Consider the following 144,179-nt stretch of genomic DNA (forward strand, 5'->3'; position numbering starts at 1 on the left):
CAGAGACAGGGGTGTAAAAAGGGCCCGAAGGATCACTGGTGACCCGAGTCACCCCAACCACAAACTGTTCCAGCTGCTACCATCTGGGAAATGGTACTGCAAAATAAGAGCCAGGACCGACAGGCTCCGGGACAGCTTCTTCCACCAGGCCATCAGACTGATTAATTCACCCTGATACAATTGTATTTCTAAGCTATATTGACTGTCCTGTTATACATACTATTTATTACAAATTACTATAAATTGCACATTGCACATTCTGACAGAGACGTAAATTAAAGATTTTTACTCCTCATGTATGTGAAGGATGTAAGAAATAAAGTCAATTTGATTCAATACACTGCATATGTACTTTGACAATAAATGTACCTTGAATTTTTGAATCATGGCCATTAGCGGACATCTCTTGGGGTCTGGATGGTTGGAGCACACACACAGCCTGTGAACATGAGCATTGGAGAGCACCACGAGTCCCCAACACTTATCAATTCACCCAACACCCCTCTCATCTTGGGTTACCCCTGGCTCTCCACTCACGGCCCTCACTTCACCTGGTCATCTGGTTCTCTGCTAAGTTGGGGACCCATCAGCTAGATCACCTGCCTGCAACCTCAGTTGATTTCACCCCATAAATCTGTGGTGACGGAGGAAACTCTTGACCTCTCCAAAACCCCATCGGAATACTATGACTTCAGTAAAAGGGAAGCCACCTCATAGACAACACAACACTATTGACCTCCTCCCAGGCATCACCCCTCCCCAAGGTCATCTGTTCACCCACTCCTTTCCTGAGATTGAAGCCATGAGTAACTATATCACTGAAGCACAGCTTCATTCGATCATCTCTGTCCCCAGCCAGTGCAGGATTCTTCTACGGCAAAAAGGAGGATGAGGGTTATTGTCCCTGTGTTCACTACCATGGACTCAACAAAATCACCATGAAGAACTGCTACCCTCTCTGCTTGATAGATGGTGCATCTGAAACACTTCGTTGGGCCCAGACAATCACCAAACTGGATCTGCAGACTGCATACAATCCGATCCACATCCTTCAGAGGGATGAATGGATGATGGCATTCAGAACACCCACTGGCCACTACAAATACTTGGTAACACACACAAAATGCTGGAGGAGCTCAGCAGGTCAGGTAGCCTCTATAGAAATGAATAAACAGTTGACACTTCGGGACGAGACCTTTCTTCAGTAGGGAGGGGGAAGATGCCAGAATAAAAAGGTGCTGGGAGGGGAAGGAAGCTATCTGGAATGTGATAGGTGAAGCCAGGTGGGGTGGGAAAGGTTAGGGGCTGGAGAAGAAATCTGATAGGATAGGAGAGTGGAACATAAGAGAAAGGGAAACATAGAAATATGGAAACATAGAAATTTACAGCACATCACAGGCCCTTCGGCCCACAACGTTGTGCCGACCATGTAACCTACTCTAGAAACTGCCTAGAATTTCCCTAGTACATAGCCCTCTATTTTGCCAAGCTCCATGTACCTATCTAAGAGGCTCTTTAAAGACCCTATTGTATCCGCTTCCACCACTGCCAATGGCAGTGCATTCCACACACCCACCACTCTTTGTGTGGAAAAACTTACCCCTGACATCCCCTCCAAGCACCTTAAAACTATTCCCCCTCGTGCTAGCCATTTCAGCCCTGGGAAAAAGCCTCTGACTATGCACACGATTAATGTCTCTCATCATCTTATACACCCGTCAGGTCACCTCTCATCCTCCTTTGCTCCAAGGAGAAAAGGCCGAGTTTACTCAGCCTATTCCAAACCAGTCAACATCCTTGTAAATCTCCCCTGCGTTCATGAGGATTTTTATTCCTCATGCATGTGAAGGATGTAAGTAATAAAGTCAACTCAATTCAATTCTATAGTATCCACATCCTTCCTGTAGTGAGGTGACTTGACCCAAACTGAAGTCTAAGGTCTTATATAGCTGTAACATTATCTCACGGCTCTTGAACTCAATCCCACGGTTGATGAATGCCAAAACACCATATGTCTTCTTAACAACAGTCAACCTGTGCAGCAGCTTTGAGTGTCCTATGGTCACGGACCCCACGATCTTGCTGATCCTCCACACTGCCAAGAGTATTACAATGAATATTATATTCTGTCTTCAAATTTGACCTACTGAAATGAAGCACTTCACATTTATCTGGGTTGAACACCATCTGCCACTTCTCAACCTAGTTCTGCATCCTATCGATGTCCCGCTGTAACCTCTGACAACCCTCCAGACTATACATAACACCCCCAACCTTTGTGTCACCAGCAAACTTACAAACCCAACCTTCTACTTCTTCATCCAAGTCATTTATAAAAATCACAAAGAGGAGGGGTCCCAGAACAGATCTCTGCGGAACACCACTGGTCACCGACCTCCATGCAAAAGGATTAGGGCTCTCAGGGGGAAGTGATAGGTAGGTGAGAAGCAGTGGAAGGTCAGATGGGAATAGAGGAAAGGAGGGGTGGGGATATTTTACCATTTTCCAACCTTTCATTAACAAGATCCTCTGAAACATGCTACACAGGTATGTGTTAGTTTACCTCAATAACATCCTCACCTTCTTCAAGGACCCCCAAGATCATGTCCATTCAGTCCTTCAGTGTCTCCTCAAAAACCAATTCTACTGCAAGTTAGAAAATTGCCAGTTACACCCCAGTTATTTCCTTCCTTCGTTATGTCCTTTCACCCCAAGGCTCAAGAGGTGCTTCACTACCACTCCAATTCTCCGCCATCTGAACCCCTTTGGACCTTTTATGGTAGAGGTGGATGCATCTGACATGGGTGCTGGGGCCATCCTCTCCAGCAAGGACCAGACAAGAAGACAGACCCATGTACCTTCTTCTCACATAAGTTTAACTCAATACAGTGCTGTTATGGAGTTGGAGACAGGGAGCTACTTGCTGTCAAATAGGCCTTGGAGGAACTGAGCCTTTCCTGATCTGGTCTGGTCATCAGAATTTCATATCCATCCAACAGACCCGCCAACTCAAGCCACATCAGGCTTATTTGACTGTCTACTATGAGCAATTCAACTTTATCTCCTACTGACCCAGTTCCAAGATCACTAAAGTGGACTCCGGCTGAAAAGGAGATCTACCCTCAGCCTATCATTCCATCCTCGCAGATCCTCACTACAATCACCGAGGATCTTGAAAACCAGATCTGCCTGGCCATACAGCAAGTGCCTGTCCCAGCCAACACACCTGCCAACCGTGCCTGCGGCTGTGCACTCTGAGGCACTCTAGTAGGCCCACGTGTCACCTCTCTCTGGCCATCCAGTTGGACAACGGACCCTGGATTTTTTGTGACACCAGTTCTGGTGGCCCACTGTGATCACAAATGTATGTTAGTTCATTGCTACCTGCCCAGTTTGCCCAGTTGAATTCCTCCGACCAGTGGCTCTCCGGGCTCCTGTGGCTCCTACTGATCCATCGACGCCCATGGTGCCACATTGCCATGGATTTCATCACGGGTTTGCCACCTTCCAATGGGGCCACGGTGATTATGACAGTGGTGGACCAGTTCTCCAAAGCGGCCTACTTCATTGCCCTCCTCAAATGTCTGTCATCCACTGAGATGGTGGACCTGGTTCTCCAACATTTACTTCGCCTCTGCGACTTCCCTCAGGATATTTTCTCTGTCTGGACTCCACAATTCATCTCCCGTTTCTGGTGAGCCTTCTGTTCCCACCTCAGCACCTCAGGGAGTTTGTCTTCTGGCTTTCATACGTAGACCAACGATCAGTCAGAAAGAGCCAATCACCAAGTGGAGATGTTTCTGCGATGCTTCATGGACTCTAACCTTTCCACTTGGAAGAAATATTTACTCTGGGCTGAGCTGTCCCACAATCTACACATCTCCTCTACCATGACTATGGGTATGTCACCCTTTGAAGTGCTTCATGGCTACAAACTCCCATTGTTCCTAATTGAGGAGCCAATGGTGGAGGTCCTGTCTGCCAGGGTCCTGGTTTGCCAATGCTGGAATGCTTGGAAGAGGGCACGAAAGCCAACATCCTAGCTGCCAACCACGCCTACTGCCACTAGGCTAACATCTGTTGGTGCTCAGCCAGATTACTACAGCCTGGGGACCATGTCTGGCTGTCCACCTGAGATCTCCTCCTGCACAATGACTCCCAGAAAGCACTTGTCCCAGTTCATTGATTCGTTCAAGATTACCAGTTGCATCAATCCAGTCACTTACCATCTCCAGCTGCCACCATCTCTCAGGATCATACCTACTTTCCATGTTCCTGCCTCAAGCCTGTTGTCCATGGACCACTCAACCCACCTGAGTCTGCACCTCCAGATCCTAGGATGGTGGAAGGTGGTCCAGTGTACATCGTTCACCGGTTGATGGATTCATGTCGTTATGGACATGGACAGGGTGTGCAGTACCTGGTCAACTAGAAAGGATATGGCCCTGAGGAGAGATACTGTGTGCCATTCAATTACATCTCAGCTCCATCACTCATCCGAGGAGTTTCACCGAACCCATCTGGGTCGTCCTGGATCATTAGGGTCTAGCAGTGAGGGAGGGTGGGGTGGGGGAGGGAGTCCTGTGAGGCCTGCGCATGCAGGCTCATCCCAGTCTCGACCCAGTTAACAGGACTCAACTGCCACTTGTTTCCAACTCATCACCTGTAGCCCATTTAAACCCAGCTCTCATTCACAGTCACTGTTCACTCATATGAACCAGTTGCTCCGAGCCTTCAGTTACCTTGTTGCCTGTGAGTTTACTATCTGCTCGCTCTCACTTTGTGGCCCCTTGTGGCTTGTTATCTTGCAGTTGATTATTTCAGTTATCTCACTACTAAATCATCTCCGGTGCTCTCTTTTAGGTGATGCCTCCTCTGCATTTCCTGACAGTTCAAACATGACTGTTACTCAACGTGGACCCAAAGGAACATGTGAGGACATTAAATAACTGGTCAGAGGACAATATCCATTAGGGTGGCCATTAATGTCTAAGTTATTTTTCCTTACCATAAGGAGGAAACAGTACACATCCAGAAAAAGTCAATTTTCACTACTGTCATTATATTTTCAATTTATATTAATGATTTAGGTGATTGAATTAAAAACAATACTGTATATCTAACACTGCAGATGGCACAGAAAGTGTGTTATGTGTGGAAGATGCAAAAAGGCTCCAGTGGGATTTGGACAGGCTGAGAGAGTATGACAGATGCAATATCATGTGGATATATGTGAGATTGTCCACATTTTTCAATAAAATGGGAAAGCAGATTATCATTCAGGCAGTAGATTGGGGAAGAGAGAGGTAAAGAACGTAAGCGTCCTCGTACATTAGTGGTTTAAAGTCAGCGTTCAGGTGCAGCGGGCAGTTAAGATAGCAAATTGTATGTTGGCTTCCATGGTGAGAGGATACAAGGGACAATCAATTATACTGGGTCTCAGTGAGATCACACCCTGGGTATTGTGCATAGTTTCAGTCTCTGTATCTGAAGAAGGATGTTGTTTCTATGCAGCTTGCCAGCAAAAGTTTACCACAATGATTTCTGGGATTGATCTATGAAGAGGGATTTTGTCAATTAAGACTATGTTGCTGGTGTTTTGAAGAATGAAAGGGTATTTCAGAAAAACCTAGTAGGACTAGACAGACTAGCTGCAGGAAGGATGTTCCTGATGGTGTGACAATCTCACCTCAAGGATTCGTGCTTAGCCCACTGCTCTACTCTCTCTACACCCATGACTGTGTGGCTAGGCACAGCTCAAACACCATCTATAAATTTGTCGATGACACAACTATTGTTGGCAGAATTTCAAATGGTGATGAGGAGGTGTACAGGAGTGAGATAGATCAGCTGGTTGAGTGGTGTCACAGCAACAACCTTGTACTCAACATCAGTAAGACCAAGGAATTGATTGCGGATTTCAGGAAGAGGAAGTCAAGAGATCACACACCAGTCATCATTGAGGGATCAGTAGTGGAAAGGATGAGCAGTTTCAAGTTCCTGGGTGTTAACATCTCTGAAGATCTATCCTGGGTCCAACATACTGATGTAATTACAAAGACAGAAGCTACTGTATATCTCATCAGGCATCTGAGGAGATTTGGTATGTCACTTAAGACACTCACAAATTTCTACAGATGTACGTGGAAAACATTCTGGTTGCATCACCACTGCACAGGAGTGGAAAAAGCTGCAGAAAGTTGTAAACTCAGTCAGCTCCATCATGGGCACTAACCTCCCCAGCATCGAGGACATCTTCAGAAAGTGATGCCTCAAAAAGATAGCATCCATCATTAAGGACCTCCATCACCCAGGACATGCCCTCTTCTCACAGCTACCATCAAGGAGGAAGTACAGGAGCCTGAAGACACACACTCAATGTTTCAGGAACAGCTTCTCCTCTCCACCATCAGTTTTCTGAATGGACAATGAACCCATTAATATTTTTTCCTCTCTACCTCACTATTTTTCCTCTCTTTTGCACTACTTAATTAACTTAATTATACACATATATATACTTTCAATTTATAGTTTTAAAAAAATTATTAAGTATTGTAATGTACTGCTGCCGCAAAACAACAAATTTCACGACAGATGCCAGTGATAATAAACTTAATTTTGCTTCTGATTCTGATTTTGACTGGGGGTCAGAGTCCAAGGATCAGGGTAAGCCATGTAGATGAGGAGAAATTTCTTCACCTAGAATGTAGTGAGCAGAAAACCTCTCTACGCCAAGAGGAAGTTCAAGCAAAATCATTAAATATCTCAAAGAAGGAGTTCTTTGGGCTCCTTAAAATAGGAATAGGGTTTTAAATTTGGATTATCATCTATGATTATATTGAATAGTTGAACAGGCTTGAAAGGCCAGCTTTCTACATTATCTAATTTCTATGTTCCTATGTAACCTTAGAATTGGATAATGAAGGTCACAGTAATTACGTGAAGGATATACAGTAATAGTCACTGTGAGAGCTGCAATTTTAAGTCATCCTGGAACTCTGCGTCTGCGTGATTTCCTTACCTGTGGTGGAAATAAACAGTGAACAAGGGAACTTCAGTTTCAATTGATTGATGCAAGAAATGCATCACAACTGGACACTCACAACCCTGGGAGTGATAAATTCACTGGTAAAATGCAAGGGAAGAGAAATGTTTGTCACTCTTCATCTCCTTGTAATGATTTTTATCCTGTGTGCAAGAAGGGTCTGGTTGCCAATTATCTCAAAATAAGTTTGAATTTCGAGTATAAGTTTATGGTAGACCATAAGGCCATAAAACCATAAGACATAGGAAAAGAATTAGGCCATTCAGCCCATTGAATCGGCTCTGTCATTCCATCATGACTGATTTAATATCCCTCTCAACCCCATTCTCCTGCAATCTCTCCATAACCTTTGATGCCTTAACTAATCTAGAACCTATTAACCTCCACTTTAAATATACTCAATGACTTGGCCTCCACAACCATTTGTGGCAATGAATTCCAAAGATTCACCACTCTTAAAAGACTCAAAACTGCTCACAGTTTGCTAAGTGTGGTCTGACCAATGCCTTATAAAGCCTCAGCATTACGTCCTTGCTTTTATATTCTAGTCCTCTTGAAATGAATGCTAACATTGCGTTTGCCTTCCTTACCACCGACTCAACCTGCAAGTTAACTTTCAGGGAATCCTGCACAAAGATTTCCAGGTCCCTTTGCATCTCTTTTTTTTTAAAATTTGCTCCCTGTTCAGAAAATAGTCTGCGCCTTTATTCCTTCTACCAAAGTGCATGACCATATACTTCCCTGTACTACTTTCTTTCGAAAGAAGTGATCCCAACACCAACTCCCACAGAACACCACTAGTCACTGGTAGCCAACCAGTAAAGGCCCCCTTTATTCCCATTGCTTGCCTCCTGCTTCTATCCATGCCAGCATCTTTTCTGTAATACCATGGGCTCTTATCCTGTTAAGCAGCCTCATGTGTGAAATCTTGTCAAAGGCCTTCCAACAAACCAAGTAAACAACATCCACTGACTCTCCTTTGTCTATCCTGCCTGTTATTTCCTCAAGAATTCCAATAGATTTGTCAGGTAAGATTTCCCTTTAAGTAAACTATGCTGACTTTGGCCTATTTTGTCTTGTGCCTCCAAGTACCCTGAAATCTCATCCTCAGTAATGGACTCCAACAGCTTCCCAACCACTGAAGTCAGGCTAATTAGCCTATAATTCTTTTCTTCTGCCTCCCTCCCTTCTTAAAGAGTGGAGTGACATTTTCAATTTTCTAGTTCTCCGGAACTATTCCAGAATCTTGTGATTCTTGAAAGATCATTACTAATAGATAGATAGATAGATACTTTATTGATCCCAAAGGAAATTACAGTGTCATAGTAGCATCACAAGTGCACAGATATACAAATATTAGTAGAGAAGTAAGAAAGAATAAAAAATAAGTTACCTCAAGCAGCCTAATAGGAGGGGGCGGGGTCATCACTTCCCTGGCTATAAGTTGACTCAATTTAGAGCCTAATGGCCGAGGGTAAGAATGCCCTCATATAACGCTCTTTGGAGCAGTGCAGTTGTCTTAGTCTATTACTGAACATGCTCCTCTGTTCAGCCAGGGTGGCATGCAGAGGGTGAGAAACATTGTCCAGAATTGCCAGGATTTTCCGTAGGGTCCTTTGTTTGACTACAGCCTCCTGCGTGTCCAGTTTGACTCCTGTAACAGAGCCAGCCTTTCTAATCAGTTTGTTGAGTCTGTTGGCATCGCTTGTATTGATACCATTGCTCCAGCACACCACCGCATAGAGGTTTTGTACTGGCGACAACAGACTGGTAGAACATGTGAAGGAAAGGTCTGCATAGTCCAAAGGACCTCTGTCTCCTCAGGAAGTAGAGGCAACTCAGGCCCATCTTGTACACAGCCTCTGTGTTGGTGCTCCTCTCAAGTCTGTCATCTAGGTGCACCTGGAGGTACTTGTAGGTCCTCACCACATCCAAATCCTCACCATCAATAGTAGCAGGGAGCAGTGTAGGGTTAGTCTTCCTAAAGTCCATCACCATCTCCTTTGTCTTACTGATGTTGAGCTGCGGATTATTCAGCTTGCACCAATAGACAAAATCCTCCACCAGGCTCTTTATTCATCCTTCTGTCCTCCCTTTATACACCCAACTATTGCTGAGTCTTCAGAGAACTTCTGCAGATGACATGACTCAGTGTTGTCTCTAAAGTCTGAAGTATACAGGGTAAACTGGAAGGGAGCCAATACATTCCCCTGTGGGGCCCCAGTGCTGCTTATAGCCATGTCTGACACACAGCTCTGAAGCTGCACAAACTGTCCCTATAATCTCTTCAGCTACCTCTTTCAGAACCCTGGGGGGTAATCCATCTGGTCCAGATGACTTACCTACCCTCAGACCTTTCAGCTTCCCAAGCACATTCTCCTTAGTATTAGCAACTTTATTCACTCCAAACAAATCAATTTTCCTTTGTTTTTCATATCTGCCCTAACCAATTTTGAATGAGGCAGCAAATTAAAACCAGTGTTCTGGGACCAATCTTTAGAGCTGTTCCTCAGATCTGTCGGTTTTGCAAGGACACACGCAATGTTGGAAGTGTGTTTAAATTGTGTGTGGAATTCAACAAGTTCAACATCAAAAATCCAACACAAAGCATCAAAAATTCCTGAACCAATCTAAAGGTGATGAAAATGACCAAAAGTTGATATTGAGAAGCCATATATCATGTCTCAAGTATGTCTATGCTGCCAGTTAGAAACCATAGCCAATATGCTGTAGCAGCAAATAGTCATAACATGGCATTTTCCATTGATAAAATGGAATATTTGCAATGTAGAGATTGAGAGCAACAGATAAATGCAAAACAATAATCCAGGGTTGCCTATATTTTATAGGAAACTTCTGATAAGGAGTGACACAGAACAGAAAATCATTTTCAATGGGGAAAACGTGTGTGGGCATCTGAGGCAGGGGGACGAAATGGATTAGCAGTGATTATCATTTGTTGAATTTCTTACTGATTTAAGAGTTTGAAATTCTTTAGAGATTACCCCCTCAAGTGTCTACCAAAGCTTTGGTGCCAAGGTCTTGCAGAAACATCAGGAATGGCACCTTCCATTGCTTCTTGCATCAATGTTACAGTGAACATTCAGAACAATCCCTGATGCTTAAAGAATAGCTAGTAGTGTTGGGCATCAGTGGGGAAACCGGAAAGTCTGAATGGCTCTCCAGCAACTCATCACTTCCTTCTTGGAGCAGAAGATAGACAGAAAAGAAAATTCTAGTCCTAGAATCATGAGTGCAGAAATGGGCCTCCACAATGACTATCAAACACCTATCAATGCGAATTCCCCCTTTTCCAGTTGCATTTCCATCATTGGCTTTCCGTCCTGATTCTCTGGCTACTGACTTTCACTGCCGATTGACCTCGGGATAAGGATGTCATTTGCTGTGGGAAAATTAAACACAGGAGCGGGGAAAGCCTATGAAGTATCAAGGAGAAGATGCAAATGACACCGACAGCACCTGAGGTCAGGATCAAAGCCAGATCTCTGTAGAGTTGAAGACAATTTCTTACGAAATATAGTCATTTAATATTTTTACCCTTATATCATTTATTGCAGACACAGAGAATGACAGCATAATAAATAAATCATAAATTAATAAATATGTAAAAGACAACTCAGTGGAACTACCTATACTGAACAAAATCAGCCGAAGGGGATTTAAAATGGGTATGTTGTTCCAGCCTTCATCTTGTGTAGAAATCCAGTTCAGGCAGTTGGCCTTGTGCCTTTGCACGCAAAAATGGAATGATGTAAGTATAACCCTGAAATGTTAAAGGACAAATGCACTGTGCGTATTTGGATTGCAAATCCTGGCATTGAGCAATATGATCAGCAGTCCTCAAATATCTGTGATAAAATCAGTCCAGAGTTGTCTCTGGCTGTATACCAATGGAGATAGGAGGAGCAGGAATCCTCTTTTAGTCTGACATAAGGCTTCAGGTTTTATTCAGCCTATTTTATATGCTTTTGTAGCAACCCTCAAAGGGTCTAACTACAGGTTGGCTGGGATTAGAACTCAAACCAGTTTAAGTGACTGTTGTTGACTATAAATGCAAGAGATTTGGTAGATTTTGGAAGTCTTGAGCAACATCCCCAAAATATTGGAGGTCAGTCAGCATCTATGGAGGGAAATAAACAGTTGACATTTCAGGCTGAGACGCTTCATCAGAATTGAAAAGAGAGCAGAAGCCAAAATAAGAAGGTGGGGGTAGGGGAAGGAGTACAAGCTGGCAAATGATAGGTGAGACCAGGTGAGACCAGGTGAGGTGGGTGGTAGGGGGAAGGTGGGTGAGTGAGGGAGGGGGGAGTGAAGTAAGAAGCTGGGAGGTTAAAGGTGGAAAAAGTAAAGGGCTGAGATAGTCGTCGTGTTCCTTTTGATGACAGTACAGAAATGTCGCTGTCTTGACACTTCAGTGACCCTGGTTCAATTCTGATATCCGGTACTCTCTGCATGGAGTTTGCCCAATCTCTCTCATCACTGCATTGGTTTCCTCTGGGTGTTTTACTTCCTCCCTCATCCAAAAAAAATGCATGGGTTAGTAGGTTAATTGGACACTGCAAAATGAGTAGTTGGATCTGAAGGCTATTTTTGGGATTGTGGATAGAATAACATAGGTTCATAGGTTAGTATAGGATTAGAGTAGATGGGTGCTTGATGGTTGGTGCAGCTGCTTCCATGCTGTATGACTGTTTGACGATATAATTGTAAAAATAAAACTGGTTGTTTCAAACTATGAAACATCTGTGTTTATCAAACATACAAATTATTGATTGCAAGCCTGAAGTCATCTTCCTCCAACAAAGAGCTATTGTTCAGATTATTTCATGTGCATACCATGCGTCTGAATGCCTGAAGTGTTGTTATGCATCAAGATAACAGGAGTGTAACAGTTTTTAGATATTTTTCTTGGAGTGAATTTAGCAACGTGGGAGAGTAAAATTAAATTGCATTCACTCAGATCCAGTCTGAGACACAAACTGGACAGTTGCTAACAGACAAGGGTGAATCAATGTGACTGTCGCCTCTGAGTCCATGAGGGTGGATTCAGGTCCCAAGCCCACAAATCCAGGCTGATACTGCAGTGCTGTATTGAGGGAGGCATTCTCTTAGACGTGCAGACTTCAGGTGAAATGTCAAACCAAGGCTTGATCTGCCTTCTTACGTGGATGTCAAAGACCAACATCCTACACTCTGGCCCAGTCTACCAGTCATAACCTATGATCCTTAATGGCCCCTGACTGAATTCTCAATTTCTAAACCTCTTTGCTTTGTCATTTTCTCATCTCTATCTAGTATCCTCCAATGTGGCGTGCTACATAATATCTATGAGTAATCATTGGCGTCAAAATGGTTGTTGTGATGCATCTAGTGTGGTAGTGTAGTGGGTAGTGCTTGTCGCTCTCACTTTCAGCTTCCACTGCTGGCTAGCAGTCTCGTGAAAAGGAGAGCTGAATGTGTAAGTCTCTCCCTGCCTGTACACAGCCTTTCCGACAGCAAACCTCATGTAGTGCCTCCTCACTGACAACAGATGAAAACTATATTCCTTTCGGACTCAGGCTGAACTACAGAGGACGGGGAGGAGGTCTGGCCCCTGCACACGTAGCACACAGGCCCACTAATGTGTGGACACGCCCTGGTGCTCGTGAACCAGATCCCCAGCTATGGGTAAATAGCCCCACTACCTTGTGGGCAGCCTTGGGAGAGACAAAGGCTATGGGAGTAAACCAAGACAGCAAATCTGGAGTGGAGTCCCTAAGGCGGCTGGACATCATTGAACAACCTTCCAGCAGCTCCTGCAGGCAAGCTGGTGCCAAATGTATTGCTTCATGAGCTTTCCTTTGGACTACACCGGTGAGGCCGAGAGAAGGATCTTGATGACTGGGCATCTCAGGATCTCCATACCTTCCGCCCAGGCTTGTGATGATAATGATCATCACCCGTTGTTGTTCTAGACACATGGGTGCCAACCACCAATCATTGGACAGGTTTGTCTATCTCCATTCCCTGCTCCAGACTTCCAACCACTCCGTGACCCAAGGTTCCAATCCCTCTTCCCCCATCTCTAATCAAGAACCGATTTTAATCCCTGAACCCTCCATCCCAGTGACCACATCACAGGCCTGACTGGACTAACAACTTCCAGTCATCCCTATCTACCACAAATGCAGCCATGAATCCAATCACTGAACAGCAGGTTTTCGTACCAATAATGTTTGACACCTATTCAGTTATGGAAAGATTCTTGATACAACTGGAGTTTGTTGTGGGAGGTAGACCTCCTGTTGCATATTTAATATTCAGTTGCAATCAGGAATGAAAGCGAGCATGAACAAAATTGCAACGTCTAAACAGAAACCTGCCTGATCGAACAAATTGTATTACTGCTGTGACAGGGGCTCACAAACACCAGACCAGCGCAGGTTTAGAGGCAAAACTTGCAGAAAATGCAACAAAGTAGGACACATTCAAAAAGCAGTGTGAGGTGGCTTTTCAAAAGGTAAAGGAAATGGTGATGACAGACATTGTACTCACACATTCTGATCCACATCGTCCAGTGAAGGTTCCCTGTGATGCCTCACGTTATGGTGTAGGTGCAGTCATGTCACGTGTTATGAATGATGGAAGTGAATGCCCCATAACCTTTACATCATGTTCCCTTACCACTGCAGAGAAAAATTACACACAGATTGACAGAGCAGCCTTGAGACTGGTTTGGTGTGTAAAATATTTCAACCAGTACCTGTAAGGGAGAGAGTTTACTCTTATTACTGATCATCAACCACTAGTGTCCATTTTCAATCCACTGAAGGGTGTTCCACTAACAGCAGCAGCAGAGTGGGCTCTGTTTCTTGGAGGACACAATTACAAGATCAAATTCAAGAGGACAACTAATCATGGAAATGCTGATGGAGTGTTCTGGTTACCCCTGGAAAAGGAAACACTCCTCTTGACATACTCTCCCAAATGCAAATCGAAACTCTCACTATTACAACAGAGATGATCCAAAGGGAAACTAGAAAAGAACCCACACAGTTGCAGGTCTACATGGCAACCCGAAATAGCTGGAATATGCAGCAGAAATTCCAGCTCCTCCATTTTTGCCATTGGCAGGATGAACTTGCCCTTAACGGGGGTTGCCGTATGTGGGGATAGAAAGTTGTTGTACCATCCAATCTGAGCGCTAAAGTGTTGGAGGAGCGACATGCCAGTCAACTAGGCAAGGTTAAAATGAAAGGATTGGCTTAAAGCTTTATTTGATGGTCTGAGATAGATCACCAGATTGAGCAGCTCGCCATGCACTGTTAGAGAGGAAAGGTGTCCAGAGCTGTCAGAACCACATCCTGCAGTCCCAGAGCCAACTCCTACAACCACTCTGGAGGTGGCTCCGAGGCCTGAAATTGTTTCGCAGACACAAGTGTCACCTGCCAAGGAGAGTCAACCCCCTTGTCAGGAAAGACATTATCCTACAAGAGTAAGAAATCCTCCACAGTGATGCCTAGAGAGCAATACATTACACATTTGAGATGCATTCTATATTGAGTTGGAGTTTCTAGCTAAGCAGGGAAGAGTGTTGTGTATTGAATATTTCAGTAATACTTGAGTAATATTGTAAATATAGTGTTTGTTAAGAATTCTTTGTTGTTTACATATTTCATTATGGGTTATATGTAAAAGTACATGAATGGCACGTCATAACACCACCATGTCATAAGTGCGCACTTCCCTGAAACATACACGAGTTATCCTTGGCTCCGTGTTTTTCTTTCAATTAGTTTTATGTTTTGGAGTTATAAGACATAACACCTCCCACTAAAACAGTTGTGTGCATTTCACTGCAATACACATTTGCACACCTTCTGGTGTGATGCCATTTATTAGATGGTAAATATGTTCTAAATTTCTCTGGACAAGGATCGACATCTGCATCCATTACTTTCTTAACATTTTTGATACATTTTTTGCAATTATCCATAAATGTCAATTAGATACACGCATGGAGATTCATCGCATTGAAACCTGTTGGAGTAATTAGCTCTTCTCTGCATATGAAGTATCTGTCTAAATGCAAAGTTATAGTTATTTTTAAAGTGATTAACATTACTGTTAAGTGGTGTCAGATGATAAGTACCAATGAAACATATCTATCAAATACCAGTCCTGATGAAAGGTCTCACCCTGAAACATTGACTGTTCACTTACACAAGAGATTCCGCAGATGCTGGAAATCCACAGTAACACACTCAAAATGCTGGAGAAGCAGGTCAAGCAGCATCTATGGAGTGGAATAAACAGTCAAACATTTTGGGCTGAGACCCTTCGTCAGGAATGGAAAGGAAGGGGGAAGAAGCCAGAACAACAAGGTGGGGGGAGTGGAAGGAATACGAGATAGAAGGTGATAGGTGCAGCCAGATGAGGGGGAAGGTCGGCAGGTTGGGAAGGAGGGGATGAAGTGTGAAGCTGGGAGTTGACAGGTGGTACAGGTAAAGGGCTGAAGAAGAAGGAAACTGGTAGGAGAGGAGAGTAGACCATGGAATTAAGGGAGGGAGGAGGGGCATCAGAGGGAGGTGGTGGGCAGGTGAAAAGAAGAGAAGGGGTAAGAGGGGAGCCAGAATGGGGAATGGAAAAAGAGATGGGGGGGTGGAGATGGAGGAATTGCCAGAAGTTAGAGAAATCGATGTTCATTCCGTCAGGTTGGAGGCTATCTCCATAGATACTGCCTGGCCCATTGAGTTCCTCCAGCTTCTTTGTGTGTTGCTCTATCAAATGCCGAGGAATATGAAGGAAAATGTAGAACTAGGAAGGAAATGGTGATAGAAAGCAATCGTCAGAATTACCCACTGCCTTTGTAAAAGGTAAGTGGAACACAATATGCATTCCACTTAATGCAAAGAGGTTTATCAAAGCATACTTTATTTACCAAGTGTTAAGTGGGAAATAATCAGGTGACTTTCCTTCTCCTATTTCTCTGCATATCCTTATCCCTCACTTCACACGTTCTAGTCTCGCTGTTATTATGGAGGCAAGGCAACTCCCAGCTTTTAAGTGCTAAATTGCAGCAGGCAGTGAGAGTTCACTGAAAAATTTCCTCTCCTAAGTGCCGAAAAAAACTGTCATAAAATTCAGTTTCAAAAAGGAATAAGACTATAAATGCCCCATCTATTGTTAAGAATTATAGAATTAAAAAGACAGCTACCATTATTTAAAAATGCAAACACGAGGAAATCTGCAGATGCTGGAATTTCAAGCAACACACACAAAAACTGCTGGTGAACACAGCAGGCCAGGCAGTATCTATAGGAAGAAGTACAGTCGACGTTTCGGGCCGAGACCTTTCGTCAGGACTAACTAAAAGAAGAGATAGTAAGAGATTTGAAAGTGGGAAGGGGAGGGGGTGATCCAAAATGATAGGAGAAGACAGGAGGAGGAGGGATGGAGCCAAGAGCTGGACAGTTGATAGCAAAAGGGATATGAGAGGATCATGGGATGGGAGGCCTAGGCAGAAAGAAAGGGGGAGGGGGGAAGCCCAGAGGATGGGCAAGGAGTATAGTGAGAGGGACAGAGGGAGAAAAAGGAGAGAGAGAAAGAAAAAAATAATAATAATAAATAAATAACGTGCGGTGCTCCCCATGTGGCCTTCTATATATTGGCGAGACCCGACACAGGCTGGGAGACCGTTTCGCTGAACACCTACACTCTGTCCGCCAGAGAAAGCAGGATCTCCCAGTGGCCACACATTTTAATTCCACGTCCCATTCCCATTCTGACATGTCTATCCACGGCCTCCTCTACTGTAAAGATGAAGCCACACTCAGGTTGGAGGAACAACACCTTATATTCCGTCTGGGTAGCCTCCAACCTGATGGCATGAACATTGACTTCTCTAACTTCTGTTAATGCCCCACCTCCCCTTCGTACCCCATCTGTTATTTATTTATTATTATTATTTTTTCTTTCTCTCTCCCCTTTTTCTCCCTCTGTCCCTCTCACTATACTCCTTGCCCATCCTCTGGGTTTTCCCCCCCTCCCCCTTTCTTTCTCCCTAGGCCTCCCGTCCCATGATCCTCTCATATCCCTTTTGCCTATCAACTTTCCAGCTCTTAGCTCCATCCCTCCCCCCTCCTGTCTTCCCTTATCATTTTGGATCTCCCCCCTCCCCCTCCCACTTTCAAATCTCTTACTATCTCTTCTTTTAGTTAGTCCTGACGAAGGGTCTCGGCCTGAAACGTCGACTGTACCTCTTCCTATAGACGCTGCCCAGCCTGCTGCGTTCACCAGCAGTTTTTGTGTGTGTAGCTACCATTATTATAGTGTCTGTGAAGTGGCTCTTTCATTATAAACACTATCTGGTGTTTTAGTACCTTTTAGGGAAGGAAATCAGTCAAGCCATTATGTGACTCCAGAAACTCTCAATAATGTTGATTTTTCATTGCCTCCTCAGTTCAGAGGCAATTAGAGATGGATGATAAAGATGCTGACATTGCCCATGATGGCAACATTCTGTGAATGGGCAAATACAACAAAATGCACATTGTGCACACCTTCTAATTCAATGCCATTTATTGGATGGTAAATATATTCTAAATTTCTCTAGACAAGATTGACATCTGCATCCACTACTTTGATAAAGGAATAATTTCTAAGAACTTCTCAATTTATGCCACATCTACCGCCTACCCATGGGAATTCTAAAATACAAATGGTAGGCACCTTTGTTTTGATGGACACCTGTGTCAATGTTGATTTCTCAAATTTAAAGTAGGTGAAGAATTTCAGGACTTTCACCTTGTGAAGAAGAAAGAATAGTGGTATATACTCAATTGTGTGAGCCAGTTACAGGGGGATTTGAGGGGATAAAGAGGCCTTGCATTGTCTAAGGATGATGGCTGCCATGGGCATTTTCATTTACAGTACAAATGGAATATGATGTGGCTTTAAGGAAATTCTCCAGTTCTGGTCTGTGAATGGGGGGAAGGTGAATGAAAGTGTTTAACTGGAGGCACAGTTCTGAGAAAATTCTCCAGTGCATTTTGCAGTTCAAGCAAGAAGGTGGGCCGCCATCACCTTCTGAAGAGCAATTATGACTGGACTGTGCAAGAGTGCCCAATTTGTCAATAAGAAATTAAGAAGAAAAGATTACATTTGAACAGTCATAGTTACCTTTCTGTGTGTAGGTTTGAATGCACTCAGTCTCAGTTTTGCTCACTTCTGGTTTTGCTTGGATTTCTCGATGCCATCCTCAATTGTACACCTCCACCAGATCTCCTCCTGCAGTCATATAAGAGAAACTAATCAAAAATGTTAAAATAATACATTATTTAGCACATTGAACTTACTCTAAATTACCCTTAGATAACAGACAGCCCAACAACACAACTGGAAGAACCTGTGCCAGAGACACTGGTTCATTCCTTATCTTGGGTGCTGTGTGTGTGGAGTTTGCATGTCATCCCAAAAACCATGTGATTCAGTTTACTCCCAAATCCGAAAGATTTTCACGTTGGTGTCTTCATTGGATATTGTAAATTATATGCAGTAGAATCCGGGAAAGTTGAGGAGAACGTGCGAGAAATTAAAAATGAGACTAATGTAGGACTTGTTTAAATGGGTGGTTGATGGATGGTGCAGACACAATGGACAAGCAGCTGTTTTCCCATGTTGTATCTCTCTATGATTCTCTTTCAAACTATATCAGTTCTTTGCAAATATTTACCTATTTCTGACTTGATATTTTCATTAGGTTTCAATTAAGTCTGCTACATCTGCACATTGCGTTTCATAGCAGCACATTTCATTTAGGGGAATAGAAACTACCTTTGTGCATGTAACATATGAAGGCCAACTCCAGAAATTCTGAAACAGATGCAGCTCTGATATTGTAGAAAATTTTACCGAAGCTTAGTAATTTCATACATTTACAAGACCAAAAACATAAGCTCATTTAAAATCTGTGCACTCATAAAGAACATATAAAATAATTACGTGTACACAGTGAATGTAGGAAAATACTTATTTCTACACAAATCAATGCATGGTGTGCCTGAACAGTGCAGAAAAGGGATGATTTAAATTTAAACATTGGAAAATAGTTTAAAAATAGGTTGCCAAAAGAACAAATTCCCATTTTGAGTTTCATTTCTGCTGAGCTCTTTAAGCCTTTTTGCTATTGTTTTGCCATCTTGCTTGTGTGGTTAAGTAAATGACTAAATTACACCAAATTGTTTGAGTTTCGGTAAGAGATATGCAGTTAACCTTTAGGAATGGACAGAGTGTTCCCTGTTTATCTACAGTAGGTTGGGTAGGAGAGTCATGTAATGTACTCGCTTTACAACTGATAGTCTATTGTATGAGCATAACGACACAATATTAAATAGTTTAAATACTTTGCCTTGCAAATAAAATGTTATCTCAATGCATTTGTGAAGACATTACAAATTAGAGATAGGAATAATTGTCTAACTCTGGGATTGCTAAAGATGGCTTTCAGTTTGGCAAGCTTTAGTGAGTTTGTAATACCAATGCTGAATTTTTCATATATTCCATCTAGGTAGTCTACAATGCCATGGTATGAGCATTGACTTCTTCAATTTCAGATATTCCAAACTCTCTGTTCTTCTTCTAGTTTCCCCTGCCACCCTGTTTCGTTACACTCCTCCACCTAGTTCTCTCTGCCTTTCAGCCACACATCTTCTGGTTCTCCTGTCCTCTCCCTAATGTGCTCCAAATATCCATCATTCCCCCCGCCCCCATCTGATTTTATTTATCATCTTCCTTACTTATCAGATTCCAGCATCTGCACCCTTATGTGTTTCCACATATCAGCCCCTGTCTCTACATCCACTCTCCCTTCCCCTTACCTGGTTCCATCTGTCCACCATCTCCTTCCTCACCTGGTTTGACCTGTTACATGCCTAACCCTGAAGAAGAGGCCAGAAGCAGGGTAAGAAAGTTAGTGTCCTCCATTATTTTTCAGGAAGTTTTCTGTGTCTTTTGTAAAGGCAGGCACAAAATATCTGTTTAATTTCTTTACCTCTTCCTTAGTTCCTAATATAATTTATCTGGTATAAATGATTTAAAAAGGAGACAGTGTAGGCGATTTGGCCCCTCAAGCCTATTCTGCCAGTCATTATGATCATCCAAATTCAGTACCCTACTTCTGCTCCTTCTCATATCCCATGATTTTTTTCTAGCCAAAAGAATTATATATTTAACTCTCCTTGAATATATTTAATGATTTAATTTTAACTGCATTCTCTGGTAGAGAATTCCACAGGTTTGCCACTAACGAAATTTCTTTCATTTCAGTCCTAATAAGCCACCAGTACAGTGTGACTCATGATTCCAGACTCCCCCACTATTTCTTCATCTGGTCTGTGCAGTCTCATGAGGGCTTCATAAATTTCAATGAAGTCCCTCTTAATCTTCTAAACTCCAGCACGTAAAGCCCACGCACACCTGACCTGTTACGACACACACCCATCCATGCCAGCTTCCAAGGTTTAGACTCTCTAACTCCGCAGAGTATGGATAGATGGTGCGGCTCCTTTAACAATTCAGGACAGTCCTGCTAATTGCCGATCATGTTTTGGGTGCCAAGGATTGAGCATTTAAGGAGCACCTGAACTGAGGCTGGATGTTCATTCGTAAGCCTACTCGTGATTTCATCTAGTGTTTGTTTTGTTTCGATCCAGTTTGAAACCTTGTCTCGATCCTAGCCTCTTGGATACTCCATCATTTGGGTCCAAGCCATTCCTGTCAAGGACTCTCATCATAGCCAGTCATGCCATCCCATGAATCAGTCTGGTGAATTTGAGACCCAAATCAGCAACACCTACTCATGTAGTATCAAGGGTGCGAGATCCTTCTATTTTTATATGACTGGTACATTTGATTCCAGGACGTCTGAGAAGAACACCATCTGGAAACTTTCCCAGAACGTTAACACTTTCAAGCATACAAGTAGGCCCCAACATTGGGTAACTCTGAGTTCATCAAGAAGCCCCCAGAGGCTCAGTTATTTTTATAAATCAATGGAGACTACAAATAAATAAAGAGGATTCTAAAATGTGACTACTTAATGCTTAACGCATTTAAGCAACTGAGGTGTTGTGGTATTCTGACAAAGGTTGAAAGCTGAGTGGTTACTGAGATATTTAGTTAATCAGAACAGATTGTTTCATTAGGGTTCACTAAGTTTCCACATGCCTTGAGAGGGGAACAGTATCATAAGCAATTCGATCATGTAGATACAAAGGTGTCAGAAAAAAATCAAATGATCTATCCAAAGTATATTCTCAAGTTTGTTCATACAGTCATAGAGTCTTACTGTGAGGAAGTACTGCTTACTTAGGGGAAGCTGGCCTGACAGCCTAACTGGTCCATGCTGACCAAGATGCCCATCTAACTTAATCCCATTTGCCTGAGTTCAGCCCATATCCATCTAAACCTTTCCTATCCAAGTATCTGTCCAACTCTGTTCTAAAAGTTGTTATTGTATCTACCTCAACCACTTCCTCTGGCAGCTTGACCATATATGTCACACCATCTTTCTCTCAAGTTCTAATTAAATCTCTCCCCTTCCACCATAAATCTATGTCCTCTAGTTTTTGATTCCTCAACCCTGAGTATTCACCGTATTTACACCCCTCATGATTTTATACACTCATTGGATTAGGTGGTATGTTGAGCAGGAAGGAGAACATTACGATACTTTGTGGAGACTTCAAGACCAGCTGACTGAGTGGGCAAGAATGAGGTGCAATGCAGATTATTTATCAAATGGTGAGAGATTTGTGGGTAATGTTGATGATCACAAGAACATGTGTGTATACAGGTCCTGAAAGCCAACATGAGGTATAGCAAGTGATAAGGAAGGCAAATGGAAAGTTGGCCTTTATTCTGAGAGGCTCTGAATAAAGGAGGAAAGGTACTTTAATATATCCATGTCAGGCCTTGATGGGACCACATTTGGAATATAGGTCACCTTAAACAAAAATGACATACTTGTGATAGAAAGAATGCAGAAGGTCATGAGACTGGATTCAGAAAGTGTTGATAGATGAGGAGATCGAGTGGGATCAGTCTGCATTCTCTAGTTTAGAATAAACAAGAGAATATTTCATTGAAACTTACAAAATCCGTATAAGGCTTAGCAAGCTGGATGTAGGGAAAACATTCTCCTGGTTGAAAAGCCTATGGCCAGGCATGACAGTCTCAGAATAAGTTATAAATCATTTATGACTGGGATGGAGAGAATCTACTTCACTTAGAGTCCTTGGAGTTGTTTATCCTGGAGGCGGTGAAGGCTCAGTCATTGTGTTTGTAGACAAACAGCACAATAAATATTAAGGGATTCAACAGATACGGGATAATGGAGGAAAATGGCGTTGAAGTAATAGATCATCCATATTCATAATCAAGACCCACTTTATATAAATATGATGGGATATATAATTGAGGGTGTCGACCTAAAGATGACTAAGTAAGTTGAATTCATTTAAATTACGTTCCTTTGTTTTCAGATTTATGCTTTGAATCCACACATCAGTTAATTTTTCTGTGAATTCAACCCTAATGGCCTGATAAATGACTTTAAAAAGGATCAGAATCAGAATCAGGTTTAATATCACCAGCATATGTCGTGAAATTTGTTAGCAGTACAATGCAATACATGATAAATATAGAAAAACAACTGAATTACAGTACGTATACAGTGCCTATAAAAAGTATTCAACCCCTTGGAAGTTTTCATGCTTTATTGTTTACAACATTGAATCACACTGGATTTGATTTGGCTTTTTCTGACACTGCTCAACAGAAAAAGATTTTGTGTCAAAGTGAAAACAGATCTCTACAGATAAATGAATTACAAATATAAAACACAAAATAATTGATTGCATAAATATTCACCCCCTTCAAGTCAGTATTTAGTAGGTGCAACTTTGGCAGCAATTACAGCCTTGAGTCTATGTAAGTAAAGGCATCCGTTAGTCTTGTGAGACCATGGATCTGCACCTGGAAAGTCTTCACTCTCCAGGGCGTAGGCCTGGGCAAGGTTGTATGGAAGACCAGCAGTTGCCCATGCTGCAAATCTCCCCTCTCCACGACACCAATGTTGTCCAAGGGAAGGGCGTTAGGACCCATACAGCTTGGCACCAGTGTTGTCGCAGAGCAATGTGTGATTAAGTACCTTGCTCAAGGACACAACACATGTTGCCTCGGCTGGGGCTCGAACTCACAACCTTCAGGTCGCTAGTCCAATGCTTTAACCACTTGGCCACGTGCCCACATGAGTCTGTGTGGATAGGTCTCTATCAGCTTTGCACAACTGGACACTGCAATTTTTCCCCATTCTCCTTTACAAAACTGCTTAAGGTCTGTTAGTTTGCATAGGGATTGGAATGAAATAGCCCTTTTCAAGTTCAACCACATCGTGAGTGAACAGCCCTTTTCAAGTCCAACCACAAATTCTCAATTGGATTGTGATCTGGACTCTGACTTGCCTACTCCAGGACATTAACTTTGTTGTTTCTAATCCATTCCTGTACAGCTTTGGCTTTATGCTTGGGGTCATTCTTGCTGGAAAACAAATCTTCTCCCAAGTCGCAGACTGAATCAGGTTTTCCTCCAGGATTTCTCTGCATTCATTTTACACTCTACCTTCACAAGCCTTCCAGTGCCTGCTGCAGTGAAGCATCCCCACAGCATGATGCAGCCACCACCATGCTTCACGGTAGGGATGATGTGTTTTTGATCATGTGCGGTGTTTGGCTTACACCAAACATAGCGTTTAGTCTGATGGCCAGAAAGCTCAATTTTGGTTTCATCAGATCATAGAACCTTCTTCCAGCTAATTTCAGAGTCTCTCACATGCCCTCTGGCAAACTTCAGCCGAGATTTCATGTGAGATTTTACAACAGTGGCTTTCTCTTTGCCGCTCTCCCATAAAGTTGTAACTGATGATACACCCGGGCAACAGTTGTTGTATGCGCAGTCTTGCCCACCTCAGCCACTGAAGCTTGTGACTCCTTCAGAGCTGTCATAAGTCTCTTGGTGGCTTCCCTCACTAGTCCCCTTCTTGCACAGTCACTCAGTTTTTGAGGATAGCCTGCTCTAGGCAGATTTACAGCTGTAACATATTTCTTGATGATTGACAACTGTACTCCAAGAGATATTGCGTGACCTGGAAATTTTCTTGTATCCATCTCCTGACTTGTGCCTACAATAACATTTTCACTGAGTAGATTGGAGTGTTCTTTTGTCTTCATGGTGTAGTTTTTGTCAGGATACCAACTCACCAGCAGTTGGACCTTCCAGATACAGGTGTATTTCTACCACAATTAACTGAACCACCTTGACTGCACATGGTGATCTCCATTTAACTAATTATGTGACTTCTAAAACCAATTGGCCGCACCAGTGATGATTTGGTGTGTCATATTCAAGGGGGTGAATACTTATACAATCAGTCATTTTGTGTTTTATATTTGTGATTAATTTAGAACACTTGGTAGAGATCTGTTTTCACTTTGACACGAAAGAGTCTTTTTCTGTTGATTAATGTCAAAAAAGCCAAATTAAATCCACTGTGATTCAATGTTGTAAAAGAATAAATCATGAAAACTTCCACGGGGGTGGTGAATACTTTATGTAGGCACTGTATTTATGTATATTAAATAGTTAAATTAAAATAAATAGTGCAAAAAAAAAAGAAATTAGAAAATAGTAGTGAGGTAGTGTTCATGGGTTCAATGTGCATTCAGAAATCAGATGGCAGAGGGGAAGAAGCTGCTCCTAAATCGCTGAGTGTATACCTAAAGCAGGGGTGGCCAACCTTTTACATTTCATGCATCAATTTTTTCACACACAATTTTAGATGCGCCATACAACTCTTGTACCCCCATTCAATTCTTGTAAAAATGTTAATACATGTATAGACATAATTAGCATTTTTACATGATATATTGATTTAATATAAGAACAAACTTTATTCACCTTAATGAGACTTTTGAGTCTATTTTGATTTCGCCAAGCTTTTAATATATTTTGTCTTCTTTTGATTTCTTCCTTTTTCTATTATGTGAGAAAGTGTTTTCACAAACAATGCACAATGGTATGTTTTTCAACATGTAGAAAGATGTGTTCTTTTAGACCTAATCCTTCCTGTTTTACAAATTTATAAAGATCTAACACCTCGTCTGCAAGTTTCCTTGATGAGGCTTTTGTTCCTATTCTGCAAATGTTCCAATTTAGTCTCGCATAATTTGCAAGCTAAAATAGCCAAAGATAAATCAATTCATGTTAGTGCAGGAAAGCAACAAAATCTAGAAACTAAACTTTCCTTTAGTAAGTTAATGATGAATGAAGTTAAATTGTTTCCTCATTGATAGGGTGTAACTCTTTGCTAATTTACAAGATATTCATGCAAGAGCTACTCAGCCTTATCTCTTTCCAACTACTGCAGCTTAAGAAGTGGTGATTTGCAGAACTGATCACGTGAACTCGATATGCAGCTACTGTAATTGGACAAAAAAACAAGTTCATGTTCAAATCAAGCAGAGAATTGAAGACTAGGCCACAGGGGAATTTCTGCTGAACCACTTCACTGTTTTTCACAGCAAAAGGTTTAAAACATCTTTTGTTTTCAAAATTGTGCTGAATATTTTATGTATCCAGAAATAGTTTCAGGGTTAGTCTGAACAGGGACCAAGGACTGAGATGGTTTTTGTACAGCAATTCGACTGTTATGAAACGGGTTTTTATTGGGGAGATGTTTCCTTGCACATTAGAAGCCATTGCAGATGCTGTGAATCCTGTAGAGCTGTTAATAAAAAAAAACTTTTGGTCAGCTCCACTTAATACGTTAGCGTGCTATTGCATTTCATTTCATTTGAAACAGTGCCCATAATTATCAATGTAAACATACACACAAGTTCAATGACACTGAGAGTAGGATGAATGTTGAAGCACAATATAATGTCTATAAGCACAAGCTCTCCCTAGGGCTGTATTATTTCACCTTTCCTGTTCTCGCTTTATACAAATGTCTGTACTTCTGCAGACAAATCCATTCAAATCCTAAGGTCCGCGGATGATACGACTGTAGTTGGTCTCATGTCTAATACTGATGTGACCTGCTATCAAACAAAGGTAGACTGTCCTGCAACATGGTGTGCTTGTAACAACTTGGAGCTTAATACTATCAAGACAGTGGGAATAAGGATTGACCTCTGCCCCCCCTTTGGAAATTAATGGTCAGTTGTGCCTGTAGTCGAGTTATTCAGATTCCTGGGGGCCACCATTACCACCACTGAACAAGCACGTTACTTTCATCACTAGGAAAGCCCAGCAGATATTGTTCTTCCTGTGCCAGTTTAGGACATATCCTGATGAATTTTTACTCACCCATCATTGAGAGTGTTGTGACCACCTCTATCAACGTTTGGTTTCCTGCCTCCTCCTCCTCCCTCTCCAATCCCAGGTTGCAGTGAGTGGTCCACTCACCAGCGAAGATCATTGGATGTAAGTAGCTGACGTTAAAAGACCTGTTCATCGCCAGAGCGAAGAAGAGAGCTGAAAAAAAATTACTGCTGACTCCATCCACCCTAGCAGTCACCTATTCACTGAAGCTTCTCAACAAAACTCACTCAGGTGTAATACCTTAAATATCCCATGCCCAACATCCATTAAATGGTCTTTCCTGCTCTCCTTGTTCTGTAAATGTAGCTATTATGTAGTCTGTTCATATGTTTACATTTATTTATGTTTGATTATTGATGTTTGTGCTCATGACTGTTTTCACTATTGTCTTGTAAATTGTTGGTTGCTATTGTGTTGTCTGTTCTGGTATTGTCCTGTATTTTATGCTTGGCACTGAACCACAATCAATAAAGTGATTCTGATCAACACACACACAATGCTGGAGGAACTCATCAGGCCAGGCAGCATCTATGGAGAAGAGTACAGTCGATGTTTGAGGCTGAGACCCTTCATCAGGACTGGAGAAAATAAGATGAGGAGTCAGATTAAGAAGGAGGTTGATAGGTGAAACCGGGAGGGGGAGGGGTGAAGTAAAGCGCTGGGAAGCTGATTGGTGAAAGAGATGAAGGGCTGGAGAGGGGGGAATCTGATAGGAGAGGACAGAAGACGATGGAAGAAAACAAAGGGGGAGGAGCACCAGAGGGAGGTGATGGGCTGGTAAGGAGATAAAGTGAGAGAGGGAAATGGGAATGGGGAATGGTGAAGGTTTGGGGGGGGGGGACATTACCAGAAGTTTGAGAAATCGATGTTCATGCCATTAGTTTGGAGGCTACCCATATGGTATATAAGGTGTTGCTCCTCTAACCTGAGAGTGGCTTCATCATGACAGTAGAGGAGGCCATGGACTGACATATCAAAATGAGAATGGGAAGTGGAATTAAAATGGATGGCCACTTGACTTCATCAATTTTTCTCCAACTTCCACCCTGCCCTCAAATTTACCTGATCCATTTCCAACACCTCCCTCCCCTTTCTCAATCTCTCTGTCTGTATCTCTGGAGGCAGCTTATCTACTGCTGTCTATTATAAACCCACTTACTCTCACAGCTACCTGGACTACACCTCTTCCCACCCTGTTACTTATAAAAATGCCATCCCCCTTCTCGCAATTCATCCATCTCCACTGCATCTGCTCTCAGGATGAAGCTTTTTATTCCAGAACAAAGGAGATGTCCTTCTTCAAAGAAAGGGGCTTCCCTTCCTCCACCATCAACACTGCTCTCAACCGCATCTCTTCCATTTCACGTACGTCTGCCCTCACTCCATCCTCCTGCTACCCTACCAGGGATAGGGTGCCTCTTGTCCTCACCGACTACTCCAACAGCTTCCACGTCTAGCAAATAATTTTTCGCAACTTCTGCCACCTCCAACAGGATCCCACCACCAAGCACATATTTCCCTTCCCCCACAACTTCCTGTTTTCTGCAGGGATCACTCCCTACGTGACTCCCTTTTCCATTCGTTCCTCCCCACTGATCTCCCTCCTGGCACTTATCCTTGCAAGCGGAACAAGTGCTACACCTGCCCCTACACCTCCTCCCTCACTACCACTCAGGGCCCTAAACAGTCCTTCCAGGTGAGGCAACATTTCACCTGTGCAGACATCCCACCTCTCCTGGAAGTTCTGGGGGTCTCCCGCATATTGATAGCAGCTCCCTGATGCCCACAAATTATATACAATATCCTGGAAATCAATTTTTTTGAGAGCGAGTGAGTGGGGGGGGGGGGAAGAGGGAGAGGGAGAGAGAGAAGGAGAGAGAGAGGGGGGGAGGGAGGGAGAGAGGGAGAGACTGAGACTTACTTTGTGCTACGTAGACCTATCAGTTTTCTCTGTGGGCGGGCTTTACAGTTGACCTCGCTCTCTCTTTCATTGTCCATCAGTTCAGATTAGTGTCCTGCAGCGCCGTGGCAGAGTGTTCCAAAAAAAGAAAATATAAAACATACTTCACCCCAGACTACACTAAAGTGTACCCCTGCCTAATAGGGGTCAAAAATAATGACAGTGTTGCTCACTGCACTGTTTGCAACAGTGACTTTTCTATTGCCCATGGTGGGTTAAATGACTGTAAAAGACATGTTGAGGTGAGTTTAACAGGTGCCATTCATTCATTAGCATAGCTAGCATTATTTAAACGAGCTGGCTAGCTGCTAAGGAGCTACTCTATTGACGTCCTATGTGATGAGGCCAAACTCCTCGTAGACTTGCTTAAAGTTGTAATAGAATAAAAAAACAACTCCATGACTCCATGATAAGTTGAGATTCAAAGAGCTCTGCCAGCTGACGAAGCTGCTTTTGGTGCTGCCAAATTCTAATTGTGATGTAGAAAGGGCATACAGCATGGTGCATTACATTAAGACAGAATTCAGAAGTCAGCTGTCTCACAAAACACTTGTGAATCCAATGTCTTGCAAAATTAACAAATTCATTGACACAGACTGTTGAGGTTGAGACTTCTGGCAAAATGCTCAAATCTGTCAAGCAAGCCACATCACAGTGCAAGGAAAGTTTGAAAAAGAAATAGAAAAGCTATTTGCATTAGCATTTAGCTATTAGCATTGAGACTGCCAACAAAATACTCAACAAGGAATACATATCTGTGTGTGTGTGTGTGTGTGTGTGTGTGTAAATAGTTTCAATATGTGATCAAATAAATTGTGTTCTTTCATAATCAAATGTCCTGTATACACACACCCTTGGAGGTCGACCCAGGGGGTAGGGGAATATGGGGTTGCGGAAGGCGGGGGTGATGGTGCTACCTCCCTGAAATGAGTTTTTGCAGGGTGGGATGTCTGCCTGTGAGCCTATTGGGATCATCTACAGAATCCGGTGCTCCAGGTGTGGACTCTTATATATAGGTGAGACCTGACGTATATTGGGAGATCACTTCACTGAGCACCTACGCTCCATCCATCAGAAAAAAGTGGGATCTCTTAATGGCCACCAATTTTAATTCCACTTCCCATTCTCCTTCTGTCCTCTCCTATTAGATTCCCCCTTCTCCAGCCCTGTATCACTTTCACCAATCAACTTCCCAGCTCTTTGCTTCATCCCTCCCCGCTTCCGGTTTCACCTTTCACCTTGTGCTTCTCCCTCCCCTCCCCCCACCTTCTTACTCTAACTCATCTTTTTTTCTCCAGTTTTGTTAAAGCGCCTCGGCTCAAAACGTTGACTGTTCACTCTTTATCCATAGATGCTGTCCTGGCCTGGTGAGTTCCTCCAGGCCTTTATATGCGTTGCTTGGATTTCCTGCATCTGCATATTTTTTCTTGTTTGTGAAGGTGAATCTGATTGAAGGTTCCGCAATTAATCGGCACCTTGTCCCAAGCCAATTTCTTAGAAGAGCAATTATAGCTACAAAGCCACAATCACACATTATTACTATTGGAAGCTTTGCTGGGTTAACATTGTAGTTTTTCTTTATGAATTTGACTTTTATTTAGGGAGTCGTAACTCATACGCCTGCGTTAACGACCTCGAGAAAAACCGTCGACACAAAGACTCACGCACCCAACCATTACCGTCAGTGGGGAGCGCAGCGACCGATGACATTTGTTTGACTGCGCACGCGTATAACCGAAAACCCGGAGGGGCGAGAAAGCCCCCTCCCTTGGTGTTATCACGTGATCGTACATGCGCACAGGGCGCTGCTGGGACAATTCAGTAAGGGAATCAGGTGATGTTGCGGCAGCAGAAACTGAGGGGAAGGTAAATCTTCTCCACTCGTCCAGCTAAGAGTTAGCTTCGAGTTGACGTCTACTAACGTTGGCGGGGCGATCCCAGAGGGTGTGTGGAAGCCAGAGACGTTTTGGGGTAAGATCGTGTTTAAGGCGAACCAAGGGCTCTGGGGAGGTGATAGGCTCGGGCCCGGCTGGGTCGTGGAGTGGGAGGCTTCACCTGTCCACCCCCTATTCTCAATCACCTCTGCTCCCCACCGTGACACCCTCCTTCACTCGTTTTATTCTTTTTTTCTGTGATCCATCTGTTAAATTAGACAGGAGAGAATGTGTAAAAAGAAAAGGCATTGTTCAATGAATTATAAATACGCAGTTGAGCTGGTTGGTGGTGTTAAAATGCGTTATATAGTCTGCGTATAATTGGTTATGTAATCTTATATAGTCTAGGTTGTTTTGCATTTGAAGATCCAATGAGGAGTTCACACAAAAAAAGACCCAGTTACTTAAATATTGCATCTGAACGCATGAAATTCTACACGCAGTGAAAATGAAATAAAATCAGAGATAATCATCGAGCTGAGAATAAAATAGTTAAGGTTGTATGTCCGTGACTTTTCATCAGAATTAGAAGCATTTTTGGTTGTCAGAAGGAAGGGTGGAAAAAAACCAAAAGGAATGTCAGTGAAAGGGTGGGGACGCAAATGGGTTGGTATCTGCCGAGAGAGGGTGTTGGAATTAATGCTAATTGCAGCCAATTGTCGGAGGTGTAAATGGAGGTATGAAAAGAGAGTTAATGCGGCGTCTGTGGGATACAGAAATAAAGGAGAGTAGTAAAAAATCGTATCAGGTTGGGCAGTATTTATGAACAGGAAAACTGAGTTAACATTTCAAGATGACAACATTGTTTTTATATGAAAATTGTGAAGTCTAGTTGTCTAAAATTGTTCAATTTAGTGATAGCTGTAGAATACTCATAGAGGATGTGATGCTGTTCCTGGAGTTTTGCTGGAGCAGGGAAAGGTCAAAGAATTCAGAGTGAGATTGGTGAATTGGTGACTGGAAGTTCTATCACTTTCTATCTTTTGTTTATTGAATACATTTTTATCTGCAAAGGCAATATTGGTATTCTTTTCAGCATTGGGAATGTCACTAATCTAAGTGGTATAGATTAAGCTAGAAGCACTGATGCAATAACTTAAATTAGTTTTGTATTATTTTAAATGTTGGTTTTGGCTTTGAACTAGTTCCTAACTATACATTTGCTTTGTTGATTGGAACACCTCCTTCCACTTCTATCATTGTCCATTTATGTCTGTGCCTCCGCTTATCTGCTGAAATCCTCACTACATACAGGCTCTGATCACTTGCCTTTACTTGGCCTGATGTTAGGTCCAATATCATTGGCTTTCATTAGTTATCCTTGGAATTGTGTGCGAGATCTCAATGGTGGTTACGGTTTTGGGAAAATAATGTAGAAATTCCACCCTTGGAATTTCCTAATCAGCTTTAATAGAAAGCAAAGCTGGGGGTAGAGAGAATCTGCTGATGCTGGAAATCTTGAGCAAATCATGCAAAATGCAGGTCAGGCAGCATTTATGAAGGGAATGAACAGTTGAAGTTTTGGGCTGAAACGTCAAGTTTGGCTTGATGTTCCACCAGGTTTTTTAAATGTCTCAGATCTCCAGGGACATTTATGAAAACATCTTTGTCAAATGCAGTGATGCAAATCAAAGCATGCACATTTATAAATCATTTGAATCAAACTAAATGGTTGAAATATGGTTGAACATAACAAATACATAAAATATACATAACCTTCCCCTTGGCCTACCTAATCATTAGGTTTGCAGATCATTTGAACTTAATACACTGTCTAATCTGATGCTCTATCTGAGCTGTAGCGGAATCTGAACAGCTATTTTTCCCAGTGAAATGTAAGACAATATGTGCAAATAGTCGAGAATTTTTTAAGATTCAATAGTTGAAAGTTACCGGTTACATGTGGCATCCATACACACGCACGCACACGCACACACGCATACACACACACGCACACACATTCTCTTCATCTATTGGTCTTGAGTTGTTTTGCCTACTTTGGCTCTTGGACGTTAAATGCCTTAACTGTTTAGCCCTCAATTTTCCAGGCTTCTAGCTTTGGCTTTATGTGCATCCTTCAATTTTAGTCATTATATTTGACTAACCTTTCAGTTGCTTATTCCCCAAGCCCTGCAGTTTTCTCCTGAAATGTCACTGCCATTCTATATTTTTCTGGTACTTCAATTTCCTTCTACATCCCAAAGATGTGGAGATTGGGAGATGAATTGGCTGCTGTAATTTGTCCCCAATGTGTAGGTGAGTGGTTGAATCTGTGGAAAATTAATAAACTAGTATAAGGTTGATATAAAAGTGGGTGTTTGGTAGTCAGCATGGCTTAGTCGGCTGAAGGGCCTGTTTCTGTACTGTATTTCTCTGATTAGGATGCTCCTTAAAACCATCTTTTTGACAAAGCCATTGGCCACCTGTTTCAAATGTTATTTTGATGTGTAATTACTTTTTTAGTAGATTAAGACATTTGTACAGTGCATATTGTTGTATGACTTATTAATGACTTGCTGTGAAATAAACTTTATGTAGATCAATTTTATATTTCTATGATTTGCATCAATACAATGCAGAGGTCAGATTCTTTTGCAATTCTTTTGCAATTATTTTAACAGAGCTTTCTGTTTATTTAAACACCATGAACAATTAAGCATTCCATCAAACTGAATTAAGAATAGAAATTGTACATTCTACTCCGATGCTTTGTGGTTACAAATCTTTTCAAGATAAAACTTGATACTAAATTAAATAATTTACAAAAAGATAAAATAAATTTTATGCAATGTATGAAAAGTTTTAAGTAAGTACTGGGATGGGAAGATTTATAAGGTATAAAACTGTTGTTGCAATCAATAGTGAGGAACAGGAAGTTGTTTCAATTATGAGAATATAATCTATATGAATTATATAATCAAGTCATGTCTATAAAGCATCTGAATACAGCAGTAGCATTGACTGAAATCTAACAGCACTTAAGTGTTTTTGTAAGTTTGTAGGTAAATAGTAATTTTTACATATCATCTTTCTTTCTAAAGCAAATTATCACATTGAAAATACTTGGTAGCACTGCAGTGATCCACCATGGGAGAGCTTTTCCGGAGCGAGGAGATGACACTGGCACAGCTTTTCCTGCAGTCAGAAGCTGCTTACTGTTGTGTCAGTGAGCTCGGAGAGCTTGGAATGGTCCAGTTTCGAGATGTAAGTTGATGATTTCGTTTCCCTAAGTGATTATATAACATGACTCTGAGTACCACCTAATTGTCTTTGAGAGGCTGATGTAGCCTTCCTGCTAATGGAAATTACTGTTTACTCTTGGTTCTTATCTTGTGTGCTTTATATTTAATAGGTTTGGATGCTTGTTTGTTTTATATTTGTATGCTGTCCTGTGTTGCCTAGAGTTTTTGAACTGGCTATTTCAGTCTAACAACACTGAGAAAATAAATATTAAGTTGGACTGCCTTTGTTATATATACAGTAGATCAACTGGATTCCCGTTTGCTTTGAGTAAACTGAAATGGAGGTTTATTTCAAAATTCCTAGTATTTCTTTCATTTGGATATCCAGTGCTATAAAATATTTTATCACTGGAAGGACTTATTTAGTGCCCCTTCGGCAATTGACAACTATCAGTTCAGGTGCTTTGACACATTCGCACAAAGAAAAACCCTTTCTGTGCCTTTAGTTTGGTGCATCCACCCTGATGGTTATGTCGGTAATCTCTGGTGCAGGGAATTATGAATACATTAATAAATCCTGCTTTTTTTTAGTTTGTTCCGTTTATGTAGACTCTGCATCCATTGTATTCCATAGATATTTCCTGGTATTGACTAACAGAATTTTAACATGTAAATCTAGGCTTTGTAAATCAAACAACCTTTAAAATTGTAATTTGTAAACATCTTACAGAAATTCGCTCAGTTAATTTAGTTTATCTTCTTCCTTGTGCAGTTAAATCCAGATGTGAATGTATTTCAACGCAAATTTGTAAATGAAGTTCGTCGTTGTGAAGAAATGGATCGCAAACTCCGTTAGTATCTGTAATGAATTTGACAGGGACCTTTGTCACTTAGTTACAATACTTGAGGTATAATATTGGGGAAGTAGCTATGTTGTTCCATTTTTCATATTTGAAATCACTTCTGTAATAAGTATTGAAAGCAATGCACAAGTCTTAACATTCATTTCTATTTAAAATACCAAGGCACCAAAATGTTTTTATTGAGGGAACTTTTCTTGCAGCCAGAAATGAGTTTGAGAATGAAGAGTGACTAAAGTATTTGTTTAGTGGTGTATCATCTATCTTTTGATTTGAATAAAAGATGATGCAAATCAAGCAATTGGTTGTTTTTTAAAAAAGAATCCATTTAATTGGTTTCAGGTTTTGTTGAAAAGGAAATTCGAAAAGCCAACCTTACAATTTTGGACACTGGAGAGAATCCAGAGGTTCCTTTTCCTCGTGACATGATTGATTTAGAGGTAAGCAGATCCAGATTGTCTTGTATACAATCTGTTCAGAAGTTAGACTTTAATAGTACAGAAAATAAATTTTGTTTCCTGATAGACTTGAAAGAAGAGATTGGTTATGCTTGTCTTCACTATGAAGCAAAACGCCTTGCTTTATTTGCTCCATTCACCCTCATTTCTATTTGAGTTTGAGAGTTGAGGTTCTTGTTAAAATAATTGTGGTACTGGAGTAGTGATGTATGTTCTTAAAGCTAATAATTTTGTGTAATAACTTACTGACTACTTTGATGGGAACCTTGCAGTTGGTGGGGTTCCTAATGTGGGTTTCCAGGGTGCTGTAGATGAATCCTGGATGAGTAACTGAAGTTCATTTTGTAGATGATGCCCACTACCACCACTAGTGGTAAATTGGTTGATAGGATGCCTGTGAAGTGGGCTGCTATGTCCTGGATAATGTCAAACTTCTTGAGACGTTGGCACAACATTTGATCCAGGCAAGCCGAGAATATTCCATTATGTCCTTGATTTCTGCCTTGTAGGTAGTGGGAAGGCCATGGCATCTCCTAAAGTGAGTTACTGACGAATAAAAAGCACCTCTAGTTTTTGTGGCCATAGTATTTGTATGATTGGCCCACTACTAGTCATTGGTGATCCCAGGATATTGATGGTGGGAGACCTGGTGATAGAGTGATTGTATTAGGTGGTTGTTTGGAGATTGTCATTGGCAGTTTTATGGATCAGATGTTACTTCTTACTCTAGCTCTTGACATATGCAGGTGTGAGCTGCTTCATTTACGGGGGAGCTGTAAATAGAATTGAAATATGAAGTTAAATGATGAATAAGTAATATAAATCTATTGTATTTGGCTATCAATGTGATTGAAGCATGCATGATAGATCAGCTTTTGTAAAGATATGTTTAAATTCAACTCGTTACTAATTTTATTTTCAGTTGGGTGTTATAAATTATTTAGTAGTGTTCTTGAGTTGAATAATTTACTTCCAGTATCTACTTGATGGTTTTCTCCCTGCATGCACTAGATTGTGCTCAAATACACTTGAATAACAATTTGAAAGAACTGTGTTGATAATTTATGAGAAAATCTCTCTTTTAAAACATTATTTGCAAAGTCAGTGAAATGTTTAGGGGTTTCATAATTTCCATGAGGTTACAACAAATATAAACTGAGTCCTGGAATGAATTTTCACTTAGTTTTACATTATTGATTGATCTGTGCTGACAATAGCATTTACAATAACCTTTTTAGCTTTAGAGTATAAAACTCTTTGGACCTTGATCTTGAGTCTGGTTCCATTATCAGTTTTGATAAGGTGTTAATTAGAATTGGGCAAACAATATGGTGGGGGGTGGGAAGAGAGGAGGGAGAGTGAAGTTTTGCATTTAGGAACACTTTTTTCTATCTTGGCCACCTCCAACCAAGCATGGCTATAAATTTTGACTGACTTATGACATTTTTAACAAAGTTTTAAGTGCATTTTGTGCTAGTCTAACATTATTGATGGTGGAAAGTTTCAATCTTTCTCTATATTTGCTTTGTTATGTATGTGGAAGGTCATAATTAACCAACTTATTTCAGTATCTACTCCAAAGTGTGTAAAATAAAGTTAAAGGCTTTGTGGTGCTGTACTCCAGAGGGCTTTCAGTTGTATTGCTTTCATGGAATATCTTGTGTTGGTCACAGTGTTTGGAGCTAGGGTCAGATGAAATGGCTGTGAAATAGAAACCAAAATGTAAGTCTTTTTAGAATTAAAAGGAAAATGGTTATTAAATTTCAGGGATAAGTTTTGGGACAGTTGTGAGGCATAATACAGTAACACTACTGTCCCAGTTGGCACTTGGTTATGGTGCCGAGGTGTTAAACATCATTTCTAAAAGCTTTAGTGAAATGTTAAACTATGCAGTAGCAGCAAATTTAATGGTAGTTTAACATTTCACTAATAAACTCTCAGAAATGATGCTTAACACCTCGACACCATATCAAAGTGTCAAGGGAGACATTAGTATTATTGGGCAGATTATCTCCAATATATACTGGTTTTAATTTGTGCCCACACTTTGCTTAAACCACCCAGTTTTCTGCTATACAGTTCTGAAAAGATATTGAAGTCTGGAGAATGGGTGAAATGGTTCAGTGGGATACTAAAAGGTCTTGCTTAAATAAGGAATATTTGAACTATCTGGGACATTACCAGTTATCTTTTTGTTGAAGGGATAAAATATCATCGATGAACAACCTTAAATAATGGAGGAGCTTGCTTGGTTAATTACCTTAGAGCAAATAAGCATAATTAAAGTCAAATTTATTGTGATATGCACAAGTGCGATGAGAACTTACTTTCAGCAGTCTTAGGGGATGGATGGCGAAAAAGAAACTAAATAAATTAGAGCGGGGGTTCCCAACCTTTTTTTATGCCATGGACCCCTCCCATTAACTGAGGTTGGGAACCCCTGGTTTAGAGGAATTTCTTTTTATAGAGGATAGTGAAAATGTGAAATGTACTGCCGCATGGAATGGTTGAAGTAGATAGCATTAGCATTTGACCGGAGGTTGTTAAATGGGGGATGCAAAGAGTAGATGCATGTGTCATAAATGTAGTAAGATTAGGAACCCACTGATGTGAGCAAATTAACAGCAAACTCAGACAATGGTCAGATCATAACCATATAACAACTACAGCACGGAAACAGGCCATCTCGGCCCTTCTAGTCCATGCGGAACTCTTACTCTCACCTAGTCCTACCGACCTGCACTCAGCCCATAACCCTCCATTCCTTTCCTGTCCAAATATCTATCCAATTTAACTTTAAATACCAACATCGAACCTGCCTCAACCACTTCTGCTGGAAGCTCGTTCCACACAGCTACCACGCACTGAGTAAAGAAGTTCCCCCTCATGTTACCTACCCCTAAACTTTTGCCCTTTAACTCTCAACTCATGTCCTCTTGTTTAACTCTGATTATTTTTTCCCTAAATAGGTACATTTGTTGTATTGGATTCTAGGAGGCAATGGCAGGGCAGTCATAGTTGGCATTCCTTATTTTCTATAATGTCATATGATTAGATGCTTATCTGTAGATGTATCATGTGAACTGCAAACCTTACAGGGTATTTTACAATTCAACATCAATTGAACTCATCAAATAATTGCTTATATCTTACGTTCTGTGCAGGATGTAGTGAAATAAAACCTATTATTTCTTTTTTTTCCAATATTTTTATTGATATATAAATTGCATGAATACAAATACAAAATTCATAAGGATACAAATAAATAATACGAATTACATTACATTTAAATCACAGTAATATGATCACAGTATCCCATATTCCAAATCAATCATGTAGAAAAAAAGATTGAATTGTGAAATGAAATAAAGTAAAATTATTGTATTTTATTAAGAAAAAATTTACCCCCCCCCACCAAAATGAGCTGGTTGGTTTACAAAAAAAGAAAAATACCTTACCATATGATATAATAATGGCTCAGATCTATACTTTAATAACAGTTCAAAGATTATGAAAATAATTCAGAAAGGGTCCTCGTAACATTAGAAAATCATGTTTAGAATCAGAAATCGAACAATGAATCTTCTCTAGATCAAGGCACAACATTACGTCAGATAGCCATTGAACATGAGTGGATGGGGCGGCCTCCTTCCACTTGAGCAAGATCGCCCTCCTGGCTGTAAGAGACATAAAGGCCAATACCCGCAAATTAGATGGCTTCAGTTTTGTAGCACTATCCTCAACAATACCAAACATGACAGTCAAAGGATTGGGCTTAAAGCTGACATTGAAAAGTGCAGAAAAAGTTTGAAATACATCTTTCCAAAATTTTTCAAGGCTCGGACACTTCTTCTCATGCACAGTTTTGTATGCAACTAGATGATAAATCCCACTATAGATCTGGTGCAGTGGCTCTTAAAAATAAAAGCCTGGTTGTCAACTATCAAATTGGGTGCATTCTGGTGTTCAGGTGATGTTAACAGTAGTAATGGAACTTGAAGATTTTGTTATTTTCTTCCCCCTCTAGTGTATTATTTCAGCTGGTGGCATAGTGGCATCAGCGCTGGACTTCGGGGTGAGAGGTCCCGAGTTTGAATCCGGCCAGCTCCTTTGCATGCTTTCCATCCTTGCCTGGGATGAGTGTTGAGCTAACAACTCAACCTCATTTAAAAAAAAACCTGGCGAGGGATGGGCTCCACCAGCTTTCAAATGCCCAAGACATGCCGTACGAGGAGCATACCAAAAAGATCGGTGCGAAAAGCTTGTCATGACGGCGCCCTTACGACTCCACCAGGAGTTAGAGTGTATTACTGGAATATAGTTCAAATTTAAATGGTGCATTGCTACTGGGCAACCTTATCTCCAATGTAAAATGGTTTAATTTGAATTAACACTGACATTTTTTGTAATGTTTTTCAGGCAACCTTTGAAAAACTGGAAAATGAACTGAAGGAAATTAATACTAACCAGGAAGCATTAAAACGTAATTTTCTAGAGCTGACTGAACTGAAATACATCCTTCGTAGAACTCAGCAGTTCTTTGACGAGGTCGGATTATTGTACATCTATCCATTTATATCCCATTCCTCCTTGAGGATTAGTTTAAGCTTGCAATGCATGCTTACATCACGGTTGGCCTTCAGTCCATGTTTCTAGTTTGCAGGGTCACTTTAAGAATGCCCATTGCAAAAAGACGTAATATTCCATACCAAGTACATCAAAGAATTCCTAAAATTCATTTGTATGCTGATTTGCCTTCAGCACAAAAGTGCATGATTTTATATTTAGCTTATTTGCTTCTCAGCCCAATTACCTTTAATCAAAAATCTCTTTTAATACTATTTTGAATTGGTAATTATACTGTACTTAAGAGAAATTGATGGGGTAAGAATTAATGCTGTTTTAAGCTCTTCAACTGTTCAATGTCCAAGTCTAAACTTGGGTGTTACTTGTGCTGAATGGGCAAGTGTACTGAATATTGCTTAACTTGTTAGAAAATTTGGATCAAATGTATACTGTACCTATTGCTGCACTTCTTTAAAACAAAAGCGTCTATCTTCATTCTCTGTACATCCGCAAAAGCAGGATGATGGTTGATGCCTTTCTTCATACTGCCTGTAGAGCAAGCAACTCAGCAGGTTGCTGGCTATTTATGGGAGCAAAAGACTTGTCAACATTTTGGGTTGAAATCCTACATCAGTCCCGATGGAGGGTTTCATGCTGGAACATCAACAATTCCTTTCCTCCTACAGATGCTACTTGACCTGCTGAGTTCCTCCAGCAGATTGTTTATTGCTGCAGATCCTGGTATCTGCAGTCTCTTGTGTCTGCCTGTAGATCAACATGTTCCAGAGTGGGACTAGTTCTTTCCCCCCTCCCTCCATTCCTTTTGAACTTGTTATCTCTGAATGTGAAGGCTGATCTCACAAGCCCAGATGATCCTGAAAATGAACACTAAAGCCTTGAGTGAAGCAGTGGGGTAAAATTGTGAGAGGTCAGAGCCCATGAGAGCTTTCTGGGAATATTGAACTGGCCCTGTCCCCAACTTGCTGTCAGAACATTGAAGGCATATTAAAATTCAACCAGCCAATATGTTTTTTGCATGCAGCTAATTATAATCTCTTAACATAATGATTGTAAAGTAATTTGCATTCTTTTTATCCTTGTAGCTCTATAAACTGTCTCTTAAAGTGAATGGTCTCAAGGTCCTGCACTAGCTGTATGCTGCAATACACTTCTGCTTTTGGAGCCCATTGGGTGTCCAGTAGCAGTTAACAGTTGAAAATTTGCTGACAGAGCTTAGCCAGTAAGTTATGGACTTCAGTATCAGTACAAGAATCCTGATATTTGTGAGAACTCAACCTGAGAAATACTGAATGTTTGATGTAGGGCTACTGGCTTTTACCAGCAAAATCCTGGCCATTATTTCTCTGAATTGTATCTTGTCATATTGAGTGGCTAGATATTCCCACTTGAACATTATTGCCAACCCTTTGTCCAAGAACTTATGAACAGTTATAACCAAAATTATCATTGGATGTCACAAAAGGAGGTTATTTTTGGCTGAGGAATGTTTGAAGAACATGAACTACGAAAAAGTGTGAATGAAAATAAAAAAAATTACTGATGCTGCAATCTGAAATAAAAGAAAATGTTGGCAATTTTCAGCTGGTCAGGTAGCATCTATAAACAGAATATTTCTGATGAATGACCCTTCATCAGAAGTTGTTTTTGCACATCTCCAGTCATTGATTTGAAATGTTAAATGCTTCTCTCGCCACAAAATTCTGTCTGACCTGCTGCGTATTCCCACCATTTTCTTTGGCTAGAAGTAATGACCATTTGATCTGTTTGCAATTAAAGTAAATGAACTGGCATACTGTTTTGCCAGGATGTTTCTCAGTGCATTGGTGCATTAATCTTCTGGATCCTCTACAGTATAAAATACAGTCTACCCCTGGATTTTCATTGATCGTGGATTCCAGCTAATATTATTGATCAAATAACTCAAAAAAAACAAACAAAAAAAAGCAGCTAAATTAACATTGTAGAAGCAGGTCATTATCAAGCAACAGGCATCTTAAGTATTCTGTTGTGAAATTTTAAAAATAAGGAAGCTAAATGACATTTTACATGTTATGAATTAGTTAAAAACCAACCTACACTTCGGTCTCCCATTCAGCTTTGTATGTTGCTCACTGCTTTTTGTAGTTTTGAGATGTAGTGCATAAGACTGACATGCACATTTGAAGAGTTTAACACCCTAATGTCACAGGGAGTTCACCTGTGATTAAGATAAATACTGACATAGATCTGCACAGTAATATGCAGCTGCTAATTTGAAAATTATTATATATATCGTGGTTCAGTGTTTTGTTTTTAACTGAAAATCCTGAAAATAGATTGGAAATTGGAAATTACAAATTACAGATTTTCAAACTGTGAAATTGCCTTTAAGGAAGCAGGTATTTTTCCTCTGTGTATAAATGTGATAGATCTGGCGGTTGTTTTGGAAAATTTCCATTTTTCAGCTGTTCAGAGTGTTTTTAACTGCAGTTGTTTCTGGCTATAAATTTTGATAGATTCTGAAAACCATTTGTGAGTGAGTGCAAAATAGTTTACTTGTTATGCAGCATTCCATCTACTATGGGGTAAGGCTGAAGGAAGAAGCCAGGACAGATGAATATGGCCAGGCTTGATTGTGAAATCCAAGGCTATTTGGGTTGGGGTGGGAACAGCTAGTATAATAATTGTTGCCCAGGTAGAAATATAAAGGTCACAAACGAGAAAATCTGCAGATGCTGGAAATCCAAGCAACACGTGCAAAGTGCTGGAGGAACTCAACAGGTCAGGCAGCATCTAGTGAAAAGAGTAGTTGACGTTTCAGGCCGGGATCCTTCCTCAGGAAAATTTTTTTTTGGCAATTTTCCAAGTCACCTGAAGACTAGTTTCCAAAGCAGAATTTTTTCAACTCTCAGCTAACATCTTATCTACAAATTTGCTTTTTAGTATAGCCTCAATGATGTATGTATAATGAAATCATGGTTCTATTTTGCCTTCCTGTGGAGTAAACTGTAGTTAGTACAACCTTTATGTTGTTCGCATATCATGTTCACATATCAACCTGCTCATTACAATTTTTGGATGTGATAGCATCAGAATACATTTTATTTCCTAATGTTAGCTCATAAGATTTGATCTTGGCATCTTTGTTTCTAATATACATCCTCCTTCGAATATTTCAACTGCAGAATCCTATTGTACTTTGAAACAGTGTTTGAAGTAGAACTTCTGATTTTTTTCATTTCGAAAATGTTCTATCTTTGTAGAGCAATCAAGTAGAGTATTCCTCTCTAAAACTGGGTAGCAATATTGAACTTCCAAAAGACATCTGAGGAAAAATGCCTGTGAAGAATTTTATCATTGTGATCAGTGAATACCATAATTTATTGATTTAATTGAGCAGTACATGTTTTCAATTGACTTTTGGGATGATCCTTCAACAAAAAATTGTATTGTATGTACTCCTTGTAACAACTGTAAAGCCAGTTTAGCTGGCCAGTGAAGGATCAAGAATATGTTAATCATGTTTGTCCTTTTCCCAGTCTTCTGTTTCTTAAAAATAGGTAGAACAGTAACAACGGAAGAGCTAAGTTTTGAATCATTCAGCGTAAGCAGCATTCAGTGCAGGAATCTAAGGAAGACTGGAAAAGTAACAGTTAATGGCATGCAGATTCCCATCCCTCCCTCCCATCTCCAAGTTCCCTGTGAATTTTTTTTCTTTTGCTTTCCTATTCTGCTTATTGTTTTGAGTGAACTGTCGCAAACTTAATTTGTGTTTTTTTTTCTTGACCATTTTGGAAAAATTCAGGACTGTTTCATGGTTGGTCTCCAATAAAGAACCATGCATCAATAAGTTTTTTGTTAACAGGCATCTCCATTCCTGCACTTTGTAAGCTAGTTAATAATTTGCATTTAAAGATAAATCGATAATTGGCTAATTACAATGCTTTTTTTTGGTATAACTATATTGGAACGTGGGGCTTAATGGTGGAGATCAATCTCAGAAATGGGGGTTGTGATGTACTCTGCAAAGATATTTTAAAAACTTCATTGAATGATTTACTGTGCCTTTCAAATTGGCTGTTTGAGACTAAATCCCTTATGCATGTCCATTGCAAAGTCCTTGAATAGTTTTGAATATCTTTACCAAATGGTCTAAAGTAAATGAGTATTCTCTAAAGATTATACCTGCCTAAATCTGTTTTCCAACTTTGCATCAAATAGCTCTTTTCAGCCATTTTTTTTACATTTCTTCCTGTTAAAGGACAAAATTGTTCCTCTGGCCTAATGACTTTAAATACAATCATTTTGTAAAAATGCAGCAGGGATTTAATAATCATATTGACATATAGTTGGTTGTATAGCCTTTGCTACTTAGTTATAAAACTGCAGTTTAAACAAGTGCCTCTAGCATTTGTTGAGCTCTTGCCATAAGATGGATTCTTGCCTCCCCCCCCACCCCCCCTGAAAAAAGATGTATGGTAAACACAGTTTCAGTTTTGTTGAGTATTACAAAAACACATGATAGTGGATTTAGCAAATCTATACTAATGAAAAACTTAAGCAAGGCTTATAATCTGCAATATGAGTAGCATAATGTTATCTTTAGAATATTTCAGCTAAGGTTCTAATGTAACATGACATTGTTACTGCATTTGCTTTCTATTTTCTCAAGTGCTTTTCAAAATAAATTGTCTAGGTGAACTAATCTGTCTTTTTCTCTAAACACCTGGATCTTCAAAAAGGATTAATTTATCTATGCAACAGAGGTATTGAAATTAGTCATTCAAAATCTAGTGCACAGTGCTAACACTGCACTGTTTGCATTTCAGATACATGGGCACTGGTCAGATCCTAGGCACAATAGCTTGTATATACTTGTGTCAAAAGATCCAAGATCAACTGGGGCACTTCTTTAGTTGTCCTGAATTACATAGCGAAAGAATAATATTAGCTGTCTCAGCTCTTTGCTGGTATTTTGGAGAAGACCAATTCAGGAATTTCAGATCTATTGTATTTTGGGGACGGATTGAAGAACTGCCACTTCACCTTGGGCATTAACCTGCATTAGTTTGTAAACCTTGCTAATTGACACATGCTGGTGGATTTGGTATTCTCTAAATATCTGGAGTAGTTTTAATTGGCTTTATGATGCCAACTTCTAGACTAACAGGCTTATGTTATGGTTGTCTCAATTTAGAATTAATCCTTAGTTACTTCAGTTTTCATAGAATGTGTATGAGGGGCACCTGCTCTACTATATAATTTAGTTTGATCTTAAAAAAAACCACCCATTTTACAGTACAAGGCAACCCTTTTCTTGCCTGTAAGTTTGTTTTGAAGATTTTGTTGTCATGAATTTAGGAGTTGCATTCCACACCTTTTGTAAATTTGTTGCACATTTGTTGACAAGTCATGTGTCATTCAATATTAAACTTACAAAAAAGCCATTGAATTCCTAGCTCCAGTTTCTCATCAACGTTTTTTTGAAAGCTTGTCAGGTTTTCCTGAAAGCTCTTGTGACTAGTTGGTAGAGAGACGGGCAAACTCATCTTTATCTCCTGTATTTTCATTCAGCTATGATTGTTGGAATGAGAGTCCTATTGCTCAGAAATGCAAGATTCATATTGAAAATCAATGCCTTAGGAAGTGGTGGTCACATGGATGGTGACAGATAGCTTCTCTGAGGCTAGAGTTGAGGCTGATATTCAACTTCAAATTTGGATGTAAAAATTGGGATTGATGGTTGGGACCTGTATAAAGAAATAGCTTAATATTTGGTTGTATTTAGTTAACAGGATTCAGTGTTAACCTGTGCTTTGATAAACATAACATTTTACTAGTTACATGTATTGGATCTTCAAGTACCTTTTTCACAAGTTTTTAAATAGTCTCAATTTTAAAACGCCAAGTAAAACAATGAAATACACCAGAAATATGGAAAAAAATCAGACTAACCTCACTGATTTCCAAATCATTTCTTTGCATGCCAAGAACACCTTGTCATATTCTTCCTCTGACTCAGGGTGGACCTCAACATTTTTGTCAACAGCTTAAAAGGCTAAAATTAATTTCCCATTATATTTGTTAAGTCATCATTTCTGCTCATGGCATGATGACAGATTCAAACTGTATAGGCGATTATAGTTGTCCCATTCATTGCCGAAATCTAGCTATCATCAGTATTATAAACGCTGTTCCCTTTCTATTAGTCTTGCTCTTCCTGTATTTTAGACATGATGACCAGTAGTTCAACACTTTAGTTGAAAGCCTTCTTGAAATCAACTATGCCAAGATACAAGTGCAATTAACTAATGAGTTTGATGCTAATAGTTGCAAATCAGGAAGATATGTGTACTGATTAAAAAAAATAAGTTTTATTTTTCCTTTTTTTTAATCTTATGGGCATCACAAACAGAATTGGAAACCTTAAATTACTGTTCTGATTGTGCAGAGGCATAGGTAACCCATCTTAGTGATTTCCTTTGCTTAACCGGTCAGAAAAGGGGCAGCATTGTAGCTTCGCGGTTAGTGTAGCACTATTACAGTGCCAATGACCCAGGTTCAATTCTGCCACTGTAAGGAGTTTGTACGTTCTCCCCATAACTGTGTGGGTTTCTTTTGGGTGCTTCAGGTTCCTTCATATTCCAAAGATGTACAGGTCAGGGTTTGTAAGTTGTGGGCATGCTATGTTGGTATCAGAAGCATGGCGACACTTGCAGGCTGCACCCAGCACATCCTTAGACTGTGTTGGTCATTGATGTAGGTGACACATTTCACTATATGTTTCAATGTATATGTGACAAGTAAAACTAATCTTTATTCTTTAAAATCAATTGGGGTGATCATCAAAGTACCTGGACACTTTCAAATTAGGCTTTTTGCCAGTTTTTGAACAAAGATCTATTTTAGCTTGCAGTTTAATACTATTTCCAGTATTTATTTTCAAAAAGATAGCCACAAATCTATTACATTTAATGGTAATAAAAATGGAGTGGTTGCCAACTTCTAATTTTTTTTCTCAAATATAATTATCCAAAATTATTTTAATTGTGTTTTTGCAGTGGTGGAAATTTAGGATTAGAAAGCTTGTTATTGACAAAATGGAATTATTCAAAAGTAGAATCTAAGCTTTAAACTGAAGCTTCAGGTCAAAAGATTTTGGGAGGGATGCAAGATCTGCTTCATGCTTTTTTCAAGATGTAGTTCCTTTTTTCAAAAAAAAACACAACAACCAAGATTTGAGAACATTTAGATCATCAATGTTTAATGACCAAATGCAGTGATTCATAATTTACCTTGGTTCATAAGAAATTTCCTGTTGACAGCTTTAATTTTATTTTTAAACTCTTTTGGGGTTCAGTTCTGATGATTCAGTTGTGATTTGATTGTGTAGGTCACACTAGCAAAGTAAAAAGAATTTACTCTGCATACAAGATGCTCATCTTTCTCTGATCCAAGAAAGACTTCTTGATAACAGCATAGCTTTTATATATTTAAAAATAAACAGACTGAGTATAGACCATATGCCCCTACCCCTACCCGAGCCTTCTCCTTTTATCAAGGTCATGGCTTTTCTAATTTTGCCATTTTCCTTTACTGTTCCCATCTTCCTTGGTCCCTGGATATCCATTTAAAAAGTGGATATAATTTTAACAAATATCGTAATTATTGTGCATTCTACTTTATATCATTGCTTTCTGATTTTTTTTCAGTTATGGATAAATGATATGCACATGACTTTACTGGTAATCTTTTAAAAGTCTACATTTAGTATTCGTTATGTCTGAGTACGCTGCAAAGCCTCATAATTACAATTAAAGCGTAAATTAATAAAGTTGACCTTAGGGAAAATTAGAACACGTACAGTAAAGCAGCTGAGAGTTAAAGCATGTTGTGAGAACAGAGTTGAAGATGTTTCCTAATACATTTTGTGATGCTGTACTGAGCAGTAGCAGTGTACATGTGATCCAGAAGTGCTAGAGGGAGAACTTGAATCTCTAATTCATTGTTTTTCCAGTACTTTAATTATTAACAAACATATGTATCTGGACTTCATGCAAACAATTTCAGATTATTTTTCTTATAAAGTTTGGCCAGGTCAATTGCAGCTACATGTTTCAACCCATATTTATATCAGTTTTATCATCAATAGGTTTGCCCTATGTTTTAAATGTAATAGGAAAGAGAGAATCAGAACTCTAAAATGTACTTGTACTGACGCCAAAATATTAGAAAGAAGTGTTATCATAACTTAAATTGATGGTCTTTTTCTTTAGATTGCTATATTTGATATTTTGACTGATCTCTACACTTTTGTAGAAATGGGATTGTAGGGGATTCCTTCAATAGATGGCTTCAACTATATGAAATAAAGGCACAGATAAATGGACATTTTTTTGTAAAATGTCTTCCACAACGGCATTGTAGGCATTCTCCTATGCAGGATGCATGTTTTTTTAAATCTGAAGTATTTCTTTCACAAAATGCAGCAAAAACATTAAAATATTTTCAATAATTATCAAGCAGTTGATACTATGTCAGTATCTTTTTGAAATCAGTAAAACAAATTTCCACTTCTGTGGCTCTCTAGCATGCACATCTTGGCGATGGCATTTTGATCTTTCTGATAGTCTCATTTGAGATCTTCAGAAATATCCAACTTGCTTGAATGAACTTGCTCTTCATCTGTATTCATCAGCTTCCTTGTTCATCTTTGCTTTTTCTCTGTATTCTCTGTATTTTCAAAGTTTAACGTATATTGTTTAAATAATTTTTTTAAGTTATATTTTAATTTAATTTTCACCTTTTCCTTTTCTCCTGGTTCCTGGTTCCCCTGCATGCCACTAACTGATTTCATAGTATGTTAATTGATTTGTGAATTCAGGCTGAATTGCATCATCAGCAGATGTCTGATCCAGACCTACTTGAAGAATCATCTTCTCTGCTGGAGCCAAGTGAACTGGGACGTGGTACCCCCCTCAGACTTGGGTAACTTCGCTTGCTATCTAAATATTTTGTGTTTCTAACTGTAGTTCCAGTCCTGTGAAGAAAAATGTATGTTAGAATTATTTATTTAAGAAACATGAATAATAGCAAATGGTGGCAATATTTTGGTTGTAGAATAATTTAGACTGCAAGTAAGAATTTCAGGTGATTTGAATCGGACATAATGGTTAAGTAACTAAAATAGTTGACCATTTTGCTTTTAATTCTAGCTCTTTTTTCGCTCGAAATAAACCTCAGAAGTTAAAGCCATTAAGTCACTGGTCATTTTTTTTAATGACACAAGTATGTTCAAATATAATATCTGCAGCGTTGCCAAATGTGCCTTAAAACTGAAAGTTTTCCCAGCTGCTTCTTGGGTTAAAGTAAAATAAGCCAAAGCTAGTGATATTTAGGGATTGGCAGATAATTGTTTTAAGAATTTTAAGATATTTAGCAATGCAGATAGGTTAAGATAAACAACTAACTTATTTAAGTTGCATCATCACCTTTCCACTTTTGCTTCATCTCTGTAACTTTCCTAACCGTAGTTTTTGTGTATTGCTCTATATTTATTTGATCGTGAGCTGCCCATATGCAGTAGAATTTCCTCTTTTCAGACCAAACATTTGATCACTCTGCTGATATCGCCTATGGATTTTTAAAAATCATGATGCAGCATATTTTCTTACTTTGAAGCACTCTTTGTAATCGATTTTGTGAAGCACTTTAAGGTGATTAAATAAGGAAATAAGTTATATTTGATTGTTAATTTTCTTCTAGGTTCTGCAGTGGGTAGATGTGTGTTAGGTTCAGTGGTTAATGTAGTCTAACCAAACTTGGGGGTTGACGTGTAAACAAGTAGTGTGCAGGATGCAGATAAATGTATACTTCTTGTTCTTGAGGAAATAAAATGGAACTACCAGATTGAGACTAGGAAGGCTTTACTCAGGATCAAGCATCGGTATTGAAGTTAACAAAGAAGTTGAACAAGTTAGTGGTTTTCAGGCTATTTTGAATAGGGGCCAAATACTAGGCAGTTGAAATGTATTTTCCTGGGCAAATGTAGAAAAAATTGGTGTTGGGTGCACAAATGGAGGAAGCACAAATTCAGAGGAGCTTGTGAATCTGTACTTTATGCTGTGGTGCACGAATATGCATTCACAGTCTTAAATTCTATGTAGATTTTGTAGATAATTGAGTGGACCTATTGCTTTTTGTGGCTTGGTAGGTTATTCCACCCCTAATCCTCATGCATTTCCCTACTCAAAGTTGTGTGAAAATGGTGAACTGTTTGAATGGAAGGAGAAGCGCAGGATGAGGATCATTGCAGAGGAGTGAGGGAGCTGTACTGGAGATCAAAATTATTGTGGGATGGGTGGGGAATGTTGATTGAGAAGGAGTGTGAATAGAGAAATGAGGCTGGTGCCTCACTGGATTTCAAACCATATGTTAGAATTTGATGTTGTGATGTAGTCTTTTATATACCTTTCTAGGTGGCATAATGTGTATTTTTTCCTCATTTCTTTCTTCTTCCTCCCCTTCCCCCCACCATCCACCTCCCAAATAGTCTTTTACATTAAATTGCTTCGAGTTTGAATTGGGAAGCTATTATTATTTTTCTAAATTATCAGCTGGTGCATTCAATTGTTTACCAATTTCATTTTTACTACAACTTTATTATTTTGCTTTGGAAAATTCGAAGAGGCCTGCATAAGCACAAGTAAGATTTTGTAAATGTCCACATATATGCAAGAATTAAGTACCACGTTATAAAACATATTTCATGAGATTGGTTCAAAACAAGATGTATTCATCAATTGGCAAAGCTGAACTATTCGATACAGTTGGCCCTCCTCATCCGCGAGTTCCGCATGCGCGAATTCAACCAACTGTGAATCAAGAAAACCTGGAAGTGCTCTTCCAGCACTTGTTCAAACATGTACAGACTTGTTTTTTCTTGGCATTATTCCCTAAACAAAGCAGTATTACAACTATTTTACATAGCATTTGCATTGTATTAGGTATTATAAGTAATCTAGAAATGATTTAAAGTATACGGGAGGATGTGCATAGGTTATCGGGATCGGAAAAAAACCAGAAGTTCTCTTACTGAGTAAGTTGGAACAGGTTCATCCGATATTATTTAGCGTAAGTTAGTCAAACGTTTGCCTTGGTATATCGTATATATTTGACCTTTCTATGCATATAAAACACTTAAGAAACGTATGTTTCAGTGCCAGGCTTGGGAACGGAAATTCCCGAGTTCGATCCAGTGACAGACCGCTCCTGAGCGCGCTCTTCATCCGTGCCAGGTTGATCTGGAGGATTAAAAAACCCAAAACCCCATAATTAAACCACTGCGTTGCTGAGTAATAATTGTAGCTTTCATCGGGGCAGGGCCTTTCTCCCTTTATCCTTTAAAATTGTTCCAATCGTTGACCGACTGTAGCCTAACGCTTTTCCAATGACCGATGGCATTTCATTTCACCTCTTTCCGATCGCTTTATTATTTCCACTTTATTTTAAATTGTGATCGTGATTATTTTTGTGAACAGAAACACTGCGGATTCAGAGCTCCGCCGCCGGGTCCTAATGTCCACCGCACTGAGACAGGTTAAATAAGGTTCGGGGTTCCGCTGGGTCCTAAGTCCACCACATTGAGACAGGTTGAATAAGGGACCTGAGCATCTGCGTTTTTTAGTATCCGTGAGGCGTCCCGGAACCAGTCCCTCGTGGATAAGGAGGGGTGACTGTATAATGTTCTTAAAGAAGCCAAAGATAGAAAAAATAGAAGCTAAAGTTTGGAAAAAATAGATATGATTTGTTAGGTATAGATAGTTCACCATGAATTACTGTTTATATTTTGCAAATGTATGTTATGTAGCTTGTGACCATACATATTCCTATGTATAGCTTTGTTGCTGGTGTGATAAACCGAGAAAGAATCCCTACTTTTGAAAGGATGTTATGGCGAGTATGCAGAGGAAATGTTTTTCTTCGTCAAGCTGAAATTGAAAATCCCTTGGAAGATCCTTTAGCTGTAAGTAATTTTAAAAAATGACTTGTTCCATAACTGACTATAGAAATGATACTGAATTCAAATAATTGTCATTGCAGCATTTATTGAGAGATACAGCCCATGTGACCAGTTAACCTACTAATTCCTACGCTTTTGGAATGTGGGAGGAAACTGGTGCACCTGGAGGAACCCACACTGTCACGGGGAGAATGTACAGACCCCTTGCAAACAGTGGCAGATATTGAACCTGGGTTGCTGGTGCTGTAATAGTGTTGTGCTCACCAGCATGCTACCGTGCCACCCAGTTTTAGTTCCAATAGGATTGACATTTCACTCCTAGGAATAATTGAATTTAGATGCATGCTGTCTTGAGGGTATGCACAAGCATCATGTTGACAACCAGTAGCTTAATTGTGCCTAATAAAAGGAGGTAGATCTTTGCTGATTGATATCTACAAGTTTGTTTTGAGTTGCAAAAGCAGATAAATGATATGTTGTGTACGTTATCAGATAGTGGAAACGCCAATCTGTTATACACACTTCACATTTTATCAGCTTATGGTTTTGTTTTATAATTTTGAAAAAGATAGATCAGCTTTATTTGTCACCTGTACATTGAAACATCAAAACATATGATGAAATGTGTCTTTTGTGTCAATGACCAGCACAATCCAAAGCTGTTGCTGTTTTTCATGGTTATTTTGAATATTTGAAACAACAATATTTTAAATGTATGTCTGTAGACTCAAGGAATGAATGTAGTCCATAGAATTAATCTTGGTTTTGTGTTCGATAATCTATTTTGTGTTTAAGCACTATCTTTATATTAATTTTCTAATGATGGGTAATAAACATGGCTTGTATTGCCAGTTGTTTTATTATAAAAAGCTTATAGAATTAGTAACTACCCTAATGTATAAAGAGGACAGATAATACAAATATTCTGCTTGTCATTTACTGTAAAAGTGTTTAAATGTCCCTACATAATTTATCAACATATTATTGCAGTAAATGAAGTGTGCAATAATTTAAATGTTTTGTAATCCTAATACAAGAGATTTCAGCTGAATGTGTTCACCATTCTTTTTTTAGGGTGGTCAGGTGGACAAGTCTGTTTTCATCATTTTCTTTCAAGGTGACCAACTGAAAAACAGGGTGAAGAAAATTTGTGAAGGGTGAGAATAGTAATTTTGTTGATAATATTCTGCGTATGTTTAATTCCTGTTGCTTGTAAATATGGCACTATATCAGTTATGCTGTAATGACATCTAATTACTTTAATGCCTGACATTTGTCAGTAATTGTCCTGAAGCTTGCCAAATTCATGATTTGGAGGTCTTGGTTGATGACTTCCCAAACCATCAACCTCCTTAATTTACCAAGTGAGGTTATAAAACTGGTTCTTTGTAGCTTCACTGTAAGATAATTTATTAATTAAGCTAAAATGTACTTGACCCCTCTCAGTGGTTCTTGCTTACTGTCCAGTATGCTGCTGGCATTTAGGGCAGCAATGAAGGTCTTCCATCTCTGTCTGTCCTTGGCTCCTCAGATGTAGAAGGATTCTTCATTGCTGTTTCCTTAACAGTTTTGTTTTACCAATCAGGGTTGTTGGCCATGAGCTAAACTCCTGATCCTGGAGGACAGGTGGACCACTCTTAGTCAGGCCTCTACCCTTTGACCTGTTTGGCATGGGTGACACTACCAAGAGATAAAGCATAAAGCTCTGACTTCAGTCAACATAGCTCTCTGGGTCATTGAGGCATACAAGCCTCCAAACCATGGCAAGGTTGTGGTCCTCTTGGAGGTCTCAGTGGTTCAGAAGAGAAATATTTTTGATATCCTCCTTGCTGGTCTGCTTGTGCGTGACTTGTGTGCCTGTACAGGGCAGTGTGGTTGACAGAATGTGTTGTTCAGATGCTGGTGCAACTGATCTCCTGCTGTACTCCTGGACTTAGCACTGATTTTAGGGACTTCCAGATCGCACTGAGCTGAGAAACTGAGAACACTTTGTATCTGAAATCTCAGCTTGTCTGGTACAGACCCATTCATTTAAATTGGGTTGGAAGGAAAGAGTAAATTATGCAGCTGTGTTTTTAAGTAATTTGAATAATTTAACCTTTTAGATAAATACACTAATCAACATTCTAAAAACTTAAATTCTAAGGCATTTATTTTTAAATACTATTGGTCATTGGAGATGTTTGGAAATAATTGAAAATATATTCAGACTATTGAGATGGAATGGGGTAGGGCCATGGGTTCTATCTCATGAGGTCAAAGATGAAGCTGGTAGATCTGTGCTTCATGGCACAGCTCTGGTAGTGAGACCTCTAGTTTAATCAATACAGTTAGTATAGGTCAGTTTGGTTGGGTGGGAATTTAAGGCATGAGCCTAGTTAAGCAAAATTTGATCCATTATCAATGCTTGTGTTAACAAGAACCTTAATCTTGTAGGTTCAGAGCATCCCTTTATCCCTGCCCAGAAACTCCTCAAGAACGAAAGGAAATGTTAGCTGGTGTAAACACACGAATTGATGATCTTCAAATGGTATTGTATTCAATTATTGGGATAGTCAAGTCTCAGTTTTTGTACAATTTCTGCATGATTTAAAGGCATTTTACAACATAAGTTGACAAATACTACTTATTGCCTTTATCTGCTGAATGTCTTTGGCTTTCTAAATATGTATCAGCATAACTTTTCTATGATAGCCTTATGCTATCTTCTATATTGTTCTATTGAACAGAATTTAACTATTGCTTCATTTTTGCTTCTGCAGGTCAATTCATTGACCCAGAATTTCAAATGTCCTTAATTCCATTACAAATTTGAGTCTGTTTTACATGTTTGAAGACTGCAAGCACATTTATAATATGCCTAACTGTACATTCAATGATGTATTCAGTATTAAAAGAGCATTAAAACTACAGGCCATCCCCCAATTAAGAACACCCAACTTATGGACACCCCCTCAAATGATTGAGCTCAGAGTTTGTTCCTACAAGTGACAAAACAACTTCCCCTTTTTATTCCTCTTTTACTAATTGTTCTTTTGTGTTTTTAGTGCCATTCATTACAATACTATAAAGATCTAGTTACTATATCGACTGACTTTTGTGTATCTTTCAACTTTCTGACAAAATCTATTGATGAATGTCTGTAAGAGTAGAATCGTTTCATTATCGGGGGTGTCCTGTACTGTTTTGAGAATTAGATTACAATTCTTATGTTTTTATCTTTTTCCAAGTGTTTTTACCTTCTTTTGCTCCCTTAGCTGTGTCATTTCCTATCATTAGCTAGATGGATCCTTCAATGCAATGTAGAGTGAGTAGTTACAGATCTACTGTTCAGCGAAGATGATCAGTTCTGTATATTCAAAAATGTATTTTTCTCGTCTCCAGGTTTTAAATCAGACAGAGGATCATCGTCAGAGGGTACTGCAGGCAGCTTCAAAGAGTATTCGTGTATGGTTTATTAAAGTACGGAAAATGAAGGCAATTTACCATACCCTAAATCTCTGCAACATTGATGTCACACAAAAATGTTTAATCGCAGAGGTCTGGTGTCCAGTTTCTGATCTGGATTCAATTCAGTTTGCCCTTCGAAGGGGTACGGTAAGTCGCTGTTAATGCTAATTCAAGTTCAGAAATATACCTTGCTCATTAGGTCTATTAAACTTACCTGCTTCCTAGACACAACTATTTGTAGTGATTTGGAGATTCATGGCAAAAATGCTGAAATGGTTTCTGGAAATCAGCCTAATTTTGCTGATTTATGTTTTTCTTCCTGGAATATACTCACACTGTGTTTAATAATTACAATTAATATAGGTCTAAATTGTGATTGTGTAATTACAGTCTGTGGTCTGCTCATGTCCACACTTTCTTAGACAGGAAGTGAAATATGGATCCTGCTGACTCTGCATCATGGTGTGCTCTCGTTGCCAACTGAGCCTCTGATAGTGCAATATGGAGTCCTCTCCTTTGAAAACTTGGGACAAAGCTTTGCCAGCTTGCAACACTTGGAGACATTAAAACTGAAATAGATGTTTTAAGAAATATAAAACAATATTTAAAAATGTTAAACATTGACTAAATCAGGGGTCCCCAACCTTTTGCGCACCGCGGACCGGTTTAATATTGACAATATTCTTGTGGACCGACCGACGGGGTTGGGGGAGGGTGTTCAAGTTCAACAGTGTGTGACGGAATGAGGAAAGGTGCAGCTGACTCGTAATGTTTCATATCACTAAATTATATCGTTTCCTCTCCGCGGCCCGGTAGTTGGGGACCACTGGACTAAATAGTTTGGATTGACTTTTCTGTTGCCTAAATTGTATGCTTGAAACTAATAGAATTAGGGATTCTCCAAAATACTCTGGTTTGGGAAACAAAAAATTGTATTTGAGGGGAGCATGAAATCATAGAATGCTGGAAATGTTTTTCAGGTCAGACAGCATGCTGCCTGGCTGATGAGTAATTTCAGCATTTTTTTTTACATTTCAGTAACTTTTGGGTCTCTGCGCTTCACACTCTTAAAACTGGAGAAATTGCTGGATCTCCATCCATGTGCTGTGAAATGCAGAAACTCAACATTGGTCTGATTTTTTTTAAAATGTTTTTTCTATTTAGTCTTTTTGTTTCAACCAATTCAGCTCTTCTGGAGATGAATGGGTTGAACTTATTCTGAGCAATGATGAGTAAAAAGCACTTTGTAATTAATCCTTTGTGGTAAGTTATTTTCAAATCTTATTTCACTAATTCCAGTTATGGCTCTCTACTTATTCAAGGGAGGATCATATCTTCAGATGCTTTGTCTGTTAGTTATTATACATGGGCTATTTGCCACAATAACGGGAACAAACAAATGGGAACAAAACAAAAACCTTTTGAAAATGGATGTTTGTACGATTTTACTTTTCATTACACCTTCTGTTCTCTTCTTTCCCCTCCATTCTTTTGGCAGAAAAACTGTTAGCACCACAGAGGAGTTTAGAAACTTCACTGTGTCTTCTTAGCTTGAATGTATTCAGTTCTATATATTCAATTAATTACCTTAATAAACTAGAAGTCATTTTAGCTTTTTGTTTTAACCTTGTGTTCAAACTTAGCTTGTGTTTACAATGGCACTGAAGAAGCTATACAACCCATATCTTTTGCCCATTGATTCATAGAGAATTCCATAAGACCATAAGACAAAGGAGCAGAAGTAGGCCATTCGGCCTATCAAGTCTGCTCCGCAATTTTATCATGAGCTGATCCATTCTCCTATTTAGTCCCACTCCCCCGCCTTCTCACCATAACCTTTGATGCCCTGGCTACTCAGATACCTATCAATCTCAGCCTTAAATACACCCAATGACTTGGCCTCCACTGCTGCCCGTGGCAACAAATTCCATAGATTCACCACCCTCTGACTAAAAAAATTTCTTTGCATTTCTGTTCTGAAAGGGTGCCCTTCAATCCTTAAGTCATGCCCTCTCATACTAGACTCCCCCATCATGGGAAACAACTTTGCTACATCCACTCTGTCCATGCCTTTTAACATTCGAAATGTTTCTGAGGTCTCCCCTCATTCTTCTAAACTCCAAGGAATACAGTCCAAGAGCGGACAAACATTCCTCATATGTTAACCCTCTCATTTCTGGAATCATTCTAGTGAATCTTCTCTGTACCCTCTCCAATGTCAGCACATCCTTTCTTAAATAAGGAGACCAAAACTGCCCACAGTACTCCAAGTGAGGTCTCACCAGTGCCTTATAGAGCCTCAACATCACATCCTTGCTCCTATACTCTATTCCTCTAGAAATGAATGCCAACATTGCATTCGCCTTCTTCACTACTGACTCAATCTGCAGGTTAACTTTAATGGTATCCTGTACGAGGACTCCCAAGTCCCTTTGCACCTCAGAACTTTGAATTCTTTCCCCATTTAAATAATAGTCTGCCCGTTTATTTTTTCTGCCAAAGTGCATAACCATACACTTTCCAACATTGTACTTCATTTGCCACTTCTCTGCCCATTCTTCCAATCTATCCAAGTCTCTCTGCAGATTCTCCGTTTCCTCAGCACTACCGGCCCCTCCACCTATCTTCGTATCGTCAGCAAACTTAGCCACAAAGCCATCTATTCCATAATCCAAATCGTTGATGTACAATGTAAAAAGAAGCGGCCCCAACACTGACCCCTGTGGAACTCCACTGGTAACTGGCAGCCAACCAGAATAGGATCCCTTTATTCCCACTCTGTTTCCTGCCAATCAGCCAACGCTCTATCCACGTATGTAACTTTATGGTTTTAAACAATGTTTTCTTTCCATTCAGGAGCGCAGTGGATCTACAGTTCCATCCATCTTAAATAGGATGCAAGCCAGCCAGACACCACCAACTTATAACAAGACAAACAAATTTACTTATGGCTTTCAAAATATTGTGGATGCATATGGAATCGGAACCTACAGGGAAATTAATCCTGGTAAGAAACTACATTGAGCTGTCGATGTTTCAGATGAAATGTTTTTCAAATTTTTTATGAGTAAAGCCTATTTTTGATGTCTTTTTTTCCACAGCTCCATATACAATTATAACCTTTCCTTTCCTCTTTGCTGTTATGTTTGGGGATTTTGGCCATGGTGTTCTGCTGACTTTATTTGCTGTGTGGATGGTTTTGAGAGAGAGCCGAATATTGTCACAGAAGATTGAAAATGAGGTATTCTTTGTACCAATAGTTACTGAATCAAGAATTGTAAACTTCTGATGTTTTCTGTGGACTTGATGATAGTAATTACTTAAATGTTTTGTGTTTTTTGTTGAGTCGTAGGGTGCAGAACAGGCCCTTTGACTCACCACATTCATACTTTTGCTCATCTACACTAATCCCATTTGCTTGCATAAGGACCTTATCCTTTTTTTCTTGCCTATTTAAGTGCCTGTCTCAATGTTTCTTAAACATAATGATTAGATCTGACTCCACCATCACCTCCAGCAATGAGATCCAGATATCAACCACACTATATTTAAGGAAAACATAACTCTCAAAGTTGCATATATGTACTGAATAATTACCAGCATGTTTTTTTGTTCATCCGTGCATATGGAAAGAAGATAGAAATATTAATTCATTGGTACTTTATACCAATAGTAAGATGTTCAAGCTGTTTTCAGTTGTGTTGTGGGTAACAACAATTGATGTAGTTACTGTTGTTCCAGTTTTAATTTGAGCTTCATTCCTGACAGATCTTCAGCACCATTTTCAGTGGACGCTACATTATTTTACTCATGGGAATTTTCTCTGTGTATACGGGTCTCATATATAATGACTGCTTTGCAAAGACTCTCAATATGTTTGGTTCAGCATGGAGTGTTAGATCAATGTTTCAACCATATGGAAATTGGACGTAAGTATTGCAAAAAGACATTAAGGTTGTTTTTACATTGCTTTATTATGAATTCTTTGCGCTTACACCACAAAACAAATTTGTACTGGGAAAATATTACATAGCAATATAAACTTTTAACATTAAACAGTGAAGTGGGTATTATATGCATAGATTAATACTAGGGTCCAGAAACTTAAGAGAAATGTATAATTTAAGTTTGGTGAAACTAGATTAAAGATTTATTTAATGTTTTAATTGACAATTGTTTAGGCCATCAATAGACTATTCTAACATTTCTATAATTAGAAAGATATTAGCTGAAACCTGAAGGCCAATAACCAATTTGTTTACTTGTTTAAATAATACATGGCCCAAGTGACAAAAGAAAATATATTAAAATATCTTTACAATTCAGAGCTGACATATTTTGCATGATTCAAAAAAACCCCACAATGCTTTCTGCAAGTTATACTGTGTATAAAAATATTTAAAATTAACATTTTAATTGCTCTAACTGCCCAGTAGTATTACCACAATTATTCATTGATGTTCATAAGTATATCTTGAGATTGTGAAAGACTCCATATAAATGCAAGTATTTTTAATTTGATTTAATGCCATGAATTTTAACACTCTGGCTTTACCATTAGTGAAACAAAAAACTGCTGTTGTAGATGATGTTTCATAACTGTAATCTTTTGTAGAGAGGCAACCCTTCAAGGCAATCAAAATCTTCAACTAGACCCTGCCCATCCCAATGTCTTCAAAGGGCCGTATCCATTTGGAATAGATCCTGTGAGTTGTATTTTTATTAAAATTTAATCATAAATGGAAAATGAGTTTGGTCTGTCATTTGACTGTTTTGGAAGTGTTGAACTTGTGACTTTATGTAGTCAACTATCTGAATTGTTGTTCAGAAAATAAACTGGATAAGCTACCTTAATGTGGATGGTGCAAGAAGTGGTAAAATTTAAAGTCTCCTGTTGCAGGCACCTAGCTCTCTGACTCTTAAAATCTTTCTGCCATTTGCAAGGTTGAGAGAAAAATGCAGTGTCCTTAATTTGCCTCGATGAATGCATTTCCAACAATATTTAAGAGCCTCGATGCCATTCTTAGCAAAGTATTTAGCTTAATTCGTACCCCAATCAAGACTAAATATTTATTACCTTCAGCTCCTGTGGAAGTATGCATCATTTACAAAACACATTGCAATTACTTGTCTAGACAATCTGTAGTCTTGTTTGCTAAGAAAGTCAAGGGGAGTACGTGCAGTGGGACATCCTGATTTTAAATTTCCCCTTCAAATTCCACTTGATGCTGATTTGGATGTATATTGCAATGCCTCCTTCATTGCGGGGGCTGAAGCATTTCTCATTTTCATTTTTAAATCTTTTTTATTAATTATTATTGAGGATCAACAAAAAAATACATTAATCAAGTCAACATGTCAATATGTACAATGAGAAATTAAATTATCAAATAACTGTTTAACAAAGCTAAACAATATATCAATAATAATAAGAAAAAATAAAATGTTAAAACTATTTTGTTTTGGCAAAAAAGAACCCCTACTACTAACAAAAAAAAACCATTGGGAGTACAACCCCTGAGCTATACGCCATACAAGCTTCCATAAAAGAAAAACATCAATCCGCCAACTCAAATCCATTTAAACAAGAATCAGAAGGGAACCATCGTAATTAACTCAAATCAAATGATAGTAGCAGGCAGAAGAACCCCAGCTTTTCTCGAAGTCAAATCAAGGATCAAAAGTTCGACTTTTGGTTTTCTCCAAACTAAGACATAACATCACCTGAGAGGACCATTGTATCAAAGTGGGAGCAGAGGCATCTTTCCATTTCAATAAAATAGCCCTTCTGGCCAATAATGTAACAAATGCAATTGCATGTTGGTCTGATATAGAAATACCATGAATATATTGAGGGATTATACTGAACAAAACTGTCAATTTATTAGGTTGTAAATTAATTTTTAAAGCTTTAGAAATTGTAGAGAAAATAGATTTCCAAAACTGTTTCAATACAGAACACGATCAAAGCATATGTGTCAATATAGCTGTCTCAGTTTTACATCTATCACTCTGACTATCAACATTAGGAAATATTTTATTCAGTCTATCCTTTGTCAAATAGTAACAATGTACAATTTTAAATTGAATTAAAGAGTGACTGGCACAAATCAAAGAAGAGCTAACCAACTTCAAAATTCACAACCAATCCTCTGTTATCAAGGTCATGTTAAGCTCTCTTTCCCAATCTTGCTTAATCTTAAGTAATGGATAATTATACTGTTGTAATAGTAAATTATAAATTTTCCCATTAAAACCTTTTACTAAAGGATTCATTTTTAAAATAATGTCTAACAGGTCAGAATCTTGTATATATGGAAAATTACTTAAATATTCTTGTAAGAAATGTCTGACCTGAAGATATTGCAAGAAATGAGAGTATGAGAGAGAGTATTTAGTTACTAATTTCTCAAAAGACATCAATTGGCCTTCTTGGAACAGATCCATGAAGGAATAGACTCCTTTATTCCTCCAAAGAAAAAAAGGTAGGATCACTTAGTGAAGGTTTAAATAAATAATTTTGATAAATTAAACTAAGAAGGTTAAATTTTTTGAGTCTAAAAAAATTACGAAACTGGTACCAAATTCGTAATGACTACTTAATCATAGGATATAAATTTAGATTAGAAATTTTGGCCAGTTGTACAGGTTAAGAAGCTCTTAATAACAAAGTTAAGTAAAATTGTTTCACAGCTTTCAATTCCAAATCAACCCAAGGTGGTCGTTAATTTTTATCAGTCCAATATAACCAAGAACACACATAACGTATATTAACAGCCGAATAATACATTCTTAAATTAGGCAGAGCAAGACCTCCATCCTTTTTTACTTTTTGTAAATGATATTTTCCAATTCTCGGTCTTTTATTATTCCAAACAAAAGATGAAGTAATAGAATCAACCCGATCAAAAAAACTTATTTGTTAAAAAAATAGGAATATTTTGAAATACATATAAAAATTTTGGTAAAATCATCATTTTAACTGCATGAATTCGGCCAGCTAACGAAAGTGTAAGTGGATTCCATCTACAAAATAATTGCTTCGTAATATCCACTAAAGGAACCAAATTAGCTCTATAAAGGTCTCTGTAATTTTTAGTGATGATAATACCTAAATATTTAAGAGTCTGTAACTTTAAAACGAATGTCACCATATATGGAAGCAGAATCATTTAGAGGAAATAATTCACTTTTATAAAGGTTTAATTTATATCCCAAAAATTTTCCAAATTCATTTAATAATTTCAGTAAACTAGGAATGGATTCTTCAGGATTCGAAACATAAATTAAAAGATCATCAGCATAAAGGGAGAACTTATGAATAGTCCCATTTATGGAAACTCTATGGATATCTTTAGCTTCACAAAGTGCAATGGCCAAGGGTTCCAACACCAAATTGAATAACGGGGACTTGACGGACATCCTTGTCTCGTACCCCGCAAAAGTCAAAAAAGGAGATCTGCAATTATTAGTAATAACAGTAGCAATAGGGCTTTTATATATCATTCTAATCTACTTATTAAAATTAGTACCAAAGTTGAATTTCTCTAAAACGTTAAATAAGTATTTCCATTCAACGCTATCAAATGCCTTTTCAGCATCAAGAGAAACAACACATTGGGGAGTCTTAGAAAGGGATGAGTATATAACATTTAACAGTCTCCGAGTAAAAGAGAAGGAATAACGGCCTTTTATAAAACCTGTTTGGTTCTGAGAAATAATTTTAGCTAGAATATTTTCCAGTCGATTAGCCGTTATTTTTGAAAGAATTTTAACATCCACATTTAATAATGAAATAGGTCTATATGAAGTGCAGTCACTAGGGTCTTTATCTTTCTTAAGAATTAAAGAAATAGAAGCTTCATAAAATGTGGGAGGTAACTCTCCTAACAGAAAAGAATCTTTAAGAGTTTGCAACGTATATGGAGAAAGCAATTTTTCAAATTTTTTATAAAATCCTACAGAAAAACCATCCAATCCAGGAGCTTTACCAGATTGCATTGAAAGAATAGCTTTCTGAATTTCTTTTTTAGTGTTAGGAGTATCAAGAGTTTGTTGATCTTCAACAGATATTCTAGGAAAATCAATCTTTTGTAAAAAGGCATTCATTTTAGAAGGATCAGCTGGAAACTGAGATTTATAAAGTTCAATGTAAAAGTCTTGAAAAATTTTATTAATGTCTTCATAATTACAAGCTAAACTACCGTCTCCCTTACGAATGTTTAAAATTTGTCTTTTAGCTCTAGCTGCCTTTAATTGGGATGCTAATAGCTTATTATTTTTATCTCCAAACACATAAAATTGACTTTTCAATTTAAGCAAATTTCTTTCAATAGGATAAGTTCATAGTAAATTATATTGTGATTGAAGTTCAACCCTTTGTTTAAATAAATCTATGTTAGGAGAGATTGCATAAATATTATCCAAGTCTTTAATTTGTTTTGAAATTTTATCTAACTCTATTTTTGTCTGTTTCTTAAGCTTAGCTAAATAGGAGATTATCTGACCTCACAAATATGCTTTAAATGTATCCCATATAATCAATTTCGACACATCTCCGGCATTGTTAAAAAGAAAAAAATCTTTTATCTGAGTCTCAATAAATTTGACAAAGTCCGAACTTTGTAATAAATTTTCTGGAAAACGCCAAGGAAAGTTTGCAATACCAACATCATTCAATTCAAAAGCTAAGCTTAAAGGCGCATGATCCAAAACAACGAAAGCGTCATATTCACATTTCTGGACTTTGGACCAATATCGGAAATCAGCTGTAAAATAATCGATTCTTGAATATTTTTTGTGAACATGTGAATAAAAGGAATAATCTATCTCATTAGGTCTCATTAGGATGTAGATGTCTCCAGATTTTGATCAAACCTTAATCAATTAAAAAAGAGTGATGCTGAACAACTCGGAAGCCGCTGATTGGTTGAACTCTTGTCAATCAAACGATTTAAACAACAGTTAAAATCACCACCCATTAACAACATACATTCATTTAAATCTGGCAATAAACCAAATATGTTTTTTAAAAAAGATCATCTACATTAGGCCCATATAGATTAACCAGGACAATTTTTCTATTACAAATTGTTCCTTTAACAATTTAAAAACCTACCATTAGTATCTGACACAATGTCGTCTTGGATAAATAAAATATTAGATTTAATAAAAATAGATACTCCTTTTGTTTTATTTTGACAAGTGGCATGATATTGAAGGTCCTTCCACATTAAAAAAAATCTATTTTGATCGCCCATTCTGATATGCGTTTCTTGAGCAAAAATTATATTCGGTTAGAATCGATTAATAATTTTAAAAGTCTTTTTTCACTTATTAGGATGATTCCAGCCACGTACGTTCCAACTAATAAAGTTTATCTGTTTAACTACCATAAAATATTTTCTTAACACATAAATACATGCATACCAATGCGGGCTAATCAAAAATGGTGGTGATAAGTATAACCATATAGAAAATACGCATGCTCCGAAACTCCGTAATGGGAAAAAATACAAGAAGAAAAAAAACTGAAAAAAATGAAATTAATCCTACAATGAAACCTATAGTTCGAAACTACCCCCAATCCTCCCACCATCCCAAAAGCTAGAAATCCAACAAAGAAGAAGAAAAGGCCGGAATGCGTCCCCATAGAAAAAGAAAAAAGAAACAGAACTCCGCGAGCTGCTCAATTTAAATAGTGATTTTAAAAGTTTTTCTTAGTTCTCCCCCCGCCCCCCATTTACAAAAAAAAAACACACAGCCCTAAAATAAGAAAGCCCTGCAGAGGAAAAAAAAGATGTTTATGCTTAATCATTAAAAATAAACTGGGGAATGCAAAAACAATCTCCAAACAATCTTGATCAAAGGATATCTTCAACATATCAGAAATCTTCAAAGCTTGTTTTCTTTCAGAAAGTTATTAAGCAGACCTAATACCATTCAAACCTCGGCCACCTCCAAAATAGAATTAACGTAGTCCAATGCCGCTTTGGGATCCAAAAAAACACGTGGAGTTGAATCTTTAGGGAATAGTTTTAACCGGGCTGGATAGCGAAGTGATGGGAATAATCCCTTATCATGGGGTATCTTCATAGCTGGAATGAACTTGAACCGCTGTTCCATAACTTCCCGTGGATAGTCTTCATAAAAATGAATCTCCGAACTCTTGAATTCAAAAACTCTGTGTTTCCTTGCATATTTTATGATTTGGTCTTTAACTTTGAAACGAAGAAAACTGACCAAAACTAATCTTGGCTTATTCGGATCTTGAGATTTCGAAGTGAAAGTTCTATGCGCTCTTTCAATATCAGGAGGCTGAGGTAGAATATCAGGAAACAGAGATTGAGATAAATTAGCAAAATAGTCCAATAAATCCCCACTCTCAGATCCTTCCTTCAGTCCAACAATTCGAATGTTATTCCGACGAGATCTTGCTTCCAAATCAATAATCTTGCGTTGAGACTGTTCCAAGCGGGCTGAAATATCCGCTATCTGATGCTTCAACTCTTTAAGCTCAGAATTCAAGGAAATAATATTTTCCTCTACGAACTGAAAACTCTGTGGAAATGACTTCATCTCAGAAGTGATATTATCTATTTTCTTGTCGAGAGCCATCAACGCATGTTCTAAACGCTCAGCCCAGACAGGCATATCTTCTGATTTTTCTTTTGAAGTTTTTCCCTTTCCATTGCTAGATTCAGAAAGCTGCTTTCCACTTGTTAAAGATTGTGACATAATGACAACTATTCCCCTCTAAGATCCGACAAATAAGTTAAAAATTCAGAGTTTAAACTGGGGAAAAGGAAGAATTAAATGCAGCCACAGAAATTGTGTGTTACTCCATTAAGCAGCAGGCAGAAATCCTAAAGCATTTCTCAAGGGCATTTACGGATTGGCCTTTCCTTTCATGCCCACACCCCACAAATGAATAAAAATCACTTAAATCTTTCAAATTTACCTTTGACTTGAAATTCTAAATTAGTTTGTCTAGACAAATCTAGAGAATAGGTTGAGTGAACTTGGCCTTTTCTCTTTGCAGTGACGGAGGATGAGAGGTGACCTGGTAGAAGTGTACAAGATGATGAGAGGCATTGATCGTGTGGATAGTCAGAGGCTTTTCCCCAGGGCTGAAATGGCTAGCACAAGAGGGCATAGTTTTAAGGTGCTTGGAAGTAGGTACAGAGGAGATGTCAGGGGTAAGTTTTTTTTACACAGAGAGTGGTGAGTGCGTGGAATGGGCTGCTGGCAATGGAGGTGGAAACGATAGGGTCTTTTAAGAGACTCCTGGCTGGCTACATGGAGCTTAGAAAAACAGAGGGCTGTGGGTAAAGCCTAGTTATTTCTAAGGTAGGGACATGTTTGGCACAGCTTTGTGGGCTGAAGGGTCTGTATTATGCAGTATGTTTTCTATGTTTCTAAATCATGAAGGTTCTGGAAGGAAATTTAACAATATGAACTATGGTTTTATTTGAAACATAATTGGATGGATCTGCTTAAAGTCAAGGAGGTTTAACTGTGGAAATGCAATTCTTTGCTGTACAGCATGAAAACCAATGATTTGCAAACTCTGCTATGCACAAAAGAATGGATGTTTTTAATGCCATTGCTCACTTGAGCGAAAACTCACTGATTCAGCAATATTTTAATTAACATTGACTAATGAATAAATACAATTCTTTTTAGATCATAAACAGAAAATGCAGGTGGTGTATGGGTAGAGAATGATTCAGATTAAGGTCCCATCATCAGAACTAAGAGGGAAAGGAAATGGTGAACGCAACAGACTAGGCAGCATCTCTAGGAAGAGGTATAGTCGATGTTTCAGTGATGAAGGGTCTCGGCCTGAAAGGTCGACTATACCTCTTCCTAGAAATGCTGCCTGGCCTGCTGTGTTCACCAGCAACTTTGATGTGTGTTGCTTGAAATTCCAGCATCTGCAGATTTCCTCGTGTTTGCGAGGGAAAGGAAATGGATGTTTTCAGTCCTATGCAAAGACTAGTAGAGGAAAGGACTTAAAGGATAATACGTTGCTTGTTAGACTTTTTGGGCAGTTCATTTCATGTTAATTCTTCTAGCCAAGTCTATCAGAAAATTCATTGTTTTCTCATAAAATTATTTTTGTGCATGAAGCAGAATCATACAAGATAGATTCCGATGAGTATGTTTCTTCACTGCTTTTGATCTCACCCTTCCAGAAGAAATGATTTCCATGTCCTGGCTTTACCCACTTTTTTCCTTGATGACCAATTCCACCTCTTCTGAATTTGGGGTCTAAGGGAAAGAAAATAGCCAAATATTTGGTCTTAACCCCCAAAGATTAATAGATTTCATATTTTGTTTAGATATGGAATATTGCTACAAACAAACTTACATTTCTGAACTCCTTCAAGATGAAGATGTCTGTGATTTTGGGTGTCATCCATATGACCTTTGGAGTGTCTCTCAGCCTTCTGAATTATATGTGAGTCTGAAAACATTAGGAATAGAAAAGAAGTTTTGAGCTGTTGACGTGATTTTCAAGCAGATTTTGAAGTGTCACTTCATTAAATGTTTAATAATGAAGATTGACATTTCCAAATACTCAGACAATGACATTTAAAATGCATGGGCCAGAATTTCTTAAAACTGAAATTTGGCCCCTGTACGGCATTCAGGCAACCAAAAGATCAAATGAAACTAATCATCTGATTGATTATGATTATAAAACTAATGACAGTCCTGGGGGTTTACAACATTGATCTTTCTGTGGGGTGGGAAGGGAGGTAGAGGTTGTTAGTGGTAGTGATTCGTGGTGGACTTGAGTTCTTTTGTCAAGTTTTAGTAAACTTTTACATGTCAATTCAAATTTGAACCATCATTTAGGTTGACTTCCATAGTTTACTAATCTATTTGAATGGCTCAATGAGGTACAAATTTGACCAACCAAAGTTATGACTTGAAACTTATGACTTTATTCCATCTCTGTACCCTCTCAGGGTGGACTGCAGGTATTATCACTGGCATGTTAAGTATTGATTTATTTTTCAGTAACACCATAAGACATGGGAGCAGAATTGGGCCATTTGGTCCATTGAGTCTGCTACACCTTTGCATCATGTTATTATCCCTTTCAATCCCAGTGCATTCTATTTATGTTAATACACCAAAGTATGGGTACAGGTAATGATTTATAAGCTCCTTGATTTCAGTGTTTGCAATTAGCTGTTAAATAATGTAAAAGTACAAACTTATTGAATATTTCTAATTTTTCATGTTATTTGTTTTCTCTGCTTTATTCTTAGATATTTTAAAAAACCACTGAACATCTATTTCGGCTTTATCCCTGAAATGGTGTTTATGCTATCTTTGTTTGGCTATCTTGTTATTCTCATCTTCTACAAGTGGACTGCTTACGATGCCAGCACTTCAAGAGATGCTCCCAGTCTTCTCATTCACTTCATCAATATGTTCCTCTTCAGCTATAATGATAAAACAATGAAATATCTATACAAGGGTCAGGTATGGAATTATCAAAATGTGCTTATGCAATATTTCTGTATAGCAGTTTGAAATCAATAGCTTCCAGTTTTGAATATAAAATACATTCTGGTGTTGCTTACAAATCTAAATTGATACGTCTGTGCAAAACATTGAAACAAACTGATACTTTCTCTACTGCATACGCTATCTACTAATTGGAAAAAACTAAGGTTTAACGGACAGAAATTTAATCAGAATTTCTATTTTGTCCACAGCAAGGTTTGCAGTCCTTTTTGGTAATTGTAGCTCTGCTGTGTGTTCCATGTATGCTTGTGGTGAAACCATTGGTGCTGCGTCATCAGTATTTGAGAAGAAAGAACTTGGTAAGTTTTCATGTTTCCAAGTTCAAATTGTTTTTGTCCTTGGGATAGTAGTAACTGTACTTTAGTATTGTATTTAACTTCCTGTTCTAGGGGCAAATTGGCACTTAGAAAATAAATCTCTTTATCTACCTCTTAATATTCCAACATTAAATTACTGTGATTAAATGCAACTGAGTTAAACTAATATATAGTTAATGTGTAAATGTTGCAGTGGTGAAACAGATTAAGTTTATCTCAAATGTATTGGGTAAGACTGCTAAGGAAAAGATCGTTTATTGGGTTGTGCACCCATTGTCCACAATAGGGGAAATACTACTTTCCCACATCTTGACTTAGTGGGTGAGTAATGTTCCATTTTTCAAAATGACTTATTTCAATACTGAATGCAAAATCAAATTCCATTTGAAGTGTGGATTTGCATTCCTCTATTCAGTTTTGTTATTTAATACAATTTCTTGTTATTTTACTTTTTTGCATTGTTCAACTTATGGTTAATATTTGCATGTTAATGTAAAGGATGCAGATGCTTACATAGAGAATATTTTTCCCTTGTGAACAATGACATTTGGCATCATAGCTTTTTTACTTGGTAAAAATAATTTCCTTTGAATAGTATATACTATTGCAAAGTGTAGCGCTTTGCCTTATTTAGGCTTTAATCTCATTACTCGTCCAAAGGTTTGTTGGATTATATAGTGAACAAGGGAATGGAAAGTAAAAAGATGAGGTGTTCAGTATGATAAAGTTTGGGTAGGGCATTTTGAAAAGTGAGTGCGATTAGCAAATACTTGAAGTACTCAGGGCCGAGAACTTAAGCTGAGAAAGTTAACATATTAGCAGTTCTCTAGAACTTGGGGGAGGGTCTGAGATGGGGTGATGGAGATTTACTGGATGAAACTGAGCCCACTGCTGAAAAATTAATTTGGATCTCGATGTCGAAATACAATTGTGGAAAGATTATTTAATTATTAAATCTAATTTGTAGTAGACCTATTATTTGGCTATTGTTTTATCACTGTACAGGGAACACACAACTTCGGTGGAATCAGAGTTGGGAATGGACCAACTGAGGAGGATGCTGAGATAATTCAACATGACCAACTTGATACCCACTCAGAAGATGGTGAGGAGGTAAGTAAAGAATTTTCTTTGTTCATTAAGTTTTATAATGCTGAACAGCAACTGTGCTGTTCATTATCCAGAATATTCCTCCGTCTTATGGTCATTCTTTTCAAAAAAAAAATGCAAAAAGAGAATTGCCAGTACAAACTAATGAAGAGTAGAGGAAGCAAAGGATTGAGTATCAATGCAATCAATTACCAGTTGAGTTTATTTTCTTCACATTACTGGTTGTGTTTTATCTCCATAGAGGGCAGGCTGAGTCTTCTCTGGTAAAAGTTGAAAGTATCTGGCAAGCTCCAACAGTCTCCAGTACTAAGATATCATTTGGTTGGTTGTGTAATAGTTTTGGAAACTCAACCTAATCAAAGTCCAAAATATTGAAAATTAAAGCATATTGTAAGTGATTACTGTGTGTGTGCCTATCATTTTTGATTTCTTATCAGCTTTTTGTAAATTTCCTTGAAATTGGTTAAGTATAGTCAGAGTATTAAGAATTGCATTCAATTATGAATGCCACAATCCTTGCCTTTTTGGTTTTTCATGATGTGATGTCATGATCACTTGTTGCAGGTTTAAGCTAGCTTCTTCCTCTGCTGTTGAAAGATCTTGTGCCTTTATTGGCAGATTTAATGCATCTTGATATTTGCGTGATTTCTTTATTTTATTTTAATTGGGAACAGTTCATAATCTTACACTCAAAGGTCTGGTAAAAATCTAGGTACTACACAAATGATTGTGAATAAATCTTGAAGTATAACTTCAGCAAGTTAAATGTGTTCCCTTGTTTACCAAATAAAAGGATGAGATATTCTTGAAAATGGTACATGAGTTTAACAATTTAGCAATTACTAACAAGACATTCATATTTTCATTGCATTTAACTAAAATCTACATTTTTTTCCAAGCCAACTGAGGAACAATTGGTAAGGCTGTGTTCTTGGCATTTTTATTTCATTATTCTTCATGACCTTTTAATTGTGTGAATTTTGGAATACAGTGGATTTCAGTTAATTGGACCATCAGTTAATTGGGGCAACTGCTTATCTGGGACAAAAAGAACAAAAGCTAGTCGAGAAAACAGCCTGGATTCCCTTCATTTATTTGGAACACTATGCTGCTTAAATGGGGCAGGAGACTGTTGCATGCACTTGTGTGGCTGTTAGACACTATACTATTTTTACAACGAACAGTTTTTAAATGGCAGCATTTGTGTGTGTGTGTTCAAAAATCAGTGATTTTTGTCACTGATAGTTGGCGACAAATACACAAGACAATTCCAAACTGTTTTGCTCACTGCGGTGTCAAACATTCAGGCTTGGAAATGGCGGAAACAGCTGGGAGTGGAAATTAAACAATTTCAATACTTAAACAAATTAGGAACCATGAAGAATTTGAAGAAACGACAATTATCTTGAATGTTACGATGAAAATGAAGATTTGGAGGATGCAATTGTCAAAAGTATTGTATGGAAGCAGTTCATTATCTGCACTGATTTTGTTTATCTACAATCAATCAAAGAACATGGCAGTGTACTCTGGATGAATTCCTCCAATAATTTTTAGGAACTAATAAAAGTTTTATAGTACTGTAGTGCTATTGGTAGTGTTCTAATTTTTTCTGTATTTTATTTAAATACATTATTTGTTACTCAAGTGGTAGTTTGTCTTTTTATACTTTAATAACTATTTCCATGATACTTCAGTCAATTGGGGCAGCTGCTTAATTGGGCCAAAACGTACTGGTCCCAATGTCTTAATTAACTGGAATCCACTGTATATCTTGTGTGTGACATTCAACACACTTCTATGCTTTGTGGATGAGATATTTCTATCCAGTATTGCTTTGTTTCGGAAATAACCACAGGCTGAGGTTCAAAGTATTCAGCTTTTTTTTTTTTGACTTGAGAATGTCAAAAACATTCTCAGCTCTGTTCAACTGAAGTTTAGACAGTCAAATTTTTTTTTTTTTTACTGACCCTAAAATAAGACAGTGGCTGGATGCTAGACCTAGCTGTTGCCTTTCCTTGCTCAATAGAAACTTGTTTGAATCCAACCGGAAATCACTGGTAGTACAAAGGTGTCCACAGCTGTAGCCTTGCCACAGCTTTATGTATACGAGTCCACAGCTTATAAGCCTGCATGACGTATTCTTGCTTCTGCAATAAATTTACATCAATTGCTGTAAAAATTGTTGCTCAAGGATAATATTGGTGGACAGGTTTGAAGAGCAATTGCTCAGGGACTTGGATCAGTTCCATCATTTAATTACATCATGGACAACCTAACCTAACACCAAATATTTCACTTATTTCCCATATTCGCCAGTGGGCCTGTGGTGCCATGAAGTCATACGGCCTGGAAATGGGTTGCTTGGGTCAACTGGTCCGTGCCGACCAAAATGGCCATTCAAGCTAGCCTCCTTTGCCCATATCCTTCCAAACCTTTCTTGCTCATTGTACCTGTACAACAGTCTCTTAGAAGTTGTTATTGTACCTGCATCAACCATTTTCTCTGGCAGCTCATTCCAGATATATACCACCCTCTGTATACATTTAAAAAAAAATGCCCCTCAAGTTCCTATTAGATCTTTCCCCTCTCACATTAAACCTCAAGTTCTTGATTCCCTAACTCTCGAGGAAGAAAATCCTTATTTGCCCTTTCTGTGCCCCTCATTATTTTATATACTACTTAAGGTCACCCCTCCTCTTCCTATAGTTCAAGGAAAATATATCCTTAGCCTGCATGAGCTCTCCCTAGAACTCAGTCCCTCACATCCTGGCAACGTCCCTTGTAAATCATTTCAGTACTCTTTCCACTTTACTAACATTTTTTTTTATATAGCATGGTGACCAAAACTGAACACAATATTCTAAGTGTGGCCTCACCAGCACCTTGTTCAAATGTCGCTTAACCTTCTAACTTCCATACCCATTCTAACTGGTGACAAATTAAGGGAATTGTGCACCTGAATTCCAAGCTCCCTGTTCTATAATGCTTCCCAGGGCCCTGTCGTTCTCTATTATTCAAGAATTGATGGCCCCACCGTAAACAACTTGCGATTAAACACTAAATCCTTGCCCTGTTAAAGAATTTTAAAAATAAGTAAAATTTCAGTTAATAAAAATCTTTCTTTCCTGTATTTTCAGTTCAGTTTAACAATTGTTGTAGTGTTAGTGCCATTCAAGCCAAAATACTCCCATCCTTTGTAGAATTGTTTCCAAACTTTGTTTTTATTGATCTAATTTTAATTCTCAGGCTCTGCTTTCTCGTGTTAAATTCCACATTTTCAGAATTAGTTTTTCTCTAAGTTTCCCTTTTATCTTGAAAACTTAATTGACTAATATTTTAGTTTCCACGGAATGAGGTCCTAGTTTTTCGATTGATTTTTTTTTTCTTAACCCTAATGTAGTGTATGAAATATATTGGGGGGAATAGAAAGAATTCAATTTTCACTTATCACTGATTTTTACATTCATCTCAGATCATTTCATTTTCATTGTTGATTTCCTCTTTCACTTCAAAGACTTTGAATATTTTAGGTTATGCATATTTGAAAATATTTTTTTCAAGTAATGGTTTGAGATAGCTTATGTCTTGCATTTACATTATGTTATGTGTTTAATCTGTTGTTTGTAGTTTAACTTTGGCGATGTTGCAGTACATCAGGCCATCCATACAATTGAGTACTGCTTGGGATGTGTTTCTAATACTGCCTCCTACTTGCGATTGTGGGCACTCAGCTTGGCTCATGCACGTAAGTACAACATGCATTCATACTTCATAGGAGTAGTTCCTACAGTATACATTTGTAGATGAGAATTTCTAAACATGAGTACGATGTTTAGATATAGTCAGAGAAAAGTAGGGCACAGAAATGGGCGCTTAGTCCCATCTAGTCTGTGCCGAACCATTTTAAATTGCTTACGCCCAATGACCTGCACCTGGACTATAATCCTCTATACCCCTACCATCCATGTACCTATCCAAAATTATTTTAAACATTGAAGTCAAGTTTGCATGCACAATTTGGGCAGGCAGCTCGTACCACGCTCACTACTTTCTGAGTGAAGAAGTTTCTTATGTTCCCCTTAAACTTTTCACCTTTCACCCTTAGCCAATGAACTTTAGTTGTAGTCCTACCCAACCTCAGTGGAAAAAGGCTGCTTGCATTTAACCTATGTATACCACTCATAATTTTGTATACCTCAATCAAATCTCCCTTCATTGTCCTACATTCTAAGGAATAATTTGATAACCTATTCAATCTTTTCGTAGAACTCAGGTTTTCTGGTCCCAGCAACATTATTATAATTTTTTTCTGTACACTTTCAACTTTATTTACATATTCCCTCTAGGCAGATGACCAAAACTGCACACAATACTCCCACTTCGGCTTCATCAATGTCTTACACAACTTCAATATAACATCCCATCTCCTGTACTCAATACTTTGGCACATTGGCCTTCATAAATCAAAAGCTTTCTTTATAACCCTATCTACTTGCGCCACCACTTTCAATGAGTTATGGACCTGTATTCCCAGATCCCTTTGTTCTACTACACTCCTCAGTGCCCTACTCTTCACTGTGTTAAGACCTGCCCTGATTGGTCCCTCTGAAGTGCAAAACCTCACTCTTGTCTGCATTAAGCTCTGTCTGCCATTTCTCAGCCCATTTTTCCACCTGGTCCAGATCCTGTTGCAAACTCTAGTAGTGTTCCTTGCTGTCCACTACACACCTGATCTTGGTGTCATCAGCAAATTTGCTGAGCCAGTTAACCGCATTATCATCCAGGTCAAGTATCAAACTGTAAAATCTTCCTATTTCTGGCCTCACTAGCACATGGCATAAGTAGCAGTCCTGAGATGACAACACTGGAGGTCCTGCCCTTTAACTTAGCACCTAACTCCCTGAACTTGCAGAACCTTGTCACTCTTCCCACCTATGTCATTGGTGTCTACATGGACCACAACCCCTGGCTGCTCACCCTCCCACTTAAGAATGCTGAGGACTTGATCCAAGATGTCCTAGACCATGACACCCAGGAAGCAACATACTATCCAGGAAACAACAGGAATTCTGCAGATGCTGGAAATTCAAGCAACACACATCAAAGTTGCTGGTGAACGCAGCAGGCCAGGCAGCATCTGTAGGAAGAGGTGCAGTCGACGTTTCAGGCCGAGTCCTGACGAAGGGTCTCGGCCTGAAACGTCAACCGCACCTCTTCCTATAGATGCTGCCTGGCCTGCTGCGTTCACCAGCAACTTTGATGTGTGATACTATCCAGGAATCTCATTTTTGTCCAAAGAACCTCTTTTCAGTTCCCCTAACTAATGAATTCCCTATCAGCACAGCTCTCCCCTTTTTCACACCCCCCTCCCCCCCCACCCTTCCCTTCTGAGTCACAGAGCCAGACTCAGTGTCAGAGACCTGTTTGCTGTGACTTTCCACTTGCTAGGTTATCACCTGCAACGGTATCCAAAGTGATATACCTGTTGTTCAAAGGGGATGGCCACAGGGGGTATTCAGCACTGGCTTTTTAAACATCTTTCCCCTTTCTGACTGTAACCCAGTCTCCTGTGTCCTGCACCTTGGGTGTAACTGCCTCTCTATATGTCCTATCAATCTTCCCTCAGCCTCCCAAATGATTCAAAGTTCATCCAGTTCCAGCTCTAACTCCTTAATGCGGTTTGTTAGAAGCTGCAGCTGGATGCATTCCTTGCCAGTGTAGTCTTCAAGTACACTGGAGGTCACCCTGCCTTCCCACATTCCACAAGAGGAACATTCAACTATCCTGCCTGGCATTCCTACTGTTCTAACTCAGGGGTCCCCAACCTTTTTTGCACCGTGGACCGGTTTAATATTGACAATATTCTTGTGGACCGGGGGGGGGGGGGCGTGTTCAAGTAGGGTTAAACTCACCTCAACATGTCTTTTACAGATAGGGTTGCCAACTTTCTCACTCCCAAATAAGGGACAAAAGTAGCAGTCAAATCCCAGGACACTTTACCCCAGGAAAGACTACCATGACCATGAAGCCTTGCGCGGGCACCTGTGTGCGCATGCGTGTACGTGCTGATTTTTTTCCCCACAAATCGGTTTTGCCTTCATCTTCCCCGACTACACTGCACATACATTATTTCTACTTTATATAGGCTGTGTATTTATCATATCATTCCTGCTTTTACTATATGTTAGTGTTATTTATTTTTGGTTTTGTGTGTTATTTGGTATGATTTGTTAGGTTATTTTTTGGGTCTGGGAACACTCAAAAATTTTTCCCATATAAATTAATGGTAATTGCTTTTTTGCTTCATGTCATTTCGGCACGAAAGGTTTCATAGGAACGCTCTACCTTAGCGGGGGAAATACGGGACAAGGGCGGTCCCGTATGGGACAAACCAATTTAGCCCAATATACAGGATGTCCTGGCAAACACGGGACAGTTGGCAACCCTATATTCAAGTTCAACAGTGCATGACAGGGAATGAGGAAAGGTGCAGCTGACTCGTATCGTTTCCTCACAGCCCGGTAGCACAGACCAGTACCGGTCTGCGGCCTGGTGGTTGGGGACCGCTGTTCTAACTGGGCAAAAAAAGAAGGAAAACAAATGACTTTTGGGGGGGGGGGTGGAGGGAGGGGAGGAGAGGAGAATTCTGCCTCCAGCTTTTTTGCCTTCTCTCCCTCAAGCATCTCCTCACTGAAACTAGAGCATCAAAATCCCCACTCTTAACACTGTCCACTTGAATATAGGCCACTCTGCTTGCCCTTGCCTCATTTTAATTTGTTCTTGCCAATCAATGCTGATTGGCCGCTGCTCAAAGCGCCAAATTGCTGCAAATCGACGCCTTGTGTACTCAATTGGCAAACCTGAGTGAGCTATGCCTTCTCATGCTCCAATTTGCTGATTGGCCGCTGCTCAAAGCACCAAACTGTCGCAAATTGATGCCTTGTGTACTAAATCGGCGAACCTGAGTGAGCCACGTCTTCTCATGCTCCAATTGCTAACTGGTCGCTGCTCAAAACACCAAACTGCTGCAAATAAATGCCTTACGTACTCAGTTGGCAAACCTGAGTAAGCTACGTCTTCTCATACTTCTGATCGCTGATTGGCCGCTGCTCAAAAAAATACTTGATTTTTGTGGTTAGTTCTATTCCAGGGTACAAACAATGAGGAAGATTCCAAGTGAAAGAATTTCTCACATCTTAAATGTATTATTAGCTTTTAGTATCTGTTTCTAATAACACATAACACTGGAATATAAAACAAAACTAAGCTAGATTGTGCCTTTAGCTACAAGGGGAGTAAAAGTTTGGAACATCACCACATGAGCCTTGTGTCCACCAAGCCACACACCATCTTGACTTGGAAACATTATAGTTTCTTCACTGTTGCTGGGACAAAGTTCTGGAAGTCCTTAATAGCCAAGGACTGCGCTTGTTCAAGAAGACACCACCACCACCACCTCAAGTACAACTAGGGATAGGCTTTTAAATGCTGGCACAACCTGTGAAGTCCCATCCCTGAATGAACAAAAAAGTATCTTGAAGTACTCATAAAGCTGCACCATTCTGCTTCTGAGATAATTAACAAATGCAAAGGCTGACCTATTAACGAGCTGTGGAGGTTGGAGCTTGCTAAAAGAGTAATATTAAAGATAGACATACTGGCTTATCAAGTACAAATAAGACATTTTTTTAGAATTTATCCCCCATGCCAAGTTCCTTGACCTTGTATTATAAAGTGACATTGTACTATAATTACTATTTTTAAAATTTTGTTGGGGAAATGAAGATTGTTTGCCAGCAATCATTAATATTAGTGTCTTTGGTTTGCAAAATGGATTGACCATAAGACACAGGAGCAGAATTAAGCCATTTGGCCCATCGAATCTGCTCTGCCAAACGATCGTAGCTGATTTATTATCCCTTTCAACTCAATTTTCCTGCCTTCTCCCCGTAACCTTTGTCGTTCTTACTAATCAAGAATCCATTAATCTCTGCTTTAAGTATACCCAATGACTTGACTTTCACAGTCGTTTGTGGCAATGAATTCCACAGATTCACCACCCTCTGGCTAAAGATATTGCACCTCATCTCTGTTCTAAAGGGACATACTTGTATTCTGAGGCTGTGACCTCTGGCCCTAGACTACCCTCAGTATTGGAAGCGCCCTCTGAACATTCACTCTATCGAGGCATTTCAAGATTCAATAGGTTTCAGTAAGATCACTCATTCTTCCAAACTCCAATGAGTAGAGGCCCAGAGTCATCAAATGCTTCTCATATTGATAACCCTTTCATTTCTGGGATTATTCTCGTGAGCTGCCTTTGGGTTGTCTCCAGTGCCAACACATCCTTTCTTAGATAAGGGCCCAAAACTGCTCTCAATGCTTCAAATGACCAAATGGGCAATATAGTTGGGTTGATAAAAATAATTCCCATTTGCAATACTACTTAATCTTCTAAGAAAGTAAATATACTGGCACACATTTTTTGTGATTGCACATGTATGCTGTGCCCAGGACAAGTCATCTGATACAGTAACACCCAGGAATGTAAAAATGTGTGTAATATCTAGGAATTCGGGTCAAGACTTTATTCAATTCCTAACACTTGTATCTGGTTTAAGATTTTTATTTTCTTTAATCCAATCATTTGCGCACATAGAACAAGATAGGAAGTTAAGGACAATGGGAATAGCATTTAAACTGAGTAGTAGATCTCCCTCTTAAGATCGTCAATAAATAGAAGATGCAAAAAAAAAAATCTGTCAATTTGTTCAGTGGACTATACCAAATGCCTTTTAGGCCATAGAGACAGTGGCTGCCCAGACATCAATCTTTGCAGAAGTGCTTTCATTTAAACTGGAAGCTGATTACATATATCACAATCCTGACATTTCAATTTGCTAAGATCATAACAGCTCTTTAAACAAGATCCTTAACAGAATCAGATTAGGCCGCATTGTTAAAAAGGTAATTATTTTTTATGAACCCAACTGTTGCCTATTCATTGGACTGAAAATCTGCCAGTCCAATTTACAGAGCAAAGGCAAACATTTAAAGATTGCTGTGAGAAACTAATGTACTAAGTGTTTTAATTAATGGGGTAGGATTTTAAGTTAATTTTGCTTCAATTTTTTCAATTTAAATTAATTTTAGTTTTCTTAACACAGTCATATGGACAGGATTATATATTTCTCATTTAAGTTATTTAAAGCCAAATTTCAATAGTCGTGTACTAATTCATTTGACTGAATTTTGCCTCAAAAAGAACCATTGCATCAAAGTGAAAGATACACTGTTAAGAAAATTTCATATTTGAGGTGAATTTGGTGTTGATTCTGGGATGTTGGCCTGGGAGAGGATGCTGGTGTTGGTTTGCACATTCTTTCAGCGGTTCAAAAGAAATTTCAGAGGCAAATTTTAGGTGCCAGCTGTAAGTAATCAGATTGCTGCTGCCTGCTAGACCATGAATATTGTGCTGGATTTGAAGTCTTGATCTTCCAACACCCTTTATTGCTGTCTAAAGGCAAAGCAAAATCCACCATCAATGTCTTCCTTCCTTCTTTAAGAACTGGCTTCTGAGATACTGGAAGCTGTCCATGTTTTCAGAGTGTTAATGTGAGCCATTTTAGTAAGAAGGCATGTGTTGTAAATTGGGAGCAAGTCAGTACTGCACCTCTTATGGACATTAAGAACCATCTACAGTATATAGTTCATTGATGGAATCAACAGTGATTTGGATCTGAGTCTCCAAATTTGTGCAAATATAAATGTCATCTGAGTACTCCCTTCAAATACTAAGGTGGGGTGACCTTGGTTTTGGAGTGTAAGCTGCATAGATAGAACAATTTCTTGTTTACCCAGTTGATTAGTTCCACTCAGCCAAGTACACTTGCTTCTGCGTCAGCCATTCACTTTCAGCAAGTGATTGGGTACAGTATCCTTGCACCTTTGGTAGAACATGGTTGGGAATATGTCTGGGAATATGGCCAGACATGTGCCAAATGTTCAAAGAAAGAGAAGGGTGAAAGGGCTGAAGGAGTGGGATCTTTGGGAGTGGAAGAGAGGTGGGGACAAAAAAAAATTAAGGAACAAGATCGATTAAGGGGTCATATAGGAGGGTGGAGAAGTGAGGATTATGATAGTAACATATTCCATATACAATTCAGATGTGACCAATTGATGTATTAGTTAAAAGATGTTTTAGTAAATCATGGCCTGAGGTGATTGACGTTTTCCTGAGTAATTGGAACAGATCTTAAAGCTAAAGCTTTCTGTCCTGTGGCTGATGTCTTTGGCAGTGATGCATTCCCTCTAATTCACCTAGACTTCTCTTTTTCCAACATGGGTGTTTGTTTTAAAGTGTACTGAGAATCTCGGTCATCAGCAAAGCAATGGGGTCATCAACAGTGCTATCATGCAGCACCTAATTGGGATGCTCAGTTTGGGTTCTGTCAAGGCCACTCAGCTCCTGACCTCATCACTTCCTTGGTCCAAACATGGACCAAAGAGCTAAATACCAGAGATAAGGTGAGAGTGATAGCCCTTGACATCAAGGCCACATTTGACTGAGTATGGCAGCAAGGTGCTCGAGCTAAAATAGAGTCATGGGGAATTTGGGGGGGGAAGGGGGGAACCCTCCACTGGTTGGAATCATACTTGACACAAAGGAAGATGGTTGTGGTGGTTGGAGGTCAATCATCTGATCCTCAGGACTTTCTCAGGGAAGTGTCCTAGGGCAACCGTCTTCAGCTGCTTCATCAATGACCTTCCTTTCGTCATAAGTGGGGATGTTCGCAGGTAACTGCACTAAGTTCTGCACTATTTGTGACTCCTCAGAGAGTGAAGCAGTTCATACCCAAATGCAACAGGGCCTGGACAATATCCAGGCTTGGGCTGACAAGTGGCAAGCAACACTCGAGCCACGTGAGTGCCAGGCAATGACCATCTCCTACAAGAGAGGCTTTAACCATCGTCCCTTGACATGCAGTGTCATCACTAACACTGAATCCCCTACTATCAACATCCTGGGGGTTACCATTGACAGGAAACTGAACTGGTCTAGCCATGTAAACACCATGGCTACCAGAGCAGGTCAAAAGTTAGGAATCCTGTGGCGTGTAGCTCACCTGCTGACTCCCCAAAGCCTGTCCACCATCTACAAGGCTCAGGTCAGGAGTGTAATGGAATACTCATCACTTACCTGGATGAGCGCAGCTCCATCAACACTGGAGAAGCTTGACACCATCCAGTACAAGGCAGTCCACATAATTGGTACCCCTTCCACAAGCCACGACCACTACCATCTAGAAGGATGAGAACAGCAGATACCTGGGAACACCACCACTTGGAAATCCCCCTCCAAGTCACTCACCATCCTGACTTGGAAACATCGCAGTTCCTTCATTGTTGCTGGGTCAAAATCATGGAATTCCCTCCCTAACAGCACAGTGGGTGAACCTACACCTCAGGGACTGCAGTGGTTCAAGAAGGCAGCTCATCACCACCTTCTCAAGGGCAGCTAGGGATGGGCAATAAATGCTGGCTTAGCTGGCGACGTCCACATCCCGTAAATGAATCTTTAAAAATGCATCTGATTTTCATTATATAATGGTGTAAAAGTTGCTAATGTTCATAGACTATTTAAAATAGATTAATTAAACTTTCTGTCTTTCAGAGCTCTCTGAAGTATTGTGGACTATGATTATGCACATTGGACTATCAGTAAACAGCTTTGGTGGATCTTTTCTCCTTTTCTTCATATTTGCTGGTTTTGCTGTGTTGACAGTCGCAATTCTCCTTGTCATGGAGGGTCTTTCTGCATTTCTGCATGCCCTTCGTTTGCACTGGTAAGATCGAGAATTCTAAGTTCATTCCTCCTGACTGGAGTTAGGATATTCAATAAACTATTTTCTTTTAATCTGCTTAAACTTCAATTGGCTGAATGAATAAGTACAATGGATGGTCAAATGTTGAGCCATGCTCATCAATGAGGTGCTTGATGTAGCCCCTGGACATCCCTTTAGAACAAATGAAGAGGAATTCCTTTAGTCAGGGGAACGTGAATCTGTGGAATTCATTGCCACAGACTGCTACTGAGGCCAAGTCAATGGGTACATTTAAAGCAGAGGTTGATAGGTTTTGATTTGTAAGGGCATCAAAGGTTACAAGGCCGGTCACAGGAGAGCGGAGTTGAGGAGGAAAATAAATCAATCATGATCGAATGGCGGAGCAGACCTGATATGGCCTACTTCTGCTCCTGTGTCTTATGGACCGTATTGAATTCCAGCCTGTTGTCTGTGACTACCCTGTAATTTTGCACAGATATAGGTCACCTTCGCAGCTCTTTGATATTAGTTGGCCACAGGCCCTGACGCCTGTCTATGTCACTGTGGAGTGGGCGGTTATGTGGACTTTGTGTAAGTCCTGTGGCTCGGCCCTGCTCTTTCGTGACTTATCTGGCTTCTGTCAAGTCTTCACACTTTTTTTAGATTGTGATAATAGGTATTTAAAAATTAGAACAAATTAAATTCTTATTCAAAATGATTAAAAATAAATTGTTTTGAAACATTACACTTCTAGAAGTTTAATTACAAATAAAGATAAATCTAAGTAGAAAAAAATTAAACTTTTGTGCATAAGCATTCTTAATCAAGTTCAGCAAACCCATTCAAATGAATGGAGTCGTCCTACTGACGCCAGCCATCCCTGTAATAAAGCTGAGGATCCAAACGTCTGCATTATAATGCTCAGGTGTTGAACTCTGATGAGTTGTAGTCAGAAGTTCTCTGTGGAAGTGCTGTTACGGATGAACATGACACTAGCCCACAGTATCTTTTGTAGGGGAAAAGCATGATTGCTGTATTTGGCTTGTATGTTCCTGGATAAGGGGAAGGTAACTACAAATCATGCCACAACCTGAAATCACTTCTATTTTAAAGCTTAAAAATAATCATGGAGAATTAGTTAAAGAAAATAAAACCAGCTGCATTATTCACTGATGGAAGTGTTGAGGACTGAGCCTTGCTTGGTTGTGGTGTTCTGCATTTGAATAGCCTGATGCAACAGAAGCACTGGATTCATCAGTTAATATGCCACCAAAATTGTGACATTTGATAATCAATACACCCAGGGTACTGACCTGCATATACTTTCAAACTGCCCTTCAGAAATGAATAGTGTGCCACACTGGAGTAAGGATATGCAAATTATTGCAAATCCCTTGTGCAAATAGAGCAAATGCATGTTGCAGTTTAGTGTGGATTTTACAGTGCTATGAAAGTGGAAAATACAGTTATGTAAAAAGAAGTGGTTTGGTGTTATGGTGTTATACTCTGAGTCCTGGACAACTAAATCGCAACAGTGCCACCCAGCCCAGTGAAAATTAATTCCTTGAGTACTTTATTGCAAAAATAAGCCCACCGAATAGAAATTCTGGATGCTCAATGTGACTTGCCAAGCAGTGATTTGAATGTTGAAAATAGTGATTGAGTTTAAGCATCGCACTGACAATAGCACTGGAAGTTAAAATATGCTAGTTCAAAGATGGTGGATCAAATTGCCACTTAATAGGAGGTAGGTGAGGTATATATTTGTGTGCACATGGCGTAGTTTTTTGGATAATTCCAACCATTCTAAGCATATGAACAAGATGTAATCAAAGTAGTATTTAGGGTCATATTAATAATCTGGTTGGATTTTCCCATATTCCTGGTTCTTCCCTCAACTGATCTAATGTTTCACGAATGAAGTCCTATTTTCTCTATTGCTGTTTTTTTTATTTACAGCTTATATTAAGTCCATTATATTTTCCCTATGTTTGCTATACAGCATGTTTTTAAAATTATACTCCACTGATTGCAAAGTATATTTAAGAAGCTAAGCAAATCCTTAACTGATTCACATTTCCTTCTCCCAGTTCTTATGAAAAGTCTCTTTACAGATCCAACCGAGCATTAATATTTGTATTTTCAGCATTTTCTTTTATTCTATATTCCTTTTTGGACTCCAAATCAAGAGTTTCGTATATTTCCCAGACTTGACCATGAAGTCTAGGTTAACACTTGCATACTCACAGTGGTGTAAGTTTCATTGGTTACTGTTAAACCCAGACCCAATCTGATGTAGACACCACCTTGGCACTGTTTAAAGAGGAACTGTGTTTTAATTGACTCTTCACAGCAGCACCATGCCCCTATTCCCCACCTTAAGGAACTTTCAACTGCATCTAAAGCCAGTATTGCTGATCTTCATGTGGGGGTGGGGGGAGTAACTTGTTTGCTGTGTGGCACAGCATATCCAGTGAATGCACTAATTCTACTTTTAAAAAAAAAGTCCATTTTAGAGCAGTTCTGCAACTATATTTTAAAGCGAGGCTATCCATTGTGGAAAATAACTTTCCCTAGATACCCTAATGCCTCAAAGTTTGTAGAATAAATCATTGGTTGTACAATAATGATGATTGTGAGTATTGCGGAGGAATTGCTCTCATCTTTGGAAATGTTTGTTCATAGCCTGGATTACTTTATGCATTCACACGCACATTTTGGATGTTGCATAAATTTAATCATCTTCTACATATAGTAGTGTGTAGGATATTAGTGAGATAGCTGGCTATCAGTAAAGGTTCCAATAATCCAAAGAACTTTGGCTTCAACATCATCTATTGAAATATATGTATATGAAGTCTTAATTTTTTTGATAACAATGAAGGAGACAGAAACTATGCATGAACCTTTTTAGTGTAACCAAATGTATTTGTATGCTAATTTTTAAAAATTAAATTCCACTGCTCATTATGATGTGCTTAATAGTTGGCCACGTGTGCATGTTAGTAGCTAATGTTGACAGTTGATCCAGTTGTTCGTGATAAACCCACTTAAGTATGGTATCAAAGTTCAGATGACAAATATCAGTCGTATCCATAAGTAGTATCTGGAAGTGTGACAAAAGTACTATACCAGCATGCTTTGTTAGGGTGTGGCCTAAATGTTTCAAGTTGTAAGTACAGTGTCTGTTCTGAAAGATATAAACGTTACTCATCATGTCTAGCTTGCTCACTTGGCCACTTTATGTGGATGCTTTTGTCAGATAGCAAGCTTGGATGGCTATCCAATATAGCATTTCACTTTGGCTGCTGTTTCTTTTTTTTGGTTCTGTATGTTGTACCTGTCTGGCTGTAGTGCAAACTGGTTGGACATTTTATGCACAATATATTCAGGAAAAAATGCATGTAAATTCAAATCTCCTTTCTATTTTTTTTAATACTTGATGTTTTATGGCTAAATTGATTTCTGCTTTTAGTGTATAATATGTAGTACATCTAAATTGGGATTGTCAAGTCCAAATTCATACTTGCTCAATATTTTGTTTAACCTTCACCTTAGACCACTTTGTCTATCATCACTCTGGCTGTTGACAAGGACAGATCTACCTGTCATTCTGCTGTGGACACAACCAACTGGGAACTGAACATAGATTATGTTAAATCTGTTTCACTGATTATCCTCAGTTGCCAGAAGAACAATTCTCAGCACCCCATTCATTACTGTATTGAGACTCTGATCCAAGAACATTTGCTAGTTTCTGGTGCCCCCTGCTGACAACGATGCAGGCTTTTCCTGTTGAACTATCAATCTACTTTCATGTCCATTTTATTTCTCTATGATCTAGATAGTTGTAAGCATGAAGGAACAAAACTCAGAAAAATAGAGTTGAGGCCAAAGATCATATCAGCCTTGGATAGAAGAGTGACCAGTTGATGTACTGTAACTTTTTTCATGTTCTTATTAATGTTATCCAAAATTGTGAACAAAGTTACCAAGATGTTTCAAAAGTGGAAAATCTACACATATTAACATCTTAAAGTTTTTTAAATGTTATCATTGCTCTGCCAATCAGTATGATTGTCTACTTAGTTTTGTGCAAAAATGTAAATTATATCAAAAGCGGAGGAACATTGTATCATTTCTTAATGAATCCATTACTAAATGACAATAAAAGAGGACTGCGTGTCTTCATAATCTAAAATAATCTAAATCTAAAAGTATGAAGCTGGTATCTAAGGACAGGGTGAAATCAATTCCATTTTTCATCCTATTAGGTAATTCAAAGGTCCAATGCAGGATCTTGCTATTGAGACCGTGTAACTATCTTAAAGTTATATTCTTGATAATTAGCATTGAATTCATTTTTATAACATAGTACATTGGTATGCTGAAGCAGTATTGTGACCTTGTGCAATATATTAGCATCGAAATGTGTTCTTAGATGAAATTGCCATATGTCAAAAATCTAACATTTTGTTTTTTTTTCTCGTTTTCACAGGGTTGAGTTCCAGACCAAGTTCTACTCTGGTTCTGGTTACAAGTTTGTTCCCTTCTCCTTTGAAAGCATTCTTGAAGGGCGGTTTGAAGAGTAAATGGCATTTATGTTAAACTTAGATGTGTTGTCAATGTATAAATAGTGATGCTCATGTGGATCAGTTAGTCCTTCTGTATCTCAGCACAATGTTGTATTCGTAGTTTTGATGTATTTCTGCATGCACTAAAACCAAATGATTTTCTGATGTTCATGAATGCAGTTGTCAATTGTGACTCTTATAACTGAACTTCTGATTCTATTTGGTATTCGCTTAATGGTTTCCTGCAGTATAATTATCCCTTTTGGCAAACATGTTCATATGGTAAAGCTGCTCACTAAACATAATCAACAGTATTACTGTATTATGGCTCCCAGTAACTTCCAGCTATCTAGCTAATTTATTTATTTAATTTTATGTTTGAAAATGACAGGCAGACAGTTGAATTTCAAAATGAAGTGTAAAGAGGCATCTGTGAAATGTAGCATTTGGAAGCAATTCTTGCCTTTCAGATTATTGCAATCACTATAAAATCTGTGGTGTGTGTGTGTGTCTGTGTGTCTGTGTCTGTGTGAAAGTTCAGTGCACCAAGCAGGATGGTTTAGAAAATGTCAGGAAAGTGAATTTCATTGTTTCTAAACTTGCTGTTGTGTTTAGAAGAATTACTCTGGCCTCTATACATTGACATTCCAAAAATAACTTTTTAAATTCTTACAAAATTTCTGTAGCTCAAGGAAAATAGTTCTGGACACTATATGATAATACCTGTTATTTTCTTTGCTCAGCAGAGAAAAGCATCAAAGTTAGTAAGTGTCCATACTGCTTGCTCTCCCATCCAATCAGACTTGTTTCTCTGTGACTTCACTGAACTGATTAACTGACTTGTTTTTTTCCCATCATTGTCCAAGTGATCCCATTTTCTGATGCAGCCATGTTTCTGCTTCATTTTTTCCCCTCTTTGCCCAGTATAATGAGAACACTTAAACATTTAAAGGTGTCACAATAATCTTTTGTTACTTGCGTCTAAAGGGAACAATATGAAGAATAGAGGTGCCATATACTTTTGGTTTGTCTAAGCTTTATCAGAGTTGACTTTTAATTGGTGGAGATCCTAGTTTTCTTGGAGTTGACTGAGAAAACAAACATCATTCAATGGAAAATTGGTTTAGTTTAAAATTGCTATAATTACATTTCACAGAAAACATTTTGTAACAAAAGGTTTCTTTGATTAGTGATTGATGTCACATATTCATAAAGTATTTGCCAAATTTGAATTGGCACTATGACAACCCAAGCATTTGTGTGGCCCTAGATTTCCAAGAAACAGTGAACATTGTGGTGGTGATGTCCCATTGCTGCCATTTTTAATTGCAGTTGGTAGATCCTCAATATATTTGTTGCATGGTTTATAAACCATACAGGACTGTAATGAAAGTGTTAGAATGTGACACTTTTAATGCATTAATTCATATAAATCTCCTGTGACCATTTGAAGTCATGATTTGGATTAAGAAATTATTTAAAAATTCCTATCTATAATATGATGCCCACAAAATGTTCTGCTCATTGAGGTCACTATATCTTACTCAGAGTACAGCAGGATGAAACAGCACAGATCTTATTCTGGGATGTGTAAGATAACAGCTGCCTGAATTTGTCATTTTTTATTCAAGTTAATGTAAATCTTTTACTTCTCTTCCCTGACCTCGCACCATGATTAAGAGACTTTAAAAGGCAGCTGTCTGTTTTTGTTCAATGGGTGATTTGATCTAAGCAAGTGAGCAGTCTTTTATAAGTATTTGGAAATTAAACATCTTTTTTAAACCCCATTGGCAGCTGAATATGGGGGTTGTCTTTCCCTGTAGACCCTGCGCTTTAGTGAATGTTAGTTAGGTGACAGTTTTAAGTGACTATCCTTATCTATGTGCATAGCTTTTTGTGTGTGAACGAATATTAAACATGCTTTTGCAGTACATGTATTGTAACATGCAGAATATTTCTTAGTGCTGTGTAGAAAATGCTGAACGATTGCCTAAATTAAGGCTACGTGCCCCCACATATTTTTAACTGATTTGCACTAAAATTTTGCATATCCTTAACTATTTGGACCAACATAACTTTCTTTTCACTTTTCATTGCCATATCTAACTTTAAAATTAGTTCTTATTACTTTTTCTGATGTACTCCTTTGTCCACAATTAATGCATTAATACACTTTTCCATTGTGACTCTTGATCAGTTGCACAATGATCATGTGTGTAATAATGAAGTGCGGCACAGAATAATTACCAATTTCAAAAACTACTTCATTTTATATTTAGGGATTTTCTCATCTGTGCAAATTTATCTTTTTATTTATCAGTGTGTTCCAATTTAGACAAATAATGATGACTTTGTGCTTCAACAGACTTTTACAATAATGCATTCAAATATTTGATTTGTACTAGCTAATGTCTATTTTGATCTAGGTTGACTGTGTAACATTTGACATCAAGCGTCAATGTTCCAAATTGCTACCCCATTCTCTAGTAAAGATGTTAAATTACATCTTTAAAATGTTGCATTAATTTTATACATCTCACAGTGACTGAGGTGTCCTGATTGTATGGTAATGCTTCTTTGCTGTTGAGACATTTGTTTACGGGTTTTGACTGTTTACAGCTTGCGAATGTGCACCCAGCTGAAGCTTATTTTGGTCATTTTTGAAATACTCTTGCATGGTTACATTGTAAAAATTCAGTGTGTATAATTTCAGTGTATATTTAAGTATAGAATAAAAGTCTGGTGAAGTGTGTATTTTAAAAAAAAATGTCTGGAGACACTTGATTGGATCTTTCTATCTTCATGATAAATATTTGCTGATTGCTTGCCTGACTATTCCTTATATCAGTGGGAACTACTTGGATTTAATCAAAGAGTCCATAATAGTGAAGTACAAAATGCCACCTTCCCTGCTTGCCAGAACTACAGTAATGGTCAAAAATAAACCTCTGAGGAGTATTAAATGGCCAGAATCCATGGGGACAGTACAATTTTTGTTTTGTTTAGCTGTTGTATTTTTAGTAGTTGAATCACAAACTATTTCTAGTATTAAAGCAACTAAAATTACAACAATATAAAATTAATGTATCTAGGGGAAAACTACCTTAGCATTGTTTTTTTTGTTCTAATACATTTTACGGGCATAACAAGGTTTTGAAGGATTCTATGCAAAGATATCTTTTTGCCTTCCACTGCAACCTTATTTCTTTTTCAAACAAAGCTCTATTCATTTTGTATAAGGTACAGTACATTCCGCTTCACACTGGCTTGGATAGGGAATAGCAGTTTATTTCACATCACAAAGTTGTATAAAATCTTAAATTCATACATAAACAGACTTTATAAATGGAAAGTCCCTTAAAAAAAAATGTCCTGTGTATGACACGGGATGTCTTGTGCCACTGAGGTCCTTAATAGGCAGAGGTTAACTTCACAAAGTCTAAAATTCCAAAATACCAATTCACGGGGAAATTAAGTTCATTGCACTGAATACAAGATACAACCTTGAAGTTTGTATACTGTCTCATTTCCTGTGGGGAAAATATATTTGCTTCTTGATGATTTAATTTGGTTTATGGGGTTTTTATAAATGGATTGTAGGACATGAAATGTCTCACTTGGGTATGAGCATTAAAGTAGCTTTGTTGCAGATCTATATTTAATAGCAAATAGTAATTCCCTTGTGTCACATTCTTCATTGTACAGAAATTACTAAAAGGGTTACCAGAAAAAAGATCTATTACTTTCCCGGCATATATGATGAATAAACTTTTCTTGGGCCTCCAGCTGAGTACAGGTATCAATTTTAATCGACGTTTCGATGACAAACTCTGCTACCTTCATCAGGGATGATGCCTGGGCATGTCTAGTCTGGTGGTATTTATACCCCCATTGTCCGTCTCTCCTGATTGGTTAGTCCTCATCCAATCAGGTTTCCACTGTCCCACCTTATTTACGTACTTAAATCCTGATTTACATGAAAATATGTAATTAACTATTTGCAATAAGAACACGGGTCCTCCCCAGGCTATGACAGACTTCTGTTCCTGAATAGTTTGTATGTTGGAAATGCAGCTGTGAAGTGGCAGGGCAGAAGATGCCTGTGGAAGTGAGTTGTCCCATATGAATTTGTTGAAGCATTTAAATCTCCTTTTGCCATTCTTATTAATAAAGTTGATATTAACAAATTTAGCATGGGACTCTGATACTTAAAAGCTTTTACTACTACAGTTGGGTTTTTAAGTGCTATAGGTGGTGTTGAAAAGGGCACTGCTGCAAGGCTGGACAACATGTCTTTTTACAGGATTTGCAAAATGGACTTCAATGTGTTCACTGAAATGTATTCTTGTTTGATGTGGCAACATTCCAGCTAATCAATTGCAGTTGCCTGCAATTCTGTAGCAGCCAGCAAATCCATTCTGCTGGTCCTCCAAACACTTGTTTGTATGTATAGGTTTGTACATAAGGCAGGTTTTTGTAATCTGGGAAGGACCTTTAATAGCAGGTCAATTATATTTGCTGGCAGTTAGATAAGCCAATATTGGAATCAACGTATGAACTGTTTCATGTGTGTTTACTCCAGGGAAGCAAATTATTTTGTTTATGCTTGGGAAATATTTCTAATGGCTGCGTTGGGTATATATTTACAATTAATTATATATAGCTAAATACTAGACCAAATTGAAGAAATAACAAGCAGGATAGACAAAGGAGAATCAGTTGATGTTGTGTACTTGGATTTTCAGAAGGCCTTTGACAAGGTGCCGCACTTGAGGCTGCGTAACAAGCTATGAGCCCATGGTATAGGAAAGGTTCCATGGTATAGGACAAAGTAGCGGCTGATTGGCAGGAAACAGAGTGGGAATAAGGGGAGCCTTTTCTGACTGGCTGCCAGTGACTAGGAGTGTTCCATTAGTAGGGGTCAGTGTTTGGACTGATTCTTTGTGTTATATGTCAATTAATTGGATGATGGAATTGATGACTTTGTTGCAAAGTTTGCAGCCGATGTGAAGATAGGTGGAGGGGCAGGTAGTTCTGAGGAAGTAGAGAGGCTACAGAAGGACTTAGACATGTTAAGAGAATGGGCAAAGAAATGGCAGATGGAATAGAATCTTGGGAAGTGCATGATCATGCATGTTGAGAGAAGAAATGAAAGGGTTAACTATTTTCTAAATGGAGAGAACATACAAAAAACAGGAGTGCTTGTGCAGGATTCCCTAAAGGTTAATTTGCAGATTAAGTCTGTGGTGAGGAAGGCAAATTTAATGTTAGCATTCATTTCAAGAGGACTAAACATAAAATCAAGGATGTAGTATTGAAACTTTATAAAGCTATGGTGGAGCCTCTTGGAGTATTGTGAACAGGGTTGGGCTCCTTATTTTTAGAAAGGATGCTGAAACTGGAGAGGGTTCAAAGGAGGTTCACAAAAATAATTCCAGGATTGAATAGCTTATCATATGAAAAGTATTTGATGGCTCTGGGTCTGTATTCACTAGAATTCAGAAGAATGAGGGGTGACTTATTTCAACTTATTGAATGATGAAAGGCCTTGATAGAGTGGATGTGAATAGTATGTTTCCTATGATAGGAGAGTGTAAGACCAGAGGACACAGCCTCAGACTAGAGGGGCATTGAATTAGAATGGAGATGGGGAATTTCTTCAGCCAGAGAGTGTTAAATCTGGAATTCTTTGCCACAAGCAAGTGTGGAGGCTAAGTCTTTATGTATATTTAGGCAGAGGTTAATCAATTCTTGATTGTTCAGACCATGAAGGGATATGGGGAAGAAGGCAGGAGATTGGGACTGAGGGAAAATGGATCAGCTATGATGAAATGGCAGAACAGACGATGGGCCAAATGGCCTAATTCTGCTCCTATATTTTATGGTCTTATGATCAAATTGTATTTCCAAAAAAGAAAAACTTTTTGTTTGTTTCAGGACCTAGTAAAATGAATAAATTTAGTTACATAATGCTTCTCGTAGATAATTTAATCATATTGAATCTTGAGTTAGGAAAAAGGTAATGTACCACACTGCATAATTAAAAATATATTTAAAATGGGGTGCAATGTATATATAACCCATACTGTGATGCACATGCTGGAAAAGGATACCGAATCTCAAAGAATGGTGGTACGATAAATAAGTAGTGTATGAATTAAGAAGAGGAATTTAGAAGAACAGGGGTGGGGGGTGCCTCAATGAAACCTGTCAAATATTAAACGGCCTAGTTAGAGTGGTTGTGGAGAGGATGTTTCCTATAGTGGTGAGTTTAGGACCAGAGGGCACAGCCTCAGGATTGAGTGACATCCATTCAGAACAGTGATGAGGAGGAATTTCTTTAGCCAGAGGGTAGTGAATCTGTGGAATTCATTGCCACACATGGCTGTGGAGGTCAAGTCATTCAGTATATTTAAAGCGGAGACTAATAGGTTCTTGATTAGTTGGCATGAAAGGTTATAGGGAGATGGCAAGAAAATGGGTTGAGTGGGATAATGAATCAGCCATGATTGAAGGCTGTGCTTTCAATTATTGCTCCATTGCTAATTTAGCATTGTCATCAGGGAAATGGACAAAGCCTGATCACTGTGATTTTTCCATTTCCCAAGAAAAATAAATAAATTTTTTATTTTAATTCTGGATTCCAATCTGTGAAAGTTATCTTTTCATAATACATAGGTTTTTTTTTTAATGATTTTTGTTCCAGCTCTGGTGATTTACCTTTATTCCAGGACTCCTTTTAACCTTGTAATTCAAGGTTAATTTATTTGGAGTTTGCAAAATAAACTCGAGAAGAGTGATGAACTGATTAGACAGAAACTTACTCCATTGTTTGGGAGTGTAGGAGAAAGGCAGACAAAGATACTTTAAGACTATAATTAGAAGATACCTGCATGTAAAGAATGGTAAAACTTTAGAACTCTTTTTATAAAGTTAATTTTAACCTGAGACTTTTGTTAACCAAGGGTCAAGGCACTGGAAAGCATAACAGCTTTGTGATCTTGTTGAACAGAGTTGAGGCTCTAAGTGTTTATTCTTGCTCCAGAAGTATTAAAAGTAGGTTATTTTGTCTGGGAATCCAGAAGGTGTAGTCCCATTTACCTAGGTTGAAAATATATAATCTTCAATATCAGCCAAATTGGAATTTTCCTTTAAAAGGGAGTTCAGGGAAGGAGGTGGATTGGCCCTGACCAAGTCTGCCCTTTGGAATGGAAAGATTCTAAAAACAAGAAATTGGAGCAGGTTAAAGCCGTAAGTGTTCTTAAGCTGCTCCACCATTCAACAAAACCATTTTTTTCAGAATAAACTCCACCAGTGGACCAAATTCCCACAGTCTTTGGCTGCGCTGTAGAGTACAATATGTTAACTTCAACCTTGAATACACTTAGTGAGTTAGCATTTGCCACTCTCTTGGAGGGGGAATACCAAAGAGTGTCAATCCACCAGGAGATGAAATTTCTTCTCATCTCTATTGTAAATGCACAAAACCCTATTCTGAAGTAAAACTCCTTAGTTCTTGTGTGCCCTGATAAGAAGAAATGTCCACCCTATTAAGTCCCCTTGGAATCCTACATGATGAATGGTATTGATCCCATGCTAGAGATGCCTGCTGCAGATAGTCTTGTTCTCATAACTGCATGGACATTAAGGGCAGAATTAAGCTATTTAGCCCTTCAAACTTGCTCTGCCCTTCAGCAGCTGTTTCTACATCTTTATACCATATCTTCACACTCTTCATCCCTTCATGTCTTTTATGTCCAGAAACCTAACTACTTAATAGCAGCTTGGCTGCAAATGATCCAGTGACCTTGGTTCTGCAGAGTAGTTTCTGTAGATTGAATAACTTCCTTTTATTTCTGAAGATTGTCTTCATTCTTGAAGGTGAGGTGTAAAAGTAACAGTGAGAACGAATGAAACAATTGTCAGGATAATGACGGCCATGTTTGAGATAAACTATGTTGAAGACCCTTTGGTTGGGATCATGGCTTGCATGCCATCATGAAGCCAATGTAAAATGGTGATGGATTTCTGTGTGCTTCTGAAATCAAAAAGGGTTTTCCGTAGTCTGTCCTGATGGAAAGAGGCCAATAAAGGCTGGTAATGCCCCCTGCTGTTTTTTTTTGAGTTGTTGCATGGTTAACATTGTTTTCCTCTGCTTCTGGATGGGGATAATTGCAATGCAATTCAGGGAGCTGCTCTTTGGACACAAGAGGGGAGGTGGCATTCCACCCTCCTTCTCTATAATAAAATTTCCACTCAGAAATGAACTTCAGACTCTACCTGGTGACAACCAGGTGACTGCTGAGTCTGGTTTTGATAATCTTAGTCAGCAATTCTGTTGGAACTCCTGTTCTGATTTCTTTCTCTGTAATTGAAGCAATTACTTACACAGGGTGGCAGAATGTTAAACAGTTAAGCATTTTTGTGACCTCCCTGTCAATATCTCTGATAAACATTTCAGATGCAACAGGAATACCACAGGAGGCAAGAAAATGGTCTCCTGGGGTATGTCTCCAGTGTGTGTCCAAAGTAATCCCAGTTGCTAGCATGTTCTAACATCTCCTTTCCTTTCAAATAACAGATCTTATTATGAATAAAACCATTCCCTCTACCTTAGAATTAGTGGCAACACAAAGAGCATTGCAAAATGGGACAAGGTGAAATAATTGTGTTGAATTCTATATTGAATAGAAAACTCAGTCTTCGGTGGAGAAAAGAACGAAGTCAAATGACATTAAATTACATATGTTGTAATTACTCATTTCATGGGTATTTAGACAGGCTAGTTTGATACTATTCTTCACTGAGCTTGACTCTGCAGTTGGTCTGTTGATTCAGTTGTAAAGCAAAAGGTAAAATGGTGATAAATTTCTGTGGGCAGCTGAATTGAAGAGGCTGTTCTAATGTCCCTCGTCAGTAAAGGAGTCAAGGAATTTGGTCAAGTTGAAAGAAGCCAAGTGTAGAGTTTAATAAAGTCCCTGCAATTTTCTTGGTTGTACTCTGTTATGCCTTTGGGTTAATGTAATCCACACTGTGATTTTTGGGGAGCAATTCTTTGTCCATTGAGGAAAATTGGTTGAGAGGGACCCCAGTGCTGACTTTATTTATTTTTAGTTTTATTTAGAGTTACAGCATGGTAACAGGCCCTGCCTGCCCAATGAGCCCACGCTGCCCAGATACGTCTGTGTGTCCAATTAACCTAGTAACCCATACGCCTTTGGAATGCTGGAGGAAACTCGTGACCACAGGGAGAACATACAAATTCCTTACAGACGGTGGTGGGAGTTGAACCTGGGTCATTGGTGCTGTAAAATGTTATTCTAACCACCATGCTATTGACTTTCCCTATGGTAGATGGCATGAAGGCCCCCTCTGTAATAATCATGATTGAAACACTTCCTGAGGTCTCCTAGAATATCCTCCTCTTCCCTTATGTGAACAGTGAGATTTGGACTCGTGACTAGAGCTTTTCATCATCATCTCTGGAACTTTAAAAGGTTTGTATCAGTTCCCAAGGCGTTGCTTTATTTTTACTTGTGATGTGGCCTCTTTGACTTCTCATCAGTCAGGAGTAGTGTCAAGGGCAGAACAGATGTTGTTAAAGGTACTTATGTCAAGGGTGGGGATGTCTTTGGCATGTCCCTTTCAGTGGCTGTTGACAATCTTTCTGAAGCTGAGGAGTTCACCTCTCTGAGAATTTGAGTCATCGAGGTATACAACACAGATAGGTTCTTCAGCCCATCGCATCTGTGCTACCCAAGGTTTTTACCAAGCCATGCTAATCCCATTTGCCTGTATTTGGCCCACATCCTGCTCAGCTTTTCCTGCCCATGTACCTGTCCAAATGTCTTTAAAATGTAGTAATTGTCCCTTCCTCTGCCTTTTCCTTGGTTACTCCTTTCTGCATGGAAAAAAAAATGTCCCTATGACTTTGTCACTTAAGCACATGAGGGGCAGTAGGCCTTACACTTAATGTGCATGTGAAAATGCTCCTCTACCAACCAGCCTTTGCTGTACAAAGCAACTTTCCCACATTAAAGTTTTGAGGTGAGACCCTGGAGGTGTGGACTTCTCCTCGCCTCTCAGCAAAAGCATATGCTGATGATGTAATTTGCCATTACATTAGGTACAATCTATGGTTGAGTGAGGAAAAGGATATCTGAAAATCAAAACCTCTGATCTATCACAAATTTCATGGTTTATTAGACAGCTGTAATCCCTGCCTTCCCATGTGCAACTGAGATCTGCAGTCACTAGAGCAGGCACTATGAGACTTGTAAGGGGGTTTTGTCTTTTATGTTAATGTGGAGGCTAATTAAAATGGCTTCTTTGTTATGTTATAATCGGGAATGCTTCTTTGTTATGCTAAACGCTGAGAAAGTTTGCGCTAGCAGCTTGTTTTGGTTTAGAGTGTGATAAGAAATATGTTACGAACCAATTGGGATAGTTGTTATGTTTTTGGTGTATTTGAAGATAGTGTATGCGCGGGGTTTTGGGGCAGAAGGCGGGAGAGCGAGACGGAGGATGGACCAGGTGCTGTGATGTCCGCTAACGGGGTCGGACCCCGAGGAGAGTATTCGGCGAGGAGAGGAGACAGACTCGTGTGGAGCGTCTGGTCGACCACCGTTGTTGGCCCCAGACGGCTGGTCGAGGTGGTCCAAGGGGGTCGCAGGGTGAAGAAGAAGGGTCCTGAGCTCTAACTGTTTGTGCATGAAGAGATCGAACTTTGATAAGTGTGGCGCCTTTTATTTTCCTTTTATATTTTACTCTCTATTAACTATATAGTTCCAGTAATATCTATAAACTAAATCATTTAATCATATCTGGTGTATTGTCTGTTATTTGGGCGGGGGTACATCACACAGCATCCACACAAACTAATTACCCAGTTTGGCGGGGTCGAGGCTGTTTCCCTAGACGACAGCGAGCCGAGCGACCCTGAGGGTGGCCGGGGGGCTACAGACTCTAGAAAGGCACCATCAATATTTACCCCCAAACATGGTAGGATAAATTAACCGATGTCAGTTCCTTTCTCAGGCCCTAATTACACTCAGTCATCACAGGCATGCCTGACACCAAATAATGTTCTTGAGTTCTGTCATGGGTGCAGATTACCAGGCAAACAAAAAATGAGATTCAAGAATACGATCAAAGACTCTTTGGAAAAACTGAACACTTCTTGGTAATCCCTGACCTACAATTACTCAAAGAAGAGAAGCATGGGAAGACTTGAATCCATGCACATTGAATCCCTGTGCAAACAAATGAAGCTGCTGCCCCATTAGAAGAAATGTCAATGGTTCCCACAATGACTTATTCTGTTATTTAAGATTCCTCAAAACCAGAGTAGAAGCAAATCCATAAGACATGCAAACTGAATTAGGCCATTTGACCCATTGAGTCTGCTCCACCATTTCATCATGGCTGATTTAGTTTGCATTCAATCCCATTCTCCAACCTTCTCCCTGTAACCTTTGATGCCCTGACTAACCAAGGACCCATCAACCTCCACATTAAATATATCCAATGGGTTGGCTCCCACAACAATATTGCAATGAATTCCACAGATTCAACACCCTCTGGTTAAAAAAAAATTGTCCTTATCCTTGTTCTATGGGGATATCCTTCTATTCTGAGGCTGTGCCCTCTGGAACTGTTCTCTCCCACTATAGAAAACATCCTCTTCACATCCACTCTATCTAAGCCTTTCAATATTTGATAGGTTTCAATGAGATTCCTCCCTCATTCTCCTAAACTACAGTGAGTAAGGCCCAGAGTCATGAAACATTCCTCATATGTTAAAGCTTTCATTTCTGGGATCATTCTCGTGAACCTTCTCTGGATCCTCTCCAAAGCTAGCAAATTCTTTCTTAGATAAAATGTCCAAAACTGCTAACAATATTTCAAATGTAGTCTGACTAATACCTTAATAATGCTCACTAATTCATCCTGGATACTGAAAGTAAGTGGAGGAAGGAGATGAGGGAGAGAATACATCAGTGTTCGGGTAGGTAACCTGCATTTAAACTGGGAGATCGTTTCGCTGAACACTTACGCTCTGTCCGCCAGAGGAAGCAGGATCTCCCAGTGGCCACATATTTTAATTCCACGTCCCATTCCCATTCTGACATGTCTATCCACGGCCTCCCCTACTGTAAAGATGAAGCCACACTCAGGTTGGAGGAACAACACCTTATATTCTGTCTGGGTAGCCTCCAACCTGATGGCATGAACACTGACTTCTCAAACTTCTGTTAATGCCCCACCTCCCCCTCGTACCCCATCCGTTATTTATTTATATACACACATTCTTTTTCTCTCTCTCCTTTTTCTCCCTCTGTCCCCCTCACTATACCCCTTGCCCATCCTCTGAGTTTTCCCCCCCTCCTCCTTTTCCTTCTCCCTGGGCTTTCTGTCCCATGATTCTCTCGTATCCCTTTTGCCAATCACCTGTCCAGCTCTTGGCTCCATCCCTCCCCCTCCTGTCTTCTCCTAATAACTCTTCTTTCAGTTAGTCCTGACGAAGGGTCTAGGCCCGAAACGTCGACTGTACCTCTTCCTAGAGATGCTGCCTGGCCTGCTGCGTTCACCAGCAACTTTTATGTGTGTTGCATTTAAATTCTCCAAGTTTCCCACTAGATGGTGCAAGAGACCAGGATTAAACAATGGTCAGACATTTGTGTAAGAATATACACAAATGATGTGCATTAAAAGCTGGTTTGCACTGTAAATGTTTTCCTATTGTTGAAGCTAGGGGTTAAAACAGGTGAGTCCAACAGGACTTATTCATCAGCACTTTGCATGAATTGCGCTGAAATAAGTGATCATTTACAGAGATCCGTTTGTTGAGTTACGGCTTCACATTTACCTGGATGGCAATATTATGGAACATGCTTGGGTTTGTTTTCTTCCCACCCAACGACCTACACCTAATTCTCCTGTTTTTATGGACCCAATCAATAATATCCATGGATTAGAGCAGAGAAATGCAGTGCACAAGAATAAACTACAGTTGCTAAATTAAAATGATCTATGTATATGATATGAAGATATGATACATGTTTTAGATACTTTAGATAGTTTAAGCTGTTTTCTATACCCTAGGAAGAGTTACATGTCTGACTTTTATACATTACAATTAGTAAAAGTATTTCTTTTCCATAATTTTGTCCAATTGTCATTGATTCAGCTGCAACTTCTCGAAGTACATCCCGCAACTCACATAGGACCTCGTATGTGTCTGTTTTAACAGTGCATTAAGACTGTGGGTCCATACACTGGCTTCAAATAACACTGTTTGGAAGGGAACTCTTCCACTGCTACAGCCTTGATTAGGTCAAGAATTTGAGATACAAACCAAAGAGACCCTGCAGATTGGAGGGTGGCAAAAGTGAAATAACTTTGAAGAAAGGAGCAAATGGAAATCAGGAAAATACCAGTCATGGGAAAACTTCTGGAATTTATAATAAAAGATGTAATCAGGATCCGGTTTTTTACTACTGACGTATGTCATGAAACTTGTTGTTTAGCAGCAGCTGTGCTGTGCAAGACATAAAAATAATACTATAAGTTACAATAAGAAATATAAAAAATAAATAAGTAGTGCAAAAAGAGAGCAAACTAATGAGGTAATGTTCATGGGCTTTTGGACTGTTCAGAAATCTGATGGCGGAGGGGATGAAGCTGTTCCTAAAGTGTTGAGTGTGTGTCTTCAGGCTCTTGTACCTCCTCCCTGATGATAGTAATGAGAACAAGGATTGTTCTCACCTGAGAACAGGTGAGGCTCCCTTCACAACAGCTGCTGCCTTGAGGCATCGTCTTTTGAAGATGTCCTTGATGGTGGGGAGGCTAGTGCCTGTGATGGAGTGACTGAGCTTACAACTCTCGGCAGCTTTTTCCGACCTTGTGCATTGGCAGGATACCAGACGGTGATGCAACCAGTCAGGTGCTCTTCATGGTACATCTGCAGAGATTTGCTAGAGTTTTTGTTGACATAGTAAATCTCAACTGAAATATAGCCACTGGCATGTCTTCTTAGTAACTGCATCAATGCACCTTGGGCACAGGATAGTACTTCAGAGATGCTGACGCTAGGAACTTGCTGCAAATGCCAGAACACCTGGCAAAGAGTAATAGCATTAAACAAAGTCAGCATGGATTTATGAAAAGCTATCATGTTTGTATCATTGGCATTCAACAGTGAAGACATGACCAGAAGGGAAGAGAAGGAAGAACTAGAAGATTTTGATGTATTTAGGTTTTCAGGTGCTTTCAATAGGGTCCCAAAAAAGTAGGTCAACAAAGTTGGAGCAGATGGAACTGGGTGCAATGTAATGTCATGGATTGAAAATGGATTATAACGGAAAAGAATGGGAATCAATGGGTCTTTGTCAGATTGCCTGTGATGAACAGATACTGACAACATCAGCATTTGGGCCCCTTTTATTCATTATCCATTTCAATGATTTGCCAGTGGGACCACATACCTGATGTCCCAATTCGCTGGTGAAAGTGGGTGGGATGGTAAATACAGGGGAAACTAGGAGGCTTCAATGGGACAGTGAATGTGTTGGCAAAAATTTAGCAGGCAGAATGAAAAAAGTGAGGTCATCCATATTGGTGCAAAAGAAGTGTTATTAAAATAAAGGATGATGATACCCACAAGGATCCTGGTGGATTGTCCACACGTCACTGAAAGCTAACTGCACGAAGTAATTAGAAAGGCAACTACGAGGAATTCTGCAGATGCTGGAAATTCAAGCAACACACATCAAAGTTGCTAGTGGACGCAGCAGGCCAAGCAGCATCTCTAGGAAGAGGTACAGTCGACGTTTCAGGCCGAGACCCTTCGTCAGGCCCTCCCAAAAATTGCGCACCTCTACACAGAATGCAGGAGAGCAGCATCCATCCTCAGGGATCCCCACCACACAGGCAATGCTCTCTTCTCACTGCTTCCATAGGGAAGAATAGTCATAGTCATACATAGTCATAGTCCTGAGGGAAATTGGTTTTCATTACAGTTGCACCAACCAAGAATAGAGTATAAATATAGCAATATAAAACAATAAATAATTAAATAGTAATATGTAAATTATGCCAGGAAATAAGTCCAGGACCAGCCTATTGGCTCAGGGTGTCTGACCCTCCAAGGGAAGAGTTGTAAAGTTTGATGGCCACAGGCAGGAATGACTTCCTATGACGCTCAGTGCTGCATCTCGGTGGAATGAGTCTCTGGCTGAATGTACTCCTGTGCCCAACCAGTACATTATGTAGTGGATGGGAGACATTGACCAAGATGGCATGCAACTTGGACAGCATCCTCTTTTCACACACCACATTCAGAGAGTCTAGTTCCATCCGCACAACATCACTGGCCTTACGAATGAGTTTGTTGATTCTGTTGGTGTCGGCTACCCTCAGCCTGCTGCCCCAGCACACAACAGCAAACATGATAGCACTGGCCACCACAGACTCGTAGAACACCCTCAGCATCATCTGACAGATGTTAAAGGACCTCAGTCTCCTCAGGAAATAGAGACGGCTCTGACCCTTCTTGTAGACAGCCTCAGTGTTCTTTGACCAGTCCAGTTTATTGTCAATTCGTATCCCCAGGTATTTGTAATCCTCCACCATGTCCACACTGACCCCCTGGATGGAAACAGGGGTCATAGGTGCCTTAGCTCTCCTCAGGTCCACCACCAGCTCCTTAGTCTTTTTCACATTAAGCTGCAGATAATTCTGGTCACACCATGTGACACAGTTTCCTACCGTAGCCCTGTACTCAACCTCATCTCCCTTGCTGATGCATCCAACTATGGCAGAGTCATCCGAAAACTTCTGAAGATGGCAAGACTCTGTGCAGTAGTTGAATATACAGGAGCCTCAGGACTCTCACCACTAGGTTCAGGAATAGTTCTTGCCCCTCAACCATCAGACTCTTGAATCAGAGGGGACATCTTCACTCAACTTCACTTGCTCAGTCACTGAACTGCTTCCACAACCTATGGACTCACTTTCAAGGACGCTTCATCTCATATTCTTCACTATTTACTGCTTATTTATTTGTGTTTATTTTGGTATTTGGACAGTTTGTTGTCTCTTGTACATTGGTTATTTGTCTGTCCTGATGGTGCAGTCTTGTGTTTCTTGGATTCTATTGTGTATGCCCACAAAAGTGAATCTCAGGGCTGTATATGGTGATATATATCTACTTTGATAATAAATTTACTTTGAATTTTGATCTTAGACGATGTCCTTTCAATCGAGAGGTGATTTCATTGAAGCTGTAAAATTCTTGGAGTACTCATCATGGATGTGGATGTGGAGTGGGGAGGGGGGGGGGTCCCCCATGGCCGAAGAGTCTAGGAATACCATTTCTGCAGTAGGAATTTGCACTTATTTGGGCCTGCTCAAAGCAGGCTATGGGGATATAAATACCGCCGGACTAGACATGCCTCGGCATAATCCCTGATGAAGATGGCAGAGTTTGTCATCAAAACATCAGTTATAATTGATGCCTGTACCCATCTGGAAACCCAAGAAGAGTATACTCACACTATCAGTTTATTTTGTATCCAAACATCTTACAGATGTTTAAATATAGACTTCAGCTGAAACAGTGGTTACAGACAAGTCTTTGAGTTTTGGCTTAAGTTGATTGGAGTCTTACTTTGTAATTTCCCACATAAGAGATTTGGTTATAAATGTAGTTCCAAACAGCAGCTTGAAGACTTCCCCATAAGGATGGATGGAAAATCAAAAGATGAATTGCCTTTAAATTTGAGAACAGATATATTCTGCAGATGTGAATTGGAAACTGGACACTGGGGTCTTATTAAAACACTTTCCAGGAATTTTTAACACATTAGACATTGGAATGCCTTATCCTTTTGATCTCTGCAGAGTCTAAGCTTCCTGAAACTCTCACTCAGAATGATATTCAGTGTAATTATCAGCTCTGATAGGCAACCCCTGGGTAGAGAATAGAGTCAAAGGTTGCGGCTCAAACATCTTGTCCACTGGAAGCACAAAGCCAATAGCCCGAGGTCAGCAGGCTAAGTGTCAGAGGTCAGTGTGGACGGGCTGGTGTGGAAAGGTTGTAAATTGAAAGTAAGGCCAAAGAGTTCAGCAAGAGCTGCTGCAGTGGATAAACACGTGTTAGTATCCCGGGTCATCACACCATGCTCTGTTTTGTTTGCACAATCGTGTTGCTGCATGACTTGATCAGTAAATCAAAGACTAATGGTCTAGGGAGAGAACTTTAAGTGCCACAAAGGTAGTTTGAGATATAAGTGAACTGCTGGAAGGGTGGGGTGGAACTGTTGATAAAAAATGAAATCAAATCCTGATAAAAAGACCCTGATGGGAGATATATACAGGCCTCCAAATAGTAACCAACGTGTGGGATACAAATTAAAATGGGAGATAGAAAAGGCATGTAAAAAAGGGCAATGTTATGACAATGATAGCAGATTTCAATATGCAAGTAAATTGAGAAAACCGGGTAGGTGCTGGATCCCAAGAGAGGGAATTTGTAGAATGCCTATGACATGGCTTTTTAGTGCAGCTTGTGGTTGAACCCACTAGGGGAAAGGCAATTCTAGACTGGGTGTTGTGTAATGAACCAGATTTGATTAGGGAGCTTAAGGTAAACTCTTAGGAAACAATGATCATAGTATGATAGAATTCATCCTGCATCTTGAGCGCTAAAGTCAGATGTATCAGTATTACAGTGGAGTAAAGGGAATTACAGAGGCCTGAGAGAGGAGCTGGCCAAAGTTGATTGGAAGGAGACACTAGCAGGGATGATGGTAAAACAGCAGTGGCTAGAGTTTCTGGGGGCAATAAGGAAGGCGCTTGATAGATATATTTCAACGATGAAGAAGTACCTTCTCAAAAGATGAAGTCAAAGACAGCATAAAATGAGAAGAGAGGGCATATAATATAGCAAAAATTAGTGGGAAGTTAGAGGATTGGGAAGCTTTAAAAACAACACAAGGCAACTAAAAAGCCATAAGGAGAGAAAAGATGAAATAGGAAGCTAAACTAGCCAATAATATAAAAGAGGATGCCAAAAGTTTTCTCAAATATATAAAGAGTGAAAGAGACGTGAGAGTGGATATTGGACATCTGTAAAATTATGTTGGAGAGGTAGTAATGGTGGATAACAACATGGCAAACAAACTTAATAAGTACTGTATTTTGCATCAGTCTTCACTGTGGAATTCACTAGCAGTATGCCAGAAATTCGAGAGTGTCAGGGGACGGAAGTGAGTGTTGATCCTGGAATGTTTCTGAATGATTAGAAATTGCAAATGTCACTCCACTCTTTAAGAAGGGAGGGAGGTAGAAGAAAGGAAATTATAGAACAGTTAACCTGACTTCAGTGATTAGGAAAATGTTGGAGTCCACTTTTAAGGATGAGGTTTCAGGGTATTTGAAGGCACATGATAAAATAGGCCATAAGAACAAGATTTCCCTGAAGGAAACAAAGTCAGCATAGTTTCCTTAAGGGAAAATCTTGCCTGACAAACCTGTTGGAATTCTTTGACGAAGGAGAGTCAGTGAATGTTGCTTACTTGCACTTTCAGGCCTCTGACAAGGAGTCACATATGAGTCTGCTAAACAAGATAAGAGCCCATAGTATTACAGGAAAGATGCTAGCATGGATAGGAGATTGGCTGACTGGCAGGAGGCAAAGAGTCGGGATAAAGGAGGCCTTTTCTGGTTGACTGCCAGTGGCCAGTGGTGTTCTGCAGTTGTTGGCATTGGGATAGCATCTTTTCATGTTATATGTCAATGATTTGAATGATGGAATTGATGGTTTTGTGGCCACACTTGCAGACAATATGAAGATAGGTAGAAGGGCAGGTAGTGTGAAGGAGGCAGGGAATGTGCCAAAGGACTTAGACAGATTGAGAAAATGGGCAAAGAAGTGACAGATGGAATATAGTGTAGGGAAATATATGATCATACACTTTGGTAGAAGGAATAAAGGTGTAAACTATTTTCTAAACGGAGAAAATTTTAAAAAAGCAGAGGTGCAAAGGGACTTGGGAGTCCTTGTGCAGAATTCCCTAAAGATTAACTTGCAGCTTGAGTCAGTAGTAAGGAAGGCAAATGCAATGTTAGCATTCATTTCAAGAGGACTAAACATAGGACCAAGGATGTAATGCTGAAACTTTATAAGGCATTGGTCAGACCACACTTGGAGTATTGTGTGCAGTTTTGGGCCCCTTATCTAAGAAAGTATGTGTTGGCATTGGAGAGGGTTGAGAGGAAGTTTACAAGAATGATTCCGAAAATGAAAGGGTTAACATATGAGGAGCATTTTATGGCTCTGGGCCTGTGCTCGCAGGAGTTCAGAAGAATGAAGGGGGATCTCAATGAAACCTATCGAATATTGAAAGTCTGGATAGTGTGCATGTGGAGATGATGTTTCCTATAGTAGATGAGTCTAGGACCAGAGGGCACTGACTCAGAATAGAGGGACATCCATTTAGAACAGAGATGAGAAGAAATTTCTTTAGCTAGAGGGTGGTGAATCTGTGGAATTCATTGCTACAGACAGCTGTGGAGGCCAAGCCATTGGGTATATTTAAAACAGAGGTTGATATGTTCTTGATTAGCCAGGGTGTCGAAGGTTACAGGGAGAAGGCATGAGAATGGGATTGAGAGGAATAATAAATCAGCCATGATGGAATGGCAGAGTAGGCACGATGGGCCAAATTGCTTAATTCTGCTCCTATGCTTTATGATCTTATGATCAGAGGACTGTCTATAAAAATAAATGCTTCCTTCATTGGTGAAGGTCTGGAACTTGCTGCTTAAGTAGGCGGTGGAAGTAGAAACCCTCACTATATTTAAAAAAAAGACTTGGATGAGCATATGAATGACCTGCAGGGTTGTGGACTAAGTGTCCAATTAAACTCAAGCACATTTTTGACTAGCCTGGACATTCTTCTCTAGACTTCCATCTCTGTGATAAATTTCCATAAATATTCTCAATCTTGTTACCTTGCTATTATGTTGATTTTGTTAAATTCCTTCCAACTCACAGGTCATGAAGGAAGAATAGGCTAATGATAGAAAATTCTGAGAGGCATGAATAAGATAGATAGGCAATCTCTGTTTCCAATGAAAGGGGCATCTAAAAATAGAAACATAGAAACATAGAAAATAGGTGCAGGAGTAGGCCATTCGGCCCTTAGAGGGCATAGTTTTAAAGTGAGAGGGAGGAGGTTTAAAGGGGTTCCGAGGGGTAAATTTTTCACACATACAACAGCTGGCGTCTGGAACAAGCTGCCAGAGGAGGTGGCGGAGATAGGAACAGCAACGACACTTAAGAGGCTTACGGACATGTTCATGAATAAGCGAGACATAGAGAGATATGGATTTAATGCAGGCAAGTGTTATCTTGTAAGGAGTTTGTACCTTCTCCCTGTGACCACATGTGCTTCCTCCAGATGCTCCGGTTTCCTCCCACGTTCCAGAGATGTACGGTTTGTAGGTTAATTGGTCGCATGGGTGTAAATTTGGCGGTGAGGGCTCATTGCGCCAGAAGGGCCTGTTACCGTGCTGTATCTCTAAATAAAGTGGGATTATTATAGGTCTGCATGTTTGTAGGCATGGGCTTGGTGGATTGAAGGGTTTGTTTCTATGTTGTACAATTCTAGAACTCAATGAATAGAAGTTTAAGCGAAGGTAAGAAGCCTGTCACAAGAGTAACTGCAAAGTAAAGCAGCTTGATCACTTGTTTCCGGCCTCCTCTCACCAAAGTGTTAATCATTCAGGTGGAAAATGTGATATTATCCTTATACCTAGTCCACAAAGAAGTCTTATTATTAACACCTCTGAGGTAATGTTCTAATGCACCCAGACATTTGGAGGCAATATTAGGTTCCTGATTGTGAGGTAAGTAGGTGATCTTCTGAGAGGGGCAGCTATTGCTAATCTAACACCTCAGATTTGTTACAATGGCTAAAAACTGTGAACATATTTACCATGTGGACTGCAGGATGTCCAGATTTTTTTTAATTTATTGAGATACGGCGCAGAATAGGCCCTTCCAGCTGCACCAACCAGCAACCCTCAATTTAACCCTAGCCTAATCACGGGAAAATTTACAATGACCAATTAACCTACCAACCAGTACATCTTTGAACTGTGGGAGGAAACCGGAGCACCCGGAGGAAAGCCACACGGTCACGGGGAGAACGTACAAACTCCTAACAGACAATACAGTACGTTTTCTTCTCTATAAGGTCTTTTTCCCTGATCTCTTTTCACTGTGGTGCTTGCATATGCTGTTTTTTATTGTTCAAAAGCATGTGAGCACCAGCCAGTTATGGAGACAAATTATCCCAGGATTCATAGGGGCATGAAAGTATTCTATTAAAATTTAGGGTTTCAAGTGAGGGTATAAATGCTGTAGCTGACTCAAGTTGCAGAAGACTGCCAATTGCAAGATTCTTGTTAAATTTCATAGGATAGACTGTCCTGCTGCAGATGCGGATTCAGTGATTGGTTAGACATATACTGTATACGTATGCAAATCATTGTTAAAGGATCATAGTCATTCAGCACAAAACTGGGCCCTTTAAGATCAATCTAACACTTCCCTCCTACATAGCCTTCCATTTTTTTTATCATCCATGTGCCTATTTTAGAGCTTCTAGATACTTCTCAAATATTATTAGAATCTCTGCCTCCAGCACCTCCTCTGACAGTGTGTTCCAGATTCCAACCACCCTCTGAATCAAAATAATCTTCTTCAAAAGGAAAGGAAAGGTACATCGCATCCGGGGTTTCTCCTGTTAGTGAACGATTTCCCTCCACGCCTCTCTGATGTAGTGGGGAACCGTGTACGAGGCAAGTTACAGCAGTGGTTTGCCATTGCCTTCTGCCGGGTGAGTTTCCAAAGAGATCACCAGCTCGTAACCCAGCACGGATGGAAAGCGTGCAGGGGAGCCGGCTGGATTCGAACTCAGGACCTTCCGTCCCGAAGTCTGGCACTGATGCCACTACGCCACCAGCCGAATCTTCTTCAAAGCCCCTCTAAACTTTCTGACTCTTAACTTAAACCTGCATACCCTCTAGTTTTAGATATCTCTGCTCTGGGGAAATGTTTTCTACAATCTCACAATTTTGTATACCTCTGTCAGGCCTACCATCAACAACACCGTCCCCGCCCCCCCGCTTCCCTCAACCCCTGTCCTCCTCTGCCCAGTCCCTGCAGTCTCTCCTCATCACTGAAACATTCCATCCCAGGCAGCATACTAGTGAATTTCCACTGCTTCCCCTCTCCAAGCAATCCTCCTGATGGTGTGTTGACCAGAACTGAATGCATGGGGTTAGCTGACACTTAATGAATATTTTATAAAATATTGCCATATCTGCCCTGCTCTCCTCAGTAGGTTAATAGTGCAGGACAAGTGTGACAAACTGAGATGAGAAAGGTACAAAGAAACTTTAAAAAATTTTCTAATAGGTAGTTCTGTTATTCTGGTCTCCCCAAGGTGACGAAACCAGTGTACATACAGGAAAGTATACTCTTTCAAGGAAAAAAAGACTTTTATTTATATATCTCCTTCCATTCCCATATTCCTGATATGCTTTACAGCCAGAACTTGAGAAATGGTATTGGACTGTATTGCTGGTGCAAGTTCTGGAGAAACGAACTCAGTGTTTTAAGAACAGCTTCTGCCTCTCCACCATCAGATTTCTGAACAGACAGTTAACCAACCCATAAACATTACCACACTACTTTTGCTCTCTTTTTGCACCACTTATTTAATTTAAGTCTTGTTGTTCTTTGTAGTATTTTTATGTCTTGCACTGTAGCGCTGTCGCAAAACAACAAATTTCATGACATATGTCAGTGATATTAAACCAGCTTCTGATTCTGATAGGATTTTATACTACTTACTGCCTTTATCGGACCCCCTCAATTATCTGCAGTTCTTGAAAAGCACCATACATAAGCAAGGCCTAACTTTCTAAAGCGAATATTTCAGTGGGATTCTGCAGGCTTACCTAATGTGATGTGCTTCCTGTGTTAACTTGACTATCCATTATCCTGTTATAACTAAAATCAGACAAGAAATGAGTTATGAACGTGTGTCATTTTTCAATGTCTATACTAGAATGAATTGACCAATAATATAAAAAAACAAAATGAGACAAAACAATTCAGGTTACAACTCCAGATTTAAGAATTTGGCAGTAAATTGATTTAGTTTTAATCTCTGAAAATATAATTTATTGCTTTACTTTTGCTGTGAGACCATGAGTCTTTTTAACATTAAACAAATGGACTTATTATTATCGATTACAAGGATATTGGTAAAGTATTGTCTCTGGGGGAAATACTCGCTTGAAAGAAGTAGAATTCAGAGGTTTAAAATTATCAGCTGTTTCTGCTGCTAAGAGAAAAAAATATGGATTTTCACATATGATTTTGAAAGGAATATCAAGAAAGAAAATGTATGTGATCCAGCAGTTAAACATTAGTCCTAAATAGTTGTATACTGCTGATACATTTTTACAATTTCCTTTTCCTGAATATTTTAATATGACACAGGTAAAGCCATGATAGTTGTACTTGACTATTTGGCATTTCCATGACTTGAAGCACATGTATCAGGAAATCCCGCGAGTGCTGAGAGGGGCAAGTAAGGCCAGTTATCTCAGATGTACCAATGTGCTGTCTTTAATGGAAAATATCAGTGTAATTTTAATTTAACTTCAGTGTATTTAGCCTCTAATAATGAGATAATAGGGAGTTATTGTATTTATACTTGGTGCATGCTCAGCTCCACAGCTACTTGAGTGAGTTTGATTTTTCTCTTGTTTCTTAAAATAAACTCTTTAATACTCTCTATGTATATTGGAGGAATTTAGACATGGTGATAGTGGTAAACCATGTATATATGTTGTAACTGGGTTACCTGTCTGGACAGGCCCCTCTGCTGACTGCCCCTGTGGCTCCTCCCACAAACCCCTGAATAAAGGCGATTGTGCCACTGCTCCTCCCTCAGTCCGGGGCAGATACTCAGCATGGACGTTAGACCATTTACTGTTAATAAAAGCCTTTCAGTATTTACTCTACTTCCAGTCTTTTGGAGTAATTGATAGTGCATCAGTGACATAGAATAGAGTCTATCAGTTTACACTTGCTCTCCATAGATCAATGTAGCCAATGCCATCCCATAACCCAGCAAGTCAAGTGCATAGGTTGATCCCTTCTGAATTTATTGATCATCTCCATTTACAATACCCTCCTAGGCAGTGAGTTCCAAGTTGTTACTACTCGCTGTGATAGAGTTCTTTCTCACTTCTTCCTCAAAATCTCTTCCCCAAACTCTAATCTCTGACCTAAATCCTTGCAACAGCAACTAATTGAGACAACTTTTCACTGTTAACCTTATGTAAACCGGTCTCCTCTATCAAATTTCCACCCAGCCTTCTTTGCCACAAGGAGAAAAGGCCCAACTTCTACTTCCTCGCCTTACAGCTAAACTGTTTCATTGTTGGAAAATCTCAGCAGCTTCTCGGGGACCTTCCCATCCTTCCTGGAGTGTAGTGACTAGAACTTGGCACATTGTCCTAGATTTGGCTTTCCTGGAGCTTAATAAATGTTCAGTTTAACTTGGCTGCTTTTGTAATCAATGTCTCCAATTCATAAAGTCCAAAGGTTTGTATCCTTTGCTAACTACTCTCTCAACACGTATTGTCCCCTTCAAAGATGTATGCGGATGAATTCCTAAGACTCTTTTTCTCCTGCCTGCACTTTAGAATATTTTGCTTCTCCCCCCACGCTTTCTGCCAAAATGCATCTTCTCATAACTACTTACTGCCCGTTACATCACTGGAATTTAGAGCATCAATGAAAGTCCTCCATCTCTGGCAGTGTTCAGGGCTTCCTTCATTATATCAGTAGCTGCCTCTCGGTTTTCACTACTGTCCGTCATGCAAGTCCTGGGTGGAGACTCAGGAAAACTGTTGCACTCAGATGTAGAAGGATTCTTCATAGCTGTTTCCGTAATGATTTTGTTTTACCAGTCAGGATTGTTAGCCCTGAGATGGCCTTTACCCTTTGACCTGTTTGACATGGGTGACCCTACCAAGAGCCAAAGCATGAAGCCCTGACCCCAGCCAACATAGCTCTCTGGGTCATTGAGGCACACAAGCCTCCAAACCACAACAAGATTGTGGTTCTCTTGGAAGATCCACTCATACTTCTCAGTATTAAATTTCATCTGCCCATTTTACTAACCTATCATTGTCCTGGAATAATCAGTTTCAAAGAGATTTATGGCATCTGCTCTCTCACCATTTTCATTATCAGCCATCTCTGACCTCTTTCCTTTGTTGAGAATTTTCTATTGTAATGAGGTTCAACAAAAACCTAAAGATTAAATCTTCCGATTAACCACCATCATGTTGCACTGTCGACTTTTATCAGGAACAGATTGTAAACTGTGGGCTTCTCAGGCAGAAGGGCCTGTATCAATTTATGATTCCATGATATCCACATACATCCCGTTTCTTATTCTCCCCCTATTCCAATCAAATCTCTGCAAGTACTATAACTGACTTACACACTAGTGGCAATTTACAGTGCCACTTCTCACTAGCCCACAAGTCTTTGGGATGTGCGAGGAAACAGCAGAACTCAGGGTGTGGGGGTGGACCCTCATGCTCTCAGGGAGAATGGCTTGCCTATAGAAGACAGAGGGTAGTGCTGTATTGTTCTATGGTTCCAGTTTGTTGATGAAATCCACAAGTGAGGCTTGAAGTATTGAACAGATTGGTAATTGGAATCTAGTGTGATTTGATATTATTTGCATGTTCAGAAAAATGGTCCACTCCATTGACAAACCCTTGGGTGACATTCCAGTCCAATTCTGGGAGCATTACTGCACTGTTAAACGTACTTTCTTTTGAATGAAGTGTCTTATCTGTTCTTTCCACTAAGTGTAAAAATTGAAAAAAAAGTCTCTCAAAGAAGTGCAGAAGAGTTATCCTTTGCCAATATTTACTCCTAGCTCAATATTATTGAAACCCACTATGCTCCCTCCAAAGCCCACATGTTTACATGTTTTTGGGAGCTTACAGTGTGAAGACTGGTTTTCTACATTATGCTAGTAATGTAGAAAAAAACTTTACTGTTTGTCAAGTTCTCTGGGACATCCGAAATAGAATGTGAGCAATACCAGACAAATGCAAGTCTTGTATCTTGAGTGTGTACAGAGAATGAAGAAAATAGTGGACCCTAATTTGTGTAATGGTGACCTATCAACAAAATGTTCACACAATGTTGACACAGAGGCATCTGAAAAATATGAACACAAAAGACTCTGCAAATGCTGGAAATCCAGAGCAACACACACAAAATGCTGGAGGAACTGAGCAGTCAGGCAGCATCTATGGAAATGAATAAACAGTCAATATTTCAGGCCAAGACTCTTCTTCAGGACTGGAAAGGAAGGGGAAAGATGCAAGAATAGAAAGGTGGGAAGAGGGGAAGGAGGAATAGATGGAAGGTGATAGGAGAAGCCAGGAGGGTGAGAAAGGTAAAGGACTAGAGAAGAAGGAATCTGATAGGAGAGGAGATTAGACCATGGGAGAAAGGAAAGGAGGAGGGGCACCAAGGGAAGGTGATAGGCAGGTGAGGAACAGAGGTAAGAGGTCAGAGTGGGGAATAGAAGAAGACGGAAGATGGAAGGAACAAAAAGATTACCAGCAGGAGAAATTGATATTCATGCCATCAGGTTGGAGGCTACCTAGACAGAATATGAGGTGTTGTTCCTCCACTCTGAGAGTGGCTTCATCGTGGCAAAAGAGGAGGCCATGGGCTGATATGCGGGAAAAGGAATCAGAATAGGAAATAAAATGGTTAGCGATCAGGAAATTCTGCGTTTGGTGGATGGAATGTAGGTGCTCAATGAAGTGGCCCTGCAATTTACGTCGGGTCTCACCAATGTAAAGCTGGCCACATTGGGTGCACCAGACACAAAAGACGACCCCAGCAGATTTCCAGATGAAGAGTTGCCTCTCCTGGAAACTGATTGCGGCCCTGAATAGAGTTAAGGGAGAAGGTGAATGGGCAGATGGAGCTTTCCTGTTACTTGCAGAGAGAAGTGCCAGGAGGGATCTGAGTGGGGAGGGAAGAATGGACAAGGGAATCACGGAGGAAGCAATCCCTGTGGAAAGTGTGGGGGTGGGGGAGGTTAAGATGTGTTTCGCTTAAAGGTTCATTTATTATCAAAGTACACAATTTTGAAAATCTTCAATTCTCCGGGTAGCCAGGAAACCAAGAAAGAAAATAAAGGCAGCACAATCATCGACCCACAAATCACTCCTCCTGCACGAAAAATGAGCAAAATGGATCACGCACATCGACCCCCAAATCACTCCTCCCACATAAAAATCGAGCAAAATGGATCACGCACATCGATCCCCAGATCCCTCCTCCCACATAAAAAATGAGCAAAATGGATCGGGTACATCGACCCCCAAATCACTCCTCCCACATAAAAAATGAGCAAATTGGATCACGCACATCGATCCCCAGATCCCTCCTTCCACATAAAAAATGAGCAAAATGGATCAGGTACATTGACCCCCAAATACCTCCTCACACGCAAAAAATGAGAAAAATGGATCAGGTACATCCAAAATCAAATCCCTCTTCCCACACAAAAAACGAGCAAAATGGATCAGGTATATCAACCCCAAACCCCTCCTCCCACACGAAAAACGAACAAAATGGATCAGTTACATCGCCCCCTAAATTCCTCCTCCCAGACGAAAAACGAGAAAAATGAATCAGGCACATCGACCCTCAAATCCCCCCTCCCGCATGAAAAACGACCAAAATGGACCAGGTACATCGACCCCAAATCCTTCCTCCCACATGTAAAAGGAGCAAAATGGATCGGGTACATTGACCCCCAAATCCCTCCTCCCGCACGAAAAACAAGCAAAATGGATCAGGCACATCGACCCCCAAATCCCTCCTCCCGCATGAAAAATGAGCCAAATGGATCAGGTACATCGACCCCCGAATCACTCCTCCCGCACAAAAAACGAGCAAAATGGATTAGGCACAGCGAACCCCAAATCCCTCCTCCCTCACGAAAAATGAACAAAATCGATCAGGCAGATCGACCCTCAAATCCCTCCTCCCATAAGAAAAACGAGCAAAGTGGATCAGATACATCGACCTCCAAATACCTCCTCCCACGCAAAAAATGAGAAAAATGGATCAGGTACATCGACCCCCAAATCCCTCCTCCCACACGAAAAACGAGCAAAATGGATCAGGCACATCGATCCCCAAATCCCACCTCCTGCAAATAAAACGAGCAAAATGGATCGGTTATATCGACCCCCATATCCCTTCTCCCACACTAATAACGAGCAAAATGGATCAGTTACATCGACCGCCAAATCTCTCCTCCCACAGAAAAAAAACAGAGCGGGTGGAAAAAAGAATACAGAATATAAAAACAATAAAACTGGATTAAAAAGCATCTATAGTCCAAAGTCCTATTCCAAAACAAAAATGCGGGTATACTCTCCGGGCCCAGCAGGCAGCCCTTTCCTTCTCTAGTACAGGGTAATTAAAAGACAGGCAGCCAGTGCTCACCCTGCCGCACTCGCTTCGATGCTTATTCTCCCTTGTCGATTTAATCAGTCAACAACGGAAGCTATAATCAGCAAAATGGGGTCAAACATAGGCTCACGCACCATCCTGCAACGTTCTTGCCCTGAAGTTTGCTCATGCTGCCTCTGTCTCCTCGAATCTCCTCAGAAACTGCAGAGTGCTGAGGCACCCAAAGATCTCCAAGCAGCAAACATAGGCTCCAACAGTTCCATAATTACATTCAAGACTAGAAACAAACGTAAAAGATATAAAACAAGTGAAAAAGATGGTTTCATGATCTATCCAGAAGATGTTGACCAAAGGAGCATTGTACACAGGCACCATCTTGATTGGAAGTGTTGCTTTTCATTGTTGACTTAGAAACTTAATCAAATATACATGATAAGAATTTAGGCTGCAAGCCCCATTTTCTGACACTTTTGTTGGCAATAGTTTGCAAAAAAAATTTTTGCTCTTTGTACAAGCCTTCCCCCAAAGCTCCAGCATTTCATTCTATCTCTTCTGAATATGAACAAAAGTCTATTCTATCACCCACTCTTGTTATCTTGCATTATTGACAATACGCCTGGCAAAACAAATGCCTGAAATGGAGGCAGTATGACAGTTAGAAGGATTGCCTTATTTGTAACGTTTGGAACTTCCAGTGCCACCTGATGATGCAGTCAGATGTTACAGATAGTGTCTAATCATATTCGCATCACGGCTGACTGATTCTGGACCTGATTATTGTAAATGTTTTGGAAAGGAGATAGTTCTATGTCGTTAGATTACGTCTGATTCAGTCAAGATTATCAACAGAAACTTTGTTTTAGACAGGATATGGAGAACTGGGTGGCAAGGGAGTGGGAGTTTGCATTGGGTGCCTGGAATAAAGTTCTTTCTCAAGTTCATCATTAAATGCAATTAAACTGAGTTTTCATCAGTATTTTTTTTAAACACCAAATGGCCTAATTCTGCTCCCTATGTCCTTGGTCACAATATGGACCTCTCCTACATAAATGATAATTGTTGATGGTTCATGGGTTAATTGTTTTGCTGGGATGTTAAATAAATACAATGAGAGATATGGGAAAAATTGGGTATGTGGAATCAGCTTACAAAACCATTATGATCCCATGGAACAGCAGAATAAGTAGAAGGAGTTAATTAACATGCTCATGTTCTTGAGACTGGCATGCTTTTTGATTTGGAATGATTTTGAATGTCAGTGAGAATTTGACCTTTATGTAGTTACATGATGTAAATCAGATATCTTTCAATGGGAGTCTCTGTGCTCACAATATTTCTATATTTTGAAAATACCATGTCATGTTTGACAGCAGAAGTATATAAGAAGACATGTTCCTTAAACAGTTGGACATGCCAAAAATTGGAATCGTATCAGAAATCAACTTTTAATTGTTTATCTAATGGATGCCAAGTGGAACAGGAAAAGACTGGAACATGAACAACTTTATGACAGACAACCACGAGTCTTGCTTCCAGTTAAAAACCACAGAATGCTCAAAGTATCTGTTTGAAAATAACATAATTTGGAATAACAGAACATGTTTAATGGAACTTGGTGAAATTTCTATTTTACAACCCTAGTATTTATTAATTTAAAGAATATGCACACCACAAGCCACTTGTGTTGTCATCCAAATTTTTTCCTATTTGTTTTTTTTTGGCAGAAAAACTACTGGCTGAATAATCCTCAAAATATATGTTTTTCTTTAAAAGAGTTGGCCTACATAATTGTCATTGAACTTCAAAGAATTTGTCACATTTCATTTTGACCCCCAAGGAGAGGTTTAAATAATAAATAAAAGCCGTGGATGAACCAGGAGGTATGTCATCTGCTGAAGACTAGATAGAAACATAGAAACATAGATCTATGGCATTCAAGTCTGGCAACGCAGGCTTGTATCAGAAAACCAGGTATGATTTGTAGAGGGCTATTTCAAGGGTGAAGAGACAATTTCGAATCAGGTTGGAGGCGATATCAGATGCACGACAACTCTGGCAGGGCTTGCAAGACATTCCTTCCTACAAAGCGAAACCCAATAGCATGAATGGCAGCGATGCTTCACTACCAGATGAACTCAATGCCTTCTACACCTGCTTTGAAAGGGAGAATATAACTACAGTTGTGAAGATCCCTGCTGCACCTGATGACCTTATGATCTCTGTCTCAGAGGCCGATGTTAAACTGCCTTTAAAGAGAGTGAACCCTCGCAAGGCGGAAGGTCCCGATGGTGACCTGAAAACCTGTGCCAACCAACTAGTGGGATTATTCAAGGACACTTTCAACCTCTCACTACTACAGGTGGAAGTTTCCACTTGCTTCAAAAAGGCAACAATTATACCAGTGTCTAAGAAGAATAATGTGAGCTGCCTTAATGACTATTGCCCGATAGCACTCACATCTACAGTGATGAAATGCTTTGAGAGGTTGGTCATGACTAGAATGAATTCCTGCCTCAGCAAGGACCTGGACCCAATGCAATTTACCTATTGCTGCAATAGGTCAACGGCAAACGCAATCTCAATGGCTCTTCTCATGGCTTTAGAAACATAGAAACATAGAAAATAGGTGCAGGAGTAGGCCATTCGGCCCTTTGAGCCTGCACCACAATTCAGTATGATCATGGCTGATCATCCAACTCAGAACCCTGCACCAGCCTTCCCTCCATACCCCCTGATCCCTTTAGCCACAAGGGCCATATCTAACTCCCTCTTAAATATAGCCAATGAACTGGCCTCAACTGTTTCCTGTGGCAGAGAATTCCACAGATTCACCACTCTCTGTGTGAAGAAGTTTTTCCTAATCTCGGTCCTAAAAGGCTTCCCCCTTATCCTCAAACTGTGACCCCTCGTTCTGGACTTCCCCAACATCGGGAATAAACCTGGACAACACAAACACCTATGTCAGGATGCTATTCATTGACTATAGCTCAGCATTTAATATTAATCCCACAATCTGTTAGCCGACAGGTGGCGTAGTGGCATCAGCGCCGGACTTTGGAGCGAAGGCTCCCGAGTTCGAATCCAGCCGTTCCCTGGCACGCTTTCCATCCGTGCTGGGTTGAGCATCGAGCTAGCAACTAGCTAGCAGATTGGGAGGCAGATTTTAGAAAGGTGCAGTGGATGTGATCTACATGGATTTTAGTAAGGTATTTGACAAGGTTCCACACGGTAGGTTTATTCAGAAAGTCAGAAGGCATGGGATCCAGGGAAGTTTGGCCATGTGGATTCAGAATTGGCTTGCCTGCAGAAGGCAGAGGGTCGTGGTGGAGTGAGTACATCCAGATTGGAGGATTGTGACTAGTGGTGTCCCACAAGGATCTGTTCTGGGACCTCTACTTTTCGTGATTTTTATTAACGACCTGGATGTGGGGGTAGAAGGGTGGGTTGGCAAGTTTGCAGACGACACAAAGGTTGGTGGTGTTGTAGATAGTGTAGAGGATTGTCAAAGATTGCAGAGAGACATTGATAGGATGCAGAAGTGGGCTGAGAAGTGGCAGATGGAGTTCAACCCAGAGAAGTGTGAGGTGGTACAATTTGGAAGGACAAACTCCAAGGCAGAATACAAAGTAAATGGCAGGATACTTGGTAGTGTAGAGGAGCAGAGGGATTCTCGGGGTACATGTCCACAGATCCCTGAAAGTTGCCTCACAGGTAGATAGGGTAGTTAAGAAAGCTTATGGGGTGTTAGCTTTCATAAGTCGAGGGATAGAGTTTAAGAGTCATGATGTAATGATGCAGCTCTATAAAACTCTGGTTAGGCCACCCTTGGAGTACCGTGTCCAGTTCTGGTCACCTCACTATAGGAAGGATGTGGAAGCATTGGAAAGGGTACAGAGGAGATTTACCAGGATGCTGCCTGGTTTAGAGAGTATGGATTATGATCAGAGATTAAGGAAGCTAGGGCTTTACTCTTTGGAGAGAAGGAGGATGAAAGGAGACATGATAGAGGTGTACAAGATATTAAGAGGAATAGATAGAGTGGATAGCCAGCACCTGTTCCCCAGGGCACCACTGCTGAGTACAAGAAGACATGACTTTAAGGTAAGGGGTGGGAAGTTCAAGGGGGATATTAGAGGAAGGTTTTTTACTCAGAGAGTGGTTAGTGTGTGGAATGCACTGCCTGGTATAATTTACATATTATTATTTAATTATTTATGGTTTTATATTACTATATTTATACTCTATTCTTGGTTGGTGCAACTGTAACAAAACCCAGTTTCCCTCGGGATCAATAAAGTATGTCTATCTATCTATCTATCTATCTATCTGAGTCAGTGGTGGAGGCAGATACACCAGTGAAATTTAAGAGACTACTAGACAGGTATTTGGAGGAATTTAAGGCGGGGGGTTATATGGGCGGCAGGGTTTGAGGGTCGGCACAACATTGTGGGCCAAAGGGCCTGTACTGTGCTGTAGTATTCTGTGTTCTATGTTCTATAACTCGGCCTCGTAAAAATAAGAAAGCCTGCTAAAAAAACGCCGTCATGATGACGTCCCAATGACTCCACTCAGGGCTTTCTTCTTCTTCTTCTTCCCACAATCCTGATAGAGAAGTTGCAGAACCTGGGCCTCTGTACCTCTCTCTGCAATTGGATTCTTGACTTCCTTACCAGAAGACCACAGTCTGTGTGGATTGGTGATAACATATCCTCCTCGCTGACGATCAACACTGGCACACCTCGGGGTGTGTGCTTAGCCGACTGCTCTACTCTCTATATACACATGACTGTGCGGCAATACCATCTATAAATTTGCTGACGATACAACCATTGTTGGTAGAATCTCAGGTGGTGATGAGAGGGCGTACAGGAGTGAGATATGCCAACTAATGGAGTGGTGTCACAGCAACAACCTGGCACTCAACGTCAGTAAGATGAAAGAGTTGATTGTGGACTTCAGGAAGGGTAAGACGAAGGAACACATACCAATCCTTATAGAGGGATCAGAAGTGGAGAGAGTGAGCAGTTTCAAGTTCCAGGTTGTCAAGATCTCTGAGGATCTAACCTGGTCCCAACATATTGATACAGTTATAAAGAAGGCAAGACAGTGACTATACTTCATTAGGAGTTTGCAGAGATTTGGTATGTCAACAAATACACTCAAAAACCTCTATAGCTGTACCATGGAGAGCATTCTGACAGGCTGCATCACTGTCTGGTATGAGGGGGCTACTGCACAGGACCGAAAGAAGCTGCAGAGAGTTGTAAATTTAGTCGGTTCCATCTTGGGTACTAGCCTACAAAGCACCAAGGACATCTTCAAGGAGCAGTGTCTCAGAAAGGCAGCGTCCATTATAAGACCATAATATATAGGAGCAGAAGTAGGTTATTTGGCCCATTGAGTCTGCTCTGCCATTCAATCATGGCTGATCCAATTCTTCCAGTTAACCCAATTCCCATGCCTTCTGCCCATACCCTTTGATGCCCTGGCTAATCAAGAACCTATCTATCTCTGTCTTAAATGCACCCAATGACTTGGCCTCCACAGCCGCTCGTGGCAACAAATTCCACAGATTTACCACCCTCTGACAAGTAATTTCTTTGCATCTCTGTTCTAAACGGACGTCCTTCAATCCTGAAGTCATGCCCTTTTGTCCTAGGCTCTCCTACCATGGGAAGTAACTTTGCCATATCTTAATCTGTTCAGGCCTTTTAACATTCAGAATGTTTCTATGAGATGAATTGAATTGAATTCACTTTATTTCTTACATCCTTCGCATACATGAGGAGTAAAAATCTTTATGTTACATCTCCAACTAAATGTGCAATGTGCAATCATAGTAATTTATAATAATTTATAATAAATAGAACAGTCAATGTAATATAGAGTACATTCAAATCAGCGTGAGGTAATCAGTCTTAATCCTGGTGGAAGAAGCTGTCCCGGAGCCTGTTGGTCCTGGCTTTTATGTTGTGGTACCGTTTCCCGGATGGTAACAGCTGGAATAGATTGTGGTTGGGATGGTTTAGGTCCCCAGTGATCCTACGGGCCCTTTTTACACACCTGTCCTTGTAAATGTCCTGAATCATGAAGTTCACAACTACAGATATGCTGGGTCCTCCACACCACTCTCTGCAGAGTCATATGATTAAGGGAGGTACTGTTCCCATACCAGGCAGTGATGCAGCCAGTCAGGATGCTCTCAATTGTGCCCCTGTAGAAAGTTCTTAGGATTTGGGGGCCCATACCAAATTTCCTCAACCGTCTGAGGTAAAAGAGGCACTGTTGTGTGTTGTCCCCCTTCATTCTCCTGAACTCCAGGGAATACAGCCCAAGAGCTGCCAGATGTTCCTCATATGGTAACCCTTTCATTCCTGGAATTATTCTCGTGAATCTTCTCTGAACCCTCTCCAATGTCAGTATATCCTTTCTAAAATAAGGAGCCCAAAACTGCACAGAATACTCCAAGTGTGGTCTCATGAGTGCCTTATAGAGCCTCAACATCACATCCCTGCTCTGATATTCTATTCCTCTAGAAATGAATGCCAAGATTGCATTCGCCTTCTTCACCATCGACTCAACCTGGGTTAACCTTTAGGGGATCTTGCACAAGGACTCCCAAGTCTCTTTGCGTTTCTGCAATTTGAATTTTCTCTCCAGCTAAATAATAGTCTGTCTGTTTACTTTCCAACATCGTATTTCATTTGCCATTTCTTTGCCCATTTCCTTAAACTATCTAAGTCTCTCTGCATGCTCTCTGTTTCCAGGCAGTATCATCATAAATCTCTTCTGCAGCCACTCCAGTTTTCCAGCATTAATCTGTGAGAGCATTTGTCTTTTCAGCTCTTTGAATACTCCTTGTTCCTCTTTTGCATGATTTACTTAGCTTTGTAACTTATAGCAATTTTTATATCTTTCGCTGTACTGCTGCCACAAAACAACAGACTTCATGACATATGTTAGTGGTAATAGACCTGTTTATGGTTCTGATCTTTCATCTAGCTCAATAATCCTTGGACATCTGCTCCATTCTGAGAGCTGATCACTCTGAACTTAATTGTCCTAATACTAGCAAATGCCTCTCCAGCCACATGCTCCAAAATTCCCTTCTATTTTCATACCTCATTTCAGGGTCAGAGAACTGTTCGTCCAGTCATTGTCAGCAAAACCAGAGCTAATTACAGGAGGAAGAAGTTGGAAGCCCACATGTCAGTCCTCATTAGGGGATTGGTGGAGAGGATACAGTAGCTTTAAGTTCTTTGGCATTAATATCTCAGAGCATCCTGTGAAGGCACTTACATTCTGAGGCCAGCAAGTAGGTGCCATCATAAAGAAGGCATGAGGATGCCTCTACTTTCTTAGGAGTCTATGTAGATTCGGTATGTCACCAAAAACTTTGACAAACTTTTATAAATTCACAGTGCAGTGTATCCTAATTGGTTGTATCATGGCTTGGTATGGAAACACCAGTGCCCTGGAATAAAAAGACTACAGAAGGTGGTGGATACAACCCAGTCCATCACAGGCAAAGCCCTCCCCACCATTGAGTACATTTCCATGAAGCGCTGCCACAAGAAAGCTGTATCAATCATCAAAGACCCCCACCATCCAGGCCATGTCCTCTTCGTGCTATTACCATTTGGAAGGAGGTACAGAAGCCTTAGGTCCCACACCACCAGGTTCAGTAACAGATATTACCCTACAACAATCAGGCTCTTGAATGGGTGTGGATAACTTCTAGAATCGTTACTTTGAACTGATTCTATGACCTACGGACTCATTTTCAAGGATTCTTTACAACTCAAGTTCTCAGTATTATCTTTTATATGCACAGTTTGTCTTCTTTTGCACATCAGTCGTTTGTCAGTCTTCATATATAGCTTTTTGTAAGTTCTATTGTATTTCTTTATTATTCCTGAAAATGCCTGCAAGAAAATGAATCTCAAGGTGGCATATGGTAACATATACGTACTTTGATCATAAATTTACTTTGAACTTTAAATTTGGATCCAACATTTCCTGCTTTATGGAATGGTACTCCCTGCTCCCATAGCTTGCTGCAGAGTGTTACCCCATCCACTGTATAGCTGAGTCCACTTGCCAGACAAGGGCCATTCCAACCGCATAGGGTATCAATGCCACCGGGTCCAGAGAAATCCTGAAATCAGGGCCCGAGCTCACCTCATAGAACATAGAACATAGAACAGTACAGCACAGTACAGGCCCTTCGGCCCACAATGTTGTGCCAACCCTCAAACCCTGCCTCCCATATAAGCCCCCACCTTAGATTCCTCCATATAACTGTCTAGTAGTCTCTTAAACTTCACTAGTGTATCTGCCTCCACCACTGATTCAGGCAGTGCATTCCACGCACCAACCACTCTCTGAGTAAAAAACCTTCCTCTAATATCCCCCTTGAACTTCCCACCCCTTACCTTAAAGCCATGTCTTCTTGTATTGAGCAGTGGTGCCCTGGGGAAGAGGCGCTGGCTATCCATCCTATCTATTCCTCTTATTATCTTGTACACCTCTATCATTTCTCCTCTCATCCTCCTTCTCTCCAAAGAGTAAAGCCCTAGCTCCCTTAATCTCTGATCATAATGCATACTTTCTAAACCAGGCAGCATCCTGGTAAATCTCCTCTGTACCCTTTCCAATGCTTCCACATCCTTCCTATAGTGAGGTGACCAGAACTGGACACAATACTCCAAGTGTGGCCTAACCAGAGTTTTATAGAGCTGCATCATTACATCGCGACTCTTAAACTCTATCCCTCGACTTATGAAAGCTAACACACCATAAGCTTTCTTAACTACCCTATCCACCTGTGAGGCAACTTTCAGGGATCTGTGGACATGTACCCCGAGATCCCTCTGCTCCTCTACACTACCAAGTATCCTGCCATTTACTTTGTACTCTGCCTTGGAGTTTGTCCTTCCAAAGTGTACTATCTCACACTTCTCCGAGTTGAACTCCATCTGCCACTTCTCAGCCCACTTCTGCATCCTATCAATGTCTCTCTGCAATCTTTGACAATCCTCTACACTACCTACAACACCACCAACCTTTGTGTCATCTGCAAACTTGCCAACCCACCCTTCTACCCCTACATCCAGGTCATTAATAAAAATCACGAAAAGTAGAGGTCCCAGAACAGATCCTTGTGGGACACCACTAGTCACAATCCTCCAATCTGAATGTACTCCCTCCACCACCACCCTCTGCCTTCTGCAGGCAAGCCAATTCTGAATCCACCTGGCCAAACTTCCCTGGATCCGATGCCTTCCAACTTTCTGAATAAGCCTACCGTGTGGAGCCTTGTCAAATGCCTTACTAAAATCCATATAGATCACATCCACTACACTACCCTCATCTATATGCCTGGTCACCTCCTCAAAGAACTCTATCTGGCTTGTTAGACACGATCTGCCCTTCACAAAGCCATGCTGACTGTCCCTGATCAGACCATGATTCTCTAAATGCCTATAGATCCTATCTCTAAGAATCTTTTCCAACAGCTTTCCCACCACAGACGTAAGGCTCACTGGTCTATAATTACCCGGACTATCCCTACTACCTTTTTTGAACAAGGGAACAACATTCCCTTCCCCTCCTCATTCCTCCTACTCCCTGACCAAGAATTTTTGGCCTCAAATTTTTGGTTTCATGAAGGGAATTACTACAAGTACTCAGCTTTCACTTACGTAAGCTAATAGGAGTAGGTCACTTATGCCTGCCACACCATTCAATATGATTGTGGCTGATCTACCCCAAGTCTCAACTTCTCTGCCAGTTCTCCATTGCCCTCAATTCTCTGATCTGTTGAACAATTATCTAACTTCTCTTTAAGTCCCTCCAATAATCATTATTTATAAAATGAGGGAAACAGAAATTTGCATGGCTGAACATTGGTCTCTTTATTTAGGCATAAAGTTCAGCTTGCAGAAATGGAGGAGGATAGCATAGCATTACGGGTTTGAGGAGATTTGGTACAAGACCATAAGATATAGGAGCAGAATTAGGCCATTCGTGTCTGCTCCACCATTTCATCATGGCTGATTCAATTTTCCTCTTTGACATGCCACCAAAGACTCCAGCCACCTTTTACAGAAAAGCATTCTGAGTAGTTGCGTCACATTTGATATGGAGGCTCCATTGCATAGGATTGAAAAAAGCTGAAGAGCTTGTCGACTCATCAAGCTCCATCATGGGCACCATTGAGGACGTCTTGAAAAGGCGATGCCTCAGGAAGGCACCATCCATTATGAAGGAGCCTTACCATTCAGGACATGACCTCTTTTCATTCCTACCATCAGGGAGGAGGTACAAGAGCCCGAAGACACAGACTCAATGTTTCAAAAGCAGCTTCTTCCCTTCTGCCATCGTTTTCTGAATGGTGCAGGAACCCATGAATACTAATTCACTATTTTGCTCTCTCTTTGTGCTATTTATTTATTTTTCATATATTTCTTCTTGTAACTTGTAGTAATTTTTAATGAATTGCACTGTACTGCTGTTGCAAAACAATTTTCACAACATATGTCAGCGATAATAAACCTGGATTCTGATTCCTTTTCCTAAATTGCTAAATGTGTTGAAAGATGCTTTCATCTAGGTCTACTGAGTTCCAATCATCCCTGTTTTTTTTGTTGTGGGAAATGTGGGGAGGGCCTCGTGCCATGCAGAGAAATAGAAGTTGCTTTGTATGCTGTGAAACCCCCAATTAAACAAATGTAATCTTAGCACTGAAGTATTGCCAGAATGCACAGACACATAAAAATTCAAATGCTTAATAACATAGGTTTTATAGTTTGCGTTTTTTTTATTCAATCCCTGTTATGGGTTACCTTCTGCAGACATTCACATATTTCCTGTGAATGGAAATTTGGCCTTGTACACTTTATATCTGTCATAATATCACTGCCAGTTGAACAATGAACCCTTGTTTATTTGGCAATATACTGAAAGTAAACCAATCTAACTGTGTTTCAGAAACCTTCAGACTGGTGGAAAACGTCATACTGCCAAACCAAATTGATTTGGTTATAAAATCAATACAATGTTTATTTAAAAAAACAAGATTATTTACAAGAATAGCAGCAGGTAAACATAACGAGTTTTTTTTACATTACCTGTTTGAAAATAGCACAATCTCTGAAGCATGCAGTTCTTTTCTGTAATCTTTGTGTTACACTGCAAAGACTTTACCCTCACACATGAAGTATAGAAATCTTATAATGTCCAGTTGCTGTTGTAACTATTGAACATGGAATAACATAAACCCAACAGATTCTGCAAATGCTGGAAATCCAGAGTAACACAGACAAAATGCTGAAAGAACTCAGCAGGTCAGGCAGCATCTACGAAGAGGAATATAGAGCCATGTTATGGTCCTGATGAAGGGCCTTGGGCTGAAAAATCATCTCTTTATTACTCTCCATAGATGTTGCCTGACCTGCTGAGTTACTCCAGCATTGTGTGTGTTAACATAAGGTAACAACCTGATTCTACGTCTCCATTTCCTTCAATTTTCCAAGATGCTGCGTAGATGTAAAACAAAAATTACGAATGAATGAAACCGGCATTCAGAATAGACAACAAATCAACAGCTTGTAAAACTGATAAATCTGACAGCTGGTAATTATACTTAATTATACTTTCAGTTATGCTGTGTCTTTCAACACTAGTTACCCAATAAGAATGGATTGGCCCTCAACGTCCCTTTGCATCTTAGGAACCCCATCACCAAGAATCATGTTTCTTGCAAAATGTCTTTCAACCAAATGACTTAACTTCCGACCTATAATATTGTAGCTTTCTTTTTTGGATTGCTCCTAGTTACACTAATTAAAAGTAATAGAAAATACAACTAGTAGGAAAGTGAAAATTTATAACTGGGATTTTTTTTCCCCATATGCATTTATTTCACAGGCTGAGCAAGCATTTAATTGCCCATCCCCAGTTGCTTTAAGAAGGTGGCACAGAGCCGCCCTCTTGAACTGCTACAGACTTTGAGGTTTGGGTATATTTAAGATTTGAAATGAAGCAGATCTTCTGGCCTGTCCCATTCAAGCATTGTTAGAAGTGAAATTGTCTTAAATTGAGGCATGTCCATTCATGCAGAATTCCCCGATTAAATTATTAGCATGAATTTATATAAATTTATTTGAGCTGTTTTTTTTCTGTTTATCTTTTATTTTAGAGATAACAGCACAGGAACAGGGCCTTCCAGCCCAATGAGCTCATGTCACCCAATTTTATGCATGTGCCCAATAAACCTACTAACACATATGTCTCTGGATTGTGGGAGGAAATCCACACGGTCATGGGGAGAATATACAAACTCCTTACAGACAGCAGTAAGAATTGAACCTGGGTCTCCTGTGCTGTAACAGTATTGTGCTAACAACTACACTATTGTGCTGCTCCAATTTTGATGATTGGAAAGATATTTCAATAACTTGGATTGAAAGTCTTCCTAAAATGCATTAAGCTTTAAATGCAATTTACTTCTCTGCCATTTTAGCCTGGTTAAGAAACTGTTAAGTACCAAATTTAATAATGAAAACATGAATTTCTTTTATAACGTGCACACTGCTGAGAAATGAATTGCAGCTGAAGATAAACTATCAAAAAATGTCTTTAATCAGAAAAATCACTGACATGCAAAATCGACTGATTTCAAATCTTTCAAGCAATTAATTCTTGAAGGTAGTAGCAGTAGAGTTTGTTTTTAAATAATTACTCATATTGTACTTGGCTTTCATACAAACATTTTCAGAGTAATGGACCCATTTAAAATTTGTTGTACAAATTGACAGAATGTGTTATATTCACAGCCAAGTCATGAACTGGATTCAGAACTGTTTTGTTTATGGAAGGCTGTTTTTTCTGCTGTTGATTGGAAGAGTATTTCATTTTCCCAATATATTCTACATCATATTAAATGTAGTTTAGTTTTCTTTTAGTACATTGTCTACCCAGCCCATGAATAAAGATGTGAAGACATTCTTCTTTGAGCTCACCCTATGGGATGGCAGAGGAAGGGGTTTGAAAGGTGGATGGGGCGGGTGGGGTTGGTAGTACATTGCAACAACAAAGGTTAGGATTCAATTTAGGAAAGGAAAACTGATTACTTTTAGCTTCTATAACTGAACAAAATTAGCCATTTAGTTGTTGGTGTAGGCTAGGCCACAGTTAATATTACAAATCAGAAAATGCTGAAGTCACTTATCAAAAGGGAAAGAACTTGTATTAACATTTTAGGTCAATGACCTGTTGCCAGTCTGATGGAAGATTCTTGTTCTGGGACTGCAGTCCTGCTCAACCGGATAATTCTAATGTTTTCTATTTGTTTCAAACTCCTAATATGTTTTATCTCAGATAGAAGCATGCATCATGTAGGAGCTGGATTGGGAAGTGAATTAATTCATTTGTTTTGGGTTCCTTACCCACTGAGATGACAAGATCTCTGAGCATCTAACTTGTTCCCAACATAGCGATGCAGCTATTAAGAAGACAAGACAACGGCTGTATTTCATCAGGTGTTTGAGGAGATTTGGTTTGTCACCTAAAACACTTGAAAGCTTCCACAGATGTATTGTAGAGAGCATTCTGACAGGCTGCATCACTGTTTGGTATGGGGGCTAGTGCACAGGATCGAAAGAAGCTACAGAAAGTTGTAAAATTAGTCAGCTCTACTTTAGGTACTAGTGTCTGTAGTAGCCAAGGCATCTTTAAGGAGAGTACCTCAGAAAGACGACGTTCATTATTAAGGTCCCCCATCATCCAGGACCTGCTCTCTTCCCATTGTTATCATCAGGAAGGTGGTACAGAAGCCTGAAAACACACACACACAGACACACACACACAGACACACACACACAGACACACACACACACACACACACACACACACACAGTGACTCAGGAACAGCTTCTTCTCCTCTGTCATCAGATTTCTAAATGGACATTGAACCCATGAACTGATTTTAAAAGAATTATTTTTTTTGCACTATTTTAATGTATTTAACATATATACTTACTGTAATTGATTTACTTTTTTTTCCTAAATTTATCATGTATTGCAATGTACTGCTGCCACAAAGTTAACAAATTTCACAACATATGCCGGTGATATTAAACTGATTCTGTACCTGAAAATGCACACATCAATTTCAATGTGTGCCTTTGGTAGCAGATTACCTGGTGTCCTCCGGTGTTGTCTGCCTGACCAGTGAGATGCAAATGGGAAATGTCTGCCAATAGATTGCCCCCACCCTCCAGCTTCCTCTGGACCTCACTGGATGTTATGGTGGTGGCAACTGAGCCATACAGGAGTAACACTATCCCTTGCCATGAGTCTGTAGCTCAGTTAAACCGTGTTGCCGGAAGTAGCTATAGAATTATCCCAAGTAGTCACTTTCTCCTGGATTCAATATCATACCCCAGTTGACAAAACATTCTCAGACTAAGAAAAGTGAGAGCTTTTGCAACATTCTCATGTACCTATTATTTTAACCCCTCTTAAGATTGATGCACTATGTTGGAGTTAATAGCAACTTACCTCAATGTAGTGGAGTAGTGGGACACTCTCTGGACTTTAAAGGACAGAAATTAAGAACACACTGATTCATGTGGACCATCCAAATGGGAGTGGCACAATTAGGAATAATTATATTATTTAGCTAATGAAAATGTGATCAAGGTGTAATGTACTGCAACAGAAACAGGCATTTTTCAAAGATGATACTATCAGGCTGTTGCAACCTTTAGCAAAAACTTAACATGCTAAGCACTTTATTTGCTCTTGCCAAGGGTGTGGCATTGTATCACATTCTGCTGTTCATGTTCCTCCAACCTTTCTGCCAACTGGCATGATCTGGCAGTGAACTATCCAATTCTTTCTTGGAACATGTGCTTACAAACCATAATCTATATGAGCTATGTAGTGTTTACAGGAATCACAGAAATATCAGTTAATCTGGGTTAAATTAAAGTTCCCACAGCTATGTGCTTCAAAACATTTATTCTTACAATGAACAAGTAAGTGATTTTAAAACTGGAAAAACGTCATTTGCAACCAAAATTGTTAAACCAGCCTTGTTTGGCAATAGGAAAAGAGTTGAGAAGTTTTGCTGCGCTATGTCATTTTGATATAGTTATTGCAATGTTTAAAATTGGAAGACTGCCTTTTATTTATGTCATGGTCTTAATAACTAAATTACTTGCATCAGATGCCACCATAATAATTTTTTATATTTTAAAGTTATTTTTTCAGACACATCATTTTATAAAACAAAAATTAGTCCACACTGGAATACTGTGTGCATTTCTGATTGCCACACTATAGGAAAGATATAACTGCACTGGAGAGGATGCAAAGGAAGTTTATCAGGATGTTACCTGGGATGGACAGTTACAGTTATGAGGTACACTGGACTGGCTGGCTTTAGTTTCCTTAGAACAGAGGAGGCCAAGAGGATACCTGACAGAGAGATATACAAAATGATGAGAGGCATGGATAGGGCAGATGGTAAGAAACTACACCCCCCACCCCACCCCATTAAAGAGAATAAAACCAGAGGGCATTTATTTAAGGCAAGGAGTAAGAGGTTTAGAGGTGATCTGAGGAAGAACGTTTTCAATTCAAAGGATAATTGCAATCTAGACACACTGCTGATGAGAGGGAGACAAATATTCTCACAACATTTAAGCAGTATCTGGACAAACACTTGAATCACTGTGGCCTAGTAGGTTACAGATCAAGAGCTGGTACATGGGATTAGTATAGATAGTCATGATGGGCTGATGGGCCTGTTTCTCCACTGGTTTGTGCCACAACTATAATCTTGCACTGTAAATAGGAGTAATTATATAATCAACTATTGGAAGTACTTAAAAAAAGTTAAATCTGAACATATTGTATAATACAATTTAAAAATATTTAAATTAGCATTCAAATAACAATTAACATGCTTAATTGGATGAAATTTCTCAGTTGTCACTGAGCAAATCATTAAAGGGGAATAATGAGGGATGGATGAGGATTTGGCTCTCGCTGAGTTAATATTAAAGAAGTCCTTCAGTCCACCCATAACCATCAAATATTTTTCTCCTTGCATCCCTCTCAACTTCCCCACCAACTTATTTCCTGCTACTTAACTGTGCCAATCATCTTTATTCCATTGTTAAGAAGTGAAACCAAAACTACTGATGGTGGGGAACACATGGAGCTAGTTCTAGTTTCCAAATAACTATAATAGTTTAAAGAAGAGTTATTTGTGGAGTATATATAAATTATTTCTATATTCACCTCCTCTTGTACCCAGTGGATTAGAGCAAGGAACAATGGTACAGATACAGCTCCACGGCTCCAGTAGCCCAAGTTTGTTCCTGACCTGTGTGAAGTGTGTAGGTTCACCCTGTGACTTTGTGGGTTTCCGCTGGGTAATCTGGTTTTCTCCCAAGGATAAATTAATTGGTCACTGTAAATTGCCTCTACTGTGTAGTGGTACACTCTGGGGGGTGGGGGGAGATTCGATGGGAATAAGGAGAGAATAAAAATGGGCTTAGTGTAGAAGTATAAATGGATGTTTAATGATTGATGTGGTCTCAGTGGGCTGATAGGCCTATTTCCATGCTGTACGTCCAACAATGGATTTATAGATAATTGGTGAGCCTCTGGGAACACCAAATCAATAGAAGTTCACAGAGAAACGTTCAATTAAACAAAAAACTGTTTGGAATGCTGTAAAGGAACAGTTAATATCTTTTCAGTTGTTAACTAAATGGTGGAGAATTTCCAGTTTCATGCAAATTTTTTTTCCATATTTGCAGTTTTGTGGAATGGGGCAATTTTGCACATAATTTCTCAGTAGCATTTGCAAAAAGGCAAACAAATGTTGAACATAATTTGAGAAATTAACTTCATACTCTTAATTGGTCTTTTAAACCACTATGTTATCTTGTGTGAAATTACCATGGGGTGAATTGATGGCAATTAAAGCAATCATTACTAATTTTTAAAATTTCATATGCGATCTGATCAGAGATTATGCCTTATGTGCGCAACTTACAAAGCAATGTTTTTGCATGAAACATGAGGATTTTATTTACTTGGCTAACTTAGCATTTTGTTTAAGGCCTCTAATATGATCCAGACCATTTCATTTTGAAAAAGGATTTCTAGGCAAAGCAAAAGCAATGCCTCTTCCTGGGGCACTGCCTTGTCAGCAATGTATGTTACCATGCTGAAAATATTTTATTCCTCTGTGTTAAGCACAAGATCAAACTGCTGCTTTAACGAGTCTTGAATTCATCCATTTCCAGTGCCTGAATACGAATTGTATTCTCAAAAGCAGATTGCTTCATAATTGAAATCACACTGGATGATTGACAAATAGCCCCTCCATTTCCTCTCCCACTTGCCCCAAAAATCACTAGTGGGAGTTGTTTATAGCCCACTGAATAATAACATTACAGAGGCACAGGCAATAACCAGAGAAATATCTGAGGCATGCAAGAATAGAACAGCAGTTATCATGGAGGACCTGAACTTGCACATAGATTGGGTAATCAAGTTGGTCAATGCAGTCTTGAGGAGGACTTCATAGAATACATCCACGATAGCTTTCTTGAACAACCCTATTATGGAACCTACAAGGGAACATGTTATCTCGGATCTGGTCCTGTGCAATGAGACAGGTAAAATTAGTGATCTTGTAGTTAGGGATCCTCTTGGAAAGAGTGATCACAGCATGATTGAGTTTCTCATACAAATGGAGAGTGCAATAGTTCGATCTAAAACCAGTGTATTATGCCTAAACAAGGAAGCCTTCAATGAGATGAGGGAGCAGTAGGATAGGGTAGACTGGGAACACAGGCTATATGGTGGGACAGTTGAGGAACATTGGAAGACTTTCAAAGAGAATTTTCACTGTGCTCAACAAAAGAATATTCCAGTTAAAAGCAAGAACAGCAAGGAAGGGGAGAGCCAGCCATGGATAACTAAGGAAATAAAAGGCAGCATCAAAACAAAAGCTCGTGTGTACAAAGTCGCCAAAAGTAGTGGGAAAATGGAAGATTGAGAAAACTTTAAAAAACAGCAAAGAATCACTAAGACAACAATAAAGGGAAGATAGATTATGAAAATAAACTAGCACAAAATATAAAAATGGATAGTAAAAGTTTTTATAATCATATAAAGTGTAAAAGGGTGGCCAAAGTAACCCTCGGTCCCTTGGAGGACAAGAAGGGGGAATTGATATTGGGTAATGAGGAAATGGCTGAGGCTTTGAAAGACTATTTTGTGTCAGTTTCACAGTGGAGGACGCATCTAACATACCAGAGAGAGATGATATGGATGCGATGGGAAGTGAGGACCTCAATGCAATAGCTATCACTAAAGAGGTAGTGCTGAACAAACTTGAGGGGCTAAAGGTAGACAAGTCCCCTAGTCCTGATGGAATGCATCCCAGGGTGCTGAAAGAGATGGCAGAGGTTATAGTTGAGGCTTTGGTGATAATTTACCAAAATTCTCTGGACTCTGGGCAGGTCCCAACAGATTAGAAGGAGGTGAATGTCACACCACTGTTCAAAAAAGGATGTAGGCAAAAGGCCGGTAACTGTTGTCCAGTTAGTTTAACATCTGTAGTTGGGAAAATGCTTGAAGCTATCATTAAAGAAGAAATAGCGAGACATCTGGAAAGAAATGGATCCATCAGGCAGATGCAGCATGGATTCAGCAAAGGCAGATCCTGTTTGGCAAACTTACTGGAGTTCTTTGAGGATATAATGAGTGCAGTGGATAGAGGGGAACAGATGGACGTTATTTACTTGTATTTCCAGAAGGCATTTGATAAGGTGCCACATAAAAGACTTGTCCGTAAGATAAGGACTCATAGAGTTGGGGGTGATGTATTAGTATGGATAGAGAATTGGTTAACTAATAGAAAGCAGAGAGTTGGGATACATGGCTGTTACTCTGGTTGGCAATCGGTGGTGAGTGGTGTGCCACAGGAGTCGGTGCTGGGCCCATAACTGTTCACGATATACATTAGCACTCTGGAAGAGGGGACTGAGTGCAGTGTATCTAAATTTGCTAATGACATTAAATTGAGTGGGAAAGCAAATTGTGCAGAGGATACAGATGGGTTATGTGAGTTGGCAAGGGTCTGGTAGACGGAGTACAGTGTTGGTAAATACAAGGTCATCCACTTTGGAAGAGAAAAATAATTATTATTTAAATGGTAAAAGATTGCAGCATGCTGTTGCACAGAAGGACCTGGGAGTGCTTGTGCATCGATCGTAAAAGGTTGGTTTGCAGGTGCAGCAGGCTATCAAGAAGGTGAATGGAATGTTGGCCTTCATTGCTAGAGGGATTGAATTTAAGAGCAGTTAGATTATACTGCTACTGGTGAGGCTGCACCTGGAGACCTGCGTGCAGTTCTGGTCTCCTTACTTGAGGAAGGATATACTGGCTTTGGAGGTGGTGCTGAGGAGGCACACCACATTGATTTCAGAGATGAGGGAGTTAGACTAGGAGGAGAGATTGAGTCGCCTGGAACTATATTTGCTGGAATTCAGAAGAGTGAGAGGAGATCTTACAGAAATATATAAAATTATGAAAGGGATAGACAAGATAGAGGTATTCAAGTCTCCCAGCAAATATCGCCAATGCATTACAAGCTGACACTACATGCTTACTGCTCTGTCAGCATTATCTTGTTTGGTATAGCACAGAAAAAGGCCCCTTCAGAGCAACTCATTTGTGCCAATCAAAGTGCCCATCTAAGTTAATCCCATTTGATCCATACCCCTGTAAACCTTTCCTATCTATGTACTTGCACAAATGTTATAAGTATATGATGTAATTGTACCTGCCTCCACCATCTCCTCTGGCTGCTCATTCCATGTACCCACCAGCTTTGGTGTGAAAAACATGAACCCCAGATCCCCTTTAAATTATTCCCCCTCACCAGAAACCTATTCCCTCTAGTTTTAGACTTGTCTTTCCTGGGGGGAAAACCTGTGGCTATCAATCCCCTGTCTATGGCCCTCAATTTATAAACCTCTACAAAATCATTCCTCAGTCTCCTTTGCCCCAGCCAAACCAATTCCAGCCTATATGTGACTGCAGATCCATTAATATGATTGACTCTTCTTCTTTTGTGCTAGTGACAGCTTGCACCCTTCAGGAAGGTGCATTACCACCACCTACTGTAATGGAGTATGACAGGAGCCATAATCCTTCCTCCCAAACCTGTTTTAATTAAAATGCTCTCCAGGGCCCTACATGACTTAACCAACAATTGCCTAAACAGATTCCCATGTTGTAACAAATATCAGTGGCACACCATGATCACATGTTCCACTGCCTCTGGTACCTTACAAAAGTCACACTATTCATTCCCGTGTTTACCAACAAGTGCCAAAGTAGAGTGCAAGTCCGTGTGTCCCAACCTCAATCTCGCCAACCACACATCTTCCCTCCTATTCCTTCCCAAAAGGCACCTCCCCTGAAATGATGGAACTAAACTGTAGTGCCACCTCCCTGTCCCATCCTATCCCACAAATTCTGCCATTTTCTAATCCCAGCTAACCTGATACAAGATTTGGCTTCATACTTTCCCATATTGACTATGACACCTACCTCTGACTTAGTAAATGTCTGTTTTGCTATAACATCTGCCCTTTCATTACTTGAATCCACATGTGCTGGTACGCAACAAAACTGTACTACTATTCTCATACTCTGCAGAACATACAAGTTGTAGCACACTTAACTGATCGAGTCTCCTTGAATGCTTTGATTCCAAACTCTGCAGTACCAAGGCAGAATCTGAGAAGATCACAACTGTATTTGGCTTAACTTGTCCGATTCTTTGCAAACTAATGAATCAGAATCAAGTTTATTATCACCGGCATGTGACATGAAATTTGTTAACTTAGTAGCAGCAGTTCAATGGAATACATGTAACCCTCGGTTCGGCTAGCAGCTTAATCTAGGGGAAGACCGTCCTTGGCCCATCCAAACTTAAGAAATCTCGTTTGGGTGGATGCTGTGTGATGTGTCCCTTGTTACAAATCAGTACCCCAAAATAATAAACAGTACACAATATGCAATTAAACGATTGACTTTATAATTCTTGATTTGACTATATGGTGAGTAAAGAAATTAAAAAAAAAGAAAAGGGCCCATTCTCATGAAACAGTCTAATGTGCAATGTTGGAGCTCACTGATAAGGCCGTTCATCCATCATCGACCTCCTCCAATCGTCACTGACCTTCAGACCCTCGTTCCAGGTCCACTCCATCCAAGGTCTACCAACTCTCTCCAGTCGTGTCTTCTCTCCTCATCTCCACCTGGCAAAAGACCGCGAAATCCCTGCTCCCAGACACACAAGAAAGAACAATATCCCTCTCATTGGATAACCCCACATTCCAAAGCCCTGTTATCTCTCCTCATAATCCAAACATTACTGCTACAGAGAAACCACTACATTAGCAGTGAAACCTTTCAGCACGTTACACTCTCCCCCCACCAAACTTAGTCGACTATGTCCACATGACGTTGAGCTAATTTGCCAACCCTTCCTGCAAAACACAAAGTCCAATCCAGGTGTAAAAGGCAGTGACATAGCTCCCCAACACGGTAGGGGTCACACTCTGCTCCCCTGGTGCTACGTAGACCAACCTATCCGGTGGTCTCCTAATTCTCTGAGACCTCTGCACCCCCTCACCTAACTCTGCAGGTTCAGACACGACTGGGGATACTTCCGGTCTACCTGGCGAGGCATCTGCCGACCTATCACTCATACCCATCTGCAACTCAGACCCCTCTGTCCCGTGGCCAAGCCCCGCTTCATCCCTTGCAGGGTCTCACTACAACCCAGGCTGTCCACAGATAGCCCCCTCCCCCCCCCACTTCACCTGACTCAGCGGGAGAAGGGCTGGAAGTCTCTTCCTCAACCAATGGGGAGTTAGCAAAAGGCAGCATATACCACACATCCAGATCCTCATCCTCTGGATCAGTATCCCTCTCAGGGGTGAGGGCCGGCCGGCCTAACCTCTCCTGCTGTGGGCCCTGCAGTCGCCCCGCGTTTCCTCAGAGTCCTCTTACTGGGTGTAGGCTCCAAGTCGGGCTCTAGTTCTACCTGCACCTCTTGTCCCTGAGGAAGAAGGTGGTTCTGATGGAGAATGTTGACAGGCCCATTCCCATCCTCTGGTTTCACCCGGAAAACAGGTATGTTTGGCATCTGACTCTCCACTACATAGAGTGTGGCTGCCCAATGGTCCACCAACTTATGCTTTCCAGGTAGCCCCAAATTCCTTATGAGGACCCAGTCTCCCGGTAGGAGCTGGGAGAACCTTAACTTTTGATCATACCTCCTCTTATTTCCTTGATTCTGCTGGGCAGCCACGACCCCAGCTAATTCCTAAGCCTTTTTCAGCTCTCTTCTCATGTCAGACACATACTTCAGATAAGCCTTCTGTGGTAAGTCACCCTTGTCAGTCCCAAAACAAAGGTCAATGGTCAACCTTGTCTCGGGCCCAAACATTAGATAGTATGGCGAGTACCCAGTAGCTTCATTTCGTGTACAGTTGTAACTGTGAACCTGATGCCCAATATGTTGACTCCACTTGTTCTTTTTGCTGATCTCCAGGGTCCCAAGCATGTTTAGCAAGGTCTGATTAAACCTCTCAGGCTGGGGATCACCCTGTGGGTGATAGGGTGTGGTCCACGACTCCAAGCATGTCCAGTAAATCATGGATGAGTCTGCTCTTGAAATCCTGTCCCTGATCACTATGTATCCACCTGGGGAAGTCATAATAAATGAAATACTTCTCCCATAACACTTTGGCCACTGGGAACACCCTCTGGTCCTTGTTTGGAAAAGCCTAAGCATATCTGGTGTAGTGGTCCATGATGACCAAGACATTGCTGGCATCGGGTTCTATTGACAGGAAATCCATACACACCAGGTCTCGGGTCTCTGCACTCTGCAAATGGGACAAGGGAGCTGACCGCGTAGGCAGTGTCTTCCACCATATGCAGCGAATGCATGACTTGCAGTATCCTTTAACCAGTAAAACTGATCTCTGAGCAATCCATAGGTATTTTCCACCCCCAAATGTCCAGAAAAAGGAGGGAGAGAGAAACCAGGGAATTATAGACCGGTTAGCCTAACATCGGTGGTGGGGAAACTGCTAGAGTCAGTTGTCAAAGATGTGATAACAGCACATTTGGAAAGTGGTGAAATTATCGGACAAAGTCAGCATGGATTTGTGAAAGGAAAATCATGTCTGACGAATCTCATAGAATTTTTTGAGGATGTAACTAGTAGAGTGGATAGGGGAGAACCAGTGGATGTGGTATATTTGGATTTTCAAAAGGCTTTTGACAAGGTCCCACACAGGAGATTAGTGTGCAAACTTAAAGCACGCGGTATTGGGGGTAAGGTATTGGTGTGGGTGGAGAATTGGTTAGCAGACAGGAAGCAAAGTGTGGGAATAAACGGGACCTTTTCAGAATGGCAGGCGGTGACTAGTGGGGTACCACAAGGCTCAGTGCTGGGACCCCAGTTGTTTACAATATATCTTAATGACTTGGATGAGGGAATTAAATGCAGCATCTCCAAGTTTGCAGATGACACAAAGCTGGGCGGCAGTGTTAGCAGTGAGGAGGATGCTAAGAGGATGCAGGGTGACTTGGATAGGTTAGGTGAGTGGGCAAATTCATGGCAGATGCAATTTAATGTGGATAAATGTGAAGTTATCCACTTTGGTGGCAAAAACAGGAAAACAGATTATTATCTGAATGGTGGCCGTTTAGGAAAAGAGGAGGTGCAACGAGACCTGGGTGTCATTATACACCAGTCATTGAAAGTGGGCATGCAGGTACAACAGGCGGTGAAAAAGGCGAATGGTATGCTGGCATTTATAGCGAGAGGATTCAAGTACAGGAGCAGGGAGGTACTGCTGCAGTTGTACAAGGCCTTGGTGAGACCACACCTGGAGCATTGTGTGCAGTTTTTGTCCCCAAATCTGAGGAAAGACATCCTTGCCATAGAGGGAGTACAAAGAAGGTTCACCAGATTGATTCCTGGGATGGCAGGACTTTCATATGATGAAAGACTGGATGAACTAGGCTTATACTCGTTGGAATTTAGAAGATTGAGGGGGGATCTGATTGAAATGTATAAAATCCTAAAGGGATTGGACAGGTTAAATGTAGGAAGATTGTTCCCGATGTTGGGGAAGTCCAGAACGAGGGGTCACAGTTTGAGGATAAAGGGGAAGCCTTTTAGGACCGAGATTAGGAAAAACTTCTTCACACAGAGAGTGGTGAATCTGTGGAATTCTCTGCCACAGGAAACAGTTGAGGCCAGTTCATTGGCTATATTTAAGAGGGAGTTAGATATGGCCCTTGTGGCTAAAGGGATCAGGGGGTATGGAGGGAAGGCTGGTACAGGGTTCTGAGTTGGATGATCAGCCATGATATACCGAATGGCGGTGCAGGCTCAAAGGGCCGAATGGCCTACTCCTGCACCTATTTTCTATGTTTCTATGTTTCTAGAATCGTCATAAAGTGACCTCAACACAATCCTCCGATACTTCTCCGGCAGAACCAGCTGGCAATGCCAAGGTCGGTCCGGGGGGGGGGGGGGTGACGTGACCCGGTATAGGATCTGGTTCCACAACTCCAACCAAGAACATTCTTTCAGTAATGGAGGCACCGTCACGTTTTGTCTTCTTTGCATGAGTCATGTCTCCCTTTTCGACTGCTGACCAAATTGTACCAATGCCCGGATCATCTTGCTGAGCAGCTGCCACTTCCCCAGAACTCAATTTCGGCAACTGATTTGTCTTCAGAGCAGTCAGGTTACAGTAAACTTGGGGAATGGCGTCATCAGAAGCTCCCAATTGATCCACCGCTCAATCCAGCCTCTCCTTTCACTCTGCCTTCACGGTGATGGCAAACTGACACATGACCTTCACCCCCGGGCCAGGAATGCTCTCCTACTCCTCGTCCATGTCCAGTTCCTCATGCACCCGTCAGGACAAAGCATCCGCATCAATGTTCCGGCTCCCCGACCGGTACTTCAGGCTGAAATCATAGGCAGACAACCCCACCAACAACTGATGGCCTGTGGCGTCCAGTTTCGCTGAGGTCAGGATATAAGTTGGGAGCTGTTGTTTGTCCTCACCTCAAACTTGGCCTCGTAGAGGAAGTCACTCAGTTTATTGAGCACCGCCCATTTCAACACCAGAAATTCCAACTTGTGCGTAGGCTAGTTTTTCCTCGGAGGGCAACAGACTCCCACTGACAAATGCAACGGGTCTCAACCTGGTGCCCTGATCCTGATACAGGATGCCCCCTAAGCTCTCTCGGCTGGCATCTGTGTGCAGTATATACGGCAACCGGGGATCCGCAAAATCCAGCACCAGCACCTGGGTCAGCAGCTCTTTCAGCGACCGAAAGGGCTCTTCACATTTTACATCCCACCTCTGTCCAAAGGGCTCTGATGGGCTAAGATACTCTCCACCCTCCTGTCCATTCCTCCTGCCCTTTCTTCCTCAAGGGAGGGTAACCACACAGAAGCTGATTCAATGGATGATTCAATTTTGTGTAGCCTTTCACAAACCTCCAATAGTAACCACAGAACCCAAGGAACGGGCGCAGTGTGCTCACAGTCTGTGGTCTTGGCCAAGTGGTCACCGCCTCTATCTTAGCTGGATGTGTAATTACTCCATCCCGTGAGACTATGTGCCCAACATAGCTAACAGATGTTTGGCAGAACTGGCACTTGTCCAGGGAATGTTTTAACCCTTCAGCTTTCAGGTGGCCCAGCACCTTCGGGGCATCGCTTCATGTTCTTCCAAAGTGGACCCAAACACTATGAGGTCATCCAGATACACCAATACTTCCAGCAAGTTCATATCCCCCACTGTCTTCTCCATGACCCGCTGGAAGGTTGCAGGGGCTCCCGATATGCCCTGGGGCATCCTTTCGAACAGGAAAAATCCCAGTGGATGTGTAAATGCTGTTTTCTCTTTGTCAGTCTCACTCATGGGGAATCTGGTAATATCCACTCTTCAAGTCCAGCATACTGAACCACTTCACACCACTCAGACAGGTCAGTGCATCTTTGATCCTTGGGGACTGTGTGCCTGTTCAGAGTCCTATAGTCCACACACATCCATACCTTCCCATTCTTCTTTTGGGCCACTTCTATTGGAGACGTATAGGGGCTTCTGGACTCAGTGATGATCCCAGCTTCCTTCAACTTACACAAATGTTGCTGAACGTCCTCCACCTCTGTAGGGGCCAGCCTCCGCTCTCTAAACAGGGTGTCCTCAGTCACCCGGATAGTGTGACAAGTGCTCTTGGAACAACCCGCACCAATCTCGTCAGTGGAAAAGACACCTTCAGCATCTTCTCTACCAACCTCCTCTTCCAACCCGCAGGAACTGGGGAGTCCCCGAAGTTGAATGGCTCAGTCAACTTTCCCCCTTTTTCCAATCGTTTCTCCCCAGCTTGTCTTACAGGGACACTAGACTTTACCGTCACCGGGAACAGATGCGCCAGGGGCATCCCCCGCTTGAAGGCGACCTCCCTCTTTGTAGTGTTCCTGACACTCACTGTCATCCTGCTCACCTGTACAACCGAGGGCTTCTGCAATTCGGGACTCACCAGTACCCCAGCAGGAAATCCCAACTGCCCCTCGTGGTCTTCTGGAGCGTCCACTAAGAGGGCCTCGACCTCTTGGGGGTCCCCATCATTCTCGCTACTTCCCCGGGCTGTACCACCACTGGCTTTGACTGGGTGAACCACACAGTCCCTCGTCTAAATTTGGTATCCGGCCCAATGTAGCCATACACTTCCTCAAAAGCAGCTCAAAACCCCGGGTGCACGGGTTCTCAGAAAGCTCTCGCCACCCTTCTCCTTGCAGGCCCCCATGAGCCTCCTCACAAGAGGTTGTGTTGACCCCACCAGAGTTGAAATGCCGTTCCTCTCAACGGGGTCAATAGTAAATGCTTAAGATACCGGTTGTAAAATGAATGGTACAACAACGTGACCTGCAACCCAGTGTTGAGTATGGCTTTAGCATAAATACCCTCTATCCATAGTGACACACTGGAGCATGGTACCACTAAACCTTCAGGATTGGGCCTTTCACTTTCGGGGGTTCCTTGGTACATTGCTGGGAACGTGTTCCCCCAGAAACACCAGGCCATTCCCTCACTGGGTCTCCTCTAAGTTTTCCCAACGACTCTCTCTGCTGAGGTATCCGGGGGCTCACTCTCCTTCTGGCGTGACACCTGCTGCCAGTAGCTGTCCACATTGTTCGTCCCCTTGGGGAATCCGCCCCCCATCAGCTCCATCATATGGGAGGGAGGTCACACCCGCTGATAACAACCGACATATCTCTGTTCTCAACTCTGCCGCAATCTCCTCTACTGCTCCCTGGGGCAGGCTATCCGGGGTCACTACTGAGGACTGTACCCTGCTGACGGAGGCCTCCCATACCTCCAACGCATTCTCCTCTTCCGGTACCTCTCTGATCAGCTCAACAAAAGATGGAGGTGGACGCATCTTACGAGACTATCAGAAACCCCAAGCAATCAGGCCCTGGGACTGGGCGCCCCTGGCTATCTGGTCCACTCTTAACTGATCCACCTCAGCTGCCTGAATGACCCCTCTGCGCCACAAGCAATTTAGCTGCCTCTCTCACCAAAAAATATAAGCAGAAAGCTTCTCCCCCTTCTCCTGACGCATGTTCTGAAACCCCGCCGTGAGCTCCATTGGGCTTCCTGTCAGGCCAAAAGCGCTGTCCAGTGCTTGTATGTAATTGACAGCTGTCGCTATGGGATACCACAACCTGACAGCTCTCACAACATCAGCAGCCCACCCAGTCGAACTCTCAACCAATCTCTGTCGCTTTACATCATCAGGGCACTGCCACTCGTCTAACAACTGAGAGGTCCACTCCGCCCAAGCCTCATACTCCTCCTCCCCTTTAGGGGTGGGTGTTATTCCAGAGAATAGGCAGAGTCTACCATAGCAGGGACTTTGAACCTGGGTATTTTTCATTTATTCGCCAGAGAGGTAAGGGCGGATACTAACTCAGAATTCTCACTCTTCACTGAGGGACGTGGACTAATTAGACATTTCAAATGCGACCACTCCTTCCCCTCGATCCTCAGGAATGATAGAATCCTGTCTTTGAAATCTCCAACCCCAGCTACCGCTACGTCAGCGCTGGTCTGCATTAAAACAAGAGCTGCACCCGCCATTTTATCAAACCTCTGCCCACAATCGCAACTTTAACAGGTGAATTAACAATTCATCCAGAGTATGGATACCTACTCCACTGGTTCAATGCTCAGGGTAATTACACAGCATCCAACGAAATCAATCCCGGACGAGCCCCCACAATTGTAACTCTCGGTTCAGCCAGCAGCTTAATCAAGGGGAAGACAGTCCTTGGCCCAGCCAAACTTAAGAAATCTTGTTTGGGTGGATGCTGCGCAATTTGTCCTGTTACAAATCAGTACCATGAAATAACAAACAAATACACAATATGCGATTAAACAATTGAGCTTTATAATTCTTAATTTGACTGTATGGTTAGTAAAGAAACAAAAAAAGGGCTCATTCTCATGAAACAGTCTAATGCGCAATGTTGGAGCTCACTGATAAGGCTTTTCGTCCACCATCGACCTCCTCTGAGTGTTGCTGACCTTCGGACCCTCGCTCCAAGTCCACTCTGTCCAGCGGTCTACCAACTCTCTCCATTCGCGCATTCCCTCTTCATCTCTCCCCGGCAAAAAGACCGAAATCCCTGCTCCCAGACTCACAAGAAAGAACAACATCCCTCTCATTGAATAGTCCCACATTCCAAAGCCCCGTTATCTCTCATCATAACCCAAACATTGCTGCTACAGAGAAACCATTACATTACCAGTGAAACCTTACAGCATGTTACATAATCTAGCAGAGAAAATATATAATTAATAAAATAAAAATATTAATAAACAAGTAAATCAATTACGTATATTGAATAGATAAAAAATGCAAAAACAGAAATACTGTATATTAAAAAAAAAGTGAGGTAGTGTCCAAAGATTCAATGTCCATTTAGGAATCGGATGGCGGAGGGGAAGAAGCTGTTCTTGAATCACCAAGTGTGTGCCTTCAGGCTTCTGTACCTCCTACCTGATGGTAACAGTGAGAAAAGGGCATTCCCTGGGTGCTGGAGG

At 40.1% G+C, this 144,179-nt stretch overlaps 1 protein-coding gene and 1 long non-coding RNA gene across 6 annotated transcripts; one reads left to right on the forward strand and one right to left on the reverse strand.

Annotated features, from left to right (window-relative positions):
* Nucleotides 1–25,099: 25,099 nt before the first annotated feature.
* On the reverse strand, nt 25,100–28,501 carry LOC134340363 (uncharacterized). Its single transcript, XR_010016533.1, has 3 exons — nt 28,407–28,501; nt 26,471–26,610; nt 25,100–25,886 (listed from the first exon to the last, which is right to left on the reverse strand). It is a non-coding gene; the product is annotated as an uncharacterized LOC134340363 (long non-coding RNA).
* Nucleotides 28,502–30,122: 1,621 nt separating this feature from the next.
* On the forward strand, nt 30,123–89,220 carry LOC134340362 (V-type proton ATPase 116 kDa subunit a 1). 5 transcript variants are annotated; one of them, XM_063037521.1, is made up of 22 exons: nt 30,124–30,416; nt 33,421–33,583; nt 34,334–34,412; nt 34,764–34,861; nt 39,299–39,427; nt 48,330–48,433; nt 51,344–51,470; nt 52,542–52,624; nt 53,904–53,997; nt 54,852–55,064; nt 57,774–57,924; nt 58,019–58,158; nt 58,686–58,846; nt 59,533–59,623; nt 67,262–67,380; nt 68,201–68,417; nt 68,654–68,761; nt 69,785–69,892; nt 70,789–70,806; nt 73,520–73,637; nt 81,567–81,738; nt 86,216–89,220. In XM_063037521.1, exons 2-22 carry the CDS (start codon nt 33,467–33,469, stop codon nt 86,307–86,309), a joined length of 2,541 nt encoding a protein of 846 aa, XP_062893591.1. In that variant the 5' UTR covers nt 30,124–30,416; nt 33,421–33,466; the 3' UTR covers nt 86,310–89,220. The 5 variants fall into 5 exon arrangements, with proteins under 5 accessions (XP_062893596.1, XP_062893591.1, XP_062893593.1 ...); XM_063037524.1 differs by having other exon boundaries at nt 30,126–30,416; nt 48,351–48,433; nt 86,216–89,219; XM_063037523.1 differs by lacking the exon at nt 70,789–70,806 and having other exon boundaries at nt 30,125–30,416; nt 86,216–89,219.
* The last annotated feature ends 54,959 nt before the right edge of the window (nt 89,221–144,179 follow it).

Source organism: Mobula hypostoma, chromosome X1 (genome assembly GCF_963921235.1).
Source record: "Mobula hypostoma chromosome X1, sMobHyp1.1, whole genome shotgun sequence".
In the NCBI taxonomy this organism is placed as follows: domain Eukaryota; kingdom Metazoa; phylum Chordata; class Chondrichthyes; order Myliobatiformes; family Myliobatidae; genus Mobula; species Mobula hypostoma.

Excerpts from the sequence above, each read along its gene's own strand:
- LOC134340362 (XM_063037521.1), top strand. The coding sequence starts at position 33,467 with ATGGGAGAGCTTTTCCGGAGCGAGGAGATGACACTGGCACAGCTTTTC. Across the intron at positions 53,998-54,851 it reads GAATTGATGATCTTCAAATG|GTTTTAAATCAGACAGAGGA; the intron begins GTATTGTATTCA and ends TCTCGTCTCCAG. Across the intron at positions 81,739-86,215 it reads CATGCCCTTCGTTTGCACTG|GGTTGAGTTCCAGACCAAGT; the intron begins GTAAGATCGAGA and ends TCGTTTTCACAG.